At 43.2% G+C, this 121,896-nt stretch overlaps 3 protein-coding genes and 1 long non-coding RNA gene across 6 annotated transcripts in view; 3 read left to right on the top strand and 1 right to left on the bottom strand.

Moving 5' to 3' along the window:
- The window catches only part of TAGAP (T cell activation RhoGTPase activating protein), a 12,331-nt gene extending 4,197 nt beyond the window's left edge, over positions 1 to 8,134 (top strand). The window contains exons 6-10 of the mRNA XM_074988694.1: positions 1 to 99; positions 586 to 695; positions 1,898 to 2,093; positions 3,120 to 3,237; positions 5,629 to 8,134. The exon at positions 1 to 99 is cut by the window's left edge and continues 63 nt beyond it. Coding sequence (XP_074844795.1) covers positions 1 to 99; positions 586 to 695; positions 1,898 to 2,093; positions 3,120 to 3,237; positions 5,629 to 6,929 — 1,824 coding nt within the window. The 3' untranslated portion in view covers positions 6,930 to 8,134. The remainder of the gene's footprint in view (positions 100 to 585; positions 696 to 1,897; positions 2,094 to 3,119; positions 3,238 to 5,628) is intronic.
- An 18,128-nt stretch (positions 8,135 to 26,262) lies between these two features.
- On the top strand, positions 26,263 to 54,444 carry RSPH3 (radial spoke head 3). Its single transcript, XM_074990296.1, has 9 exons — positions 26,263 to 26,516; positions 28,011 to 28,098; positions 29,026 to 29,167; positions 31,768 to 31,913; positions 32,792 to 32,995; positions 34,392 to 34,554; positions 37,774 to 37,860; positions 41,914 to 42,095; positions 51,308 to 54,444. The coding sequence occupies exons 1-8, from the start codon at positions 26,386 to 26,388 to the stop codon at positions 42,066 to 42,068; spliced, it is 1,116 nt and encodes a 371-aa protein (XP_074846397.1). The 5' UTR covers positions 26,263 to 26,385; the 3' UTR covers positions 42,069 to 42,095; positions 51,308 to 54,444.
- Positions 54,445 to 59,146: 4,702 nt separating this feature from the next.
- On the bottom strand, positions 59,147 to 64,781 carry LOC142010759 (uncharacterized). Its single transcript, XR_012644873.1, has 3 exons — positions 64,770 to 64,781; positions 64,139 to 64,225; positions 59,147 to 59,197 (listed from the first exon to the last, which is right to left on the bottom strand). It is a non-coding gene; the product is annotated as an uncharacterized LOC142010759 (long non-coding RNA).
- Positions 64,782 to 67,043: 2,262 nt separating this feature from the next.
- EZR (ezrin) lies at positions 67,044 to 121,594 on the top strand. Of its 3 annotated transcripts, none has more exons than XM_074990300.1 (14): positions 67,044 to 67,065; positions 68,011 to 68,108; positions 89,349 to 89,432; positions 100,966 to 101,061; positions 102,644 to 102,918; positions 103,823 to 103,906; positions 104,650 to 104,796; positions 113,861 to 113,957; positions 114,445 to 114,608; positions 115,897 to 116,027; positions 116,790 to 116,950; positions 117,291 to 117,383; positions 119,255 to 119,506; positions 120,182 to 121,594. In XM_074990300.1, exons 2-14 carry the CDS (start codon positions 68,097 to 68,099, stop codon positions 120,344 to 120,346), a joined length of 1,761 nt encoding a protein of 586 aa, XP_074846401.1. In that variant the 5' UTR covers positions 67,044 to 67,065; positions 68,011 to 68,096; the 3' UTR covers positions 120,347 to 121,594. The 3 variants fall into 3 exon arrangements, with proteins under 3 accessions (XP_074846401.1, XP_074846399.1, XP_074846400.1); XM_074990298.1 differs by lacking the exon at positions 67,044 to 67,065 and adding an exon at positions 67,130 to 67,249; XM_074990299.1 differs by lacking the exon at positions 67,044 to 67,065 and adding an exon at positions 67,314 to 67,345.
- Positions 121,595 to 121,896: the final 302 nt, after the last annotated feature.

A 121,896-nucleotide genomic window follows, 5' to 3' on the forward strand; every position in this document is an offset into this window, starting at 1 on the left:
AATGAAAAAGCACGCAAGGAACTGAAAGAAGACCTGAACTCAGGAAGAAAAGTTGACTTGGAAAGCAAACCTGTGCATCTGTTAGCAGTGGTCTTAAAGGTAAATTCACCTGGCATTAGCTGGCAGAGTAAGCTTCTAAGAGGAATGGGCAAACTAGTAACTACAATAGATCCTAACCTGGAACCAAAATTAAAACTAAACAGAAGCTAAACTAAACTTTTATAGTTTCAGAAAAAAATGATAACCCATTTCATTTCTTATTGTAGTCTTCTGCCACTGGCTCCCAGTTTCTATGTGACCCTATGGACAGGTCACATCATGGCCTCAGTTATTCTCTCTGGAAAATGGGGATAACCATATTTTAGCCTTCTTTATGGAGTGCTTCATGCTGTTTTGTTTATATTCCTACAGCAGACATGAATGGTTATTTGTATATATGTGTACCTCATATAACAAATATCTAAAATTTGTGAGTATTGTGCTGAGTCAAAGCAATGGTGCTAATCAAAGGGCAGAAATGTCTTTAGGCACGTTCTGTTGTAATGATATTATCCAAATGATGAACCATAGATCTCTTCATTACAGGATTTCCTCCGAAGTATCCCAGATAAACTACTCTCATCTGAACTTTATGATGAGTGGATGACAGCAATGGAGAAGCAGAGCAATTCTGACAGAACTGAAGGATTGAAAGAGTAAGTTTAGCAGTCAGTTTCACTGATATGGAGAATCTAAATTCAGTGACCTTCCTAGAAACATTTCTACTTCTGTCACTTGTAGAAACTTGGTGCGACTCCTCCAGAGGTTAATTTTGGGGTGAGGATGGCACAGGACAGCATTTCTCTAGTAACAATATTCCCTAAATGCATTTGAGATGGATTTCTTTTTCTTAAATAAGACCTCCAAAACAGGATTGCAAGATTTTAGTGATTAATACTGAATATTAACAGTGGACAGTGATTTGGGGTCTGTTCCAAAGCCCATTGAAGTCAATGGAAAAACTTCCATTAATGTCAGCAGGCTTTGAACCTGGCCCAGGGAAAACCAAAGAAAAATTTTTCATTCTTGTGCGGGGGGGCAGGACGGGACTATAAATTTTAACAGCTGCTTTATATTAAATAGCTACAAATCTATATGACATGACTGTAAGGCTACATCTATACTAGCCCAAAACTTCAAAATGGCTATTCGCATGGCCATTTTGAAGTTTTCTAATGAAGCTCTGAAGTACATATTCAGCACCTCATTAGAATGCCAGCAACCACGGTACTTCGAAATTGCCGCAGCTTGCTGCTGTGCGTCTCGTCCAGACGGGGCTCCTTTTTGAAAGGACCCCAGCAACTTTGAAATCCCCTTATTCCTAACAGCAGATAGGAATAAGGGGATTTCGAAGTTGCCAAGGTCCTTTCAAAACAGAGCCCTGTCTGGACGAGCCACGTGGTAGTGAGCCGCAGCAATTTCGAAGTGCCGTGGCTGCTGGCATGCTAATGAGGCACTGAATATGTATTTCAGCGCTTCATTGGTAAACTTCAAAATGGCCATTTGCATGGCCATTTCGAAGTTTTGGGCTAGTGTAGACGTAGCCTAGAAGCGTTAAGGATCAATATTATTGAACCTCTCCAATGATATTTCCAGATTGCATATTTTTTTATTAGTGCTGTTAATTTATTGACAAACATGCAGTATTTTAATGCTTGCTTGCCGGTCAAGACCTTATGGTTAGCTACAGCATCAGCTGCTGTTGGGGATTTTTGAATGGTAGTTTTGTACAACAGTTAAAATGATCACTTTCCTCTTTTTAGAGGAAGTGTCGTCTGTGTGAGCTCAGCTGAAACTTGTTCACATAAAGAAGAGGCCATTGTCATCTGCTTAATTTTGCAATGTTTATGTTTCTTAGGGTTGCAGACAAATTACCAGGGCCAAATCTCCTCTTGCTTAAGCCATTGGTCTTTGTGCTGAACCATCTCAGCAAAAACTCTGAAGTCAACCGGATGGATTCCAGCAATCTTGCTATCTGCATTGGGCCAAATCTGCTGACTCCAAAGCACACTGAAAATTTAGAGCTCAAAGCCCAGAAACAGCTCAATGACAAGGTTAGTTTGGCTTCCCCCTTTGCTGCTCCCAAATGTTCTAACAGTCCCTATTTACCTTCAGAAGCTAAGCAAGGCATCACTACCAGGTCTACCAACATGTGGGATACAGAGGTCTGGCATTACAAAGGGGCTTGAAGCACTCATATGCCAATACCACTATAGCAGTAGCAGCAGCCAGGAGCTCTGGGCCCCTTTGAAACACCCCGAGAGCATCACTCCACCACTCTGCATGGCTTCTGAAGACCGGAATGGGGTGGGGGGAGTGCCATGCTCCAGGCAGAACCAAGGGCAGATGGTCCTTAGTCCTGTCCCTTCCACCTAAGCATCCACACCATCTGGGGCCATGAAGTTTGAGCCCCCTCCATACCTTGCCACCAGCCCACAGTGGCTGTTGGTCCCGCTGACCACTACCAACTATTTCTGAGTGAACCCTTCACTGGTCTCTTCAGAAACTGGTCATCCAGGCTCCTTGTCTCATCATCTACAAACAGATAAGATAACCCAGCATACATGCTACTTGTATTTCCAGCTCCTAAAGACAAATGTACTGAACACATATATCTTGATAAAATATACAGTGTGTGTGTGTGTGTGTGCGCGCGCACGCGCGCGCGCAACTGAGAGTAAAACCTTCTTGTATAAATCTGGGCAGATCCACATATCCATAGGTCCAGGACCCCTATTCCAAGACGGCCCATTATGCATCATGAAGCTTACATTTTCACTAGCCCTTCATTGTTCAGCACGGTTCTGTTCAAAAACACCTTGCTGTCTGATATGTGAAACTCTTTATAAAGCAGTGGCTTAACCTAACATTATAGCAGCTGCCTAGCTGCTGCAGTATTATATCCAAAAGTACTGTACCATATTATGAAACATTGTTAGATACTATACATGTTCTTTGTATCCCTTCAATTACAATAAATTGGTTAACATGGATCTTAAAGTGTAAAAAAAATAATGCCCATTATGAAACTGCAAGTTCAAATGCTTAGTTTAACAAAAATATTTATTTTATTCACACAGGTTAAGACATTAGTGGAATTCCTCATTGATAACTACTTTGAAATATTTGAAAAGGATATGTGTTTGCTCTTTAGCCCATCAGCTGATGACTCACTGGAACACACAGACAGTTCCACAGGTATTCTGATGTGTTGATGTACTTTACATACGGAGTGTGTACTGGACCCACTCCAGAGCTGGATAAATGGCATCCCTGTACATATTTAAGCATAGTATCTAATCCATCAAGTTCCTTAAGAATGTTTATCTTAAAATGTATTATTAATAGTGTTATATTTAGTATGATATTAAAAGTGCAGAGGTTTTCTGGATGTCAGACACAACCTAACATTGTTGTATTAGAGCATGTCCTACACGCAAAGGAAGTCACTTAAAATGACAATAGCCCACAAAGGTAGATTCATTCCCAATGCCAAATATCAGCTGCACATAGAGTGTATAAAATTATAATATTCATAGCCTCTCATAGGCCTCTATGCTACAAGGTGCTGAGTACCCGCAATTCCCATTGAAGTGCATCATGATCATTAAATGTCATCTTAGTGGAACTTCCTGAGGTCCAAATATCCTCTGTAAATGGGAAGCTGTCAACGTGGTCACATCCATGGCCTGATTGTGTACGTTCTGGGCCAGATTGTTCCTGCCTCTGGGCAGATATGTAAGAGGTAATAAGGGCCATTCCACACTATGAATTCTTTGAGAGGCACCAAGCACAATCCCAGATTTGTCTGCTCCCTGAGTGCAAGGGTGTTAGCTCTGTTTCATTATCAGCAACTCTTGGAACTCTAAACGATGGACTAGTTCCATGGCCTTATCCCAAGCTCTTGCAGAGGTGCTGGTCCAGCATTGGCAGAGTACATGCCATTCTGTCCAGAGGCCATCAGATCAGCTGCCTTATGGCAGCCCAGGACTGCCAAGGGGATAGCTGCCCAGGGGACCAGCATTTCAAAGAGGCCCAGAGCTTTGACGGCTGCTGCTTCTTTGGCTGTGGCAGTGGCCAGAATTCCAGGCTCCTTTGAAGTGCCAGATGCAATGCTCTGCCACTCCATATGGAATGGGGGACGCAGCACCACTGACTGGCTCAGGCCCCACCCCTTTTGCCTTAGCCACAGTCTTTTGGAGATGCAGGGCCAGGCCCTCCTCCCACCTTGTCCAAAAAGAAACAGTTCTTGGTTCTCTATGCCTTAAATATTGAGTCTGTTCTGGTATTGCCATGGTCTGAAGAAGGGGGTCTGTCCCATGAAAGCTCACCTAATCAATTATTTTGTTAGTCTGTAAAGTGCTACTTGACTGCTTTTTTATTTCAATAGTATATAGACTAGCATGGCTCCCTCTCTGTTGTTATAAATTTTAAAGTGAGCCTCTATCCTTTATTATATATAAGGATTAAGAAGGCTGTTCATAAAAAGAACAATGAACATTGAAATAAATATGCCAAATATACAGCAGAAAGGGATCTAGGGGTTATAGTGGACCACAAGTTAAATATGAGTCAACAGTGTGATGCTGTTGCAAAAAAAAGCAAACACGATTCTGGGATGCATTAACAGGTGTGTTGTGAACAAAACACGAGAAGTCATTCTCCCGCTCTACTCTGCGCTGGTTAGGCCTCAGCTGAGTATTGTGTCCAGTTCTGGGCACCGCAGTTCAGGAAGGATGTGGAGAAACTGGAAAGGGTCCAGAAGAGAGCAACAAGAATGATCAAAGGTCTAGAGAACATGACCTATGAAGAAAGGCTGAAAGAATTAGGCTTGTTTAGTTTGGAAAAGAGAAGATTGAGGGGGGACATGATAGCAGTTTTCAGGTATCTAAAAGCGTGTCATAAGGCAGAGGGAGGGAACTTGTTCTTCCTTGCCTCTGAGGATAGAACAAGAGGCAATGGACAGGGGAGGTTCAGGTTGGACATTAGGAGAAAGTTCCTAACTGTCAGGGTGATCAAACACTGGAACGAATTGCCAAGGGAGGTGGTAGAATCTCCATCACTGGAGATATTTAAGAAGAGGTTAGATAGATGGCTTTCAGGGATGGTCTAGAAAGTGCTTGGTCCTGCCATGAGGGCAAGGGGCTGGACTCAGTGGCCTCTCAAGGTCCCTTCCGGTCCTACTCTTCTATGATTCTATGATTCTAAATTTGGCAGCTCTGGACTATGGCAGTTACTCATACAAGTTTCTTCTTTTCTGTTTGTTTTCTTCTATCCCCATTCAGAAAAGCATTTATTTTCCTCTCTCCCTCTTTAGCCATCTTACAAATATTATGCTCCAGTTAGTTGGGTATACACCTGACTTCAGTGAATTTGACAGAAAAAAATTATTGAAATGTTAGACTGAACAACACGGACAAGATCCTCAATTGGTCTAATCTGCTGTAGCTCCACTGAAGTCAATTAACATCAGCTGAGAATCTGAGTCCATAACTAGGAATAAATGGAGATCAGCAACATTAATAATGGTTAATTTTGAATATTTTTGCTCAGTATGTAGTGTACTAACAATTTCTTCCTCTCCCACAGAACTCTTATCAACCACACAGCAAAATGACTCTGCCTATGACAGCACTGACCCCGAGGCGGATTGCAGCTCCAGCATCTCTCAAATCAAGCAGCTCCAGAAAGCCAAAGGGAGACCCAGTAGCCTGAAAAGCAGAGAGCCACAGTGCCAAAAATCACAGGACCTCCGCCCCTCTGCCTCTTCACTCACTGTTTTTAAAAACTCCATAAGCACACTAGATAGGAGGTTCTCTGAGCCAGACATGTCCTTCAAGGACTGTCTTGAAGGAAAAATAAGGAGCCAGAAGCTCACCAGAAGCGAGGATAACTTCACCATCCAGCAAGAACAGATGGGGTTACAAGGGCAAGAATCAGAAAAGCAACTGCCAAGGGATTTTTTTCGTGGAAGTCACTTTAGGAATAAAAAGCCACTAAACCTGAGTGTGAAAACCAACTTGCCATCAGAATTATCAAGTGGGTCATTTCCCAAAACACCTTCCAGCTGTTCTTTGGATAGCTCTTTATCCAATTCTGACTGCTCTGTCTTTACCAGCTCTCCATTAGTTTCTCCTTCCAGTCCCCAGAGAAGCTCCCTAACCAGACCTCAGTCATTTTCCACCAAGGCTGCAGATGAAAGTGATACACCACACAGAGACATCAAAAAGCACTCCATGTCATTTTCTTTTGCAACCCACAAGAAAGTGCTAACAAAAACCCAAAGTTGGGAGCCTGGAAAAGCCATGTGCTTTCAAAGAAACAGCTTCAAGAAAGACTCAAAGAAAGAAAATCAATTTTCATGCAGAATAGTCCAGGAACACTGTACCAACAACAGCAAACCACTGCCAGTGGTAAATCAGTCCAGGTCTCGTTTCAGGTCAGCTGATGAGGTGTTTAGAGAAGTGGACCAGAAAAATCCTGGAAAACCACCATCATATGAAGAGGCTACTAAAAATTGCTTAGCCGCTAAGGTCCCTTCATATAGCAGCTTAACAGTTCAGAGTATGAGAGCAACTGTGTCAAAACAAAACTCTTTGCCTCCTCATCCATGTCTCAGCAATGGAGGGGTTACAACAGATATGTATCAGAAGGATTTACCCATTGACAGACTTTTGGTGGTAAATGATTCTCAGGTACAAACTGAAACCATTGACGTTGCTGTTGGAATAAATTCCTGGGCAACTTTACCTGTAACCCCTCGAGTTTATCGTCTTAGGAGTATGTCTGATTCCTATCAAAAGAACAAACAAGAGTATCTAATTCGACGATGCAGTCAGCCAGTCTTTGAGGCTGAGCAGATCAAATATGCTAAGGAATCCTATGTTTAAATAGACTGTCTGGTCTCAATAAAATGTACAAAGTAAACGTGCTATAAATAGATGTCTTGCAAAACGTTGTCCCCCATATTTTACTTTAAAAGGATCAAGATTAAGCTAGCTTGACATGAATGCTTCTTTTGCATAAAGCTTTTCTGAAACTGAGTGCCAGCCCAATGTATCGTGGGGTTTTTTCAGCATTGGGGGTATATGGTACAATGTAATGTAAAAAAAATGTATATATACTTCAGATAATATATTACACTGAAAGAAAACAGTAGACATGCTAGAGCTGTGTGATAAGCTGTGTTGTGTTCCTATCCTTTACGGGTCACTTTCCAGGGTTGACGGGTGAGGACAAAACTTCACCCACCTGCCGTTTCTACTAAAAATATATGAAGGTTTTGTGTAATTTGTTGTGTTTTTCCCTCTACACATCAGTCAAAGAATCTCAGACATTAAAGATGTAAAAAGAACTGTTCCAGCTTTTAGTCTAGTCTTACCCTGTCCTAATGCAGGACTGCTCCTCACAACAACTTTTCCAGAGCTCTGTCCTGTTTTAATGATTCATGCAATGTGGCTTCCACCATTTACCTTCTGATACCCCTTCACATACTAACAAACCTCACCCTTATGAATTTGCTCCTATTATTCAAGGTACATTTCCTTGCTCTTGATTTTCACTTCATCACTACTAGTTATACTCATATTTTCCCTCCCAATCCCTTTCCCTTTTTTGTGATTAGGAGAGCATCTTTAAAACAACTAATCAGCATTACTATGTTGTGCAGTCATTATCTCCAACCAAATTCTAAGACCTATTTAATTAGGCACATACCTATATATAGAAAAGACAATCTCTGTCCTGAAGATTTTATAGCCTAAACAGAGAGGGTAAACAGAAGTGGGAGAAAGGAAGTATTGTTATCCCTACTTTACAGAGTATAGGAACAAGAAAAAGCCTGCAAGTCAACATTTCACACCCAAGTTTCTGACAGCTCATTAAAGCCTACTGTGAGGAACATTTTAATTATATAAAATACTTGTCAGTATCTTTTATCCTTATACAAAATAAATGACTGGAAGTGTAACATATTTTCACATATATTAGCTCACATTTTAGAGCCCTTGTCTCCAGTTCACTCTTCAAAGCTTTGAATCATGACTGAGATGACTTTTTGGTTTTTATGCCAGTGTAGTTTCACTACAATAAAGCACTTTTTTTTCTGCATGACTAATTGTTATGATGTGATATTTTGTGGTGTGTCTCTTTTTACAAACATTCACACTATCTGCCTAATGTGACATACTTGAAAAATAGGATACTGACTAACGACTAATTATTGTTCAGCATTCCTACTACTATCGCAGCTTTCAAAAACTGAGAGTTACATTCTGAGGGCCAAGTTTACCTCTACCAAAGAACCAGATTATGTTGGCACAAAGCAGTATTAGGTATGGGTGTGGTGGGGGGTTGCTGCTAGGGGCTGGTACTGTGGGAAAATTGGTAACATTTGCCAGAATGTAGGTGTAGACAAGAAGATAGCAGATTGCTGAGTCCAGAAACTCCAGCTCTAGGAGTTGCCAAAACTTATGGCTTTACCACAAGTCACATGAAATTTGGCCTTCTACTTGAACCTCCAGCTCCTGGACACAAGTGTATATATAGGACATCAACCTTCAATTTTAAAGTCTTAAGACTCTAGCCCTAGGGCTACGTCTACACTAGGGAGTTTTGTAGACAAAACTGTCGGAGCATCTACACACAAAATGCATTTTGTCAATAGAAACTGTTAACAAAAAAGCTGTGTAGATGCTCTGGGGACCCTTTTGTTGACAGAGCGGTTCAAAAGATGGATCCGATTTTATATGTAGACAGGATCTGTCTACAGAAGTTTTGTCGGAACATCTCTTCCAACAGTAACTTCTGCAGACAGATGCCTCTAGTGTAGGTGTAGCCCTAATGTTTACGGGGCGGGGGGGTCCCAACTCTCTGATACAATGCCCAAACCCACTCCAGCCTGGGGCTGCCATACCCAGGCAGAATCCTAGATTGCAAAATGCTCCGTCACTCTGTAGAAATGGCACGCGTATGATTCAGTCCCAGCAGAAGCTGTGAGAGGGAGTGCTCAGCAAGGACCGAATTGTGAGATTTTAGCTGCTACTCTGTATCGATCATGTGTAAACTGAAATCTTTCAAGGGCTCGTAACATCTGAATTTGAGCAGATTTTCACAGGAACACCGAAAGATCCATCCCTCACATACAAATCACACCCTGCCAAATTTCCATACCTAGCCGCAAAGCACAGGGACACTAGAGCTTTTCATGCAACAGGTAACCATGATTATTTAACACAGGCAAAACTGTATGTTCCTTAGCCTTGGTTTCAGAAATGACTAGACAGTTTGGGCCAAAATTTTCCAGAAAACTGGGAAAGCAGAGAAACTTCATCCCAAATGGTTGAAGTTAGGCTAAATTAGAAGCGGAAGCAATGTGTTATATTGAGAAACAGGAATAAGTGGTGTTATGAGTCCCACCTTAATATATAGATTAGACTATAGATATGCACACACTTTTACAAGGGCTATCTAAATGTCTTTTAAACTCTGCTAAAAGAACATTCAAGCCCAAATTTATCTTGACCAACTGGCTAGTTTTCTATCCACATACCTGGAGATGAGAATCATTCAATCCAAAATTACTAACCAGAGCTCATAGTCATTCTCACCGTAGTCATACTAGTGGGAGCCAGTGGAGGGGGAGAAAAAACACACGTGTGTTTCCCAAACAGTACCTCTGTCATGGAAGGGAGAAAAAGCAGACTAAACATGAAGTCCAGTAAGGTCTAACTGAGGCTTGGAGATTACCTTGAAAGCATTGTGTTCTCCATCCTGCAGCTCTATAGTGGTCCTTTAGTCTGATCTCCACGGGCTGTATAACTTCCCCAGAACTGATTCCTAGACCATCTATGTTGTTTAGAAAAGAAACCAGTCTTGATTTTAAAATACCTACATGAAGAACAAATAATTAACAATGGGCAGAGAAAAAAATATAACACAATCCAATGATTAATTATTCTCATTGTCAATAATGTACTCTTTCTTTCTAATCTAAATTTGTCTAGCTTCAATTTCCATCTGCTGGATCTTATTATACCTTTCTCATTGCTAATTATTTCTTCCCCATGCAGCCATTATAGACTGTAATCACAACACCTTTACCTCTTCTTTGTTAAATTAAATGCATTGAACTCTTTGAGTCTATCAGCATAAGGCATGTTTTCTAGTTTTTGAATCATTGTTGTGCCTCTTCTCTGAACCTCCTCCATTTTATCAACATAATCTTGAATTGCTGGCACCAGAACTAGAGACTGTGCCAAAAACAGAGGTAAAATAAGCTCCCTAGCCTACTTGAGGTTTCCCTGTTTATGCCTGCCAAGATTGCATTAGTTCTTCTAGCCACAGCACAACATCGAGAGCTCATGTCTAACTGACTATGTCCAACTGCAGCTCCCAAACCTTTTTTCAGTCACTGCTGCTAGTACTTGAGTCCTTCATCTTGTAAGTACAACCTACCTTTTAGTTCCAAATGAATACATTAACATTTTAGCCATATTAAAATGCATTTGTTTGCTGCGCCCAATTCTCAATCTAAATTGCTGTGAATCTGTGTTCTTTTTAATTATTTACCATTATCCAAACTTTAGTGTCACCTACAAACTTTATCAGTGGTAATTTTTATGTTTTCTTCCAGGTCATTAATAAAAACATTAAATAGAATTGTATTGGGGCGAGTGCCCACGACTGCAAGGAAAGAGTTAAGCAGGGCTGGAGGGAGCCTGTGCAGCTCTCCCCCCGCCCCCAGCCAAACAGTGAAAGACTCCTGGAGTGGGGAAGAGCACCAATCAGAGGACACCTTGTGGGAGCATATAAGTAGCTACTCCTGCAGAGTTGAGTGAGTCAGGTCCTAGCCAGGGAAAGGGCAGGACCAGCTCCCGCTTAGAACTAGCACCTCATGAAGAGCAATACTTGGCAGGCTAAAGGGGCTAGGGTGAGGGTCCCGCCTGATGCCTGCCAGACTGCTGACCCTGAAATATAGGCCTCAAAGGTGCAAGGGGGGCACAGAGGAAGTGGCCAAGGGAGCCAGGCAGTGAAGGGGAGAGAAGAGGAGGACAGGACAAGGCTGTCACCAGAGGGTGCCTAGACCAGGACTCAGAGTAATGGGAGGGCCTGGATACCTCCCCTTCTCCCTTGTACTGCACCTAGCCACACACCAGGGTGGCCCTAATAGACTGTAGTCTGCCTCTGAGGCGAGGGGCTAGACCAAGGCTGCAGTAGGCCACAGTGGTGGGTGCCATGAACTGAAGCAGGACTGCTGAGTGGGGACAAGGGACTAGTAGAGTGGCTCCTGCAATGCCCTGAAGAGGACACCAGGATCTAGACAGTGATGCAGGTCCAGAGCTGATCGTGTGAAGGGAGCAGCGGCAGACAACACACCAACCAGAAGGAGATGCCCTGCTGAGAAGAACAAGTTAATTCCCAAATCAACCAGCAGGAGCTACTGTGGCAGTAAGTCAGCCCCATTACAAAAATCAAGACCTGAGAACTGGTCATTTAGGGACTCACTAGAAATATACTGGATTAATCACTGATCTGTCAGATCTTTCCTGTTACGTTTTTGTTTTCTCTGAGGCAAGGCGCTGCCAGCATAATAAAGCACACCACTTTTTGCTATTTGTCTACTCAGGGTCATGGAGTAGAAGTCCTCTCCCATTCTAGTCCCCCCCTACTCTGGGGCACAAACTTAGAACTATGAAACAGAAGAACCAAACCCATTCTGAATTCCTTGGGGGGGTTGCGGGGGGTTGGAAAATCAAATGCTTTATGTGAACAATTGATTAACAATAATGCACTATTACTCTCATGGAAATGTCAGATTGTGTTTGTGTACAGCTAGCAATTGCATTTAACTCTTTCCACTGCCACAGTATTATATGGTCCCCATAAAAAGTCTTTCAGTGTGCTTCACAAGGATTCCAAGTAAAATTCTCAGTTCTAACAGATTCAACTTTGGAATCATAATGTCATTTTTTGGCTTGTCTACACTTGTCCCTTTTTCCTAATATTTCTCATCTTGGGTACTATCTACGCACCTCTATCAGTGAAAGCAACTGTGGGAGCACTAGTGAAGACCATCGCTGGCTTTCAGCTACTGTGTTGTCTAACTCTGCTCAAAACAGGTATAAATGATAACAAGGTGAGATTCTAATGCCCTTACATTCAGTAGTTTCTTACAGGACTACTACCCAAATTTTACTCATGCCTAGTCCCTGTTGTACCTGGCAACACTCAAGTAAATTTTGTATGTTGATAAGTTTTCCTTGCTCTGAAGACTCATTTTCTTGAATTTTTTCCCTAGTCAGGGGTCAAGTCCAAGAAGCAGGACTCGCAGGTTTTTTTGGTTTTTTTTTTTTTTACTTTACATAATGGACATTTTCAAAAGAACTCTATATCCTCCACTGACAATGATTGCTAGAACTTCGAACAGGCTATTACTGGAGACACTAACATCTTGCCACCTTAACAAGGACTCTCTCTGGGTAGGCTGTACTGCAGTTAAAAACCCACAATTGGCCCAAGCCAGCTGACTCAGACTCACAGGGGCTTGGGCAAAGGGGCTGTTTAATTGCTGAGCCAGTGACAGGACTTGGGCTGTAGCCTGAGCTTTGAGATCCTCCCACCTCACAGGTTACTAGAGTCTCAGCTGCAGCCAAAGTCCAAATGTCTACAGGGCAATTAAACAGCCCCTTAGCAAAGCCCAGGTCAACTGGTATGAGCCAGTTGTGGGTATTAAACTGCAGTGTACACACACGCTCTCTGTGATGGAATCAGAGCCCTTCGTAGGCTAGTATGGACTCTATTGAACTGCGAACTAAACTGAAGCCTAGTTCTTTCTCAAAATTTTATTAAGTGAGATGGGGGTCTCCATAAAACTTTGATTAGAAAGGGGGCAGAGAAATGTAAGTTTTCTTCTAGTTCCAGACACGAAGTTACCAAAAGTGCAAAGCTATGCTCACCCAGGGTTCCAGCATAGATTCATATGTACATCTGTAATTTTAAAAAGGCAAAGCCAAAATTACTAAGTGCCCCTCTTTACATTCAGCAGACTGTGCCTTTAGCACAGAATAAACTCCTCAGCTAAGCCTTTGTGTACCTCCACTACCAATATAGAGAAGTACAACATGGAACAAAAACGGTTTTAAGCCCCAAAGGAAAACCCCCGTCTGTGTTATTTTTAGACAGACACTAGACGTTGCTGGTCTTTCTCTATTCTGTTCTGCTTTTGCTGCCTGACCGCTGTATCACAGCTGTGACGTCACTCTTTGACTGCATACAGAACATACTCATCCCTAGGGTTGCCATCTGCCTAATGTCACAAACAGAAAGACCCTTGCTCCGCCTCTTGCCCCACCACGTCCCTGAGACCATGCCCCCTGAGCGGCCCCTTCTGTAAGGCAAAACTGGGAGGGTAAGCAAGTCTGCTCGTTCACTCCCATGCCCTCCTTCACTCATTCTCGTCAACCCTCACTTAATTTCACCAGATTGAAGCAGGAGGTTGGGGGGTTGGAGAGGGTGAAGCGTTGGGCTCTGGGAGGGAGTTTGGGTGCAGGGTGTGGGCTCTGGGGTGGGGCAGAGGGTTGGGGTGCAGGAGGGAGCCAGGGCACTTACCTCAGGCAGCTCCCAACAGCTCCCAGCACATCCCTCTGGCAGCAGTTACTAGGAGTGTGGGGAGAAGGAAGGCTCTGCAAACTGCTGCCCGCAGGCACCCTCCCAATAGCTCCCACTGGCCACAGCTCCTGGCCAATAAGATCTGCACTCAGAGCATGGGCAGCACACAGAGACCCCTGGCACCACCCCAGAGTCCACAGGGATGGTGCTGGCCACCTCCAAGAGCGATGCAGAGCAAGGGAAGGCAGGAACCTACTGTCACCTCACTGCATTGCTGGATTGTTAGCACCCAAAATAACCCAGTTTGGCTGAAATCGCCTCAGGGAGATAGGGCCTAATCCCAGGATACTCCCAGCAAAACTGGGAGGGGTCGCCACCCCGCTCACATCCCCCATGGGCTGCAGATCACAATTTTAGGCAGACTTCAACTGCACCTGAGCAGAGCATGGGATGACTCAGTTGGGACTGGTCCTACTTTGAGCAGAGGGTTGGACATGATGACCACCAGGTCTCTTCCAGCCCTAAGATTCTAGAGTGCTTGACTCAGAGAAGGAATGTTTGAGCTGCTGAATACTATTCAGGCCAATGGCAAAGGCACTCACAGATCTCAATAACTAGCCCAAGATAAAAAACTAGACCCACAAACTAGGCACCTGAGTGGGGTAGCTGTCCCTAGATATGGGCTGGCACTAAAGTCCGCACTCATATTCTATGATGTTACTGCAAGAGATGCAGGATCTGGGATAGACCTTGGGTGCAAAAAGGAGCTCAGGTAGCGGATTGGGGTCCAGGAGGGTGTGTGGTCTGGGAAAGATTTTGGGTGAAGGAAGGGGTTGTGAGCTGGGGCAGGAGATTGGGGTACAGGAAGAGGGTGCTAGGCCTGGGAGAGGTGCAGGGTCTGTGAGTGAGTGTGGGTGCAGGAGAGCATTCTGACCTGGAGGAGGAATGTAGAAGATGGTACAGGTTCTGGGAGTGGTTGTGACCTGGGGCAGGGGTGCAGAGGTTTGGGCTGTGAGCTGGGGCAGGGAGTTAGGGTGTAGGAAGGGGTGGGATACCAAGTACAGGCTCTGGCCACGAGGCACTTACTTAGGCAGCACCCAGCCAGCAAGACCCTCAGCACTGCTCAAAGCAGTCAGCAGTGGGGCCATGTGCATCTCTGCACACTGTGCACCCAAGGGAGAGCCCTCCCACGTACTACCTGTGCCACAAGCATGACCCAAGCAGCTCCCATTGGCTGATTTCCAGCCAATGACAGCTGTGTGATTCTTCTGAGGGTGGGGGCATTGGGCAAAGCTCCCTGCCACCAGGTGTGCAGTGAAACAGAGATGCACAAGCCCCCCTCGCCAGCTGCTTGAAGCAACAAGAGGAGGTGCAAAAGTCAGGAAGCCTGCCTAAGGCTCCTGCTAAGGTGCAGGCTGGATACAGTGATTTGCCAAGCCAGATCTGGCCCATGAGATGCATTTTGCCCATACCTGTTCCAGAAGAAAGGCTAAACATGAAGCCAATGGCATACATACCGGCACCCAATGTCCTAGCAAGTCACACTGCTGGATTCCAAGGGTCTACCAGAACACAAAAGGACCCAGAAGAATAGTTCCTTTCCACCACAGGGAACCAAAGATGGGAAATGCCACAGAGATTGAGGACAAAAGGGGAACAGAAAGTAGCACACTCGCATCTCATACACAGATAAAGGCTGGAGCAGAAAAACACCCTGAGCTGCAGAGGATTTAAAACTGAAACAAAAGCTCCTAGGGGAAGAAAAGGGAACACCTCTTCTCCTTTTCCAGGAGCTCCAATCTCAACAATTCCCTGGAGAAAAGCTTGACTATATGAGGGTTGTCAGGAATCTTATGCCTCTATCAAGTGGGGAATTTCCCTTCCACGGGATCCCCAAAAAGAAAATAAGAAAAAAAAAGCTCACCTACATCAAACTAACAGACACACAAAAACCAACCCTCAAAAGAAATGAGTAGATCACACTGCCAAAGTGCTGTTTTCATGGTTTTGCCTTTCCAGCAAGTCGCTTAATCCATGATGCTAATGGACAGAAAATTATAGGTAGGGGAAAAAAGGGCAAAACTGTTATTTCATCTAATTCTACACTTTGTTCAATATTAATCACATTGCCAAGTAAAATTCACTCTAATCATTCCACTTCTCTATTAATGCTACAAAATGCATACTGTTAACAGAACTACTTCCCACTGCTTTTACCCCATGTGGTCACTTAGACCTGGGCACACTAAGTGGCAAATGTATCATTCTGGTCCAGTAGTATTTTTGCACTCCCTTTGCACAGGTCTCAGTGATGCCATAAAGCGCGAGGAAGTGCAGAAGCCAGATCTCAGGTCAGGGCCTACTACATCAGCACCTGTTTGCAGGCACCCTAAAGAATACTGCTGGCCTGCAGTGGACTGATTTGCTGGAAGAATTAACTCATTAAGGGCAGCAGCAGTTGAATGGTAGCATAAAGTATTTGACCATGGCTGTGATATTTTGTGTGCCTGTTTCCTGATAGAGCTTGGCTCTGCCCCTTGGCTCTGAATCTTGATAAGCAACTCCTGCTGTAACTACTAAACATGACTCCTGCTCTAACTAATGGGAATGGTAACCCATGTCACTGTCACTGACATAGTGAATATTTAGATATTCCATCTTCACAAGTGTTTCAAACGTGTAACACCAAAGTCCAGGTGCAGATCACATGCAATCAGCACACATAGTATCTCCATTACCTTTTTGTTAGCAACAGTAACCCCCAATTCTATCATATATTTCTTCAGCAGGGCTAATTTTGACTAAAAGGAAACAGGAAACCCACAGTACTCTGTGATTTCTTAGAATTTTGATCAGCCAGGGCCTATCTCTTGTGTCATCAGAACAATGTGAGACTATCATTTGCAGAACTTGTTAAAACCTAACTTCAGGAGGCACAATCATAGTTTAAATAATAACAATAATTACTTGGTTTGAGAACTCTATCATTTGAAGATCAGGATAATCCTCCATGTAGATTCCTCTCTCATCCACACACACTCAGTTTTAACTCTCCCTAGATTTGTCTTCAGGTTAGACTACTGGGTAGATATGTCTGCTGGGGACTCAGAAATAATCTAGTTATTTTTGGGTTTTTTCTATAGAGCATGTGCTTCACAGTGGTTTAAAACTAAATTTTCTCAGTTGCTATAGTAAGTGTTGTGATTCAAATATCCTGTTCAATTTGGGTGTAGCCAGTTCTAGATTCTTCAGACTCTTCCACGAAGGAGAGAGAAGGCCACTCTCTTGGCAAGTTACAAATAGTAATGAAAGTACAAGTGTGTACTGGTGTGCTTAAGCAATTTTTATAGTGGGGGTGGTGAGAGCCACTGAATCAAACTGTAAACCCCGTATCTACTGTCCAGGAGGTGCAGCAGCACCCCCACACCTCAAGTTCCAACATCTATGTTGTGGAATGCTGAACAAAATTGTTCAGGCAAAAATCCAAAGCCAGATTCGACTTCTGATCTACGTTTCACATGATGAGTAATGACATGAGAGGACTCCATAAGTAGTAAAGAAAAACAGATCTTTATTCCAGATGCAATCCATTACTCTCCCTTCAGGTTCCATGGAGAGTACAACAGGTTGAACCTCTCTTATCTGGAATTCTCTCGGCTGACAAACTCCATAATCCAGCCTGATTTTAGTTAGCCAGATGATCACTTATGGCCAGGTTTCCCGTGGTCCCATAAAGTTTGTTTACAGTCACCAGTCCTGGCTCTCAATGTTCTGTGCTGTTATTTAGCTGTAATTTACCCTTAAATGTCTTCTAAGAGACCAGTAAGCAGTGAAAGTGTTGGTAATATGCTGGACAATATTGACTTCCCATCATCCAGCAAATTCTCTTGTCTGGCACCAGTCAGGTTCCATGAGTGCCTGACAAGAGAGGTTCAACCTGTATAATCAAAACTCAAACTCTGCACATTCAGTTCAAATACAGGTTGAACCTCTCTAGTCTGGGACCCTCAGGACCTGACCAGTACCAAATGAGAGAATTTGCCCAACCACAGGAACTCAATGTTGTCTAGCAACATTACCAACATTTCCACTGCTTCTGGGCTCATAAAAGACATTGGCCGTGTCTACGCTAGCCCCAAACTTCGAAATGGCCATGCAAATGGCCATTTCGAAGTTTACTAATGAAGCGCTGAAATACATATTCAGTGCCTCATTAGCATGCGGGCGGCCGCAGCACTTCGAAATTGACGCGGCTCGCCAGCACGCGGCTTGTCCCGACGGGGCTCCTTTTTGAAAGGACCCGCCTACTTCGAAGTCTCCATGTTCCCATCTGCTCATAGGAATACGGGGACTTCGAAGTAGGCAGGGTCCTTTCGAAAAGGAGCCCCGTCACGATGAGCTGCGCGGCAGTGAGCCAGGTCAATTTCGAAGTGCTGCGGCCGCCCGCATGCTAATGAGGCACTGAATATGTATTTCAGCGCTTCATTAGTAAACTTCGAAATGGCCATTTGCATGGCCATTTCGAAGTTTGGGGCTAGTGTAGACATAGCCATTTAGAGGTAAATTAGAGCTAAATAACAGCACAGAACACTGAGAGCCAGGACTTGTGACTGTAAACAACCTTTATGAGAGTATGAGAAAGTTGGCCACATCCACAATAAGTGGACATCAGGCTAACTAAAATCATGCTGGACCACGGATGTTGCCAGACCAGAGAGTGCCAGACTAGAGAGGTTGAAACTGTACTGCCAATAGTGTATCATTTTGCTGCACTGTAAATTGCCATGGAATAGCCTCTAAGACTTTATGCATACAGTGTAGGGAACAGCAGAAACCCATCTCCTTCCTGTTTGTAGGGCAACATAGTTCTGTGCTTTAAGATTGCAGAAAGGGTACTCTTGTGGCTAAGGGCCTGAGTAACACAAACGATATTGGTGCTTGCTTCTTGGCTCAACTATAGACTTTCTGTGTGATCTTGGGGATGTTGTTTACTTTCCCTATGCCACAGTACCTCATCTCTAACATGATCATGCTCCTCTGACTTCCAAGGTCTTGTAAAAATAAATTCACTATCAAATTGTTAGGCAGACAAATGACAAAGATAGGGGTCCATATAAACTAATATTCAGATCTCATCCCCAGCAAACAGAAGGATAAAAAAGGCTCATGCCCTACAAATTTATCCCCAGATAATGCAGGTGAACAATGTACAAGTACAGTGGAAGTGAAAGGAAGAAATAAAAAGTAGCTGGAATACAAATTTGAGACTTTCTTAATTGCAAAAGAAATCTGAAAATGTCCCAGTGGGGGCTCAGAAGAGGGTAGACAGGGAGATTCAGTGCCATTTGCATTTTAAAGATTGAGGATCAAAATGAGACCGAGCACCAAGCAATGACCTGCTCTTCTCTCTTTCCTTATTCTTCCACATTCTAGATCAGGCTGCTTCTGCTTCTTACTTCCTCTCTCTGCCTGCATGCCAGCAGGTGCATCATTGAGAGCACAAGTAAAACTGTCTTCTTTCTTAGTTTAGCTGCCAGGTACCATTATGGAAGTATCGGAGGGGTAGCTGTGTTAGTCTGGATCTGTAACAGCAACGAAGGGTCCTGTGGCACCTTATAGACTAACAGAAAAGTTTTGAGCATGAGCTTTCGTGAGCACAGACTCACTTCTTTAGATGCATCTGATGAAGTGAGTCTGTGCTCACGAAAGCTCATGCTCAAACTTTTCTGTTAGTCTATAAGGTGCCACAGGACCCTTCATTGCTATTATGGACGTAGAAGTCCTGCTCAGACACCACAGCTCCAGCAAAAAGCATATTCAGCTGCTCTGAAGAGATGGTGCATGCACAGCCTGATGACACAGGACACCAGAGAGGATGGTGCATACTCAGCCCAGACAGACTCCTTGGAGAATTCAGTGGCCAGACTCTGACAAGTCTTCATGGAGGATGCGAAAACTGATTATTTTAGAAAGGCTCGTAACTCTGTGTGGCAGTTACAGTATCCAATCAAATCTACTGACTAGATACCCAAATTCTGGTTACTGAAGACAGGGGAGGCCAGGGGCACCAGGTCATCATGCACACCAGCCTCTGCTCAATGAGGGATGCCTCCTACCTGTATCATGAGTGCAGCTCCCAGCCCTGGCTCCACACAAGTCCCTCCCTACCTAAGCAGAGGGATGGGGAGTAGGTGGAGGAGAGCGCCAGGTGACAGGGAGATTGGGAAAAGAGGCAGGGCAGGGCCTCAGGGCAAGGGATGGAGCAGGGACAGGATCTTGCTGGGAAGAGATAGGACAAGGGCAAGGCTTTAGGGAAGAGGTGGGGCAGGGAAGGTTCTGGCACTTCTGCTGGAGTGAACAGTTTTAAAATCCAGTAGAACTTCAAAGTTGCAAACATGAGAGTTACGGACTGACCAGTCAACTAGACAACATGTGTAGCCAGAGAAGAATGTGATGTTTTCGATCCCCATCACACACACACATACACACTTCCCTTCCTGCCCTGCGTGTGACAATCTCCAAACTTGTGCCGGCAGCTGAATGGGGAACTCAGCTACTGCTGAGTCCTGGCTTAGAGAATGTCAGCTGCTGGATAAGAACATAACATAAGAATAGGCATACTGGGTCAGACCAAAGGTCCATCTAGACAAGTATCCTGTCTGCAGACAGTAGCCATTCCAGGTGCCCCAGAGGGAGCGAGTCAAACAGGTAATGATCTCTCTCCTCTCATCCATCTCTAGCCTCTGACAAACAGAGGCCAGGGGCACCATTCCTAACCCATCCTGGCTAATAGCCATTAATGGACCGACCCTCCATGAATTTATCCACCTCTTTTTTAAACCCTGTTATAGCCCTAGTCTTCACAGCCCCCTCTGACAAGGAGTTCCACAGGTTGACTGCACACTGTCTGAAAAAGAATTTCCTTTTATTTGTTTTACACCTGCTGCCAGTTAATTTTATTTGGTTCTCATATTATGGGAACAAGTGAATAGTTCTTCCTTGTTCACTTTCTCCACACCATGCATAATTTTATATAGCTCTATCATATGCCCCCTTAGCCTCCTCTTTTCTAAGCTGAAAAGTCCTAGTCTCTTTAATTTTTCTTCACGTGGACCCATTCCAAACCCTTAATTGTTTTAGTTGCCCTTTTCTGAACCTTTACTAATGCCAATATATCTTTTTTGAGATAAGGTGACCACCTCTGTATGCAGTATTCAAGATGTGAGCACACCATGGGTTTATTTAAGGGCAATAACATATTCTCCGTCTTATTCTCTATCCCCTTTTTAATGATTCCAAACATCCTGTTTGCTTTTTTGAATGCTGTTGCACACTGTGTGGATGTTTTCAGAAAACTATCCACAATGAATCCAAGATCTCATTCCTGATTAGTTGCAGCTGAATTAGCCCCCATCATCTTGTATGTATAGTTGAGGTTATTTTTTCCAATGTTCATTACTTTACATTTATCCACATTACATTTCATTTGCCCTTTTGTTGCCCAATCATTCAGTGTTGTGAGATCTTTATGAAGTTCTTAACAGTCTGTTTTGGTCTTTGGATCTGGAGCCCAATCCATGCTTTGCTCAGAGTTACAGACAACCTCCATTCCCAGTGCATCCATAACTCTGAGGTTCTATTGTATTACAGAGTTGGCAAACCTAGTTGGCAACTCTCTCACATTAAGAATACAGCGATCTGCCAGCTGCTGCTAGAGCTCTTGCAGGCTGGTTCATGAGTTTCCAACTTCTTCACAAATCCCAGAATTGTAATTAATTAATTTTGTGCCCAACCATCCCAGAAATAATTATGCACATCCCACCAACCTCTTGCCTGCCCATCAATTTATTGTGCCTTTATTGTCCACATTTGCGCCTTGAAGCATCCCGATTTTCTCTGCAGCTGCAGGGTCTCTTTATCATAACCCCTCCCCACCTGTTGTTGAAGGAATAAAGATGATAAGGATGAACAGACTGACCCATTGTTCATGGGAGGAGATGGGCAGGGTGGAGCAGAACTAACCTGACGTATTATTTCTACTGCCCCATCCTCTACTGTGACAATAGTATCTGCCCCCTTTGACCACTCCCCTCCCAAAAAATTCCTCTGGTCTTCTGAGGTAGAACTTTACTCACCTCCTCTAGCAGCCTAGTTTGCCTAATCTTCCCCAGAAGGCAGGGAAATGGGAAAAGCAGCCCATCAGAGGGAGTCTGCCCTCAGGGAGAAATGGAACTCATATATAGTCTGGAACTTCTGGCACCATGGGGAGATTGTCTCAAGTAGGTTCCAAAAACACATTATTGGTGATGCAATCGTGAGAACTGGCACTGCTGCTCAACTTCTCCAAAAATATCTTACAACCAATTTGTTAAGGTGGGCAAAACAACATATTTTCCAATTTTTATTCTCTGAAATGGATGAACCATCTTTGCTGAAACTATCCAAATAACTTCAGCCCAAGGAAGACACTGGATATGGAAATTTTCTATCTAGCAAAATTATAAGCAATTCAAACTAGGCTCTTATCATACAAAGTGTCAGACAAATGTTTTCATAGAGCCATGGACTTTTAAGTCTAAAAGTCTGATCTCTTGTATAATAATTAAATTACAGGTTATCCCCGTAGTGAGCCCATTAATTTGTGTTTGGCCAAAGCGTATCTTCCACAGAAAGGCATCCAGTCTTGATGTGAATCCATCTCCCTTGGTAATTTGTTCCAGAGCTTAACTAACCTCACCGTTAAACATTTGGGCCTCACTTCTCAAATGAATTTGTCTGGCTATAGCTCCAGACATTGGTTCTTTTTATGCCTTTCTCTGTTGTCTCAAAGAACCCTCCCAGTATTTTCTCCACAAAAAAGAACGTAACATGCCATAATCAAGTCACCTTTCTGTCTTCTTTTTGATAAACAGACTGAACTCCTTGAAACTTGCACTGTAAGGGATTTTCTCCAGCATTAACTATTGACATTGTGATCTATGTCACATATAATAAATTGTGTGGTGTATGTGCAAACAGGGACAACATGTAGAAGTGAACGGGGCAGGACTGCCCACACGCTCACAGGAAGTGGCATGTGCTTCCAAAGAGGCAGGCAGGGGCTGAGCAGGAGTGAGGCATGTAGTGGCAAGGGGCAGAGGAGGAGCAAGGGCAGGGAGAGGAGAGGAGAGGCAGGGCAGGGTAAGGATGTGGAGGGCAGAGGCTTGGGGCTAAGAGGGACATGGGACTGGTGCCCCTCACACCACTAACCATTGTGTGTGTATGTGAGAGAGAGAGTGTTACCTGAAGAGCACTGTGTAAGAATCGTAGAATCATAGGGCTGGAAGGGACCTCAGGAGCTCATCTAGTCCAGCCCCCTCCCCAGAGCAGGATCAACCCCAATTAAACCATCCGAGCCAGGACCTTGTCAAGCCAGGACTTAAACACCTCTACGGATGGAGATTCCACCACCTCTCCAAGCAACGCATTCCAGTGCTTCACCACCCTCCTGGTAAAGTAGTTTTTCCTAATATCCAACCTATTCCTCTCCTTGTGCAACAACTTCAGACCATTGCTCCTTTGAGAACAGCTTCTCTCCATCCTCTTTAGAGCTCCCCTTCAGGAAGTTGAAGGCTGCTATTAAATCACCCCTCAGTCTTCTCTTCTGTAAACTAAGTAGATCCAAATCCCTCAGCCTCCCCACACAGGTCATGTGCTCCAGTCCTTTAATCATTTTTGTTGCCCTCTGCTGAACCTGCTCCAGCACATCCACATTCTTTTTAAACTAGGGGGGCCAGGAGGAGAATTGGGATTCCCCGTTGGGATTCCCCTTTAATAGTCCTCCAAATGTATCCCCCCCCAACTGTACCCCCCTAACAGTCTTCTAAATGCACCCCCTCCAACGCCCCTCCAAATGTACCCCCTTCAACACCCCCAAGCATACCCCCTTAACACGCCTTCAAATGTACCCCCCACTGTACCGCTTAATACTAAACCAAATGTACCCCTTTAACCACCTGCCAAATGTACCACCTACACCACCACAACTGTACCCCTTTTGTCTCTTTAACAAACAAAAGTTGGTCCAATAAAAGATATTGCCACTCCCACTTTCTCTATATATCCTGGGGACAACTAGGCTATGACAGCAGCATAGACAAGTTTCAAACAAAAAAGCAGTCAAATAGCACTTTAAAGACTAACAGAATAATTTATTAGGTGATGAGCTTTCATGGGACAGACCCACTTCTTCAGATCCACGAAGTTTGTCCCATGAAAGCTCATCACAGAATACATTATTTTGTTAGTCTTTAAAGTGCTACATGACTGCTTTTTTGTTTTGATAAAATACAGAATAACATGGCTACCTCTCTGTCACTATTCAAGTTTAGTTAAGATTTTCCTGAAAGCCTGTAAAATAAGACAAAAGCGACACCTTGTGGTGAAGATATCCTTTAACATAGTTATGATATTCTTGACACTTCTCTGCAGCTGATACTGATGCTTTTAATACAGTATTTCTTCTGCTCCACAGAAGTTCTAAAAAAACAGAAAGGTTACAGTACTATGCAGTATGTCCACTAAAAAGATTATTTCTAAAAATATTCTAACTAGCCAACTGCCCCAAAAGTTTGAACCAAAAATACAACTAGAACTACAGCTTCTACTTAACAGTTTAGCTTGACTAGTAACAGAAATAGACACATCAAACATAAAAATTACCACTTACTCTCATTGAATGGAATCATGTTTCTTCATTCATCCATCATTTTGAGAGGTAGCTGGATCTAATGGATTGATTTCTAGAGTATGTGTTAATACAGTAAACTCTGGAGATACACACAATCAAGTTGCATGTGTCTTGGGTTAACGCAACTGCTGCCCCAAGGGGCAGCATACACAAGTCAGGCTGACATCCCTGACAGACAGCTGCTTGCAGTTCCGGTTCTCCCACCTGAGAGAACCGGTGCAGCAAGGACTCCCCAGCTGGTTTCTCAGAAACTGTGGTACAAACAGCTGTGTGTCCCGCCCCGCCCCCCCCCCATGGGAGAAGCCAGGGCTGCATGACTGACCCCCCACCAACTCTTCCCCCAGCTGCCCACTCCCCCAATTCTCCCCCAAATTAACATGAAATTCGATTTATACGGATGTTGCCCAGGACACAACCACCGCGTAAATGGAGGAATTAATGTATTTCTATGTGCAAGTGTCTGAATTTTCTCACAGATGAGATTAAATACCCATAAAAATGGACACTAGGTTTAAAAATCAATGTTTTAACATTAGCTTCCATATTATAGTACATTGTTAATCAATTTAATTTGGAAGCGGTTTCACAAATTTGGTAACAGAGCTACAGCAAAGCAATGAATTTGAATCTAGGCCTGAACTTCCCTAAAGTTCAACTTAGCTAATTCATTCTAGCAAGGAGAACCACCTATGAACAGATCCTGCTCCTCTGTTTTCCCATTGGAGTTTAATATCATAATTTTATTTCTATGCAGCCAATTGCTCAATATCTTTTGAATGGTTTACTTGTATGTATTTTTCATTCATTTTTGGATAACATGTTCCTTCTGTAACTGATATAAAAGAAAAAATAATGTATTGATTTCAAAGTATCTGTGCAATTGGAAAAGTATTTGACATACTCGCAGAAGAAAATAATATCAATATATTGTTCTTAAAATTGTAAAAAAAGTATAAGATTATATACACATATGAGACCTATGAATTTCTAACCTGCATATGCATACAGGAGTTGTGAAAATTGATCTACCAATGATACATAATACTGTAAACCCTCAAGTTATGTGGTGGTTGCTTTTCTGCAATCCCTGTGTAACTCAAATTTTTGTGCAAGTGGAGCGCTCGCCAAGGCTCGCAAGAGCTGGGAAACCCAGTCCACTAGGGCTGGTCAGTTTCCTGGCTCCCAGAGTGGTGCGGAGCTGGAAACCAGGTGGCAGCCTGGTTCCCATCTCTCCGCTGCTTGAAGGACGAGGAAATTGACCAGCACATGGCTGTTCAGTTTCCCGCCCGCAAGCCGCAAGTAGAGAGGAACCAGGCTGCCATGTGGTTTCCAGCTCCCAGCCACTCCGGGGACCGGGCAGCCGTTGCATTAGCCCAAGACATGCATGACTTGGCTGCAAGTATCTAGAGGCTTTACTGCGCAGTAAGTGCATGAAAATGTGTAACAGACACTTAAGCACTGGGCTTTTCCCTCTTAGCCTTGTGCAGGTGCTCGTGTCATAGGAGAAAAGTTATTTCGCAGACCTGCACCAGGGAACGAAAACTCATTCATCTTCTGTGGTGTCCGCCACAACCAGTTAATAAGGCAATGCTTTGTCAGAGCTCGTACTCGAGCCTTGCCTGCGGCGCGCGAAGGGCCTACGAGCTCTGTGCGGTGGGGACAGCCGGACTCCCCCTCACACACGCGGGGTGCTGCTGCCTCGGTTTGGTACCCACCGCCGCTAATGGAGCGCGAGCCGCTCGGGGGGGGGGGGGGGGGCAGGTGAAGGGTTAGGAGCTGCAAACGGTCTCCGTCGCGCCCCAGACAGTGGAGCTTGATGCGGCGCAGGGCGCATGCCCGCGGCGACCCCCCGACCGGAAGTGCTCTTCTGAGTTCCGGCTCGCAGTTTACCGTGGAGACGGTTGTCGCGGAGCGAGCGCGACGTTGCTGGGCAACGGTAGACCGGAGTGTGTTGCCGGGGCCCGGAAGCCTGGCTGAGCTTCCCGCCCCGGCAGCCCCACGGCACGGCCATGGCCACGGCTTCCATGCTCCCCGCGCGCAACCAGGAGGCGGCGGCCGGCGGCACCTACAGCTACTGCAGCCGCCCCCGGGCCCTGCCCGCCCGGCGCAGATACAGGGGCGCCCCGGAGCCCAGCGAGCAGTGAGTCCGCCCGCTCCGCAGCCGCGCTGCCCACCCTTGTCCCCCACTGCGCCCATCCCGGTATCCCATTCCATCACCTGCCTCCAGCATCCCCAGTCGGCCCCAGCCTGCCCCTCGCCCCTCCTCCCCTCTCCCATCGTCCCGAACCACCAGCACCGCCTGGCCTCAGTATCCCCGTCCCCCTCCTGTCTCCAGTCCCCTCCATCTCCCGTGCTTGTGCCGTGCTTCCTGCCCCCCCTAGTGCCCCGGCTTGCCTCAGCACCCCAGTCCCCTCAGCTTGTCCGCTAGTGTCCTTGTCCCATCTCTCAGCAACACATGGCCTGGTCCGTGCCCCCCCCAGTTTTTCCTGCCCCCCAGCCATGGGCAGTGGGTGAACATAGGCCTGGGGGAGGCAAACCCCAAGCCTCCTTCCACGTAGGGCCCCTGTGGGAGCCAAGACGCATCCCACCAGCTACAGGTGCCTAATCTCAGTCTCCCTGGCCACAGAAGGGCTGGCAGTATGGCCCCAGCCTCAACAGGGCTGAAGCCCAGGTAGTCCTAGGAGACTAAGGGGAGCAATGCCAAATGGGGGGAGGGAATGAAGGGGAATGGAGTGTGAGCAGGGCCAGTCAAGCAATTTATGAAGGCATTTCCTTCCCCTGCCTTTTATACCTGCTGCCCATGCCCCCCAGTGCTCTCTGCCATCACCGCCTCCTGTCCCTTACTGCCAAAAGCACATGTTTGCTGTCACTAAACCCTGGCCTGTGGTGGTGCCAGGAGTGTGGGATCAGAGGTGCATCAACTCTGCAGTGTGAGGGGTTGCCTGCCTAGTCAATAGTCAAAATGGATTGCACAAGGAGTGGGATGCAGGAGCTAATTTACTTAGGTAGAATCCATGTTGTTGCTGTGTTTTGTTCTTTAAGTCTTTATTGACACCTAGCTGAGTCTCAGTCATCAGAGATAAAAGATTTGTTAAAGCTAATATTAAAAGTTAGCATAACACACAGATTAAGAAAAGAGGATCTCTACGTCTGGGTATAGTGCTTAGATTATCCACAAGTACCTGTACATTTATTTTAAAAATCATAAGTTAATACTTAATCACCAATAGCCCAAATTTAGATGAATATATTTAACAATATAGTTTAGATATTAGAATTCAATTATTCATGTATATTACTCATAAAAAGTTATACAGAGAGTTCATTGCAGAAAGTGTGTGTGTGTGTGTGTGTGTGTATATATATATATATGTACACACTCTTAATGAGTGTTAAAAAATCCATTCCATTGGGAAAGTATTTGTGTTTCTTTCCCAACTGCACTTCTCGTTGGCCTTCCAGTTCATCCCTCCTAGTATGGCTGATTTCCGGTGATGTGTTCTATAATGTGTTCTAGGTAGATGTTCCTCAATCACCTGATGGTATCGGACACCATAAGTTGCTGCCTCAGCTATGTGACACTATCATAACCATCTCTGTTGATTTTGTTTCTTGATGATGTAATGTGTTACAGAGAGGAGGAACCTGTTCGCTATGCAAACCTCATGTACGATAGGAGAGTGGTGCGAGGCAACACATATGCCCTTCATGTATTACCTTGGGTAGGTTTTGTATACACAAATCTTACAGCGTTGTTAAAAACTAGGAGTCAGGAGAACTATTATAGAATAATATATTACCCATTTGTACTTTAATTTTACATAAAGCACAATCATGCGTTCTCCACTTGGATTAATGTGTGGATTTTTCAGTTTTAGTTTCTGGGAGTGTTGTCATATACTTTCGTGTGACCTTTCATGGTTCAGATATTTTTAGCAGTGTTGGAGAAACTTTAGACTGGGAAGCTGTCTCTTTTTATTTCCTTTTTGTGTATATGCTATGGAGTCTTTTTGTGTATATGCTATGGAGTATAAGCCAGCACAACTTTATTTTTACTTCCTGATTTGTTCATTAGTGCCTCAGTGATATTAGCACAAACCTGTGGATATTGTTTTTACGATAACTTGTGCTCACTTGTCCTGTAGATTCTGCCCCTTCTCTAGAGCAGCACACACAAAGAATAGATGAGCTAGAGCAAGGCAGCTCTTGCTCTTGCTGCTCTTAGTCCACGCTGCTGCAGGGAATGGGCTGAACTGTCCCCATACTGCGGAAGTAGCATTGCACTGAGAGTGAGTGTATGGGGGGTGCATGTGACCGCCACATGTATACCTCCCCATGCATCAACCCTGCCTCTGTTATGGTGTCTTTAAAAAGTTTCCATGCATCTTGTAGGACTTTCACTTTTGGCATGATAACTTTTAATTTCTTTTTTACTAACTTTCTCCTTTTTGTGTAGCCCCCTTTCTGAAATTAAATGCTACCGTGTTGGGCTGCTGTTTTGATTTCTATGCTACAGGGGATGTTAAAGTGAATTATGTTATGGTTATTATTACCAAGCAGTCCAGCTAAAGTCACATCTTAAACCAGATCCTACGCTCCATTTACGTTTTGTAATCTGGTATTATTGTGTCTCATGTATCAACCCCCAGACTGCTCAGCCTGACCCTCTTGAGATCCAAAGGCAACGAGAGGCTCACAGGAAAGCACTTGCCAGAAAGCGAGCAAAAGAGCAGCTTCAGCCAAGAACTCCAGAGCCTATAGAGGGCAGAAAGCATGTTGATGTGCAAACAGGTAGAATGTTGAAAAAAACCTTTATCTAATGTCAAAAACTAAAAGTTTTTCTTTGGTCCACTTTAACATACTTGGTTTAATTCACATTGTTAATAGTAATGTACGAAGAGCTGATAATAACGTGTAGGTTGTCTGTCCCTCCTTATTTTAACATCAGTTGTTTATATCTTTAACACATCTGTCTCTTCGGGCTCAATTTTTCAATGGTTGGTCTCTGGTTTAGGTAAAAAAATTTTTGAAAGTTTGGACAAAAATGGTGGAGCCAAGGCTACTGTTGGGAAAATAAATAAAGAAAAACTATATTTTTTTTCCTAGCCTTCAAGGGTTTGCAGCAGGAGTTTAAAATTTCGCGAGAGGATAGCTTTGTGGTCAGTGCACTGCCTTTCTCTGCCTCTGAAGATCTGTTCAGATTTGGCTGAGATGTACACTGTGGAGAAAAAGCCATTTGCACATGCTCACCGGATACTTGTTCTTAGTTTTCTGAATTTTCCAAAGGCAGTGAACGTGCTCCCAGACTCAAGTGGGCAGCCTGGCCTCGTTTCCAACATGCAGAAGCAATGGTTTCTTCCCAGGAAAGATGCCATTGCGCTATTAGTTCTAATCTCTCACCTTATCTACTAAATAATATTAAATGCTGTAAATCGCACAAAATTATTATTACTGAGCAAAGCCTGGAATCTCAGCCCTTTCCCTCCACACACACATTTTACAGATAAGAATCTGCTCAGACTCTCATTTATCTGAAGGTAATTTCTGAAAAGCTTCACAGAGAATTCAGGTCTCAGTTACAGCAGACCTAGTGTCATACAATTAGCCATACCATGGAGCAGTGGTTCTTAACCTTTACTGCAGCCTGCACATCTTTGGTTCTAAAAATATGTTCTTGCACCCCTTATCAAAAATCAGACATGTTCTCGCACCCCTTGTCGAAAATGGTGATGGGGGGCCTGTACACTTTCAAATGCATATTAAATATATGGAAAATAATTTTATTTATGACTCGCCACAAATAATAGTACAGTAGGCATACAAAAATACACAAGTATTACCCAGAGATGTTGCAGTGTTTTGCTGTGGAAGTAAACTGTAACTGACACACTAACAGAAGCTAACTGAATTCATACATAGGGTTGATGGAACAAAGCAGTTGTACTTACATGCCTGTGCTTAATTTGAGTTTTCCATGTTTTATCTTGTAAACAAATCTGGCATGTCTTGCACCTTCAGAAAGGGCATCATGCACCCCAGGGGATGTGTGCACCCCAGGTTAAGAACCACTGCCATAAAGAATTAAAGTACACAATCATTTTAAGCATAGCTGTTAGTAGGTGTGCTGTCTTTAGCCTTTCTTCTAACTTGCTTTATCAGAATTAACTCCACCTGGAACAGTTTAATCCACAAAGTGAACTAAAACCTGATCGTCTACACTTAATCAAAATTATTTCATCCACTTCTGAAATATGATAAATGAAATATCACAAATGAGTCATTGCCCATTAAATGTATCCAGCATTAGGGACAATATGACAATGGTAGCACCTTCACAAGGGGTGGGCAAGATAAGGCCCATAGGCCACATCCAACCCACCAAACCTTTTAATTTGGCCCACAGCTGGCTCCTGAGGTGGGAGAGAGCTTCTGGTGCTGTTCCCACTCCCAGCAAAATCTCTCAGCTCCTATTGGCTCGAAATCAGACAATAAAGAGCTGAGAGATTTTCTCTGGGCAGGGACAGTGCAACACAATTTCTCAGCTCCCATTGGGTGTTTTCTGGACAATAGGAGCTGAAAGGTTTTGCTGGGGGAGGGGACAGTGCATAACTGGCCAATGGAAGTGGAGATATTTTGCTGGAAGTGAGGACACTGCAACACAATTTTTCAGCTCTCATTGGCTGGTTTGTGGCTGCTGGAAGGCAGGGAAGCCTAGCTGAGAGTGTGTTGCTGGCCAGGAGATACTTAGGTAAATACTTTCCAGCCAGAGCCCGCTTCTGGCATCACAACCCATCTCCCTCCCAAGCCCTGCTCCCACTCCTACAGCTCTCCTCCAGGCTATGATCCTCTCCTGCCCTCATATCCCCTCCTAGACTCTATACCCAACCACCTGCCCCAAGTCAATATTCAAACCCTCTTCCCCAGGTCACGAATTCCTCTCAGACCCTGTATCTGCTGGTACAACCCTCCCCCAGTCCAGAACTCTCTCCTGTAGAAATAGCCCCTCCTGGACCCTAATGCTCTGTCTCAAGTCACAACCTCCTGTTTCACTCAAACTTCCTGTCAGACTCCACATCCTATCCAGCACCCCAGTCCCATGCCCTGAGCTTCCTTCTCCAGCCAGATCCCATACTCCCTCCATAGAAAATTGAGGCTCTTGATAACTTACCAAAATCTTGGAGTGGACACCTTATCAAAAATTATTGTCTAACCCGGCCTACACAGAAAAATGGGTTTAAATATTACTTTGAGTCTTTAACTTCATAGTAATCATTTTATTGTACATTAATTTGATATGAAAATTTACCTTGTTAACAATTAGTTTGCCACGTTGGCTTTTAGCACAAAACAAGAATTCTACATACAGTGTTCATCGTGTTATTGCTTCACAGAGTTGTATCTGGAAGAGCTTGGTGACCGCATAATAGAGGTTGATGTGGAGTGTCAAACAGATGCTTTTTTGGATAGACCACCTACTCCACTCTTCATCCCAGCCAAAACAGGGAGAGATGTGGCCACACAGGTAGAAGAAGGAGAGGTACAAATACAAATTTCTGTTTGCAACTATAGCAAGATTTCTTATTTAGAAAATAAATTTGTGATAAAAAATGAAGAGTTTAATTCTATGAAGAAACATTTCAGAAATGTGGTGGAACTACTCTTTTTTGAGAGATTAAAATATCAACATAATGTCTGGAGTAGTTTACTGTGAGGATAACGATAGTGTTAAGGAAAATGTCTCTCCCCAAATGCAGCTGTTTTGCTTCATTGCAGTAAAAATTAAAACATTCATAAAATTCAGCATGAGTGGACTAGGGATGTGCATGTGAGTATGGTTTGGGTGCAGTCCTCTATCTCTGACTGGAAACCCCCAAAGTGACTGTGTTTTGAACTGGTCTGTTGATTGGGCCCACCAGACAGACATAGGCCTCTTTCATGTTGCTATGGATGCTTCTTAAAGAGAGGGGAGTTTGAAAGGGTCTCAAACAAAGAGAGGGAGGCTGAACTGCTGAGGTGGCAGGAATTGCCGTTAGAGGAGAGGAGAGAATGACAGAACTATCAATAGTCATTTGTAGTGTTATTTAATCCTTATCATACTCATCTCTTAGGACTGGAGGAGTGCTTTTTAAAATATGTGACATAACCTAAATTCTCCATATGATCAGGTACTGCTCACCTCCCAGATGCTTTTCTTTCTCTGCTTACCCCATTCTGAGTTCAGAAATTCATACATTCCCTGTCACAGTTGGTAACATTGCAACTGCACAAAACTGTCTTCCCAGCCTGTGTTAGACACTAGTGATCTCACCAACTATTGTAGATGTAAGCATTTCTGTTCATCTTGGTAAGACTTTAAAGTGAATGAGACCTGAATACAGTCATGTCTGTTTAATTTGCTTTTAATTTCATTGTCAGCTATTTGACTTTGACATTGAAGTAAAACCAATGCTAGAAGTTTTGGTTGGAAAAACCATTGAACAAGCTTTGCTAGAAGTCATGGAAGAAGAGGAGCTGGCCAATCTGCGTGCACATCAGTATGCATATGAAGAACTACGCAATGCTGAGCTTGCTGAAGTACAACGCCTTGAGGAGGAAGAGAGGCGACGCAGAGAGGAAAAGGTATTGATGGGATAGAGCTGTCCAGGGTCGTGTAGATTGAATGTCCTGATCTTTGTCTTCCGCAAGATTGTAGTCATTTGGCTTTACACCCCTGGAAGACAAAGACAAAACCTAAAATAAGTTTAAATGATGCTCTTATTGTTGCATTTTTAGTAATTTCCATACATCCACAAAATGTTGTAGTTTCTGTAAAGTTCTGATATTCCAACTGGGATGTAACTACTTCACAGAAATGTACCTGGTATATATTACAGAACCTGACAACATTTTACCTTGTGTATCTGATAAAATAATTAGTCAAGCAGTTAACTTCAGATTTCCACAAAGATACCTCTTAAATGAATGCTTGCAATGCTCTAAAATAAGAAAGAAAACATCCAACATCATAATACACAAAAGCCTGAATGTGTATGATCTGTATGTTTCAAGTGAGGTATATTAAAGTGCCCAGCCACCGTAATAATTTTAATTTCTCAGCAATAAGCATTTTTTAAAAACAAAGGGCTTCCAGTTGGCCGTTCTGACAACAGAGCAGCCAGGCAGTCTGACCACTGTCTGTCAACAGAGCAGATTGACAGAGCAATCTGCTTTTGGGTGTGGATGTTTTCTGTCGACAGAAGTTTTGTTGGAAGATATCTTCTGGTGACAGATCACTCTAGTGTAGACATAGCCCCTGAGTGCGCCACCTGTGTCAAATCTTGTGTCCTTACTATCTCTTGGATGGAAATCCACAGTTCTCCCACTCTTAAACAAAGTCCTCAGCCACAGCAGCCTGTGGACTAACTGGGCTTACCCAGCACTTTCTTCTGGGCTTTCTGCCTGCAGTTCTTCCCTTCAGAAGCACTCACCAATAGTGAACACAGTGACTGTTTTTGTTTACAAATCAACAGTTTTATTTGTCTTTCAGTATTGTTATTTTATACTGAATAAAAGAGAAAATGAGAATGTTAAAAACTTTAGAAAATCCGTGTTCAGTAAAATCAAATTTACCTTTCCCCACGCGAAAGCTAATTCCCTGCTTTATCAGCAAGAGGGATTCTCACGTCATCAGCCAAGTGCTGCTGACATACTGCAGCAGAAAAGGGCATGAAGTAAATAAAATAAAATAAAGGAATCTGTTTTGCTGAAATGTCTGTCAGTAATGCAGTTTGGGGTCTTCCGCAATTCTGAATACAATCTCCTCAATTTTAAAAATATTTTTGTCCATCAGAAAGGCTTGTGCACACACAAGCAGACATCTGAGTTATGTGTATTTATCCAAGAAGCAATTGACCTCTCCCAGTTTCTATGCCTGTTGCACGTTTTAAAAGTTCATGCTTTATTATGCCATTTGTTTAAAAATTTTGGAAATAACAGCTAAAAGGCTGAAATTTTTATATATAACATTTTTTGACAGGAGCGTCGCAAAAATCAACAGGCAAAATTGCTTCAAAAGCAGAAGGAGACTTCAGAGAAAATTGCAGCAAGGGCATTTGCTCAGCATTACCTGGCTGATCTCATTCCTTCAGTCTTCAGTAATCTTCGTGAGAGTGGCTATTTCTATGATCCTGTAGAAAGAGGTTTGTACTATTTTTTTTCTTTACAGGAAGCAGGTAATCTAACACTTAAAACAATCATAAAATTCCCAATAACTAGAAGTTTATAATCTTCTATCATTTAGTTTTAGTTGTCCAAATGTAAACAAAATTAAATTTGATTCACTATTTACCTTTGTGATTACGCATATTGGTATTTTTTAAAGTCAGTTTTAAAACATTGCTAATCACTTATATGCCACTTAATCATATTTATGTCATCAGTAGCTAATAATTATGTTTTATTGGAAAGAGCTAAATTCGGTGCATTGAAAACTTACAACTTAATTTAAATGAAAAATGAAAGCTAATATGGCATAGACTAACATAGGTCTGAGCTGTAGGTGTGAAAGTGAGATACTCAGATTTTTTTTGAGAATCATTTAAAAACACTGTGAAAGATTATTTGCTGCATTGCTGTAGCTATGCTGGTCCCAGGATATGAGAGAGACAAAGTGAGCTAAAACTTATTATCAAACCAACTTCTGTTGGTGGAAGTTACAAGCTTTTAAGCTACACAGGTAGTTTCTTCAGGTCTGGGGGAGGAAATCAGAATTATGAGCAAAATACGAGTTGGGACAGACTGTTAAGCATAAGGGTAATTCATTGAAATTAAGTGGGCAATTAAGAGTTAGATTGTTGTGCATAAGAAAGGAGTTTGTAGCAGGCAATTAAGGGTAGCAGGCTGTGTGGTCTTGTAATGAGCCATAAAACCACTGTCCTTGTGGAGTCTATGGTTTTTGGTGTCTGCTTGAGTTATGAGTTTCAGTTCTCATATTTGTTTCTGAAGGTGATTATGCTACTTCCCCTTGAGGACGTGTATTAAAAGATCAAATATGGAGTGACTGCTTTTTGAAAAGCTTTCACCCACAGGTGATAAGGTGCTTTTGTCTTTTATCATTTTTCTGACTGAGTTCACTCCAGAGCATAGCGATTACCTGGTTTCACCCACATAGATGTTGTTGGATCACTTGATGCTGTTAAACATTATCAGAAGAAGGGAGGAATCATTCGGAACAAGGATTTTGCAGATCAAACGGGCAGAAGGCACAGAACGTCAGGGGCCAAGCAGAGAACAGCAAGCAGAATTGATAACCAGGAGTAAAGACTGAGAAAACAGTGTGGGGAAAGGAACTGCTAAATTTACCCCAGTAATCACCCTTTGCCATTAGTGTGCCCAACGCTATTTTAGCTCCTTGATTCCTCACTGTTGCATTGAACTTCCTCCTCAGTTCTCCTTCTAAAAGGATGCTCTGGATAGGCTCTTGCTTTTCCCAGCACCTACTCTTACATGTGTTTGGGGGTGGCACTAAACTTGGCTTCTGTGATATGTGGATATGGCACTGCTGGACCTTTGCTGTGCCCTTCAACCACATGGAAGACTCAGACTCAATGACTATCAGTCTGGCAACTTCCATGAGTACTAAAAACTCCACAAAAGAGAACATACTAACAATAGTCCCTTTCTGGCAGCGTGACTCACTCTAGAAGCTCAGTGATTATGACATTGAAAAGGTTAGCCAAGTAGCTACTAGTTTCAGCCAACTCCAGGTACATGACATTTTAAAAAATAACTAGTTTCCAGGGCACTGCAATCAGAACAAACCTTGTTGCCAGTCAAAGTAGACACTACACAAAGAGGTATGTTATTAGAAAAATAATCAAGTATGCATATTTTTTTAAAATCTAAAGTGACTTGTTTCTCTGGTATGGAAAGTTTGAGTTTGTTAGAAAGAAAATAGCATTTATGCAAATCAATGGCTTCAAAGTCTGATATTTTTAGATCCTTGAAAGAGTAACATTTAGTGCACTGAAATTATTGGCCTTGAGGAAGACAGGTGTTTTAAAAGTACACAGTTGTTTTTCCACCAATGTCAGCAGAGTCATTGTATGTTACAGATGTCACTCTCCTCAGTTCATGCTGTGTATCTTTCACACATTGCTGCCTAAGGTGCCATCTGCATTATTTACCATACCAGTAGGCAGGTATCTGACTCAGGGCCAACATCGTGTTATAACTTGGTTTGGTCTGTCTATGTGAGCACCACGTCTTGCTGTAGTTGTATCACAGGCCTGACAAGATCAGAGATGTAGTATGATTTTCTTAATATGGTCGTGACAGTTTGTTTCTGCCTATACTGGCAAAAGCAAAAGTATTAAAACAATGACGAGCCAGGGGGGTGGGCTTTCAATCATGTTATAAATGGCTGCCTCATGATTTTTACAACTATAATGTAGTAGAGGCATTATAATTCCATGCCATCTTGTTTAATTGAGTGCATGTGAAAGCCAGCTGTAAACAAAACTGCAGTCCCTTCTTCCTAAGTGAAAGCTGGTAGTACAATCACCCAAAAAGACAGACTGGACCATTTGAAGAGGGACTGCAGCAGATAGACCTGGAAGGCTCAAGTAATTTATAATAATTCATGAAACCCTTCATCTTTAGGTCACTGCAGTGAATCACAGTAGCTCACTTACAATGACTATTACATGCAAATATTATATTGCACTGAAACATCATGTGGAACATAGTGACATTGCATGATTCCAGAATGTACCTAAGTTTGAACACAGCATCAGTCATTGGCACAAGCAGAGCCTGTGTTCCTTTGTCCCTCTTATCTCCATCAGTCCCTCCACAAATGCAAGTCGATGCCACATCATTCCGTTTTGTCGCAAGCACATTCTTTACATTTCTGACCAAAAACTTCTGTCATGTCCTCTCAGTGTATTTTTAAGCTGCTTTGTGGTCATTTGTTTATATCCTGCAAATACAGCAGGAAGCAGTGTTGCCTTGTTAAAATAGGATAATGTTGGAATTACCAGGATAAGAGGCGAATATTGGACACAGAGAATCAAACGGACAGGACAGAGACCAGGAGATATTCAAATTAAAAGCAAAGCATTTACTATCTTAAAATGCTTAACCTTGTTTTCTCCTAATTAAATTCAATTTTTCAGTTCCAACTCGGGGTCTGATTAAACAAGGGGCTGAGCACTCTCAATAACCACTGAAGTCAGTGGCAACTGAGGAGACTCAATTTCTTATCAAACTAAATATTTACAGGACAAGTGTCTTTAATGCACAGTCTTCATTCAGCAATGTGGAACAACCATACATGAAGTCAGAAATAAACCCTAAGATCCTATAATACATCATTAATAAAAATACTTTATCTTGCTTTCTCTCTTTAAATCTTCCAGATGTGGAGAAAGAATTCCTTCCATGGGTGATAGAAAAAGTAGATAAGACGTTGGAGAAGAAGATTCTGGGAAGGGCAGTGCTTGACAGTAAGTTACATAGTCCTGGCATATAATGTATCTTGCTTAATTTTTTTTCACTCAACACTACAGGGTTATTGTGAAATAAAGAAGCAGATGGCATTTTAACAACAGTTACACTTTTCCAATTGGATGGTATTTTACTGGGGTTTTTTTTTTCTTTAGCCTTCTTATTGTTGGATAATTCCCAGATCCACTTTTTGCTGCTGTTTCCTAATTATTATTCCAGGGCAAAGAATAGAAATATCAAGTGACAGATGTTCCTGTTACGTTAAGCAGAAGTGATGTAGTTAATGAATATGAATTGTTTTTTTCTTTTTATTTACATAATTTATAGTCCTCAATTATTTCACAGACCGCAAACTATGATTGTAGTTCATCTTCTGTTGAACAAACAGAAGTTTATTTTGTTCCTCAAATTGAAAAGCATATATATTGTTTAAGGTCACTTGTATATTACAAAAGGCCAACGGTCTTACATATATAATTTATCCCAGCCACGTAGCAACACTATCATGATTGGCTAAAATGTCATGTGGCTAGTAACCTTCCACTGTTAATTTTAGATGAAAACAATATGGTGGTCTGGAACAGGCTTAATCAGATTTTTCAGAGAGACATCTGCTTGACTCCTTATCACTCGATGTTACTGTACTTTCCTCTGAACTAAAACAGTAGTTAATCAGGTAAATGAACCAGTCTGTAATTCTTAACTGGCTCATCAGTGCTAAACAGTATTTTTAAAAATGTCTACCTTTTTCAGGCGGGAGTTAAACCACCAATGTTAAACCATGCTATAGTCATACAGTTATAATTAATGCATATCAGTGTGTGTGTCCCAGATTAGATTAAAATTATTTTAAATACACATTCAGCCTTTTTGGCATGTATCTCTTCCTTATGGTGTCATTGCAGGTCAAACTTCAGAAGGTTGCCTGAGTGCCCAAACTGCATTTCTGTACCTTAACTTTGGATTCTTAAAATATTGTCTGAACTCTGAATTTTCTGACTGTATAATATAGACCAGGCACACATGCCACTCTTGACACACAAGCCAATTTAGAGTGGCATGTGGCTGGAACTCAGCCTCACCTCTCCTTCCCCCATGCAGCATGTTAACTTCTGCCACAGAGCCCAAACCACAGCACAGGGCAGGAGCCAGAGCCTCCGCCACAGAGCCCCTGCTGCAGTGCAGGGCTGGGACCCCTGCAAGAGCACAGGGCTTGGCTGGGGTCCATGCTGGAGTGCCATGCCAGAGCTGGGCCCCTGCCAGTGCTGCAGCCAGGCCGCAGGTGGACCCCCTCTATGGGGCTGGAACTGGGTCTCTTGCTGGAGCTGCAGCCAACTTTCCACTGGGTCTGCAGCCAGGCCTTGGGGCCAGAGCTGCAGCCGGGCCCCCACTGGAGCACGGGACCAGAGCCAGGACCCCCCCCACCAGAGCTGCAGCCAGCCACCACCAGAGTGCAGGGTCAGGGCTCAGAAGCCCTGATTCTGCATTTCACTGCTGTGGGGAAAGTATGCCCCAGGCAGAGCAACTGCACGGCCAGTCACCTCCTAACAGGGGCCAAGAGCTCAAAGCCCCCAGTTCTGCCTTGTGTCCAGGCCAGGGGTGAGTCAGCAGGCATTACATAGGGCTGTGCACAGACCCAGTCAAGCACTCATCAGACTGCAAAGTGGGGTCCCACGCTCCTGCGTTTTAATCCTTGTAACGGAAAGGAGTCCAGGCACTGCTACTGTTTCAGGGCACCCTGGACACAGATCTGCCTGGCACCATCTCCAGCCCAGCCCCTAGGAACAGTGCTGACTCCTTTGGTCCCCCATAGCTAAAGCAAACCCTCTCCAGAACTCCAGCCAAAGGGTGAAGCTCCTGGGTTGCCTCTAGAAGGGCACATGTGGGGGGGTAGGTTCATGGAATGCACAGGCACTTCGCCCAGGGATCTAACACATGATTGCACCTTGCTTTTTCCCATGGGAAATAAACAGAGCTGCACAAAAAACCTAAACCCTGCATGTTTCCCTGTCTGTGCCTCCTTATCACTTATGAGCTGTCTTTGGGCTGGGCCAGGATCACCTGGGGCCATCCAGGGCCTTCTGTTGCTGTTCAGGGCTTTGGTTTGCAAACAGAGGACCTTCTCCTGCATGTGTCCTTCACCAGCCTCTCTGGGTCTGTTACCTGCACAGCATTCTCTATTACTCACACACACACAAGGGCAACCATCCTTACCCCATTCCTGGAGTAACCTTACCTTATGCAGGTTTATAGGGTCAGTAAGGTAGGGTGTTGAGAGCTGGCAGCTCTGATCTTGGGGCTGTGTCCTGGAGCTGGATCTAAAGAACTTCCTTTGGGACCCCAGTTTATACAGGGACACTTGAGTCCTGCTTAGCTTTACCTTAACCAATTTTTGTACTAAACAATATTCTAATAAGTCCTAGTATATTATAAAATAGCCCATGGTATGGGGCCAGAGTCAGCATTTTTGTGTAATTGTGGGGCGGAAAAAACATTTTGGATCCCTGCAAGAAACAGTCCTTTATTCTTTTAAACTAATCCTTGATAAAACAATGCTGGGGTCACAAGAAGGTGAGTCTGCCAATTGTAAGTAGGACTATTAGTGACTTTAAAAAGTACCATCAGCGCTTGGGCCATAAATAGAGGTCAAAAGGTCAAATTTTGGCACTCGCCTCAGCAAGATTGCCAATTGCTGATATTGTCCTCATTTCTTTGATAATTATAACTTTCATCTTATGTATTTTATTCTGAATTACTGATATGTAGTTCTTAAACTTACCTCCTTCCTATGAAATTTTCTCTGGGGATTTTTTTTAAATCAAAAAGTTAATCCATGAATGCTGAACAATTAACCCAGACAGAATGTTCTCATGTGATATAATAAGGGCTTGAAGATATGTAGTAGCTATCTTAAAAATAAAAAAGGGCTGCTTTTAACTTTTAGGGCCAGCTACACCAATGTGTTCTGACTGCTCAGCATCACCCTACTGCAGTGCAAAACAGCTGGAGCATGCCAACCAATTTACAGTTACTTTGCCTGCCTGCCTGCCCTCTCTATTCATTTGCATTGCCCTAGTTTTTCTTTACTGCCTTCTGTATTTAGTGGGTCCCTTGTTTTGAAAAATTACCCATTGCACCAGATCTACTAAAAATCACTGTCTGCCAGTTTTTGTGTAGATAATGCCAGAGACCATTTAAGACAATAACAAAAGCTCAAATTAAGTTCTTTAATTCTCAGGAGTTGATTTTTTTAAATTAATCTTACTTGGAAATTAATTAATAGATATATTCTATATTTAAAGAAAATTTAATCTGTACTCCAAGAATAAGTGCTGCATTTGGGGAGGATACATAACAGAGAGGGTGAATCCCTGCTTTTAGTGCAAAACTCAACTTAGTCTTAACCATGGCCCTGTTATTTGCATCTCTATATTCCATTTTCTGTATTGTTTTAAAAATACAAACTTTTGGGGTTAATTTGGGACTACCTTTGTCATGTTTATTACTCAGTTTTCTTAAAGTGTGATTTCACACTTTGTAGTATTTATTGATCTTTAAGAGTAAACAATATAATATTTTGCTGCTGCTTTGTTTCAGTGAAAGTGATCTCTATGCTACTCTCCAAAAATACAATGTATTAGATTCTTCTTGTTTTGGAGGGATCCCTTGCCTTCATAATTATCTAGAGTTTTAATGAAAATGATGCTAGGGGTCTCTGACCACTGACTCGCACTGATTCTTGTTATAGTGACCTGCTCCAGCAGTAATGGACGAACAAAGGTAAGAGAAGGGGAATAATAAAACAATTGAACAGAATCTTTTAAAATAATTGCTTTGGGGTAACTAGGTCCAGTTTGGCTAAGCAGGTATCACAATCTTAGGAAGTGCTTTTACTCCTCAGGTAAAATTTTCTGCATTTACTATTGTATTCCACTGTTGCCCTGTTAGTCAATCAATAACATACTAATGTATAAAACCATCTCCAAATATTGCATTCTTTTACCTGTAAAAAATTCTTCGCTGCCCTGTTGTAACTACGCTTGTCATTTCAGCATTGATTCGTGAGGTGGTTGGAAAGAGGTTAGCTGCGTTTGATCAGCCAAAAGCATCTGGTCAGCCTGCTGGGCAAACAGAAGCATCTCATCCAGGCTCTGTTCAGGTGGAAACATCACATCAAACAGAAACTCAGGGTCCTGAAACAAAGTGAAGACAAAATCAAACATCTAGTAATCAGGTAATGGCCAATAAACAATTGAGCTAGTCAAAGGAAGATGCATTCCTGTCTATTTACAAATCTCATACAGTAATCTTGATGACAGATATCAACCAGTAAGACTGGCGAAACCTCAAATAATTTTAAAAACATTGACATAGCTATCTTGACCAAATTAGAATGCAGAAAAATTATCACTAGCAAACTAGAAGAATGTGAGTGAATTCTGTACAGTGTTTAGTCCGGCATTAGGTTCCATTTCCATTTTACCAGCCCAAGTGCAGATTCTTTAAATTGAAAAATTAGTCCTGTCTGACACTTCATATCAGGGGTGTGATGGGAGTGGGGAGACTATTTTAACTTCACACTAAGGCTGCGTCTACACTAGTAAGTTCTTTCGAAAGATTATTTGAAAGAAGGGGGCTCTTTCGAAAGAGCCCAGGGAGTGTCTACGCACAAAAAACATTCTTTGGAAAGTAAATCGAAAGAATGTGGTGCTCCTTTTGAAAGCACTCTTCCTTTCCCATTTCAGGAAGAGTGCCCCCTTTTGAAAGCTTGTTTAGAAAGAAAAGGTGTATAGACGCTCCACAGGGCCCTTCTTTTGAAAAAACAGTCTTCATTTTCGATCCCTGGCCTGTTCTTTCTAAAGAGCGGGGGCTGTGTAGATGCTCTCTTTCAAAAGAGCAGATCACTCTTTTGATCTGCTTCTTGGTTTGTGGACACACTCTTTTGAAAGAAGGTCTTTCAGAAGAGATCTTCCGGAAGAGCGTCTTTCAAAAGATCTCTGTAGTGTAGACATAGCCTAATAGATAGAAACATCTGCTAAAACTGACTTGCATGTTTTCATGATGCAGTACAGTATACTGTTATCCTAATAGTTTAAATCTCAAACCAGGAATGTAAATTCCTCAAATCTTAATCCCTCCACATTTATTTCACTTGAAGACTGAATATGTCTATGAAGACAAAGTCAGAGTTGTGTCTTGTCACTCTGAGCAACATAAGTTGGCTAAATAAAAGATGTTAGCTCACCCACCTTGTCTCTCTAAAGTCACACCTGATAATCTGGAAGAGTGCAGGTGTGTCAGACTAGTTAAAGCCCTGTTTTCTATTAAAAGAAAGAGGTTACCTAAGGTTAATTATGGACACCTAAAGCTAATTATCAAAGCCTCTTCCAATGAGAAAGAAGGTAGGAGGGAAGGAAAGAAAAGTTGTGAAAAAGCTGTGTAAAGCCAGGAAAAAAGGCTTGTCCTAGGTAAAGAGCTGTTTTTCTTTATAAGGGAAATTCAGTGGAAGATAGGAAATGTATTTTTTTGTGCGTGTGTTTTATTTTTCATTTAAGGAAATCCTGAGGGCCTACTCTGTAAGTATTGTAAACAAACCAGTTTTGAAGAACTATACTTCACAAGTAGAACTGATTTACTCCCAGCCCTCCCAACACCTGAGCCTTGGTGCCATGAAAGAGGAAGTGTCACTGTCCAATCCTGTTTGTTCTGGAGGATAATGCATCATACAACCCTTAAAATCAGAACATCATAAGGGTATCCTCTAGGGAAACAAAGAGCACATTTTAAAATTCTAACTTAAAAAATATTAATTTTCATTTGGCTTTGATAGATACACAGTACTAAAATTACAGGAATTAATAATTTATGTAGAAAGCAATATAATCCTCATTAGTGAGTCTTCAAAACATCTAGAAAACAGAAGTATTTTTCAGCCAGTTGTAAAATAATAAGGAAGAGTGAATTAAATCTGTGTTTTGTCTTTTAATGTGTTTCTTAGAAACAAAGATGATTAAACTGTAAATGCTCATATCATTTAATTTAGTAGTAGCAATTGAACGTATTACACATATCTGTTTAAAAGCTTGAACACTTGTTGAACATTACTATATTTTACCATTAGATGTCAGTAGTACCAGGGAAACTAAAATAAGCTTTACCTCTTCCTAACATTTTTCTTATACATTCACTCCCACCCACCATGCGTTTTTTTTTGTTTTTTTTTCCTGTTTCCATGAGTGGCTGAAGTTGCATGCATATTAATTTAGCAGTTGTAATTTGCAGCCTATTTCAGGGTAAACTCCTTGGTAGCATTGTTCCTAATCATCATGTGTTTTGAGTTGTGTGAGAGTTTTAGCTATGTCTGGAGAGATTCTAACATAGATTTATGAACTAGACTCACAGACTACTTTTAGAGAACCATTTACAGATTTATTAGTGTGCCCCTTATATAAGATGGTATCTTCTGAATACCTTTTCTAATATGAAGTTCTAACACTGAATCTTGATCAAAATTGCTGCATACCAAATCTGACAAATCAAATGTGACTGCAGAGGAAGTAAGGGAGAGTTAAGACCATTACAAGGTGCTTCTGGCACCCTACATACAGTCCTGGTCCATTCATTTCTGGGGTATGTCTACACAGCAAAACCACTATTTCAAAATGATTTTGGAATAGTGGATGGCTTATTTTGAATTCTGTAAACCTTATTCTACGAGGAATAGCACCAATTCCAAAATAGATATTTCAGAATAGGGGCTGCATAGACACGGCATAGGGGCTATTTTGAAATGAGCTGTTCTGGAATAGCTTATTCTGGAATAACACTGCTGCGTAGACATAGAACATTCGTTGCAAGTGCCTATCTTTTATGTGCTTCCAGGGACTCTAATCTGAAATAAGCTCTATTGTGTGTGGACACACCATTTCAGAATACGTTTTGCTTGTTTTGGGATATTCCTGTAGTTTGGATGCATTATTCCAGAATATCTTATTTTGGAATAGTAACTCCGAAATAAGCTATTGTGGAATAACTCTATAGTGTAGACATACCCCTGATGCAAAGGACCAGGGCAGTCTAGCATGAGCAGTGCAGTGCAGATTTGGTGGGCAGAATTCTGTGGAGAGAGCATGCTGCACCTTGGAAAATGATGGAGTAGTGACTACTTCTGTGTACATTTCCTGAGTTCTTAAAGTCTTTGTCTACCCATGCGTGCTTCTGCCACTGCCACCGAAGACCCTTGCTTCATTCTTTTCAACCACACAGTACTTGCAGAGATTAAAAGCCACAGTTTTGGATTTTTTTTTTTAAGTCAGATGACTGAACTAGAAGACCCCTTGAGGCCCCTACCAGTCCTACAATTGTAGGATTCTATACTTTCCTTTGGATTCAGTGTTAAACGTACCGGGTACTGATGACAAAAAGCACCTGCCCTGTGTAACCCCGTATATATTGACATTCCAAGTAGAACACCGCTTCTTGAAAGAACACCTTTGTATTCCACTGCATCAAAGTGTTTAATAATTAACTGAGCTGGTGAAAATAGTCCTTACTTGTCAAAACTCTCACCTCTTGTTTCTCCTTTCCACGGTACTATGTGCAGTAGTCAGCATGTTAGGGCCAGGTCTTCAACTGGGATCTTAAGAATTCAGCACTAATGGGGAAAAAAATGATATTGCACATTATATATTCCAAGTGAGGACTTCTCAAAATGTTTCCTAATGTGAAGCACCATTTAATGCAAATATAGGTTGAACCTCTAGACTGGCACCTTCGGGACCTGACTGGTGCTGAATGAGAGAATTTGCCAAACCATGGGCGCTCAGTATTGTCTAGCAGCACTACCAACACTTCCACTGCTTACTGGACACTTTGGTGACATTTAGGGGTAAATTACAGCTAAATGTCAGAACACTGAAAGCCAGGCTGGTGTCTGTAAACAAACTTTATGGGATCCTGGGAAACTTGGCCACACCCATGATAAGTGTTCATACAGCTAACTAAAATCATGCCGGACCATGGATGTTGCTGGACTAGATAGGTTCAACTTGTACTGTCTCACGGATTATTTGCTCTTCTGTCATCAATGGTATGTGCTACCTTCCCTCCCATTTGAAATCATAATATTCTTGTGGCGATTAGATAATTGTTTAACATGTATGAGTCATACTATAAAGTGTTTATTGTAATTCAGCTGTCTTATAAGTAAATTTAGACATTGAAAACAAGGAAGAGATAATTCTGGAATCAGTTCTCTGGAACTCACAAGCTACCATTTGAGCTACGGCATATTTGAATGCATGCTGCTTAACTGACTGCTCAGCAGTTAAGAAAAACACATATGTATGTTGGATATAGTAAACCCTCAAGTAGTTCAAATTTTTGCGCAAGTCGGGGGGAGAGGGGAACCCAGCAACCCCAGGCAGGAAGCTGAGAACGTGCTACAAGCAGGGGGAGCACAAGCTTCCTGCTGCACAACCACTCCACTACCACACCACGGTGACAGTCACCCCCAGCCAGCCATGTCGGCCAGCCAGGAGCCCACCAGTGAGCCCAGCCAGGGGTCCCTGCAGCCCAGCCAGCAAAAGCACAAAAGGGGCTTCTCCTGGACGGAGGAGGAAGTCCAGGACCTCCTCATGCTGCAGGGGGAAGAGGAGGTCCTGCCACAGACTGGTGCATGGTGACAGAACGCTGACGCATATGAGCGGCTGGCCAGGGGTGTTACTGGCTGGGGGCACCCCACAAGGTGTGGCGAGCAAGTGTGCACAAAAGTCAAGGAGCTCCGACAGACCTACGGCCAAGCCCGAGATGCTGCCAGCCGATCGGGGCACTGCCCACCTGGTGCCCCCATTATAAAGAGCTCCACTGCCTCCTGGGGGGCCAAAGGAGGTGCAACCCCCAGAGCACTTCCTGGACATTGCTGCCCCCACCACAGAGACTGAGGAGGAGTTGGAGGCAATCACCAAGGAGGAGCCAGGACCCTCAGGTGCCACCAGCACCCACCCGGGGGACCAAGCAACAGAGGCCAGGAATGAGGATGCCCTCCCCTCTGGGACATCTCCAGCCAGGCATCACCAGAGTTCATGGAGGTACCAGCCGGTAGGTAAGGGGCATTCAGGATCGCTCGGGGCCTGGGGATGGGCAGGGGGCCACACACCCACGTGACACTCAGCACCCACCCCTGTACAGCCCCACAGTCCACATACCGGGGGAAGGAGGGGATACCGGAGCCAGTCCAACCCTCGCTATGCAGGAACCCCCTGCTCCCAGGATGCCAGGAAGACCCCCAGGACATTTGATAGCACGGGAGCAGCGTAGGGGCTAGTGGAGTGGGTGTCCCAGGCTCCAGAGTCAGGACACAAGACTCACAGGCTGTCCCCCTGTCTAATTCTCTCTCCACAGGTCCACTGTCCAGGAGACGTTCCAGCTCTGTCCAGGACCAGCCAGCAGCCACAGCGGGCCGGAAATCAGCCACCCCACCTGATTCTGTATCCGATGTACCGGGCACCGCTGGCAACAGGGGACAAGGCGGCAGCTGCCAACAGAGCTGTCCTGCAGGAGATGACCGCAGTGCTCCAGGACTGGCTGGCGATGGAGCAGGAGGTGTGGGTGTGGGTGGCTGACAGCCTGGAAGCCCAGATCCGGGCTGCGGCCACCTGCCTCACCCAACCTCCCACTCCCTCACCAGCCTGCCCCTCAGCACCGCCCCCCCCCAATACTCTCAGGGCAGCCACCAACCTTGGGGCTCTGCTCCTGCCCGCCTACCACCTGCCTGGCACTTGGCCAGTGGCTGGTGGCAAGTGCTACCCAGGGCGAGCAGGCCTCTCTTTCCCCACTGGCTCACCCATCCCCCCATGCCTCCTGCTGACCCTGAGGCCTCTGTCCCTCACCAGTGCCCCTACCTTCCCATTGTCCTGGCCCCACCCCAGCCCTGATGGGGTCCCTGCACTCGGGGTGGTAGGAGTTCCCGCGGCCACCACAGCTCCCAGTTCTCCATCCCAGTGACTGAATGAGTCCTCACCCACACCATCCCTCTCCTCCAAGTTGGTTCCCTCCCCCAGTCCCCCTGCCCCATCCTCTTGTACATAGTTCCCTGCCTTGTACATAGTTGTAGGTACTAGTGTTGTTTAGAGGTTTTTCACATGCAAGTTTTATTTACAATAGGGAAGTTTAAGTTCCACCCCTACTTCTGCATCCTTATTTTGGGGCGGGGGAGAGGTCAGAGTGCGGGGTGGGGGGTTGTGGTCAGGAGTTGGCTGGGGGAGAGTCACTACAGGCCTCAGGTGAAGGCTTCCCTCAGGGCCTCCCTGACACGCACCTCTCACTGTGCACCCAGCAGCACAGGGCTGCAGGTGGCTGCTAGTACCTGCCAGCAGGCTCAGCAGCCCATCCCTGGGTGAAGGGCTCCCTTTTGCTCTCGACAATACTGTGGAGAACACAGCAGTCTGCAACCACTGCGGGCATGTTTGGGAGGCTAACCTCCAGCCTCATGAGGAGGCATCTAGATCACCCCTTCAACCGCCTGAATGCCCGCTCAACTGTGTTCCTGGCCTGGTTCAGGTGTGTATTGAACATGTCCTGGGATAGGTTGGTATGTCCTGTTTGGGGCCTCATGATTCCTGGGTACAGGGGGTACACAGCATCGATCATGATGCAGGGGGGTGTGGTGATGTGTCCTACTGGGAGCTCCAACAGGGGGAAGTAGGTGCCCTTCTGCATTCAGTGGCCAAGCCATGAGTTCTGAAACACCTGGGTGTCATGGGCCCTGCCCAACCATCCCACACACGTCCATGAACAGGCTCCAGATGTTGACAAGGGCCTGGAGAACCACAAAGTGGTACACTTATCTGTTCACAAAAGCACCTGTGCTGTGGTCCAGAGTCTGGATGGTGATGTGTGTGCCGCCCAGTGGGCTGAAACAGTTCAGGAAGCCCAGGTCCATGAAGTCAGCAAGGGCGATATCCAAGTCCCCGATGGTAACCACCTGGCGGAGGAGAAGAGTATTGATTGCCCAGACAACCTGCATAGGGTGCAAGACATGCATCCATGAGTGTGTAGCTGGGTGGTACCCATCTCTGTGCAGGGCCACCCTCCCCGGCCTCAGGGACCACCCCTTGCCAGCTGCCTCCCTCCATGGTGGGTGCATGGCCCTGGATTGGCTTACCTCCATCACAACTGCCCTGATGGTGGCCTTGCTCACCCCGAACTGATGTCTGATGGAGCAGTGGCTGTCTGGGGTGGCCAGTTTCCACAGGGCAATGGCTACCTTCTTGCGCATGGGGATTGCGGGCCGAATCCTGGTGTCCCAGGGCTGGAGGGCTGGGATGAGCCAGTGACAGAGCTCCTTGAATGAATGTCTCCATGGTCATCCTGAAGTTGCGCAGTCACCGGTCATCGTCCCAGTCCCCCAGCATGAAGCGGTCCCACCAGCTGGTGCTTGTGGGAAAGCCCCAGCGTCACCGGATCACTGGGGTAGCAGAGGGCCTGTAGGAGGGGGCCTGTAAGAGGGGGCCTATGTGGCTGGCCCTGCATTGCTGCTAGAGGATGGCCACCAGCAGCACACGCAGCAGGCTGGCCACAGCCTGGAGGAAATCCCCTTCCGGGAGCTGCTGAGGATCCATAAGGGTCTCTGCTGTGGCTCAGCTCTGTGCTGAGGGTGTGCTGTGCTGTGTACAGCCTGGCAGCCCTGAGCATGTGCAGGGTGTGCATGTTGGGAGGGGCCTTTTAAAGGAGTGGCTGGGTGTGGGCCCCTGAAGGGCTTGTCAGCCATGTGACCTCCGTCCATGGTGTTTCCTAGCCTCTTACTTCAGAATAGGGGCCATGGGGGTGTAGACGCTTCCTTTGGAAGTGCTGGGCTGCTACTTTAAAGTAGTGGATGGTGAATTCGATCCGCTTTTGTGTGTGTGGATGTGCATTTTTTAAGTTGGTTACTTTGAAGTTAGACTTTGAAATAGCTCCTTTGAAATTATGCTGTAGTGTAAACACAGCCCATGACTCAATAGACATTAAAGAAGATAGCCTGAGTAGAAAAATGGAACAGCTAAAAGCTCCATCAGAGCTGAATGGTGGAAAAAAATTCAGACAGAACTTCGCTTTGCGTTTGCAGCCAATGGGAGCCAACCATAAGGAAGCCATTCAGAAGTTAGCCTTTTTTCTGATGCTAGCATGTTCCAATGCAGTTGATGCATTTAGCTATTTTCAGTTAGGCACAAATAATTTACTATGAAACTGTATTAGAACATTCGAGTTGTTCTGCACTTCACATAAATACAAAACGTATGAGGAAGATTTTTCACCTGAGACTATAGAAAGAAAGTGAGACTATAAAATTTGACTGCTATAATAGTTTATCAACATAGCAAAAGATGTACAAAGGCAAGCCTATCCTAGCTAGCGTGAATCTAACTAGAACAGGTAGCATTAGCGGTGACAACCAGCAGGGCTGACAGCCATTGTGGGGCAAAGTGGGAGGGGGAGCCTGGCTCCAGGGCCAAGGGTGGAAAGGTCAGGGTCGAGTGTGGTTGCCCTTACAAAGGCCGGGAGCACAGTGCTGGGCACCCCACAGCCACATGGAGCAGCTCTATTGGCACTTCAAAGGGGCCTTCAGCTTTGGCTGCCAACTCTGCTGAAGTAGCAGCAGTGGCCAGAGCTCCACTCCCGCTTGAAAGGCCAGGCCCGTGGGGCAATTGTCCCCTTTGTACATCCCCACCCCCATTAGCATGCCTGGTGATAATAGACCAGTGTGGGCTTCAAAGCAGGCCACCACACCATGTACCCAGGCTCTGTGCCAAGCTTGTGACCTGAGATAATATGATAGGTTGAGACAGTCAAATGCCAGGACATAACATCACCAAGACAAATTACCAATTCTTGGCAGCAGAAGTACTGATATTTCAAGGAAGAGTTCCACAAGTCCAGGAAACGGTGCAAGGTACCTCAAAGATTAACTGAACGTTTTGTTTGCAGGTGGGTTTTGAATTTTGGAATTGTGTGTTGTAGCGTGTTATTTAAGTGTTATCATTAAATTTAGCTGAGAAATGAAGATGTGACACATCTTCACCGACAGGAAATCTGGGGGCAGTGCTGCGGAAGCCCATGTTCAGTTATGCAGAGGCAGTGGAACTGGTCACTGAATTGAACATTTCTATCAAGTACCTTGTGTGCAAAGTGATTTCTAAATATCACATTAAGTGGTGATAATATCACCAGGCCAAGATGTCGCCCCTGGTTTTCATTTCAGGTTTTGATGTTGCCTTTTTCAGTTGTCCTGAATAAGTCATCCTCTCTGTTTCCCTATATTTAAAAAATGATATCATTTCCTAACTTTATGAGGATGTTGAATTAAAATGTATAATTATTTTTAGATCTTTTAGTGGAATATTATATGTCAGTGCAAAGTATAATTTATTATTATATTATTAAATGTGATTTTTTGTATCTCTTTAGGGGGCTTACTGGAACTGAGATGATTGATTGTGATCATTTGTGAAAAGAAGATTCAATTTGATTAGGAAATTGTCCCACGAAGGAAGCAATAAACTGAAATTTTTTAATTTTGCAGTTTTAACAGGCTTTCTGATTTATATCCTATAATATTTATTTAAAGAAAAGTGGCTGCATGATTATAAGTACAAATAGTGTTTACTATTAGTCGTGTTCACTCTTGATTATTGTATAAAGAGTTAATGAATTCATTATATCCATTGTAGTAATACAGGAATACTGGCTTTTAAAAGCTCTATAGTACCCTTTTGCTTAAGACATCCAAAGCAAGTATCTGTTGCAGATATATTACGTCTTATCCTTAAAGTCCCTTCTGTGTTTGCCCTCTTTCTTAATAAACCTGGAGTGTGTAAATGTATGTACATATGAAGAAACTAAAGGGGGTTCACTCAGCTCTAAAAACATGTATTGCCAACTTCAGTTTAAACAACATTTTTAAAAAAGAAATGTGACTAAGTGTGCTTGTTTATGGTGTTGCCAAACTAACAAATTATCAGTAAAGACAGCTTTGGATGTTTCTCTACCCAACAGTGCTTGGCTTCTTCCACTTCCATGAGGGTTGAAAATAAGTGTGAAAGACAATCACAGTCCATCCATTTTCCCTAGTACGTCAGTTGATGGTATGATGACGTTTCTGCTTAGTATTTGTGAATATAGTTGTATTTGTACTTTTCCGATTATATTGGTGAAAAAATGTCTTGATCATGTTACAGAATCCTCCCACTGCAAAAACTAATGGGGAAGGTAACAGTTAAAAAAAACTAAAACTGGGAACTGGTGGTGGTTGTGGTTGCTAACTTCCAATAATTAATATGTGGTACCATGCTGAGAAAGAGGCAGAACACCTTGCTATGACACACATGGCAATAACTCTACTCAATGACAAGGGCAAGTGCAATTGACACCCTTCAAGCCCAAGAAACATGCACGCCATTTGCAGAGCCCTTTGGGTGCATAGGAATCCACTGGAACACACTGTTAATTTGTATTACAACTACACTTCCCATCTACTTTTTATAAAATTTCAGTGGTTTTGAAGGGACTGATTCTGAACTTCTTATTCAAATCAAAATCCCCTTGGGATCAGCCCATGTATTATTGTAGTAGTGTATTTGCATATTACAATGATTAATGCCTGCCAGATTTTCCATGTAAACCCTTACTTTAGAGTTTCATAGCTTAGCAGTAAAATGTACCATCATGGACTCAAATTCAGCACAGCAAAACTGAATCTAGGAGCAAAATTTGTTCCTGTTATGGGAAATTATTTTTACGAGACTTAAATGTTCTGAATTAACTTGCTTGAAAAAGGTATGATTTGTAGACTGGGAATATGTCACATGCACTGAACTGCTGAAACTGCTAGGGTATCAAAGAAAGGTTATTCGCTAACCCACAGCAAAATCAATGGCAACATTCACAAGTCAAAACACAAGTGGAGGGCACTGACAATTGGCAGCCTCCTGTGCCACTGTATAAGGGAGAGAGCACAAAGAAAGGAATATGACTGCTCCTTTAAAAAGTCTGGAGAGGATTAGAAATGTTTAACCGGTTAGGAAATTATCATTAGTTTGTATTTAAATGCTGGCTTAAAATATTTCATCTGATGACTGAGTGGATAAGGGAGCAGAAATGCATGTGACATGAAAACCAGATCACTGGCAATATATACACAGAGGTACATGTGAATGTTATATTCTTTTTGCTTGCCAGTAGATTTTCTTTTGGTTTTGTTGTCTCCTGGAATACTCCTGAAACATGCAAGTGTTACCCTTTCAAGAGTAAAAGAAACATTTAAAAAACTGTTTACCTTTTCAGAGCTTAGAAATGGTTTGCTCTTTCTGGGGGAAGTAAACAATTGGATAACTACAATTTATGTTATGGATGATTCCAAGGGGCTAATATAGAATGTAATTACTGATGTGTTTCTAAGGGAACTTATTATATTTATTGTAAATTTTGAATTTGTCATACAAAGTCTCAGTCATTGAAAGCTGCAGTTCCAGACTTCTTATACGTGGGATGGCAGCATGAACTTTCAGCCCATGAACTTTTGGGAAATGTAATTTATTATTATTCATCTGTGTTGTGGTTGTGGGTGCTCACAGCACCCCCACAATGCAACTTGTTCCAGCATCCCCCATTGCAGTAATACCAAAAAGCTCGAGTTCTGGCCCAGGATCTGATTATTATGTAAGCACAGAACGAAAAGACAGTCCATTACCCAAAGTGCTTATAAGCTAAATACAAGACAAAAGACAGCAAGTGGCTACAGATTAATACGACTGAGCACAAAGAAACTATGAGACAAATGTGCAGTTGGCAGATGACCATTGGGTTGCAGGTGCTGTTTTTATGATTGGCTGGAGAATGCAAAAGGAATTTCTGAACTAAATTATGGTAGAAATAGAGCAATTACCTACATTCTCTAAACAAACAGAAACAGCAAAAATATAGCCCAAAGCTTATATTTAAAGGAGACACTTTACAATGTTTTTTTCAGTGTATAAAATCACTGGACCACAGTATCTGATCCTTTACATGATCATTTCTGGAACAAGGAACAAAGTGTACTGTTTCCTGCTCCAGACACCCTAGAGCAGGGGTCTGCAACCTGCAGCTCTAGAGCTGCAAGTAGCTCTTTAAGAACTTCTTTGTGGCTCCCAACACTATAACTGAAAATTTAAAAAAAAAAATCTGATCATTTTCAATAAATGGTGAACATCTAAATGCCCAACAATGAACAACTCATATCTAAATAGCAAACAATGTGTGATCTCAATGTTGGGTAACTCCCCATTTTTTGTGCATTGCATTGTGGATGTGATACGGTAGCTGTGTTTTGACCATGTTGCTAATAAAGTCTTGATTTTGAAAAGGAAAAGAAGGCTGGTAGCATTCCTGCTGTGAAGGGTAGGACTTTTTACCAAAGAGAACTGAAATTAAACTTGCAGTAAAATTGGCATAATTAAAGTAGGTTTGTGAGTGAAAGTCACTCACAAAACAGATTAGACGGTACAAACACACACATAAAATGTGAGCAAATTGAATATGTAAAAAGCCTGTGAATGTCCTGCAGTAAACATGTATCATTACAAATCATTGTGTGTGCACTGTTCTTAAAATAGAGGTTACAAAAAGTATGGTTTGACATTATTAAGAACCGTCTCCTATTCACATGCATTGTAGCTCCTGAATTTTTTTTTAAACCACATTTTAAAAAATGGCTCTTCTTGCTATTTCAGTTGCCAGCTTCAGTCCTAGAGGAAGTACCTGATCTAATGCTGTTGTTGCAGGGCCATCGTACATACTTTGACAAGAATGCACATAATTTAACTGGATAGGTGGAGACTGAACAGACAGAATGGTTTTCAGATGTTTTTAATATCAGGAGATATACCTATCTCATAGAGCTGGAAGGGACCTTCAGAGGTCATCAAGTCCAGTCCCCTGCCCCCAGAGTAGGACCGATCACCATCCTTGACAAGTTTTTTTTAAATCTATTTGCCCCAGATCCCTAAATGGCCCCCTCAAGGATTGAACTCAACCGTGGGTTTAGGAGGCCAGTGCTCAAATTATTATGGTTATCTTCACCCATAAAGGCTGATTTAAACAGTCACTTAGGCTGGGTCTACACTTACATTGCATATTGACAGCTGGTATGCAATTTTAGGTATGCCAGTTGTGTACCAAAAATTAATTAAGCAACTGTCAATATTTGTCCCTTTGCTCACAGCAGAATGCTGATGGGACCACTCCTCCTATCAACATTCCTTAATCCTTGCTGGCTGGCAAGGAGTTCCAAGGTTAACACTGACCCCCAAATCCATTTTGCGCATGTGCAAAATAGCACCCCAGAAGATCAAGCTGCAAATGTAGACCCAGGCAAAGATAACTAACTAGTACAAATAGTGAATTCACTGGACCTCTAGGAGTGGAAGACAGAGCAATAAGATCCTCCTGCAATGAGCTGTGCCTAGAAACCAAGGTGCATCTGCTCAGACATGCTGGAAGGAGGGGGGCTTTGCAGTTAATACAAATGAAACCACTTCTTGAGCTCATCAGAATTAAAATTAACAGGAGGATAGAAGAAGAAAATACAATAAGCCTTATCACTACCTTTGCTTCACTATTAACAGCCAGTCTAATAGTTATATAGATTTAGGTTTCACAAGATAAAATATTACCAGGCACAGACTCCTGTTTCAAGATATGGCACTGGCTTCCCTTAAGAGGGTGCATTTTGTTTTGTTTTTTTTAATAAAATAAAGCTTGTTAAGGAAGAAAAACTAAAATTATCTACAATAAGTCATTCTGCCCATGGGAAAAAATTAATCAGGGCATGAACCAAAATGCAGCCAGTTTCTGCAAATCCGGGAACGTCACTCCCCATCCCTCTAAGGAGGGGCTACCTCCAGGACTGCCACCGCAGAAAGAAGGGCTGTGCTCTAATTAGCCCCTAGTGATTGTCTCGGGGTTATTCACACAGTAACACAATGTTATGGGCATAGTTTACAGTCTCACGCCACGCCATCCGGCCCGGGGCTATGACTGATTGCAAAGGCTCGCGCTCCGAGTGCATGCAAAGCGAGCTCAGGTCAGCCGGAGGAGAAACAGGAGTAGGTCATTCCAACCCCCCTTCCCCAGGTAGGGAGAGGCACCCAGCCGCCGCCTGACGCAAGTCGCCTCCAGCTCACTGCCAGCACGGGCCACAGCGCTGCTATTTATAGGGCGCTATTTTAATCGCCTCCGCTCATTGGCCGCCCCGGCTTGGTGACGACACAATCGCACCCAGGGCAAAGTTGCGTTCCACTCCCCTACCCTTCCCTCCCAAGCTGAGCAAAACGCGCCGGGGATGGCGGTGACCTGGGAGCGGCGCGAGCGCCTGCGCGAGGGTTAGGCAGGAAGTGGAGGTGGCGCCAGGTGTTGCTTCCCCAGGCTGCTGGAGACTCCAAGGAGAGTGAGGAGGACCCTCATCCGCTGCAGCTCCAGCGGCAGGTCCTGGCCGGGCTGCCTAATGCTGCATCCCTCTCCGTAGCCCTATGAGTACCTAGCAAAGGGCGGGAGAGGCTCAGGAACTCCACGGACTACAGAGAGAGGTGGGAGGAGTAGCAGGAGCCTGTATTCCCTGCCAAGAAGAAATTAGGGTTTTCCTACAGAAGCCAAGTGTACAGCATAGAATAAACAGCCTCAGAGATTGAAGGGTGCATACATAGACATAGAGAGCCGCTGGGATTGCTACAAAGGAGCCCTGTCTGCTCTAAGAATATCATTTGAAAGAAGGTCCCTCCATTCCCACTACTGCAACCTCCTAGGAAAGAGCAATATTGCCAGCCATAGCCCACCAGCTGCTTACGATCAAAACAAAAAAGCAGTCCAGTAGCACTTTAAAGACTAACAAAATAATTTACTGGGTGATGAGCTGTCATGGAACAGACCCACTTCTTCAGATCATAGCCATACCAGAACAGACTCAATATTTAGGGCACAGAGAACCAACCATAGTAATCAAGGTTGACAAATTAGAAAAAGTATTATCAAGGTGAGCAAATCAGAGAGCAGAGGGGCAGAAGGATGGGGCAGGGGAGTTAATTAGATAAAGCAAAGTATGATAAATTAGATAAAGCAAAGCCCCTCTAATGATCTAGAAAACTGTCATCCCAGTTCAAACCACTAATGTGTCAAATTTGAATATAAAAGAAAGTTCAGCAGCCTCTCTTTCCAAACTGTTGTGAAAAATTCCTCTTCAGTAAAACACAGACTTTCAGGTCATTAACAGAAGGGCCCACTCTATTAAAGTGCTGGCTGACAGGTTTGTGAATCAGGAGCATTTTTATGTCTGTTTTATGCCCATTAATTCTTTGTCTAAGAGAGTTTGTATCCCTCATCTCATCTTGTCCTGCAAAAGGGCAAGTCTAATCAGCATGTTCGTAACTGTGGCAATAATCAATGAATCCCTCTAACCTAAATTTCCTGGTGCTGCTGAATCAGGTGGTGGTGAACCTCTGTTAGCAAATATTGGGCATTTTTGTCAGTATCTTAAACAGATTTCTAGACACCACAGATTACAGTGGCACCCAGTTAAGGTTTTACCACAATCTCCATTACAAATTGATTTGACAGAGATATCCTTTAAATTTTGATTTAAATAGGGAGTATCTGTTGCCGTAGAACAGGCAACAAAGAACCAAATTCACCAATAAAGGGTGGTGGAAGACCCTGGGGACAGGAATGGCAAGGGAGGAGTGAAGGGCAAGAATGGGTTACAGCAAACAGAGCAGTCACAATTTCACTTTCAGGGATATAGAAGGGATCAATCTGGCTCTGAAAGAGGGCTGTGTCAGCCAAAAAGGGTACCTGGCCACAGTGTCCTGCTAGCGTCGCTCCTGTAGGTCTATCCTCCACCACCCCCCAACCCGGCACACACACAACATCCTCTATCATGTCGATGGGGGACAGCCAGTTCATCTTCATGTTGAGTACAATGGGATGGTGGAAGTATGTACTTTACATGTGGCTGCATAAACTTTGCTGAATTTGACAAAATGGGAAAATTCTCAGTGTGCCATTCTTATACTCTCTAGTTGCAGAAGCTATTTCCAGCTCCAATGAGGAACAGTGTCTTCAGCTGTGTGCAGTAGTGTTTTTTTTTTTTTAAGAACTAGACACACCCCTCTTGCAACCTTCTTTGATGTCAGTGGGCTGAACTGGATGCACATCTGAATGGCATTTGACTGTAGAACTACAAGGATGAGGAAAGTTGAACTGTGGACTAGGAAAGAATGCAGTTGTTAAAGACTAGCTTAGTTACTACGGGAAACCCAGGTTTAGTTGCTCTGGGCTTGGAGTGTGTTATTGTTGGGACGTGGCAGTAAGCACACCACTTCACAATCAACATGTCATAAAATGCAGTTCCAAAAGCTATATAAATGAGCAGCTTCTAAGCTAAAGGAAGAATAATATAGGCAGTGAAAGCTTCCACCTTTACATTCAGATGGCACTACAGGTGTAAATTTCCTAGAACAGTGGTTCCCAACCTCTGGGGTCCACAGACCCCTGGGGGTCTGCAAGGGTATTGCAGGGGGTCAGTGACAAAAAATAAGATAAATAAAAATTAGCATAGAAAACAAATTTTAAATAAATTGCAAAATTACAATTATTTTTAAATTAAATATTTTCCAACAATGTTATTAATTGCTATCTGAAAATCTATGTTGTGGTTTCCTTTTTCATGTACTGACATGTACATAGCAGCTGGAACTGGCTTTGATGGGAATCTGTGAAGAGTTTGGGGCGGGGTGATTAGGTAGTGAAAAGGTTGGGAACCACTGTCCTAGAACAATGATCAGGGGGCCTGCATGAAGTGAAACTTGCCACAAACAGAGGTAGAAGCAGTGAGGTTTGTTGCCAGACAGTTGATACAACGGGAGAGGTTTTCTAAGACATCTTGTTGCTTAGGCTAATAATGATTCGTTTTGATTATGAAACCATAAGTCCAAGCACTGAGGGAAACCATACTAAATTAGAGGTTGGACATGAGGCAGAAGGGGATTAAACTCCATGCTTTATGATTAACATATTACAAATAATTTTATTTTTAAAAGCCTATTTTAACATAGGGGTTTCATTTTCACAAAGAAAATGTATAATTTTTTCATGTTGGCAATCAGCAATTGTCCTTAGGGCAGCCTTCCTCCGCCCACCTGCTTTTAAAATTGGCATTCCAGCCCCATCTTCATTCAGGGCCTGAAATCAATGGGAGTTTTGTCACTGGAGCAGGAGCAGGAACTCACTGTTCAGTGTTCCACCTGCGAGAGAATGAGACAAGGGAACCTGTGGGAAGAGCATGGCCATACATGATTAAAAAGACTATATCATATACATTTTCAGCTACCAACCTTTTTTGTTAACATGGATTCCTTTACGTAGAGCCACATGCTGAGCTTGTTGATGGCAACGAGAACAGGATTTGGACCAAAAGCTCTTGTTTTACATTGTCATGTTTGTTCATCTCAGCTTTGTGCTGTTCTCACCAAAATCCAGTACTTCATGTAACTCGTATGTTTACACAATAGGGTAGTGAATGAGGCAATAAATTATTCCTTTTACCAATAGACCAGTTTGTACCTTTTGCTCATTGACACCTGACTGAATTCAACACACTTCTTCGAAAAGGGTCCACAAAAGCAAAGCATCTTGTCTTGTGCCATTGATCAATAATGTTCATATAATTTGTTTAGGTAGCCTTGTGTATGATATGATATTATGTGAAGCATGAGGATTACAAAGGTACTCACAGTATTAAGTACAATCCTTACAGAAACACTGGGAGGAATCTTTTATATTTTCATAGAAAACATGCTGGAAACTCAAGCATTATTACCTATGAAAACAATAAAAGAAAAGGGTATTTTTAAAGAAAATTGTGATTTTTATTGAAGTGGCAAAATAACCTTTATGGGCATTTGACTTTACTATTAAGTAAGTAGTGGACTTACCCTCAGGAAGGCCAGCTCAGCCTGCCCTCAAAACAAAACCAAAAAATCACCCAGACACATCAGTTGTGTTCACCTCACTTACAAACATGCTGCCTCTGAGCTATGTCACCTTTCAAAAGAATATAGGGCCTGATTCTTCCACCTATGCTCATGTTGTTTAAATAGGAAAACTCAATGAGTCAGATACTACTGGGTGATAGGTCAGGGTCATAAGCTTTTAATGTTTTCATATTGGTATGAAGGAGTAATTTATGGCTTCAGCATTATGGATGTGGTTAAACATATATAAGGCTTGACAGTAATGTCAGGTTTTGCATGAGAGTAACTTGGCTGACTTTGGTGGGGTTAGTTCTGATTTAGCTTCGCTTGACTCTCATCTCACAGTAGCACAGACTAATCTCTCAGGGTATGTCTATACATACCGGGGGAATCTGCTGGGAATCAATTTTGCCACGTGTGAAGACGCAGCAAAATTTAAGTCTCTGGGATCAGCTGTTGACCTTGGTACTCCAGGCTGACGTAAAGAGTAAGGGATGTCGATGTGAGCCCGAAGAAGCCTGATCTACACCAGGGAAGAAAGTTGATCCTGATATGTGAATTCTAGCTATTCAAATGGCATGGCTAGAATTGTATATCTGGGATCAAATTTGATCCCTAGTGTAGACCAGGCCTTACTTATACCACTGTAAATTATACATGCAATCCTCTGAATATTATTTAACCTATGAACACAGTTCCAGGTTATCACTATAAATTAACAAGACATTAATCTAATATAACTAATTAAAAATGGCAATGGAACCTGCTATAATTAAGATATGGCTTTTTTCACACAAAACATCTCCAGTAGGGGTCTAATCTTGCAGTTCTGACTCCCACAAGACTTCATTTTATTCAAAAAAAGACAGTAAGTTTGGGTCCTATATACAGAGGCTCACTCTAATTGGCACTATAGTGTATGTATTTCAATGCATTTGAAATAGTTAAAATTGCCATTCTTCTCCCCTACAAATGGGGGTTTTCTATAACTGAGTTTCCCAGATGTGGGTTATGTGGTATTGATTACAGGATAAGAAAAGTAATCAATTACCTATTGCCAATTCCTCTGAAATTGGTTTTGTGAGGGGGTTGTGGATTTTTGGTGAAACTGTGATTGTACTGGGATGGATACCATAATATTGTGGATTAGTCTCTGAGAGGAGAAGAGTCCTAAAGTGAAGCACTTGAATCTATATTTGGGCACATTAAAAGTGGATTGTTTTCAGAGGTTGTGAATACTCACAGCTCCCTTGGAAGTTTGTGCCTGAGCTACTTACTGTGTACTCACAGAAACCACACTGTAAAACTAAGCGGGCACAAATAGATGCCCTCAATACACTACTTATTCTTTCATTTACAATTTTCCATTGTCCCTTTTCCCTTCTCATTCCCCCTACCTTACTGCAGTTTTGTCTAACTGCAATTCCAGCCCAAGAACTTGTGCCCTGAAGTTTAAGCTCAAGACATTTCTGTGGGCCAAAAAAAATGTTTACGCATCCATAGCATATGGGATTGGGATGAGCATGCACTGTGGGTAGGCCTGCTGATGGACAGGCAAAGGGCAAAGTTTTGCCTGGGACCTAAGGCTGCCAGAGATGCCACAATCTGCAGGTGGTCCCAACTTTCCATGACAAGTCCTGCAGGGCATTTCTGCCTCAATGCCGGATGTGGGACTTGTCGTCGAAATTCCCCGCTTGGTCGGGGATCCCATGGCTGGGTCTGCCTATTCTGCATCAGTTTTCAAAAAATTTGGCAACCCTGTGGGATTCAGCAATTCAAAGAGGCCTGGGCCTCCCAGCCACTGCCACCACTACTGTGACAGTGGCAGCAGCCAGAGCCCTGGGGCCTTTAAATCACCACAGGAGTACCAGGTAGCATGCTCCAGGCAGGGTTAAGGGCTGATGGGAGGGGCACAGTACGATCCAGGTGATACTGAGGGCTGGATGACCCAGCCACGCCCCTTCCACCTTAGGCCCTGAAGCCCAAACCCCACACACTTTGCCCAGGGAATCAGTATGTTTGTCAGACCCCCAACTGTAAAAATTCAAGAGCTATAGATTTTAAGGGTGGAGGAGACCATTTCATTCTGTATGTCTGATGAGCACAATGCAGGCCTCAGCTGATAATTTCTGCATCAAGCTCATAACTTTTGTTTTAGTTTCTGTTTGCTGTACAGCCCTTGTTAAAATGTGATTTTTCAGAAAGAAAACAAAATTAAAGAAACGAGTTCCTGCCCCCAGTTGCTGAGACACTGTGACTCCTATTCCTATAATTCCCACCATAAGTATGGCATAGGGGGAAAATAAAACAGTCTGAAATACTACCACATGACACGTGTGGATGTTGACTTTTTAATGGCATGTCTGGCTTTTCTAGATAATTAATACCATATCAAAGTCACTCTGCTTCTTTTGAATATCTGATTCTTTTGAATGTCCTTCTCTCACAACACTTTTTGAAATATACATTCTATTTAATTACATGTAAAAGCTTTATTTGGAGCAGGGTTACCATATTTGAACTTTCAAATGCTCCTGAGAGAGAGTGCATCTGTATTAATGTCTACCGACTCACCGTGTATCAATGTACTAATACAATTAATTAATACAATGTGATTTGGTAAATACTGATACAGATACACTTCCTCAGTACATCGATACACCATGAGTGGGTAGATACTGATACAGAAACTTTCCCTCTCAGCAGCATCCTCTTTTTTGAAAGTTCAGATATGGTACCCTTTTTTGGAAAATTTAAACAGTACTTAGTTATGCCTGGACCCATGCTGCTTTTCTGTACACGAGTAAACTTCACCTTGTTTTTAAAGGCAGTGTAATGAGAATGTCACAAGAATAGAGTGTTTTCGGAGGCATTGCTAGTCAATATAATGCAGAACTCAACGTTTACCTTTTGTGCCGTGAGTCAGACCTAATTACTTCACCGCCATGCACCTCAGATTAGGTGTGTCATTGGGAGGCATTGACTACTCCATTTGCTTTAGATTACCTTCAGACCTCACAAGTCAGGCGAGCAGTAATCAGCTCTGTACCATTTTCTTCCAGTTAGGCCTCACAGAATATATTTGGATTGGTGGCCAATTTATTTCTGACTTGCCGCTTTGAAGGGACCAGTGACTGATTAGATAAAGCAGTCGTGTGTGTGCAGAACTGTACACAACCCAAATAATGAAACATTGTAAGTTTGCTCTCACTAAGTATCAGCGTAACTTAAAATTAATCAAGGATTTATTTGTGAGATGTCTACACTGGGCTGTTCAGCATGAAACCTGCTGTTTTATCTCAGGGGAGCAAGCCTGGACAAGCCTATATCTAACACGAGTTTGGTTCCAGAACCTACAAAATATCAGGGAACAGTTGCAGACCTGGTGTGTGAGGGCACAGCTCTATTTTGAAGCATTGCTCCACTCACACTGTGCCTGAATCGGCTCTGGATCCATGGAAGACTATTCATTCAGAAGATTAAGAGCAGACTATCTATTGGGAAGTGAGGTGCTGGGAGGAACCCACATTAGGAAAAAGAACTGCTGGGTGCCTGCTTGCACTGAGCTTAAAATGGGGACTATCCCAGCCAAAATGGGACGTACAGTCAAACTATTCATGTGGGTTTTTTCCAGCTTTCTTGTCGTTCTTTGTGCTCTCTTGTTTTGTGGCTCTTGCCCCCTTCCCTCTATCCCTCCTACATCAAATGACTGGAGTAGGGACATCCACTGATGGCAGCATGAGCTGGCCTGTAGGGGCTCCTCAGTCTTGTAGGTGGGCTGAGTGCTGTCCCAGGAATAAAGGAAAGAAATATGGGCCTATAGACTGTTGCTTGTGGCTTTATACACTCTTGTGATGGGGGCAATACCATACCAGCTGGGACAGGAACACAGCACGCTTTCAAGAAGCTGCCTGCTGTTTTGTCCATATAAGCATGTCTGCATTTGAGAAAGGAGGGGCAGGTGAATAGTACCACTGATAACTTCATAGTCAAAGGAGAGGCCTCCTAAACTTAACAGAGTGGTGTTAAAAACATCATGAGCACTATATAAAAAGAAGGGTTACTTTTAGTTTACCTGGTGGTTTCTAAGCCTTTGGGGTGGTTTCTAACTAGTTTCTAACCTTACTGTTCTTAGCCCTGTAAACCCAGAGTTGTGAGTTCAGTCCTTGAGGAAGCCAGTTAGGGGTCTTGGACAAACAGATTAAAAAAATTTGGCAGGGGTGGTGCTTGGTCTTACCATGAAGGCAGGGGACTTGACTTGATGATCCCGCCCAGCTCTGTGAAATATGATATGTTTTCAAGTTTTTCTCCATACTCACGAGACCTAGAAACATTTAATCAAAACAAAATCTGAGCTCATCAGCTGATAGAGTTGAAGGCAAGAAGGGACCACCAGGTCATGTAGTCTGACTTCCCATATAGCACTGATCATCACCACCACCTCTGCCCCAAGCCCAACAACCAAAATTAGACCAGCTATTGCAACCAAACCCAAATATTGCATATAATCGTGTCTCCAGTAGACGGGGCTTTCAGAAGAGCAGACCAGATTAAGAGAACATGGGAATGGCCATACTGGGCCAGAGTAAAGGTTCAGCTAGCCCAATACCCTATCTTCCAACAGTGGCCAAAGCCAGGTGCACTAGAGGGATGGAACAGACAGGTAATCATCAAGTATTCCAACCCCCGTCTCCTGATAAAACTGTGAGAGATGGAAATATTGCATACAGGGTTATGGAGCTTTCTCCCCTGCCCCTTTGACTAGTTAAATCTCAAGGAGGGAAAGAGCAAACTGTTAGTGAATAAACTGTTAAAATATATCCAAGGGTCTAAGGCTACCAAAGCAGTCAGAAACATTAGTTTGGTACCTGAAATCCAGGCTAGGGAGATGCTCCTGCAATTCACCAGGCAACACAGAGGCTATGTCTAGATTGCAGGGTTTTGGTGACAAAACCTGCAGTGTCCAGACTGCAAAGTGCATTCTATCAACAGTAAGTTGACAGAACGGAGCCGCTTTTGTTGACAGCCATACGCTGCTCCCCATGAGAAAGAATGCCACTGTCAACAGAGATATGTCAACAAAATGCCAGAATAAGTAGAGTCCAGTGGAGAACCATTGCCAGCTTGGTCTGACCAGCCAGTTAAACTGGGTTTATGGAACAAACCAGAGAGTCTTGCCCTTATTTAAATTTGCAGAGAATATTATTGTTAAACTAGTATTTTACATGACCCACCAATAGGCTTTTTACTGGTTATATGTATATTTTCTATGTGCCTTGTAATTTAAAGTTTGTCACATACATACTGGCTATGTCTACACTAGCCCAAATCTTTGAAATGACCATGCAAATGATCATTTTGAAGATTATTAATAAGGCACTGAAATGCATATTCAGTGCCTCAGTATGCCACTGGCTATGGCTCTTCAAAATTGCCGCTTTTCGCTGCCGCGCAGCTCGTCCAGACAGGGGACCTTTTCAAAAGGACCCCGGGAACTTAAAAATCCCCGTATTCCTATCAGCAGATAGGAATAAGGGGATTTTTAAGTTGGCAGGGACCTTTTGAAAAGGACCCCTGTCTGGACGAGCCGCGCAGCAGCAAAATGCAGCAATTTTGAAGAGCTGCGGCCAGTGGCATGCTAATGAGGTGCTGAATATGCATTTCAGCACCTCATTAATAATCTTTGAAATGGTCATTTGCATTGTCATTTCAAAGATTTGGAGTAGTGTAGACACGGCCACTGAGTTACAAGTGGTTTATGTTAACATGATATATATTACTAATGGCTTAAGCCTCATAACTGTTGGTTGAATGAGATACAATTTACTGGTAAAAATTAGTAAAGGTGCTCTAATAAGCATAAGATAGATTTTGGAGGCTCCCAGAGCTTGAAACAACTACCAACATAATGTCTCTTCTGCAGGGTTTCACACTCTGCCAAGTTTAGTGCAACCTCACAGACTATTAACAAGCAGTCTTGTAGTGCCTTAAAGACTAATAAATTTATTAGGTAATGTGTTTTCATGGGTAAGCTCAGAGGAAGTGGGTCTTATCCACAAAAGCTCATTACCTAATAAATTTGTTAGTCTTTAAGGTGCTACAGACTAAGGCTACCTCTGTATCCTAAACTTGATATAAGATATACATAGGACACATTGAGTATTTAATTTCCAAATAGGCTATTTTGGCATTTAGCTCTATCTAAACAGTGCCAAACATTGCAATAATGCACTCTTTGGAAGCATCCCTTACTCCTCCTGCAACAAGGAGTCCAGGGAGACTGCAATAGCGCACCTGCTATTTTGAAATGGGCATGTTCAAAGACGCAGCATAGCTATTTCTGTCATGCAGACATAGCCTAAAAGGGCCACCCCCTCGGAGACTATCTCTGACTAGCTCATCTGGCTGTGTGCCAAAGAAATAAAAAGTCTCTTTAAGTCTTCTGAAAGTGTGGGAAACGTTGCTTCATACTAGTTGCACCAGCCCCATTTATGAAAATATGTAAACTTAAAACAAAAAAACAGTCAAGTAGCACTTTAAAGACTAGCAAAATAGTTTATTAGGTGAGCTTTTGTGGGACAGACCCACTGCTTCAGACCATAGCCAGAGCAGAACAGACTCAATATTGAGTCTGTTCTGGTCTGGCTATGGTCTGAAGAAGGGGGTCTGTCCCACGAAAGCTCACCTAATAAACTATTTTGCTAGTCTTTAAAGTGCTCACTTGACTGCTTTTTTGTTTTGGTAGTGTATAGACTAGCACGGCTGCCTCTGTTACTATTAAAAAAAAGAGATGAAAATTCCTCCTCTTTAAGCATGAACATTTTCAGCCAAAAGGTCAAAAGATCAAACAGGGAAACACAGAAGCCCTGGTAGAAGTATGTGCAATGAAACGGCTTCTTCAAGATCGTATGTGGGAGCGGAGCAGAGAGCAAGGGGCTGGAGGGAGGAGAACGTGTGTCCAGGCCTCAGTAGGTCCGGAACCAAACGATGCCAACCCCGGCCCCTTGCCACAGGCCCGCGTGTTGTCCGACCCGAGGCTCCTGCCTTTTGTTCGCCTCTGTCCCCGAAGCGGGCGCTAAGCACGTGACTTCCTCATGGCCCCTGCGGTAACTGGCCAGGCTGCGCCAGGGGCTACGAGCGCCGGGACGCCAGGAGCTGCAACAGGTGGGGGCCGCGGCGCGCGGGAAAGCGGCTGCGCGTCCGCGGAATGTGCAAGAGCCGAGGCTGGGGGCGGGGCCCTCTCGGCCATATTGCGGCCGCGGGGGTGGCAGGGGCGGGGTTAGCGGCGCGCGTAGGGACCCTGGCGCACCCTAGGGCCGCTGCCCAGTCGTCGCCGAGAGACAGCCGGGTAAGGGGAGCCTGGCGGGCGGCTGGGCGAAAGCGCGCGCGGCTCTCTCAGGTGCCCGCGTCCGGCCGCGGGAGGAGGGGGCGGCGCTCCCAGCAGGTGCTGTGGCTGAGCGGCGCCGGTGCTAGGTGCTGCCCGCGGCGGGGCTGGGAGTCCGGAGTCCGGAGCCCGCCTGGGGCTGGCCCCCACCAGCTCTGGGGCTCGCCCGGCTCTCGGAGCGGTAGCCGCGGGCCCGGCCCCGCCCGGCCCCTGCGCGGCTCCCTTTGGGGGACTCGGACCGAGCGGCGGTGCGGGGCAGGGTTTGAACGGGCTCCGCGCTTCTCTCTCGGAGCTGCTTGCGGGTAGCCGCGCTGCAGAGGGGGCTGGGCTCGGAGGCCTGCTGAGGTTCCCGTCCAGCCCCAGGAGGCGAAGCGGGGACTGGCAATCCTTCCCGGTTCCCGCCCTCTCCTCCTTCCCAGGTTCTTACACCGCGCGGGGAAGGTGTTGCGATGCTATTCAGTCTTATGCGTGTGTCTGGCCGGCTGACCTTCTGTGCTTGCAGTTGGGTCTCCCCCACCACCACTGGGCGAGGTTACTTGCGTGGGGTGGTTTTTTTAAATAAAACAAACCCAGTGGAGTTCCTTAGTAACTGTTGGTCGTGTCTGACTCATCTGTGCTGCTCCCCCTTGTGCTGTGGTTACTTCACCTCCACAGCGATTTTACAGTTCTTCTTGCCTTGCCCACTTCTGAGTAAGCTAGAGCTGTTTCCACTCTCCTGTTACCAGATCTATAAGAAAAAGGAAGAAACACCTTCAAGCCACTGCATGAGCTTTTGTTCTTGGAATAAACAGGACCACTTCAGGATCTGAAAATGCCCAAACCGGTGAGTGTTACATTTCATGTCTTGTGTTTTGTGGTGATTGATGTATGTTTTATGTTTTACTTTTTATGTAACTTTTTAAGGTGTCATTTCCTTTTAATACTTTAACAAACTAGTCACTAATCTGGTCTCAGACCTCATCCTTAAAGGGTATCTGCACATGAGTTCAAATGCATAACATTTAGGCATTAAAAAGAAGGAAATGAATAATTGGGACACTAGTTTATGCAATCTATAATTCCTCTGAGTGGTCTCCCTCCGTCTTCTTTTCCCCCATGATTAATGGTCCTGTGAAATAGGTACTAATTATTTCTGCTAAATAATCTCTTCCACCTGATATTTAACTGTTAGCACCCTGACTATACTTCCCAGACCTAAAGAAGAGCTCTGGGAAGCTCGGGTGTCTCACCAACAAAAGTTGGTCCAAGAAATATACATTACATCATCTACCCTGCCTTTCTGTTTCCTTCTTTGTTTAGAAGGTTTATAGAAATAAAGATGACAATTTGAGACATATAGGCCAATTCCAAATCTTTTCGATAGGGCATAGCGGCATGATGAACCAATAGACCCATCCGTTTTAAAAACCAAATGTTAGGGGTGAAGGGAGGAGGCAGAGAGGATGTGCTTAAGTGAGAGACACAATGTTGTAATTCTGACAATCAGAAGGCCTATCTCAATTCTTGATTTAAACCTTATTTGTTTAAACATCTTAACTTTAAACTTCTACGCTAATATTTATTACTGTAATTCAATTCAGCTGTGCCAGATTCTACACCCAAAGGGCAAGTAACTGTTTTTTGGTGTGTAAAGAGACAGTTAATTTTGTTCATGTTTAACGTGGGTGAGCAGACTTTGCACCTTAGTTGGTAAGTTTTTGTAGTTTTGCAAAGTTGCTTTTATGGTGTTTGGAGGGTGGGGCAGGGTATTTATAAAGTAGACAAGTTTCTGGGGGTTAAATCTGCTTTGAAGTGACTTAAGTGTTTTGACCTTTTTAAGATTCATTTGCTATTAAAAATAATCATTCCAAAAGAGAAATATTATTATGCTCTGTAAAGCATAGAAATGATTGTCTAAATTCTCTGTTGGCATGAAGATCTCAAAACCAAAGAGTTTGCTGGATCCAAGCACTTATATCTGAAAATGGGTTTAGAAATAGACTTGGTTTGGGGATGGGAGGCACAGGTCAATAGCTAGTTAAAAATTGTATTGTAATCACTGGAATGATGTTGAAACTAATATGCATGCTTTTTTCATTGAATAGATAACTTCTAGGACCAGCATGTCAAGGGTCTTGCTTTTCTGAAAGTGCTGAGTGTTTAAACTCACGGGAACTGCACGATCTCAGCACCTCTGAAAATCAGGCTTTGGTTATGTCAGGATAACTATGAACTGATTTTTAGACTAGAAAGAAAGCGTAAGAAGCTTGTTCTTTTTTTAAAAAACAAAACAAAACACATTTTGCATTGTAACAGAGTGAAAGCCATGCAAGTCTGTATACTGTCAAAACAAAAAAGCAGTCAAGTAGCACTTTAAAGACTAACAAAATAATTTATTGTGTTAGTCTTTAAAGTGCTACTTCACTGCTTTTTTTTGTTTTGACAATTTGTATTATGTTCTAAAACCTTCATATGCTGGGTAGAAAAATACTCACCCTTGAGCAGTTGAAGAGGGAAGTATTTTATTATGTTCCCAAATGTAACTTTTATAGTTAGCAGTTAACATAGTTGCAACTGTGGTACCTTGTTTTATCTTCTAGGATAGGCACAATGTGTGTGTGTCTCTCTGTAACAGACTCTGTGGCCTCTTATCTCTGTTTCTCTCAAGTCAGCACCAATGTAAGTGTTCTTCTGTAACAGCTCACAGGAAATGCTATATAGGATTTTATTGAGGCCTGCCTGATTTTTAGATTTTCATCCAAACACAGGAAGAAATTAACTTTTTTGGTGCAGGCTTGGTCCATTTTTTAATGCTGTTTCCAACATAGCTACTAATATCTTGGAAAACCTGTTGCTAGTTGGGGACATACCAAATATAATACTTGTCACTTGAGACAAGTGGCCTGATCTCTGTGGTTTGCCATCAAAGGAAACCTTAAAGATGGTAACTGCAAAGTACAAAGTTAGTGCATTACTGCCACTTTATATCTTCCATAGAGGCTTGTCATCCATTCATTTTAAAATGTGGTACAGCTGTAGAAAGGCAGTTTTGTGGCTTTGGGTTCTTTTAGTTATAGCTCTAGTTTCGAAAAAGGATAAGTGAATTTATCTTCCAGTGACTAACTGGTGTTCCACCCATCAGTACGAAGAGTTTAATTATGTTGCCAGTAGCAACTGTAAAACAGTCCAAGGTTAACATGTACTGCAAAATGTTTTTGAAAATTAAGTGACTCAGTGCTCAGTGAGAGCTTTATTAAGTGGGTCCATTTTATCTTCCTCCTTCCTCTGTGCTGTTTCTCCAGTTTGCATGCTGGTGATGACATTTTTACAGCTAATAGGGCAATATTATGGTGTCGGTGGAAAGTATAAAAAACCCACAGAGACTGTCCCATAACCTACCTAGACTACTGATGTGGCATTGGGAAACAAACTAGGAAATCAACCAGTTGAAATAATCTGAACTCATGGGCTTTGATTTAATTTATGCTGAAAGGTACTGTGGACTGAAGAAAAGTTCTTTCATCTAATCCACAAAAGCTGCTTACAACCATGCCCTTAACTCTACCTGTGCTGAGCATGTCAGCAGGCACTGGAGCAATAACTGACAGAGGTTGGTATTGTTCCTCTCCTTTTGCTGGCTACCAAGTGAATAGTGAAGAGCCAAAATGTTGAAGGGTGTGGGTGTGTAACAGCTGGAGAAGGGCAGCCAGCCCTGCCTTTGTGATGGCTTCTGAAGCACATGACTGGCTGGCTAGGATTTACAGGCATTTTTCTGTGGCAGCACCTATTGATATAGCATAAGCCCAGCCTTTATAATGAGTACTTAATCTGCTATTTAGTAGACCTAACTCTCTCATTTACTGGAAAAGGTTGGAAAAAGAATGATACTGGGATTACTTTATTAAACCTGTTGCTAAATGTGGCAGTTTCAGTCTTAGGGATGATTTAGGTTTGACTTTTCTCAATCCTACCTGTTGGTGGTGGGTGTTCCCCCCCCTTATTAAATAAGATCTTTATCAGTTTATAAAACTGGGATAGAAAGTTGTCACTCCAGAGCTGGACCACCATTGTGAGAGATCAGAAATAGATAATGCCCTCTGGCAGAACTAGTGACTCTGAAAGGAGTTAATGTAGTAAGGTGAACTCTGTTTGTTTTTTTTTCCTGTTTAAAGTAAGTAGGGTGTTGACTCCTTTACAGTGATGCCATAAATTGTATTTTTGTATTTCTTGCCATCATTGATGGGAGCCTTTGAGATGACAGACTGCTCTTATTTGCTAGGGCAGCCACTTTTTAAATGAAGACTCTAATTCAGTAATTTAAATACTTTTTAAGGCTTTCTAAAAAGGAAACAAATTTGCATAGCTTAGAGTTCATGACTATTTTGGTTCCACCTGCCATTTCACACAAAGCGATTCAGTACTTAAAATCGTTACAGTGGCAATACTACTGCTCTAGTGACTTGTATTTCTCAAAGCTTTCTTTTCTCTTCTAACTTCTAAATTAACTCCATCGTATTCCAATACCTTCACCTACATTTGAGGGAATTTCTGTTGAATCTTGTGGTGCACATTTTAGCTTACAGAAATAGCTATGAAATCAATTCAAAACTGCTATAAATGGTACTCTGACAGTTCCAAAATAATATCAACTTGATAAAAGTAAAATTGCAGCTACTTCCATAAGTACAATATGTAAGTCTTCTGAAGCTATTTAGTGCACAGCTTTTGGTCCCCAAGCCAGATGTGTTTGGAGGCTGGGGTGGAAGCTGTATAGGATGAAAGCAGTTATTGGTCAATTGCTAGCAAACCAAATATCAGCCTCTCTAGATGGAGTTTCCATAGGTTTTGTGCACTAAATTATTTGAACTAGTGTAAGTAGATGACATCCTATTGAGGGGTTTAACCTTAACAAATCTCAGGCACAGTCCATCTTAAAAACAAAACAAAATAATAGAAGAATGTTTACATGTAATGCTCTGCAGAAGTTGCTAGGGAAGGGTTTGTAGAAGTCTGGTTTTGTGGAACTCTTCTCAGTAAATACAGGGAAGGGAGCCACAAATGGAAGGGGCATAGTTATTGGCAGGAAGTGAGTTGTTCTCAGCCCTGAACCTGAGAAGCTTGATTTGGAAGATGAGGGAAAGCCAGTGAAGAGTACCTTGAAAATAATATGGGTGAAATGGCAGAGCAGGAAGGCACATGAGTGTTTTGTTTTTTTTTTAAAACGTAGTAATTTGTTTGTACAGCTGTAGAACTGTTCTCTCAGGCTTTAAAACCAAAACTCCATATAAGCATCAGTCACTTTTTTTTTTACTGTATTAAGGTTTTTTTAAGTGACTCATTTATCTTTCCCAGCATGGTTTTCAAATATTTTATAGGACTTATCCATAATATTAAGCTTTTTGTTCTTCTGAGTAGTAAAAGGGTATCTGATATGTAGTCTCAACTAATAATGAAATGTCAAACAGCTAAAAATGCCTGAAACTGTTGGCAGTCCTGAAGGTTTAGAATATTTATATTTCTAGTGTTGGCCCAGCACTAATATTTACACCTTGAGCAAATTTTCAGCTCTGTTTTTAGAATCTAGGCTGAGTGGCAGAACATTCAGCAGTTTCTGTAAGCAAAGTCATTCGAGTTTTACAAGTTTCAGTTTAGGCTATAAAGAGCTTATTTTTGTAAATACACTGTCCTGTGTAAACAGGATTCCATTTTTTGTATGGTGTCAAGTATGGGAGGGGTAGCTGTGTTAGTCTGGATCTGTAACAGCAATGAAGGGTCCTGTGGCACCTTATAGACTAACAGAAAAGTTTTGAGCATGAGATTTCGTGAGCACAGACTCACTTCATCATATGCAGCATCTGATGAAGTGAGTCTGTGCTCATGAAAGCTCATGCTCAAACTTTTCTGTTAGTCTATAAGGTGCCACAGGACCCTTCATTGCTGTTACATTTTTTGTATGTAGCAGTTGTCACAAGTGCGTCTATATGCATTTCATGCAGTGGCCTGTAGGTTTCCATGATATTTATCCTTTGAATACAAGAATCTATTGTTTGCTGCAGTCTGGGATCTATTTGTGATCAAGAGGAGCAGTGCTGTGTTGGAGTAATCAAGAATGGCTAACACCACACAACCAGTTCCCGGTATATAAATATGACACACTAATGCTTTGTCTACATTGGCAGCACTTTAATGCAACAGCTTGGTTGTGGTGACAATGGTGGGAGAGGATTCTCCCCACGCTTTAGGAAAACAGTATCCATAAGACTATGCTGGCAAGTTACTTCACTGAAACTTGCTGTGCTAAAAGGTGATTTTTTTTTTTTTATACATTTGAGTGAGTTTTGTGGACTGTCTGCTGTAGGCAAAGTCCTTAGGCTTTGTCTATGCTGCCACTTGAATATCAATAGCTTTTGTCCTTCACCAGTGGTTTAAAGAATCCCTCCCTGAAAGACAAAAGCTTCGTAACAAGCGGTGGTGTAGACAGCATTTTGTCAGCAGGTGCACTCTGTGATCGACAGTGTGAACTTCCCTCGTGGGGAATGAAGTATTTTTATCAACAAAAGTGCTGACAAATAGCATTTATATTGCCTGACTTTTAGGGACACAGCCATGTCTGTAAAAGCTGCATAGTTTAGAGCAGGGGTAGGCAATAAACAAGCGGCAGCCTGCCTGTGTTAGTCCCTGGTGAGCTGCCACCGGCATATTCACGAGCAGTTGCAGCCGTGGTTCACCGCGTATTGCTGTTTGTGGCCAATGGGAGTAATGGACTGGGACACCACTTCAGTTGACTGTGAATGATCCAGGGTCAGTGGAAATGGTGGGAAACAGTGTCCCAGTCTGCCACTCCTATTGGCTGCAAATGGCAGTCCATGGTCAATGAGGGCTACAATCACTAGATACCTGTGGAGAAGCTAGTAAATATACTGTTGCCTGAGATCGCCCAATGCTGCTGCTTCTGCAGGTATAGAGGTGGAAGCCTCCCCAGGGACTACCCATGGTGGGCTAGTATTTGCCTACCCCAAGTTTGGACAAAGCCTAAATTAGTGCTAGTAAATTTTACCACATCACTGATTCTGTCATCAGTCAATTAGTTAAAGGTATGTTAATTTTTAATGGAAGTCTTCCAAAATTCTCTTCACTTTCCTAAAGGCAGGCTGTGTTAATGGAACAAAAAAACTGATGTTATGAAGATTTTTAAAGTTTAAATTTTTAGAACTTTCCAGGGCTGAATAAAATAGCTTTGTGTCTCACTGAAAAGTTGGACTTCTGGCTTTTTTTTTTTTTTAAGCCATGAAAATTTTGAGACAAGCTTAAAACTGCTGCTTATCTCAGGCTAAATGTTTGCTCACAATTGTGAGGTTGGTACAATGCAGTGTTGGAGGGGTGCAGGAAGCTTATGTTTGGGAGAGGAGGAGAAATGTTTCTCTGGGAAGTAAGTGGTTTTTCTTTAAATGGCAATTGTTTTAAGCTGCTCAGAGTTCAAGAACCTTGGAAGCCTCAGGGAGAGGACTTAATGGAGAAATGAGCACTTGAGATGGTGCAGGATCAGTTAAACTGATCACATGGATGTATCACCATATCAGTGTATGCATGTAATCTAACACTTTGCAGCCCACAGGTTCTCGAACTCTTGAACTGCTTAACATAAAGCTCTACTGAAGTTCAGGCCACCTCTGGGATAGAGGGCAGTGCAGCAGTCTTACAGATATGTGCTTTGCTGCATGTCAGCTGAAGGGGCTAGGATGCTTTGTCCAAGGACGTGAGTGCAAATGTGCATTAAACTGGTATATTTTCTAATGTTCACATAGACTAGAGATGGCTCTGGTTTGAGCTTATGTCACAGACAGATGCCTTCCTTTAAACTGAAAGTGCTGCATTTATTTATCTTGGGGATGATAAAGCCAAGTTGGCCTTATTATACAGTTCTTCAGCCAACTATATTAATAAGTTATCCCTGTTGTCACCCTGACTCCCACCACTTCACAACACTTTGAAGTTTGAGCAGCTCCACTGTTGGGATTTGATCTTCTAAACCTAGAATCTTCAGACTGGGGGCGAGGGGTCTCCATTTTTGTGCCTCTTGTAAGGTCTCTTAAAACAGAGGAAAATAAGTGTAAAACAGTGTCCTGTAGTACCTTGGGCAAATGCTATGGAATTAAGTTAATCATCATTCAGTAGGGTTGTAAGAGCTTTGTGGTCCATTGCATTGACAGTGCATATGGATGTACGCTGTTATGGGCTTTTTGTGGAAATTTTCTAGGATGGAAAAAGATGACAACATGAACTGCAGGAGATGATGTGGCTCAATATAGCAGGCACAACTGATCTTTTGTTATGTGTGAAGTGGAATTGCTAGGAAGTATTGGGCAGAAAGAATTGCAACACTCTACCTATGATTTAAGCCTACAAGACTTTGCCTGCAGAGGAAGGGAGGGCTTTAATTTGGTGACCATTGTTACAGGAGGATAGTTGTAAGACTAGAGCCTTTAGAGCCTAGATTCTTTAGGGGCCAACAGACAAAAAGACTTTTGGATAAATAGCCTGGTTTTAAACAGGTGTAGGCCTTTTGTTCTCATCCAGTAAACCAGGGGGTTGCAAAGTAGGGGGTGGGTCCCCTCGTGGGGAGGGTGTACAAGAAATTTTATATGGCGGGGGAGCAGCACAGTCAGCTGCTGGTCTCAGGCTCATCCATGTCATTAAAAATCTTGAAATATGTTACAGTTTTTATGCATATGTGTTTGCATTTATATGCTGATTAAAAAGCTTTTAAATTCTGCAGACTTATTTCCTTACACATGCTGAAAGGGTTTCTTTATATGAACATAACTGAAATTTCTAAGGGTTTGGATTACATTAGACAAGTGTGAGGGGTTGGGAGAGGGCAGCAATATAAAAAGTTTGTTCACTAATGCAATAAAAGAGAGCCTTGGACCTTGGGGGATGTGGGGGAGAAATGACAGCAAACAGAGTTTTTATATAGCTGGATGGGGAGTGATCTCTCTAGTAAGCATATTGGCATGTATGTAAGGTTGGCTTATTTTAAAGTTTTTTCTCTTAAGGTAAAAACACTACAGAATTAAAAAAAAAAAAAAAATTTGAAACCTATACCTGGTATTGACACTGTTACCTCTCTGGGAAGAGTAGAGCAGCATGCTTTTGTCCAGCTCTCATTTGCTGGGACAAACATATTGAAGGCAGGGAACTGTTCAGCCTGAAAAATAAGGTCCTCGGGAGAGAGGTGTGGATCTCTACCCTAGCAGATGGGAATAAGGGGACTTCGAAGTAGGCGGGGTCCTTTTGAAAAGGAACCCTATCTGGACAAGCCGCGTGGCAGTGAGCCGCGTGAATTTCGAAGTGCTGTGGCCACCCGCATGCTAATGAAGCGCTGAATATGTATTTCAGCACTTCATTAGTAAACTTCGAAATGGCCATTTGCATGGCCATTTCAAAGTTTTTGGCTAGTGTAGACATAGCCTTTATGTAAGAAAATAACACTGTCAATAATATGTGCTGTCTTTGGGGAAAAATATGTGGTGGTGATTAGGGAACTGAATCCAGCACACCTGCCAATTTTTGTACAAGGTAAACCCCTTGCATTGGTGACAAGGGGTCCCCCTTTGACTTACTAACATTCAGAAGTCACAGAGGCCGTGTCTACATGTGCCCCAAACTTCGAAATGGCCAGCTCATGGGAATAAGGGGACTTCGAAGTAGGCGGGGTCCTTTCGAAAAGGAGCCCCGTCTGGACGAGACGTGCAGCGGCAATCCGCGTCAATTTCGAAGCGCTGCTGCCGCCCGCATGCTAATGAAGCGCTGAATATGCATTTCAGCGCTTCATTAGTAAACTTCGAAATGGCCATTTGCGTGGCCATTTCGAAGTTTGGGGCATGTGTAGACACGGCCAGAGAGGTAGCTGTGTTACTCTATAGCTTCACAAAATATGAAAGCAGTCCTGTAGCATTTTAAAGACTGACAGAATAATTTTCCACATTTCCAGATGTGAAGTGGGTCTGTCCCACAAAACTCATCACCTAAGAAATTATTTCGTTAGTCTCTAACGTCCAAGAGTAACTATATTCTGTTTAATTCACTGTACCCTACTAAGTTTTGTTATATTGCTTGTGTCTGTGTTACTCTTATAGTTGCCTCTTGTCACCCCTTCTACAGAAACATAACTAAGATTCATGGTTTGTGGTGCTTTAAAATCTTGGAATGTTGAAAGAGCTTTCTTTGTCTTTATGTTGCAAAGAGGAATCATCCCGCCTGTGAAGAATGACCCTTGTTCTTTCAAGTACTATTTAGTTATGTAAATTTTTCAGAATTTTCGCCAATCTGGAGTAGATTTCTGATTGAACACTAGGTCATTTTCTAGGATACTCCCAGTGCAGGAACTCTTAATTAAATGATGAATGTGAGTTGGTATATGTTACTGTGTACTAAAACAGTATTTAAGAACGTGTGAGTTACTGTATTAAAACTGATGGATTTCTTGTTCAATAACTTGTCCTTGAAACATAGCATAATAAATCAGATGTAGTAAACATATGGAACAGTCTGAAGCTACATACCATACTTACATAGAAAATGAACTTCATAAGATTATTGAGCTGCTCCGTTTACTTTCAGCAAGTTTTTCCCATGAAAGGTGCTAAAAGTGTGTAACAGTCCATCCTGTTCAATTTGAATTTTTATCCACTGTCTAAACATTGGTGATGAGTGTTCTAAATCTGCTTTGTAAACACTGAGAAGTAACTTTAATTGCACTGTGTTGGGAGGGAGGTAGAAGAGGGAGAAGCATAAGTTAGGTGAATATAACCCACTGCCCACATCTGCCTATAATGAGAGAAGACTTGTGGAGCAGAAGCTTGTGTCTTGGACTGAATGTTCTCAAACATAACGTTTAATAAGTTAATGTTCCATCATAGAAATGACTATAGTATGGAGGCAGGTATCTCTGACCAATCTGATAGGCATCCCTGCCTTCTCTGGTAATGACAAGTGCATATCATGGTGTATGACTAAGAAGTATTTACATATTCTGTAACTTAGTGCTAGTCTTGCGGTTTTACTTATCACGTTACCTATGTAGGTATGTGTGTTGCAGTTGTTCTGTTCTTTCCTTCTTCCCCTCCCAAGCTGCCAGAAAGCACTTGTCTAAACTAAGGGAAAGATTGACCCTGACTGGGTCAATCTTCCAGAGTTTGATTTTGCATGTCAGGTGAAGATGCAGCAAAATTGATCTCTCTGGGTTCAGCCATCGACCCCTTGTACTCCACACGATCAAGTGGAATATGGGAGGTTGATGTGAGAGTATAGAGGTGAGATCTCCACTGTGGAAATAAATGAATTCAGTATGTCGATTCTAGCTACGGCATTTGCATAGCTAGAATGGCATATTTGAAACGCTCATTTCCCCAGTATAGACTTACAATTAGTTTTAAAGCAATCCAAGCTTGAAATTTGTTACCCATGGCAATTGGAGGCTGGCACTTTCAGAGGAAATTGAACTTTGATCCTTATACAGGAAAGGGAAGTATAGGAAGACAAAGGTGAAAGTTGTGCAGGTTGTGTCTTGGCTCACAGAGTGATTGTTTGTTTGTTTGTTTTTTTTTTTTTGTCCACAACATTGCCCTAGAACTTCTGGGGAAGGGTATTATGAGCGCAGAGGGTAGTATAATCTTAAATCTGTAGTAAAGCCCAAGCACTATAAATTAGCTGACTTTTTTTTCTTTTGTACTGTGCTGTCACAGAACACTCTAAAAGATGCCTCTGACATTGTCAAATGTTTAACTTGATCTTTCTACTCAACCTAAAAAACCAAAACCTTAAAATACCAGAACAGACTACTCTAGTCGTCAACAACACTTCAGATTTTAATGAAATAAATGGTGAGCAAGGGAGCGACCTGGAAAGAATGGTACTTTTTATAAATGACTTCTCTTACTCATGTCTCTAGATTTTTTTTTTTTTTCTTCTAAGAAGAGTATTCTGCAAGCAATGTTGGGTTATAAATTAACTAACTATTTTAAGAAGATAAGCACAAAACTGCTTCAGAAATGGGTGGTGTTACTTACAAAATTATATAAAAAGACTGGGTTAAAACTCATTCTGGATATTTTCACTGGATATGACTTAGCAAGTGAGCATACAAATAACTTACACTGCTAAAACCTAATGTATTTTGAAGAAATTTGGTTCAGAAATAAAGTAATGTTTCAGAGGAGCACACAAAATACATGACTTCACTCCATCGCTGAAGAGGGAATACAAACCTAAAGGAAAGCTGGATAGAATGTGTTTTCAGTTTGGTCAGAAAATAAAGATTTAAAACAAATAGATCCTGCATTAGCTCTGACTAGTTCTTGATATAAAAAGCTTAAATCTTCCTTAAACAGGGAAGTTCAAATTGATAGTAGTTTGAACTTTTACTGAAAAATGCAAATACAGATCATAAGATTAAAGTCTGATTTAAAACATCCCTTCGCTTTTCAGCAGCTTCTGCTTTCACACTCTAATCTTGTGGTGATTTGTCTATTCCAGACCTTGACGTCTTTTGCACTAGAAAAGACTTTTATCCTGTGGGGCAAGCCACCCACAAAAAACCTTTTTCAGAATAAAATCTTTTGGACCTCATAGATGCATTATGTAAAGAAGTTAAAAAGGGGCACAAGATCAAATATTTTTCTCTCCTCTGGTGGGTCACGCCTTTGTAATAGAATGCCTGAGGGGACCTATTTAAAAAAGAGGGGTGGAGTGGGCAAGGTGCCTTGAGTTCAGTGGGGCTTAATGAGGAGTTAGTAGAGCAACAAACTGGTCCTGCAAAGTGTAAATCTTGCAAGGAATCTGAAACATACAACGAAAATAGCGAATGATGAGTGTAGTGTAGTGCAATATGCAGGTTGAATACCTCTCATCTGGCAACATCAGTAATCCAGCATGATTTTAGTTAGCCAGATGTCCACTTGTTGTAGGTGTGGCCAAGTTCCCTGTGGTTCCATGAAGTTTTACAGCCACCAGCCCCCTCTCTGTGTTCTGTGCAGTGGAAGTGTTGGCAATGTGTTAGCAATATTGACCTCTTATGGACCAGCAAATTATCTCATCTGGCACCAGTCAGGTCTCGAGAGTGCTGGAGTAGAGAGGTTCAACCTGTAGTAGCATAAAAGCTGTTTTCACACTAAGCTGCATTTTATGCTGTATACCCATTTATACCCACTGTGACTTTGAGCACTTATCTAGATTGTGAAGGACTGGATTCTATAAAGAGAGCCATGTGCCTGAAAATCAGTATAGAGTTCCATTTAATTCACAATGATGTCCTGCACAACTGCAGTCATCTGCCTGTACTCTTCTCCCTGCAGCTCCTGAGTATTGGGTCTTATCTAACTATGAGCTGTACCAGTTTAAACCTGTTCAGAGACTGCTGTAGCCAAATCAGTGCAACATGCCTTGTGCTTATGCTCTCGCATCATTTTAAATGAAGTCTGTTCAAGTGTCTTCACAGTCAGGGTTGCACTGAACTTGAACTGGTTAGTTTCTAAAGCTGTTTAACTGAATCAGTAGGATTCTGGAGTGTATGGTGAGGGCTCTTGTTTCCAGAAGGTGACTCTGTGTGTCAGTCACCAGGTTAAGAGGGGAAGAAGGAAACACTGTGTTCATGAGCTCCCAGTTTTCTGCTGTCCTCTAATTACATTGCGAACCCTCAGATTTCTGTGTTCTTGGGCAAGCAGATATGCCTCCTATTAGGCATCTCTCAGTCCATACTGAACATAGGATTCATACTGCTGTTACCAAATTTTTAAAACCATGGATTGGGCCCAAAAGATTGACTTAACCCAGTACGGATTTAAATAAATCTGGTGTTTAACTGCTTGTGGTTTTAGAGCCTTTAGAGTTTATCTTTTCAATCTTTTCCTCTGCATCAATGAGGGCTACAAACGAGCTTTTAAAAATTTAAAGCTGAAAGTCTTCCATATAACTAGTTTTCAAAACCTGGGGCTACATTTAAATATCAGCTCAAGATGTGCAACAAAGTTGATTCTCACTTCTGTAGTTTTAGTCCTGCATCAACCAATACAAAATACATGGATATCAGACAGGAGTTTCCCTTTTAGTGCCCTTCCTGATACTTTATTACATGAGAGCACTACTGTTAATAGATATTTACCAATAGCTCTTTCTGTAAACAGGACTAGTTGCTAAGGCTAAAATGAGATTACCTCACCTGTAAAGACTTAGTACAGATAAGAGTGGGGAATTTTACCTTCTGTTTCTACATCCAGACACTTTTTTTATCAAAGACCATAAGAATTATTTTTGTACTGGGAGGTGATAAATTGTAGTTCTGTTGGGTTAGAAATGATAATTTTGCGAAGTTAGTGTGTTTCATGCATAATGGGGACAAGTTTTCCTGGCTTGGGCACAACCATAATATTTTAATTGCCCATGATTTATATGTAGCTTACAGAAGAAAGAGGAAATGTAAAGGAAAGTAGTAATTAACCTCACTGAATAAGGAATAGTAAAGACTAGAATTTCTGGCCATAAGGAAGGTGAGTTTAACAGATGACATGACTTTACTGAATTATTTGGATCTTTAGGGTAAAAATAGATTAAATCCTTCCCATCTGACAAGGAGTTGCTCTGTGTAATGTACTTAGTGTGTTTTTTTTTTTTTATAGTTGATTTAAATTATTGTTCTGTATCTCATGGAATTTACTACTGAGGGAAAGAAGGAAATATGTTGCCTAATTTTATAGTCTTTTAATTTGCAAAATCACAGGCTTTACTAATGTAAAGTGATTATTCATGTTTTTGTTTTGTTCCTTCCCTCTGGGCACAGCATATAACAATTGGCTGCACAATGGTTAACCTGGCTCTGTTACAGGGTGTGTGGCTCTCTTGAAAGTAACTGTCACCAGAAACAGGTAAACAGAAAAGATGGATCATACCACTGATTTAGTGTTGAGAGATTTGTAGGAATTTTTCACACAAATTCCATTTTTTAATAGCAACAGAGAGAAAGCCATGTTAGTCTACATACTATCAAAACAAAAAGCAGTCAAGTATCACTTTAAAGACTAATGAAATAATTTATTAGGTGAGCTTTCATGGGACAGACCCACTTCTTCAGACCATAGCCATACCAGAACAGACTCAATATGTAAGGCACAGAGAACCAAAATAGTAATCAAGGTTGACAAATTAGGAAAAAAAAAAAACTATATCCAAGGTGAGCAAATCAGAGAGTAGAAGGTCAGAAGAGGAGATGGCGGAAGTCAAGAATTAGATTAAGCCAAGTATGCAAAAGAGCCCCTATAATGACCCAGAAAATTCCCATCCTGGTTCAAACCACTTGTTAATGTGTTGAATTTGAATATAAGAGTTCAGCAGCCTCTCTTTCAAGACTGTTGTGAAAATTCCTCTTCAGTAAGATGCAGACTTTTAAGTCATTAATAGGATGGCCCACTCCATTAAAATGCTGGCTGACGGGTTTGTGGATCGGGGTGTTTTTATATCTGTTTTGTGCCCATTAACTCTGAGTATGAAGTCTGTCCAATATACACAGCATCTGGCGATTGTTGGCACTTGAGTGTATCAGACTTCTGTTTTAAAAGATGATCTCTTGCACTAGGATGTGGCTTATTTAAAAAACAAAACATTCTTGTTTTGTAAGACCCTTATGGTTGACAGGTTACCTGGAAAACAGAAGCACCCTTTTGTAACTACCATGGTTTCTACTATGACTTGCTTATACAAATAACTGACCTGAAACTGGTTTAAGTAGATAGGATCAGAGTGGCCTGATTTGTGTGGGGGTCTGAATGAAATTTGTTCATACTTCCACTTTCCTGTCCCAATAACAAGTAGGTTATTCAGAGCAAATGTTGTTCAAGTGTAAATCCTAGGTCTTAGGGTTCCATAGCTCAGTAGGTGAGGCTTGTAAAAACTATGATCTCAAACCTGAACAATTTGACTCAAGGATTTCAGCTTTTCAGCATGATCATAAAGTAAGGGAGGAGATGATTATGTAGTTCATTACTTGCACAATTCTGCCTCTGACTTCATGGTGGGGGGTGTGTGTGTGTGTGTGTGTGTGTGTGCGCTCATCTTTTCCACTCAATTTGTAAGAGCATCTGCATGGCCCAGGCCATGTGTTGGGTTTTTAGACTTCTGCATATGACAGCACAGTATTTAATACATTTAAGTCCCTGATTCTGTAAACATATAAACCTCCTTAATCCTATGCACAAGAATAACCTACTCAACATGCATAAATGTTTGCAAAGTTTGGGCCCTAAATGTGGGAAGCCAGCATATTGCCTGAACAAGGGTTAAATGGCTAAAGTCACCATTCTCAAACTTCATTGCACTGCAGTCCCCTTCTGATGATGATAATTATTACACAACCCCTGGAGTGTGACTGAAGCCAGAGCCTGCTTATCCCCATTGCCCTGTATGAGGGGGTCAGAGCTGAAGCCCAAGTCTGTAACCTGAGTCTTTCCACCCAGAACTAATGCCCTCAGGCTTCAGGTTTGGCCCTCGGTGATGGGGGCCAGGACTTGGGCTTCAGCTCTGGCCCCAGCAAGCTTAACACCAGCCCCGAAGACCCCCCCCCCCCAAACTAGCGTTGTGCCCCACCATGTGATCAGTGCTGTGCTAAATTGTAAGTATTTCATATGTGCTGTATACTATGCACAGTGCTCCTTTACTTGTGTGAGCTTCTACCACACTGGTGGGTTTTGCTCCCTTTTGCCTAATGGCAATTGTGGCAAGATTGAAATCTGGCCAAGATTTGTCAGTGATGTTTTAAATGGCGAGCTGTCATGCTGTCTCATGCAGAGGTGACTAGCCATGTGGAAGTCTCTGTCCTTGTGCGTCAGGCTTCCTCCTTCACTTCCTTCCACTGTAGTTTCTGTTGCTGAAAGATTACTAACCTGTGTGCTCCCACCATACTGTCTTCTCTGGTGGTCTGTACCAGTGAAACTTAAATTGTCATCCTGTTTGCTTTGGCTCTTATCTGTGGCCTGTACTTCCTGGTGGGCCTTACTGGCACTGAACTCGCCTTATGGCTGGGGTGGGGGCGGGGGGAGAACCTTGCAATCCTTGACTCCTACCTGACATCTCAGACATCCCCTTTGTTTACCTTGTTTCAGAGACCAAACGCTTGTACCATGTCTCCATGTGACTATCGCAGAATCGGTTTTCAGGCCATGGCACTCTTGTCTAGAACAAGGCTGGGAGGGAGGCAGTGTGTGGAGGGGGGGACATCTTAAATCAGTGTTTCTTAAATTGTTTGAGACCACAGAACACCAAACGATATTTTTATGCGGAACACCTATGAAAAATTTTCTTCAAAAAACAAACAAAACAAAGCCCCCAAACAGCAACATATACAGTGAAAACAAAACAAAGTAGTTTAATCAAGTATCATAGCAAATAATTAACATTGTATCTGGTTTTAATAATAGAAAATATCCTCTTAGAATTATTTTTCCAAGGGCTTGTGGCACACCTGAGAGTTGTTCACAGAACATAGCTTAAAAAAATACTACCTTAGATGGTCAAGACTCAGTAGCCTTACCAGGATGGTCACAGACCCTGGAAAATACAATAGGCAGTTGAAAGCATAATGTGTCTCTTTCTAGAGATCAGTCTCTTCAGCTGTGCAAGCCCTTGTCTGACCTCTTTGGCCCTTGCAGAGATCCAGTGCCAAGTCATTCCTTAGCTGTGCTGGCCAATTAGCTGACCATGAGCCTCTTCTCAAATGGGGGGGAGAGTTCATTAACCTAGTCTTACAGCCCCTTAGTTGTCTCAGTCTAAGGAAAATTTAATATTTGGATGAACCTGTCAGCTAGTCCAATACACGCCTAACATTGCAATATAGCTAGCACGCTACTAAATTCAGTCCGTTCTGATTAGTTTCATGATCACAGGATTTTAAAAAGCTCTGAAATTCAGTGTTTTTTAATTGCAGGGGTCCTGACCCCAAAAGGAGTTGGGGAGGGATGTGAGATTGTAGGTGCGGGGGGTTGTAGGCGGGGTGGCAGTACTGCTGCCCTCACTGCTGTTGCTGTTGCCTCTGTAGGCAGAGCCATAGCATAGTGCACTGGTGTCCAAAAGAAATGTAAGGGATTGCCACAGTGCCCCCCCAGGCGCCTGATTACTCACAGAAGCAGTGCCAGGCTGGAATGTGGCTGAAATCCATCGGGGCCAGAGGAGCCACGTGCTTGTCTCAACATGTAGTGGGGTATGTGCATGGAGCAGCCAGAGGGGTGCCCCCGTTCACCACATGTGGCGAACGGGGAGCATATTGGACACTACTGGCATAGTGGCTCTGTAGTCAGCGCAGCAATAAGGATGGCATGGTGTGGTGGTGCCACCCTAAGTTATATGCTTCTGCCTGCAGAGCTGGGCCCTTACTCACCTGCCTCCAGTCTCTTGCTGTCTAGCTCTGAAGGCAGCACAGAAGTGGGGGTGGCACTACCAGCCTTACTAAAATATCTTTGCACCCCCAGCAACTCCCTTTTGGGTCAGGATCCACAATTTGAGAAATGTTGGTCTCCCCTGTGAAATACAGTAAAAAGCAGAAAAGACCAAATTGTGGGGGGAGAGGTAGATTTCACAGTCCGTGAATTGGGAGGGCCCAAGGTATAGCCCACTGCAAGAGAGCTAATAGGGCAAAAAAAACCCTGCAAACTCAATTCTTATAGTTACCCCTGTTCAAGCAGCTAAAAATAAATGTGAGCTATGGGGACTTCATAAGGGCTGTCCGTCACTGATGTTGACTCTTTAAGTAGCTTTTTTTTTTTTCAAGCCTTAAGTATAACAAGGGAAGAAAATCTGCCATCTTTTATACCCTTTTAAAGTATGGAACTCTTTCTGTTCCCCTGGCTGAACTCACAGTAATGATGTGCTAGTTGCCGCTGAGCTAGAAGTATATATTGGAATGCCATGTATAGGAAGGCCTAGGATTCAGCTCCAAGATGGCAGGGAAAATATCCTTTCAGCCTTCCTAAAAGTCTCATTGTAAAAAGGCACTTTATTCCAGAATGTGGCTTTCAGCCAAAAGTGTAAATGATCTGAAGGAATTGCAGCTTTGTGGTGTGTGTCTAAGGATTAGGAATGTATACATTCCTCATAGAGGGTGTGGGAGAGATTAGTATACAATGTTATCAGACTTTTCTGTGGTGGGGGTGGGGTTGGGGAGATTTCTTACCTAGCAGGATTAGCTTGTCAAATCTTGGCTTTCCCATTTCTAAGTAGAGGGTTTTTTCCAGCATTCAGTATGAATCATCCTCCCTTCCAGACCCTTGCACTCATTGCTGTGTTATAGAATTCTTCCCTTTTGAAAGAAAAAAGCTTTTTGTAGAAGCATGGATATTAGAAACAGTCTCTTATTTTTAAGGATTCTAGAATACAGTGGATACTAGAACAAGGGTAGAAATGAAGCTTTTAAGAAGTTGAGAATTAGCTGAAAAGAAATCTAGAGCTTTCAAAATTCTCTTAATAGACAATTTTACAACAATATCTTTCTCTGAACAAGTATGTCGAGTTAGTCTGTGTCTTCAAAAACAACAAGAAGTCCTGTGGCACCTTTATAGACAGACAGTTTGGAGCATAAGCTTTCTTAGGCAAAGACCTGCTTCATCAGCTGTGGCATCTGATGAAGCGGGTCTTTGACCACGAAAGCTTATGCTCCAAAGTATCTGTTAGTCTATAAGGTGCCACAGGACTTATTGTTTCTCTGAACAAACTCGTAAAAGTACTGGATCATCTTAGAGAGAGCTTTCAGGATTTAACGGGTGATCCACAATTCTGCAACTGTGGGTCCTATAACAGATGAATAACTAAAAGGAAGGAATGGAGAGAGTTTCTTCTAGTTACTTTTTTTTACTGACTCTCTAGGAGCTTTGTTTTTTAACTTGAAGGTGTTCCATGTTGTAATGAAAGCAGTCAACTGTAAAATATTGACTGCTAGTTTGTAAGTGTAGTTTTATATAAAAAATAGTTTTCAAGGGGAGTTAACCTGTGTCTGGTATCTCTCTTTAAATTGGTGAAAGCTATTTAAACTTGCAACATGTGCAAAAAGGCAAATATTCTTCTTCTGCCTCATAATCCCAGTCTAAAAAATATTTTGAATGTGCCATCACTGGAATAAAATTCCTCACCTGTAGCAGACTTTTTCTGGTCTGTTAGCTTTGGCTTTCTGTGGTGTTGCATTCATAGAACAATGAGCCTAGTTACCACCTCAGGAGAAGGAAAAATGCATCAAGCTGTAGCTGGTAAATGAATGCAAGGAAATTTTTTAGCAGTGAAACTTATACAAGGATCATATGGTGGACAAAAGAGAGAATAGGGGAAGTGCATTACATCCCATTTCTCTCATCTTGTGTAGCAAAACTACCAGTAATTCCAGGTTCTTATTCTCAGGGTTTCTTTTCCCTCTCTGCCCACACCCAGGTTGCAACATAAATATACTTAAGGGAGAAGTCTTCCTGAGGTGTGCAGGACTTATTAGTGGGGTTACCATATCTGACCTTTCCAACAAGAGGACACCCCTGAGAGGGAGTGTATCTGTAGCTGTATCTATCAACTCATGTTATATTAATGTACTATATAATATATATACTAAACACACTAACAAAATGGGGGTTGGTAGATATGGATACACACTCCCTCTCGGGGTGTCCTCTTTTTGGAAAGTTCAAATATGATAACCCTATTGCTAGGGGACAGTATTGTTGCATCATAACTTCAAATAACCCTTTTCAAGTTGTCGTTACTGTGCTGATCCTTACGGTACTCCCTACAGGCTTGGTTACCGCTGTCTGTCTTCTATTAAGGCAATTTTTGCTTACGACAGGTTGAAACTTGCATAACTGGCATTCTCTCCTCTGGCAACATCAGTCAGCTGGAAGGACCACAGATGTTACTGGGCTGGAGATGCTGGAGTGGGAATTTAGTACAGAGAGCCTGCCTGCCTTGGGCAGGGGAGCCCTGTGGGGCTTGTGTCCCTGGCCAGAGGCAGAGTCAGACTGTGTGGGGCAGAGCTGCGCTGGTCTCTGCAGGGCTGGGGCCACAGCTGGTAGCCCAGCCTGAGCTACAGCCAGTCTCCACAGGGCCATGCCACAGCTGGCCACCAGCCTCAGGGCCCATGCCGGCTGCCCAGTCAGGGCTGATATGGTGCCATGTGGCTGTGGCCAGGGCCGCATCAGGAGCTGGCATCTGCAGGTCCTGGGTCATACCTTGTAGTATGGGGCCACTCAGTCCCTGACATTGCCAGACAAGGGAGCTGGAACGTGTAGCAAAATATCTAGTGTTCTGCATACAGTAGTAACCTTTCTATTTTATATGCTTGCTCACTCTCTCCTTCTACCTTTTGAAATAAACACAATTAACCAGACACCTTGTAAAGTGATGCCTATTAAAATACTTATTCCACAATGTTCTTAATCCTCCCTTAATGCTTTTTAACATGCAGCTCTGTAGCTGTAGATCTGTTATAAGTTTGATAATTGGTGTTTTTATTAGATTAATGCTGATTGGCTTAGAAGAATAATCCACTGCCTTTTACCTTTAAAACCGCATGTTAAATCCAACTCCAGCATAAAATGGGAGCTGAATTTTTAATTCCTAAACATAACTGCGTCATTGACATCCCTTTAGGATTAAGGAATGTCCTTAAAGGCAGTGTGCGGTCCTTGCTCACTATCTGCTGTGCTCCAAAACAATCAACACTAAGATGCTTTCTTGTTTAACAAGAAGTTCAATCCAGTGCTGGGTCATGTAGCAATCTGGATAAACCAGTGAAGTCAGTGCCCTTAATTAACATTGTCTGTGATCACACAAAAACTTTAACAGAAAAATACATTAAAATGTAAATAGACTTTTTTTAAAAAAAGAGACTTGAGATGTTAGTGCTCAGTGTCAGTAAAGTGGAGAGCCCTACGAGGCCTTTTTAAGATTTTTTTTTAACTGAATAATGCTTAAAAGCATAGAGCAAGTATATGAGCGATACATATTTAGTTCACACTGATCATATGGTTTTTTCAGTACTTCTAAAATCACTCTCTTCTTTTCTCTTTAGCTCAATGTTCGAGTTACCACTATGGATGCAGAGCTGGAGTTTGCCATCCAGCCAAACACTACGGGCAAGCAGCTGTTTGATCAGGTCAGTTGTGCATGTGTGTGAAACTAGTTTGGGTTCTGATTGGAAGAAAAGCTTAGAATCCATGTCGTTTTTGAATTTTATACCAAGCCTGACTGGAGCCTTGGACTTAGTGACAATAAATAAGGAAAGATCCTCTTAGAGAAATGATTGGCCATTTTTTATTGTTAATTAACAAATTGTATGCTTGTCAAATATCCACTAGTGCAGGAGTGGGCAATAATTTTTGCTGGGGGCCACTTCATGAATTTTGGAAAGGTGTCATGGGCCACACCTTTAGTTACTCACTCACTATCTCTTGTAGGGGCAGGTAAGATATGGCCCACAGGCTGCATCTGACCTGCATGCCATTTATAATCCACTGCCAGGGTGGTAGCCTGGGGGCTTTTTAAATTGCTGCAGGAAACCCAGATGGTGTGGCAGTGGCTGGAAGCCCTTTAAATAGCAGCAGTAGTATGCAGGCCTGATGAAGCCCAGCTCTATTTTGTTTGCACCTGCACTAGTGCATTCTCTTAGCCTTTATGGCTCTTAATAGTTGTCCCACTTTCTCTAGCAGAGAGACTCCTTAGTTGTCTTCTCAACATGGTGAACACGGTAAACACACATTGTGAACATTGTCATGCCATTATGAGCTTCTGCCAGGACACAGTATGCTTTGTACTAGCTAATGAAATTATTCGGTCACTTAAGAATTATTAATTTCCCTCCTGAGACTTGTAAATATTGGGCGTCTGTCACTTCTGTGGGATTACAAGGAGACCAAGACAACAGCCTGGAATGAAGGGGCAGTGGTAATGACTTTAAAGGCTTGTATTCCAAAGGCTATGGGAGAGGCTGATTTAGTATTCCCACTTCCAAATGCTTATGAATCTTTTTCTCTGTACTGAGTTTCATTCTCTGGCAGAGGCACAGGAGAGTCTGATGGAAAGGCTTCGTTGTGCTGCCTTGCTATTTTTTTCCCATTACAGAAGACCCTCAACTTTTATGTGGAGGTTGCATTCTTGCGTAACTCTGTCAGTCAAATTTCAGGTAACTCAGGGGAGCCAGGAAACTGACCAGTGCAGCAGCATCGGTCAGTTTCCTGTCTCCTGTGAGTGGCGGGTAGTGGGTAATGTCTTGCCCTATGCTTCTGTATCTTGTTACAATAATGACTTTTGCCTCCCTACTGGTGTAGGGGGACATAATGTAGAATGAGTCCTAGCCTGTAGTTACAGGTTGACATAAGCTGACTTTATGTCAACTTAACTCTGTCAGTGTATGCATTACATCCTTGCTCCTGCCGATATAAGTGTCCTACTACACCAGCATAACAACTAGATCCTTACCAAGTTCCTAGCCAGAAAAAATGCATCACGGGCAACGAAATCTGGTCATATGTACTTTTACCCTATACAGTACAGATTTCACAGGGGAGACCAGCATTTCTCAAACTGGGGCTTCTGACCCAAAAGGGAGTTGTAGGGAGGTTATAAGGTTATTTTAGGGAGATTGCATGATTGCCATCCTTCTGCTCTGTCGCCAGAGCTGGGCAGCCAGCTCTGGAGGCGGTATTCCACCAGCAGCAGTGCAGAAGTAAGGATGGCAGTACCAAACTATGCCACCCTTACTTGTGCATTACTGTCTTCTGAGGTGGCCAACCACAGAGTGGCAGCTGCTGACTGAGGGTCCAGCTCTGCAGGCAGCAGTGGAAAGGAGTGGCAACAGCTCTGCATTCAGAGATGGGTTCTTGGCTAGCAGTGGCCTCCCTCTAGGTGCCCAGCTCTAACACTGCAGAAGTAAAGGTGGTGATGCTGCAGTAGGGAAGGGTAGCAGTATTGCAACCCCATACGATAACTTGGTGACCACCCCCCACCCGTTCCTTTTTGGGTCATGACCCCTACAGCTAAACATTGTGCAATTTACTATTTAAAAAAAATCCTCTGATCCTGAAATGTATTAAAATGAACTGTGAATTAGGTAGGGTGCTAATATGAGCTCCATGAGAGGTACAGGGCTTATGTTGGTGTAGGTAGGGTGACTAGTGTCCCTGCATTAGGTTGGCTGTTTACTGCCACTCTTGAAAATCCTTCCTACTCCCAGCCAGTCTGATGCCCACTGCCCAGGCTCCCTCCTTGGAGGTAAGCTGCCCCTAGGGTCCTGGCTCCCCGCTTCACATCACACACAGGGGCTATCTGAGCTCTCCACCTGCTGCTCTTGGGTCTCTGGTGAGGATATGTGCCATGAGCAGAAGAGGGGTATGAACTTTGCAGTTATTGCTGCAGTGACCCTTTTTAGTGTAGACATGTCCTGAATCAGGGAGTTGTACAGAATGTGTACATGACAGTATGTGGGTTATACACTGAGGGAGAATTCCTTTTAGCAGCTGAATACACAGTAGAACCTCAGGGTGACAAAGTGACCAGCCACACTCCTCATTTGGAACTGGAAGTATCCAATCCAGGCAGCAACAGAGACCCATAAAAACCAGTACTAAGTTAAACATAACATAGGAAAATTTTAAAAAATGATCTGACAAGATAAAGTAACTGTCTGTGCTTTGTGGTTGCAAGCAACAATTTTCTTCCGTATAGTCAAGTTTCAGTTGTATTAAGTCATTATACAGTTTTGAACTTTCAAAAGAACCACCATAAAACCTTTGGTTCAGATTTATGAACCACCTCCCTGCCCAGGGCTCGCACTTCTGAGTTCCATTGTGTATGTGTAAGTATAAATGTGGTGAACTAACTTCTTTCCAGTAGGTAGCTTTTTAACTAGCTGGGTTAAAATATTGCCCACCTCATGAATTGCTATAATATCTTGCATTTCTACAATAAAATCTCCCAGTTCAAGTCTTAATACCTGCCTTAGGCAATTGCTTTATCACCATGGTTCACAAGTAGAAGGGGGCAAGGGAGAAAACGAGGGATAGAGGATGTGAGGTGGCCGCAGAGCGGCATGATCCTGGAAAAGTTGGGCATTTTGCCTATTAAGAGTTTTTTACAGAGCATATCCACACTACGCATTAGGACAAAACAAAGAGGCTGGCCACTGGTCAGCAGATTCTTCAAGATACATGGTTCTTGTAGCCCAGCTGCCCATGTTCTTCAGTTCCTGTCTCCTCTTGTGATTGCTCTGAAGATTACCTAAAAAAAAAAAAAACTTCATGACCTCATCTCTGATGTCACTAGCAGGTGGTAGGGCTCTTATAGCTCAGAACAAGGAAGAGGTGATGAGTAGATTGAGGCAAGTGGCATTTTGTAAATCTTTGTATACTCTCCTAGTTTTTCAGCACATAACAAATACCCAAGAGTCTTTATTGATTGGATAGAACAGAAATAGGTCATGAGTGGCCTAACTTATCCTAGGCTGTTTTTTTTTTTTTTTTTTTACAAAGCTTTGGTCAAAGCTTTAGCAGTATGTATAAGGGTAGAAACGAATTCACAGCTTTATTGAAGGACAGTGTGTTTGTAATCAGACATCTGTATCCCAACACAGTATTAATATTGCCCAGAGAATGAGAGTAAAACTATGCAGAAAAAGGGAAGTTTTGCTTGATGTCTCTTACACAATGTTGAATGATTGGGTCAAATTAGTTTTTCTTTGCTACTCTATTGACCCTAATAACAAAGGGCTATGTAATCTGCCCTTCAGCTCAAGTAGGTAGAACTAGCTGAATAGCATGCATTCTTTGTACAAATTTTGTCAACTCATTTTGAATGACATTTCAGACGGTCTTTGGGAACTGTGCAGATTCTTTTTCTCTAGACAGAGTCTGAGTGGCTTTTGTTTGTCTTGAAATCACTGCTGCATTTGGGCGCTAACTTGTAATACCACATTTTAGTGTAAGAAGAATGCAATTTTAGTTCTGTTTTGGTCACTGCAGTCCTGGGATGGATTTGAAATCTGTAGTTTTGCCAAATCTCAAATACAACAGCAGCATTTAGTTTTATGACCTGTCTGTAGTACTGACCTGTAGATTTGACTTGACTGTATACCCAAAAAATAGAGGAGGGGTGAATCAGGAAGGGAGGGAATATATTTACTTTCAGTGTGTAACTTTGAAAAGTACCAGAATCCCACTTTCGGAGATGATTTAGGCCCCACTGAAAAATCTTACCCTCAACCTTTAGTGTTGCCAACTATAGGTGCAAGGCAACTTATTTCAGGCCAAAGTGATTGTTTAAGATACTACTTCAAATAACTAACTCTGTTTCTGCAGGTTTACCATCTTGAAATACATGGTAATATGTTAAATATAGCTAGCTTTCCATCGGTGGCAGATAAGTCCCAAGATTTCTTAGCTATCGCTGAATTTTGAAGTGAAAAATGTTAATCTTAAATCAAGATTAAAAAAAGGCATGGTAAAGCATTGTTGGTTACTTCCCCATTTAATGATTTATCCCATCTACCAAGGTTTCTCATTGTACCTTTCACTTCCACCCAGTGGTCTTTTTAACAGTCTTGCATTATAATTGGGACAAAATAGCAGTGAAATCATATTCTGGGACAGGAAACTCCTTAATCTGACATAGTGTTGCAGTGTTAGTTGCTGGGAAACAAGCAGGGTCTTGGAAATCACATACATACCGAAATGAGAAAATCTTATTGAATTTCCCTCAAGACCTCATTCTGTCTTGGGGGTAAAGGCAGGTAGGTCAATATGTCTACGGAAAATATATGTTGAGATAATGCAAAGCAGGTGTGCGTATTTTTAAAGGCTCAGTTATTTAATGGTCATATCCTGTTCCAACAACACTTCCTCTTTCTCGCCTATTAAAAAGAACGACAATTGGGGATCAGTTCCCCATCTGAAACCAGTTAGCTCTGGGGGCAGCTGGTGAAGAGCAATACTTGGCTATGTCAAGTTGAAAAGCTGCATTGAGAGTGTTGGGTTCTTACATTCTGAAGGGATGGGGGTGAAACTTTAAGCCATCTTTATTTTAAAACTCCCATGCTTGAATTGTTTGATTGCTGTGATGCTTTGCTGTGTGACAATAGCTGCTATTCCAGACTAAAGCTCTGGTCTGCCAACATCGTCGTCGTGCGTATGGAATTTGTCTCCCAGGGACTCTCCAACAGTGCAGTGAAGGTGCATTTGTAACAGGGCAATGACAGGAAGCAGGTTTTCTGTATGAATTTAGGAAAAGGAAAGTATTTAAGAGTCTCTAACAAACGTCTGTAAAAGGATAACCTCCATTTCAAAACTTAAGGCATATGGTGTGGTGGGTTTACAGTCTGCTATTGCAAGTGAGGTCCAAGATTAGAAAGAGGTTATTTTCCAGCTCTTTCATTTTGTTCACTTTGCATTAGGTGTGTAGAAACAGTGAAACTGACTAGGAGCATAAGATTTCCCAAAGCCAGGGATACAGCTGGTTCAGTATCCTGTCTCCAGCAGGGTCCAGCAACAGGTGTCTTAGAGGAGGGGACAAGAATCCCCTCGGTTGGCAGATGTATGCTGATCTGCCCACTTGCCTCCCACGCACTTGTCCTAACCCCCTAATAATAAGATTAGCTTAAATCCTGAAACATATGGTTACATATCACTGCTCAGTCAGTCTGTTTATTTGTACGGGCCTTTGCACAGCAATTTTTTTTTTAAGTTCATTAAAAGGAAGGGTGACTGAAACCAAGTTTCATTACTGGTGTACCAGCTTGTTTTCATTTAAAGCTACAAGCTGTGGACTAGCAGTGAAATTTGGTGTGTTGGTATGTTTTAAGGAGTATTTTGATTAAAGAGCACCTCTAGTCTGGCAAAAGCCACCACTTTCTTGAATGTATCTAACTTGGGCTGCAGAACCCTTGCTGCTGGTGATGTGGGACTATGAAGGGAATCTGATCATGGCTGGAGTTTTCAAAGCTGGCAGTCAGATGGTGTCTTTGCACTTTAATTATCTCTGTGGATTTCTTGATAATCTCATCTGTGCTGCTGCCATGTTTAGAATCACTATCTGGAGCAAAATTGGACTTTAGGTAGTCTCCTGCCAATAGGTGTCCACCACAATGTTTTGCTATTATCCGAAGTTGTGCTTTCAGTATGGAGTCTCAGAGGGGTGGTTGTGTTAGTCTGCAGCTACCCCTCTGAGACTATTTACCATGCAAGGCACTGCATTGAGCTGTTTGGAGTGGAAATCCATCAACTATATGAAGAAAATGACAAATAGGGAGCCAAATCTGCAAGTAGGTCTTTACCCACCAAAGCTCATTACCTGATAAATAAAATTCAGTCTTAAGGTGCTACAGGACTGCTTGCTTTCTGTAGGTGTATGGAAATACATCATGCTGTAGAAGAGAAACAGATGTAGACCCGTTTCCCTTTGTTAAACGTTCTAAGAAGGACTTTGAAATCTAAGTTTAACAATATGCTTTATCAAGAGACAAGAAAATCTCTCTATCACAGATGGAGAACACTGGAAGTATAACATCAGATATCATGTTTAGTTGACCTACATCATTACCCTAGTAGCCAATTTTTCAGGCTTTTTGAAAATCAGTTGCATTTTTGCTTGCAATAGTGTTAGGGACTTGTTGATTAGGGCAGATTGATAGACTAAGCTATAGCAAAACTGTTATGCCATTATTCTAATCTACAGCATACCCTCGAAATACACAGCTTCAGGTTGAGAGTAACTTGCTTTAACGCGAGTTAAGCACAACTTGAAGCTGTTCTGTGGCCCCGTCCCCTATCTGCACAGCTGACAGCCATGCCACTGGAGGAAGGCAGGGGAAAGGCTTTTAGCTTGCCTAGCTGCTCGCAGCTGCAGACAGCTAGGCAAGCTATAAAAGCCCCTTCCCCCCTGCCTTCCCGCAGCAGTGTGGCTGTCAGCCCTGCCATTGGACGAAGGCAGGGAGAAGCAGCCAGGAAACTAACTAGCCCTGGTGGACAGTTCAGTTTCGCAGTCCCACAAGCAGAGAGGGTAGCTGGGAACCAAGTGGCAGCCTGCTTCCTGGCTGCCCCACGTTGGTGTAACTGTGAAACCAACCAGCCATGAGCTGCTCAGTTTCCTGGGTCCTGCAAGCAGTGGGGAGATGGCAACCACGCTCCTGCCTGGTTTCTGTCTCCCCACCACTCTGGGAGCCAGGAAACTGAGCAGCCCACCAGGAGTCCACTGACTGAGCCTGTCAATTTCGTGGCTCCTGCAAGCTCAGGGGAGACAGGAACCAAGCTGAAGCCTGGTTCCTTCTCCCTCCCAACTTGCACAAAAATTTTGAGTTACATGGGGGTTGCAAGAGCACAAACTCTGCCTAACTCAAGGGTTTACTGTACTTCCCTATGTAGATGAGCTCAAACAAACTAGATAAGGGAAGGCCAACCCCTAATTTGAAAGCTGCTGGCTTAACACTTTTTTTTTTTGTAATTAAACTTAGGAGCCTTACTCTAGTTTGTGTCAATCTTTTTGCTCCTTCACACAAATCAAACATCAATTAACCAGTCCCATCCCTGTCCCATTTAGTCAATATCATTATCTTATAAATAATGCTCTTCCGATTAATACAGATAATGCAACATCCCATTTGTATCATGTAATTTAAGCACCTGTGAAAAGTGTGAGCATATGTTAATTCTTTATAACTTGTTAAAATTAAAGCCCATTATGACACGGGAGTATTTTCATGTTCTTGTGATCTGTTCAAACCTATCTTGAGTGTGGTGCCTGGAGTAACATTAGAAATCCTAAGAGGTAAAGGGGCACCATATGTCAAGTGAACACTTTAGCTGAATTAGGTCACTCTCTGCAACAGGGGGTTGTCAATTTGTTTTGTCAAGAGACAGATTTCTTAGTCAGGATCCAGACTCCAGAGAAAACAGTAATTTTAAAAAGTAACTAATTTCTGGCTTCTTTCAAAGGCATGTGGTGGTCTGATTTTGGCAGAGGTCTAACTATTGGCTATGCTGGCCCTACAAATAAACGAAATAGTGATACTATCAGCTAAAGAGATGTCTTGACTTTTAACAATAGTACAGTTGCTTTATTTGATCTGAAAAAAGCCATATGACAGAGTCCAAAAGACCTTTTTAAATAGGTTGTGGCAATGCTGGAGATTAGATTCAAACATAGTTCTGTTGAACATGATTTCAGTGGCATTAAGGACAAAGCTGAGTCTGTCTTCATTGCAGATATGAGCCAAATTCTGCTTGCCTAACTAATGCAGCACTTCTGTTGGCTGCCATGGCTTTTTACCAAAGAGACCACTTCAGTAAGATTCAAACTCACACCATGACTGTGGTGTAGCCAATAAAAATAGGTTTACTGCATGGCCTTATTTTGTCATCTTTTCCCTTTCAATTAGCATGCTGTTACTTGGCTTTCAAAGGTGTGCCAAGCATCTTTCCCAACCTGGAATGGAAATGAGACTCTAGAATTTGCTGCTTCAGTATCCTTGCCATCCTCATCAGGGGAAGCATTTTTTTAGTTGCTTCTAAAGGTCTCTATTGTGAGCTAACGCATGTACCTAGTTGCTGGATGTTGGTTAGACCCAGGTTTTCGGTATTACCACCACTCTGTGAAATCCTGATTCAAGTGTCAACCATTATGAGAAAAAGGAGGGGCAGCGGGAAGCTTTTTTTCTCTTCTGGTGCTGGGGGCAGAGTTTGAAGTGGGAGAGCCTGAATCCTTTTCAAATAGGAGTAAGGCACCTCCATGTGTTTAAAAATCTGGACTTTGGAGACTTAAGGGATTTTTTTTTTTTTTTTTTTTTTTTTTTTTTTTAAAGCTCTTCTCTACGGCCATGAGGGCTAAACAACTATTTTTTTAATGAAACTTGAGATTCTCTGGAAATAACCTGAGTGCTACAGCAGGTGGGACTTTAATAAAAAAGTCAAATAATGACAATTGCAACAAAATCACAAGAACTGGGCTTTGGGCAGCAGAACGGATTGAGTACTGGTGGTGTTGTCACCATTCTCTATCTCCCTGCCAGAGTTCTCAGTAAAGCTTAAGCCTTGTCTGCACTGATTTCCTGCCCATCCACACATACCCGCCCTGCAGCCCGCAGGAATTCCACACAGTAAGGTCGGTGGGGGACTGCTCTCTCATTAACACTGGGTACTCTTCTTGTCCTGGTGGTACACCATAGTTGGAGGGAAAGTGCTCAGAGATGGACATTGTGTCTGCTTAGACATGCTATATTGACAGCCAGTGGATCGACTTCTGCAGCATTGAGCACCACCCAGGGAGACGCGCCCTTATTCCTCTCTTCAAAACACACGTAAACCTCAGGAAACTCTCAGGTATTTTTGTGATGGAACAAACCAATTGTGCAGCTGGGAAGGAGGAGGAATTTAAATCAAGCACCTGTTAGTTGAGATGCGTTCCTTTAACTACAAACCACCCTGTTTGTATTGAGGTCTTGTGACTGATGACACAAGATTCATTTTTGACCTAAAGTCTATTTTTAGTAAAATTAGCATTTAATTTATAAGCCAGACAAAGAAGGGCACAGGAAGCCTATAACCTACATTCTCAGTTGTGTGCAAGCATATTTCTTCCTCTTTTTTCCTAATCGCACAGTTCACTCAAGTGGGAAATGTAGATGACCTTCATGTTTTTAAGTAGGGCACCTAGCTTGTATTTTCTGTGTAAATGCTCCTTTGAATCTTAGTTGTTTCCCTTGAGTCATGTGCATTGCTGTAACTTACAGATTGTCTATCACTAACCAACCATGGCTACTGAAACTGTAACCCCACAGAGTGGTAATCAGAGTGGTTGCTGGGTTTTCTTAAAGGAGTTCTCACATGCTCACTGCCAAAGGCTGGCTCATTGGGTACTAAATTCAAGGAGAACTACTATGGAGTGAAGGTCAAGTAAGGCTCTGAGTAGAGGAGGCCTTTGGACTCTTGTTTGACTTTTTATAAAAACGCAGTTGGTGAGGCATTAATGAAACTACCTTCCTACACTCCTGAGAAATGTGAACTGCAGAATACCTTGGCTCTGTGCTGTGAATGGCATCACAAGAAGTATAAAAAAAGGGAAGGAAAATTAAACTCTGTCCTAGCCTAAATCTGCTTCTGAAATTTGTGATGTGACTCCTTTGACCAAAGAAGCCAGCACATCTGCAGCTGACCGATTACTTGATCTTAAGGTGGAACAGTTACAATACAACACTAAATTGACCCGTAAGAGTGATTTGAGTGGTTCATGTACTTTTTTTGATGTATTAGAAAGGCTTTTCAAAACTCTTTACCTGTGAAATAGTTTCAGTAAAATGAATGCTCTTGGTAACCATGCACCTGACTATAGTTCTTGTGGGGGTTTTCCTCTCTTCAAACAATGTTTACTCCAAGAATGAGTGGATAGGGTGCTGGCCAGGTAGCATAGGTGTTGGAGCTTGGAGTGCTATCTCACCCCCGGCTTGAAGTGGTTTCCTTTATGTTCAGAGTTTGATTAGGGTCAGTGGCTCTCAGCAGCCCACTATACAAATTGTTCCAGCACAGCACTCCTACCAGGGAATCGGGAGACCTGGTTTCTTGTGCTAGTTCTGCCACTGGCTGTGTAGCCTTTGGGTAACTTCACGCTTTTTTGAGTCTTTTTACCCTCATGCCATCTGTCTGTTTAGACTGCAAAATCATCTGGGCAGGGACAACCTCATAGTTTGCAACTGTCTTGCACAACCAGGTTTGTACTTGTAGATGCTACTGAAGTAGAATTTCCTAGAGGTGCTTCTAGGCTGGTGCTAAATACAATATCTGCATTTACTTGTAAGCTTTTTTGCTGCCAAAAGAGGGGTGTGTGTGTGCTACTGGGAGATAACATCTGTCAGCTGTTCCGCTGTGGTGGCTTGTCTACACATAGTGTTTCTCTTGAGGTAATGCCACCCACATGTGGATGCTTACCCAAAATAAAAATACCTTGTTCTCACTGGTGTCCAACTAAACCCACTGGGACCATGCGTTATTCCAAATAAGTGTTCACACCACTCATGGAGTTACTCAGCAACTCCTAGGTGTTTTACAAGCCCTAAAATCCTAGTGGAATTGAGGCACTTGTGTTTAGTGAAGTCAGCCATAGGCAGTGGTATCAGACTTTACCTTACTTAGCTACCTCACAGAAAAACTGCCCATACCTTGTCTCTGCAAGAATTTTTGTGTTGATTTCCCAGAGTAAAAATTCACTTTTTGAGCAAAGATGAAGCATAGGGGGAGAGGGGTTTTTGTAGCTTCATCCTTTTGATTCTTAAAAATAATGGTACCCATTGCTGCCACCAACCATCCCATCTTAGAAAGTGTCCTTTTAGCAAGCAATTCTGCTTGCATAACATCATGAGGTAAAAAACCATCAGTCACCACTGATACTTGAGCCCAGATGGCAGGCCTTTCATCTGTCGCTTCTTGCCCTCCTTTCTGTGAGTTGTTTTCTTCCCTGTCTGAGTTCAGATTCAGATGGATAGCATAGCAGTCAGGGGCTGCAGCTGGAAGGCCAGAGTCTAGCAACCTTGGGAAGAAGCGGGGGGGCCTATAAGAACATTAATTAGATGGGGCTGGGAGGTTCAACTGAGACAGCTGATGGTGCAGATAACATTTGTGCAATGTATATTACCTTTTTTATTTTTTTTGTTTCAGGTGGTTAAGACAATAGGGTTGCGTGAAGTATGGTACTTTGGTCTTCAATATGTAGACAACAAAGGATTCCTGACTTGGCTGAAACTTGATAAAAAGGTAATTGAAATTTTGGATTAACTATTGAAACAGGACCAACTTTTTGGTCAGTGAGTCGTGTTCAGATACCAATTGCTGTTGTCAACCCTATTCATGCTATTAATTCCTTACAGCTCCATGTATGTGGCTTTTAAGTGAGTCAGCTGGCCTGGGGTGGCAGGAATCCTAGTCAGGCAAACGGGAAGTTCATTCCCATCTTTGTGAATGCACATTGGCAGTCTGTATAAATGCGATAGAATTTTTATAAGACTGATGTTCTGGGGCTAGACTCAAGATACATCAATGCTTTCCACAAAATAAGTGTCTCCCCCGCCCCCGCCACCACCAGTGTCACTTGTTAATTTATGGTGGTTAATCATCTATGCTAGTGTAGAATTAGTTGCCAGGCTCATTTGTTGCTAGACTTTTAAAGCAGGTTGTAATTAATGTACTCTTTGGGAGTTTCTGATTTTTTTAATATTATGAACTACTGCATTTGGGGATTAAGATTATCCCACATCTGGCAACTGTGAAGTTTCTTGTATCTTTCTCTGATGTTCATCGCTGCCAGACAAGGAACTGGTCAGAATAGTGCTTTGACCCAGTATGGCAATTCTTACATTCCTGTGTTCCTGAATAGACAGTTCATTGTGAAAATCTCTGCTCCCATATTATCAGAGACTGCAGGTCTTAAACCCTGGTCTGCTGGGCTCTAAGAGCTAAAATTCCAACCTGTCACCTAAGGACCTGCTAAAAGTTCTTGGATTAGAAACTAAACACTAACAGAGGACTCCTGTTTTGGACTCTGCCAGATGCCTGAGGTCTGACACCTAACTGGCTCTTAGGTTCCGTATAAACACGGCACCAAGAACAGGAAACTGTCGAAGCATCTGGATTCTCCACTAAGTCGGACTTCCCAGTCATGACACCTTTATGGGAGCTACTGCAAATACTTTTGGGTCTCTTTCTGCATAAGATGTGTAAAGAGCATTAAATAGTTTTCGTGCCGTTTAGCTGCTGGGAACGAGGAGGAGAGCCAGGCTCTCTGTGGAGAAAGGGGCTGATCGTAGGGAACTGCAGGCATTCCACGGACCATAATTTGGGATCATTTTTCTTCTTTTTCTAAATGCCAACACATCTTCACTTTCCTTCTACTCTACCCTGACACAAGCATTGGTATGGAACATAGATCGGTCTGTTCCACTTGAAGCAGTATTCATATCCATTTACTGCTGCTACCTAGTGACGAGCGTTAGAAGGATACATATATATATTTTTTGCTGCCTTATTGTAACTAAATAGGTTGTTCTTTGGACTAACTATGTTAAATCCTGTGCTGTATATTAAATCCTACTCTCAGCTCCTTGCAGGTGGATCCTAGCACTTACACGGGTGCTCATGGATTTGAAAGGGGTTCCATGTTGGTGCTGGAGTTTGTTGCAGTCAACAGGGGCCATATAAACAGTAAATTCCTGAAATAATCTCATCTGAAGACCAATGACCGGTGTGCTAATACCCTACACCCATTTTTTTTTTTTTCTTTTTTTGAAAGAAACCTATCTTATTAACTGTCTGCTCAGTTTTTGGGTCTGCTTTTTCTTAGGTCTCTTCCCAGGAAGTCAGAAAGGAAAATCCCCTCCAGTTCAAATTTCGGGCCAAGTTCTTCCCTGAAGATGTATCTGATGAGCTGATCCAGGACATCACCCAGAAGCTGTTCTTCCTGCAGGTGAAGGAAGGGATCCTCAGTGATGAGATCTATTGCCCACCCGAAACAGCAGTTCTTCTCGGCTCTTATGCTGTGCAAGCCAAATTTGGTGACTACAGTAAAGAATTACACAAGCCTGGCTACCTCAATTCAGAACGCCTGGTCCCCCAACGGTGAGTAGGGTTAAAATAGAAGAGTGAACCTGCCCCAGGTCTTCCAGGTTATTCCACCTAAACTCCCCCTAAAGAGGTATGATCAGAAGGTATAAAACCTACACATCTCATTGTCCTCTGTGCCATCTGGGTTACATGTTCACGACTGGAGACCCCCTACTCAATACTTCCTTTCATCAGAAAATAGAGGAATGTTTTCACCTTTTTCAGCTAAGAATTTGAATTTTGTGCACAGGTGCAAACACACACACCTGCCCCCAAACACTTAATCACGAGTAACGTTTAGCAGGGATGTGTTGAGTGGGGAAACAGCAGATCGCCATTATGAACATCCCTGTTCCTGGAGAAGTTCTGTTTATACATCAGTAATTTTTAAAATCATATTATCCCAATGATATCCTCTCCCTGCGCCAGATCTCTGTCTGCAGAAGTGAACTTGTTGTTTTAGCTCACTCCTTCAGCTGTCGCATTGGAGGGTGTGTGTGTTTCTTCCCATAAACTGTTCCCTTTGGACAAGGGGTCATGTGTTGCCTTCATGCCATTGTGGAATGAGGCTGTGGCCTTAGTCAGCCACAGCCAGTGGGTTTTGCTGAGCAGAAATAGATAACTGGCAATGTTCCACTTCATGAACTAGTCCTTCTTCCAAAGCCATTTGTTCTTGGCTTTGGGGACATGAGGGCATTTAGGCTTCAGTAGCATTAATTTCAGCAGCAGCACAGCTGTACTTCCTGTGGAGGGGTTCCCATTTTATTCTGAAATGTTAAAGCTGTTTTAAGGTTAGTGCTGTATCTGCAGATCTCGAGAGGGAAAAATGACAAATATAAGTACATAGCAAAGTTGCATATTGCAACTCTATGTAGTGGAACAGGGAACCTAATGCTTCTAACTTCCTTCCATGTATCAGAGTAATGGACCAGCACAAACTTTCCAGAGAGCAGTGGGAAGAACGGATTGAGGTCTGGCATGCTGAACATGGTGGAATGCTCAAGTGAGTACCTCTTTTGAGCTGTATCTAGGTCACCTTGATTTGTTCTGCTAATCATCTTAAGCACACAGTTGTATTGTGTATTTTTAAAGGGGAATCTCAAAGTAATTGGCCCTGGAAACAGCTAACATTTACTTTCCAGTCCAGCCTGGAATAATGTGAAAATCCAGTAGAATTGGAAACCAGTTTTATCATGTGTTAAGTGTACTGCAGCCAAGCACAATAAATTTCCAGTCCAATTAACAAACATGTAGGTCGGCATTGACTACTCCTATGGTCACAAAAGCTAAGGTGACATAAATACTGGCACATGTAGAGAAGGCATCAGTGAATGCATACAACCTTCTGAACGTTCATTTGTTAAACTTACTGAAAGTGCCTTTAAACAAAATACAGTTAGGCTAATACCATGGAAAGTCAGGCATTACATATTCTCTGGTTGGCTGGTTGTCCCCTGCCCACACCACGACACATGAATGCCACTAACCCTCTCTTACTGAGAAGTCATGATTTTATGGCTTATTAACTCCAAATGTTTGACGCTGTTCAGTAAGGTAGAACACAGTAAAGATGTCTCTCCCAAATAAGTCCAAGCATCAAACTGGAATTAAAATAAGCTATCTGCCCCAAAAGAAATGCCTCTTGCACAAATGTTTCTTTCCCTAGCTTTGGCTTCTCATTTCTGAGGAGGTGGTTTATCTTATGTGTGTATATATATATTTTTTTTTCCTTCCCCCCACAACTAGAGAGAGTGCGATGCTGGAATATCTAAAGATTGCACAAGACCTGGAGATGTATGGGATCAACTACTTTGAAATCAAGAATAAGAAAGGAACAGAATTGTGGCTGGGAGTAGATGCACTGGGCCTGAATATTTATGAGAAGGATGATAAGTAAGTGTGTGAGATCCATCTCCATAGGACAGCTGGCTGGTGCTGGAGCCCAAAGAACTTAAAATCAGTAAAAATAGTGCTTGGTGAATGTCATCTGAATTTGGGTAGCCACGCGGGATACAATATGTATTGGGAGATATGAAAAGGCTCATGCTTTATCTGAATCCTGATTTGCTGTTTTCTTCCTTGCAGTGTGACTGCTTGTATGTTAGGCTATCCATCAACATAGGAAAATTGGTAGTATTTCTCTGACATTTCTTGAGATGTCATGCATGCACTCATAGTACCAAACAGCTGGCTTTAAAAAACACACTGCAAACCTCCACTTCCATGCATTAGCTAAAACATCTGGCTGTGAAGAATTATCTTAGGGAAACACCAACATTGTCCAAATTCAATTGATCAGACAATATGGGGGTGGCTGCAGCATAAGAATCTACAGGCTGGATTCTCCTTATGCATTCCTAGAAACTGCCTTTTTCAGAGATGAGTGTTAAACATAGTTGCCATTAATATAAGAGCCAATTAGAATAAATTCTTTGTATGCCTGTAATTGCAATCCATCTTTCAGTAGTTGTGGGCCCACTAACAATGGTGTTCTGGGGGTGGGAGTGGAAGAGGAGGAAGGCAGAGAAGCAGGAGATTTAAGATTAAAGAGTAGAATTTAAAAGGAAATTGGTTCTGCTTGTGTGTATCTCTTTGCTGGAGTCTGGAAAATGAGCCACAGGCCCAAAGGGTGGGAAGGGGAACTAAAAGGAAGTTCAAAATGAAGGGTTCTCTGTCAGTCACTTAGGAAAGCTCCTAGTCTTGGCTTCATTTCTCTGAATTTCTCATATACTGACAGTTGAGAATACAGCATGAATGGGAACTGGTTGGGGTTCCTGCTGTGGAGTGCAAAAGAAGAGAATGCATTTCCCTTTGCTGTACTAATGCGTACTGTTGCCCAGAAAACAAGGAGTGTCATAGGAGGTACTACATGGGTGAAACCACCTTTTTCTTGAATGACTGGTTTGACTGTGTAACCATGGTCACGCAAACAGGTTTTTCAAGCCACATAGCCAGGCAATCTGTAGCCTAGACCTCTGAAAGAAAATAGTGTAGAAGAACTAGCAAAACAAAATAAATATGCCAAATCAGTTGTGTTCAACTCTTTTTGCTACTGTGCAATTGGATTATTTTTAGCAGATTACTGTTTTTCCTAGTGCTGATATAGAGTACTTAAATATATCAGGATTTGGATGTACTGGCAGAACTTTGGTTTTGGGGTAGTGGAGGTTGGGGTAAATTTTGCATAGGTTTTGTTTGCTGTTGAGTAAGACATTACTATTGATAAATACAGGAGTCTGCTGTATGTTGGTACCTACATTTAAGGGTGAATACCAGCCCCTGCCACACCCACACAATTGATTTCTACTACAGTGTTTCAAGTGTGTGTGTGAGAGAGAGAGAGAGAAGCTACCATTATACAATACTGCAGCTGGAATTTATTCAATAGGGTATCAGAGCCATCTCCAAGTATACTGTATTACTCCATGCTGGTGCTAGATTTCTCATTTAATCTAATATGGAGGGGACTGGAGCAGTTATTGCCAAATCAAAACGTAGGGAAATGATGGTGGGTGGGTGTGTGTGTGTGTGTGTGTGTGTGTGTGGGGAAAAAAAAAAAAACCATGCATGCATGTACCCAGAGTAAAGGCAAGGAAATGTGTAATTTTTCATAGGTATTACTTTTGCAGTGGTTTAAAGGCTGGCACTGGAAAGTAGGCTTGGGCCCTGTGTCTTTAATCCTGTGTTTTTAATGGTGGGCAATTTCTACCATTTGGCACATGGCTTGCATGCATTTGCTTTAAATTGCAAGCTCTTGTGTTTCCTGGCTCTCTTCCAACCCTTCCTTTCCCCATGTAAAGCACATATAATCTTTAAGTAACTTAAGTTCTTCCTCGAGTGTCCCCGTGGGTGCTCCACGATAGGTGTCGGGCTCGCCCTGGCGCCGCAGATCGGATCTTTCCAGCAGTTTCTGCCAGACAGCGCATGCGCTGGTGCGTGCCGCTCCCTTGCGTGCTCCTGGCCACGTGCATGATCCGGTCCCCGCCAGTCCCTTCTTAACCATCATCGGCTGCAGACGGAATCCGCTCAGGCTGCGGCCAGAGTCTGCGTATTTAGAGTTTTCAGAGTTTTTAGTTTTTCGGAGTTCTTAGTTAGTTTGTTTGTTTCTTTCTTTATTGCAAAAAAAATAAGTAGAAAGTCTTAGTAAACAAGAAGGATGAGCGGAGGCAACCTGGGGATGTGAAGGCCAGTAGGCCTTCTGCTGCGGCAGGCTGGGGTCCGTGAGAGGGGAACAGGCACAGAGAAGGTGCTAAGTACCCTATTAACAGCTCAAAGACTCACCGCAATGTCCTCTTCAGGATTCAAGAAGTGAGAGTCGTGCCGTGAAGCTGTGCCAGCCTCTGATGGGCACGGTCAACATATTAGGTGCCTGGGGGAATCACACGTCACCCAGAAATGCTCCTTTTGTGCAAAGCTCATGGCCAGAGCCAGAAAGGATAGGGAAATGTGGCTGAAAATGTTGCTGTTTGATAAGGCCCTCCAGCCAGATGTGCTGGAGAGGCCTCAACCGGAGGGACCCACAGGGCTCCATAAAAGGAAGGCGGTGTCCCTCACCCCCTTGGTGCAGAAACGGAGGAAGCTCTCTCCAGCCCGATCCCTGCTGGTGGCCACAGCGAGCAGGACGGGCGTAGCACACAGCCCCCAGCTGCAGTCACAAACAAGCGGCAGCGCATGTGGCAGAGGCTGAGCCTCCGATTACTAAGCAGCCAGCCTGTGCAGCGTTCAGAGTGGCGGACAGGCAAGCGCTGGAACCGGTGGCACTGCCACAAGTGGCACAGACCCCCGTGGCACCAACGGTGCAGGGCCAACAGGCACGCAGCCTGCAGGCACCGGAGAAGACCACCTGTGCGGCACCGCAGATAAGCGTGCTGACCATGGTGCTGACAGCGGGGCCAAGATCCCTGGCATGGGAAGGGGCGGAGCCAGCCCCGCAGGGGAGGGGAAAGGCAGCAGCGAAAACCTGGCACCGCAGCCCTTCTCTGGACAGGGCTGCTCTCAACAAGTCCTCCCCTTACGCTGCGAACACCAACCAGGAGACATGGGTCTCCCCCAGCCTACCCAGAGCTGCCTTCTCTGTTCCTCCAACCAGCATCACCATGGCTCGGGCCACCCTCACCCTTTCTGGGATTTGACCCTCTGGAGTACTATCACAAACCAGTTTCACCATTGTCTCAGTCATCCAGATGATCTCGCTCCCCCAGACATTGGGGGTATGCACCTCGAGAGTGGTCCAGGTCTCCATCCCAGGAACTGTGCCCGTGCTGCCACGGTCATCCTTATCATGCTGGGCATAGACACCACAGGCATACACCCAGGGGCAGGTCCCCCACGGGCACTCACAGACGGGGACGGAAACACGGTTGTCTCAGGGGGAGTTGATTTTGGAACCCTGAGATTTTCCCTCACAAGCCTCCAGTGAGAGGGTGTACCACCGACAGCAGGACCCTGAGAGTTGAAGGGAGGTCTACCCTAGTGGTTCCTCCTTGTCCTCCCCTGACGAGGCTACGGCCCCCGGGGATGTTGCGCGCCCCCCCACCCCCGGACGACCTCAAACAGTTTCAGGAGCTGTTGAAAAGGGTGGCTTTCACGCAAGGCATCCAAACAGCAGAGGTGCAGGAGAAGCACCACAAGCTCCTCAAAAACCTGAGGCCACCGGCCTCGTCCAAAATCGCTATCCTGCTCGACAAAGCAATCATGGAGTCTGCTACCACTATATGGCAGACCCCGGCTTCCGCTCCACCTATAAACAAGAGAGCAGATTAGAAATACTTGGTCCTGGCGAAGGGCATGGAGTTCCTGTTTAGTCACCCACAACCAAATTCACTGGTGGTAGAATCATCTCCGCAGAGATCGAAGACTTCCCAGTACAAAGCAGGGGGAACAGACGGAGATGCCAAGAAGCTAGAGCTATTCGGCAGAAAGGTATACTCCTCCTCCACCCTGCTGCTGAGAGTGGCAAATTATGCAGCACATCTAGCGAACTACAACTTCGACAATTACTCCAGGCTTACTTCTCTCATGGATTCGCTTCCAGAAGATAAGCTGGTGCTGAAGGCCATCGTGCAGGTGGGCTATGCAGCTTCGAGGACAGGAGTCCAGATCGCCCTGGACATAGTGGACACGGCGGCACGCTCAATGGCTACGGCAGTGGTCATGCGCAAGGAATCCTGGCTCCAGACATCGGGTATCCCGAGGGATCTGCAGGCAAAAATTGTCAATCTCCCTTTCGACACGCAGAAGTTGTTTGCAGAGTCAACTGATTCGGTCCTTCATTCCAGTAAAGACTCAAGAGCTACACTCAGAACCCTGGGTATTTATACCCCTCCATACAGAGAGAAAAGTATTACCCTCAACAAAGGCGATACCCGTACCAACCTCAGCGTGCTCAGTACCAACGGGGCTATGACCAAGGGCGGCATCAACAGCAACAACCGTATAGAACTTGTTGGTAACGTCGCCTAGGAGGCCGTGCATCCTCAGAGCAGGCCCAAAGGCAACAAGTTTGACGGACAGGTCGAGGGCTGCACTATTACTACCATCACACAACGTCATCCACAATTAATGTTCCTTCATCGCCTCCGACCATTCCACTCACAATGGCAAAAGATCACCACAGACAAATGGGTACTGGAGATCATAGCCACGGGTTACGTGATCCCCTTTCAGTCGCTCCCACTGCCAAGACCTCCGCCCAGGCCTCATCTCGGGGATGCCTCCCATGAGGCGAAACTCAAGCACGAGGTGGACCACCTGATGCTTATAGGAGCGGTGGAAAGAGTGCTGGAGCGGCTCCAGGGGAAAGGGTTTTATTCATGATACTTCCTCACAGAAAAGAAAACAGGAGGCTGGAGGCCCATCTTAGATCTTCGAGGCCTCAACTGGTACTTGCGCAAACAACCCTTTCGGATGATCAGTCACCTCTATACTCACGGCACTGGACGATGGAGATTGGTTTGCAGCCCTCGACTTACAAGATGCGTATTTTCATATAACAATCCACCCGGCTCAGACGTTTTCTCCGGTTTATGGTCGGCAAAGAACATTTCCAATACAAGGTTCTGCCGTTCGGCCTCTCCTCGGCCCCCAGAGTCTTTACCGAGACTCTGGCAGTGGTGTCAGCCTACCTGCACAGACGGGGGGTATTTATATTCCCATATCTGGACGACTGCCTACTGAAAGGTGCCTCGAAGGCAGAGGTACTACGCATGATACGCGTAACAGCAAACACGTTTTCTTCCCTGGGCCTGGTCATCAACCTTGTGAAGCCAAAGATCGACCCCATGCAGGACATAGAGTTCATAGGGGCACGCATAAATTCTATCACAGCAAGGGTTTATCTGCCCGACGCTCGCTTTCGCACCATTGGTTCCCTGGTACAAGTCATTACATACAGCCCCATGGTGCCGGTTTTAATGTGCTTGCAGCTGCTAGGCCACATGGCAGCGGCAATGTTCGTGGTACAGAACGCCAGATTGCATATGCGCAACCTGCAACATTGGCTGGCGAGCGTCTACAGGCCGGCATCCCACACCGTCCGCAGGGTGGTGTCGCCCATGACAGAGGTGCGCAGATCCCTGCAATGGTGGGTAAACCCCAAGAACATGCTAACAGGGTACCCTTTCACCAACCACAAATCTCTATTTTTCTCACCACCGATGTCTCCCACATAGGGTGGGGAGCACACATTGGCGAAAAGGTGAGCAAGGACTGTGGTCCCCTATGGAACAATCACTGCATATAAATATACTGGAGCTGAGAGTAGTGTTCAACGCCTGCAAACGCTTTCGAGACCATATACAAGGCAAGGTAGACGGGATCAATACAGACAATACTTCCACCATGTTTTATATAAATCGACAAGGCGGAGCTCGATCCCGTGCCTTATGTGCGGAAGCAGTCCGGCTGTGGAACTGGTGCATTGCCAACACTATAACATTGAAAGCCTCGTACTTACCAGGCGCTCACAATGTGAAGGCAGACCAGCTGAGCAGGCGCTTCGCACTCACACACAAGTGGCAGATCCGCTCCGATCTGCTACGACCGACCTTTCATGCATGGGGATTTCTCCAGATAGACCTGTTTGCCACTCAGCACAACAAGAAGTGCCCCCAGTACTGCTCCAGGGCAGGATTGGGGCGGGGGTCCTTGGGGGACGCATTCACGATTTCATGGAAGGGCCCCCTGCTTTACGCGTTTCCCCCCACAGTGCTCATCCACAAGGTCCTGCAGAAAGCCAGGAGGGAGAGAGCCCACATGATCCTAGTGGTCCCAACATGGGATCGACAGCAATGGTTCCCCTTGCTTCTGCGCATGTCGGATCGTCCACCGCTTCCCCTTCCGGTGGTGCCGGACCTGCTCACGCAGGCCCAGGGGTCCATAGTGCATCCACACCCCCGAGGCCTGCGCCTACAAGCATGGTTAATCCATGGCTCAGCTCCCTAGAAAGTACATGTATGGAGGGAGTAAAACAAGTCCTGGAAAGTAGCCGAAGGATCTCCACCAGGAAGACCTACAAGCAGAAATGGACTCGATTCACTGCATGGTGTTCCACCAAGCAGTTAGCTCCCCTTGAGGTGCCTATACCTGTAATACTAGAATACTTACTGGACCTCAAGAGAAGTGGGCTCTCCCTCTCTTCGTTGAAGGTCCATCTCGCCGCTATTTCGGCATGAAGAGGAAGGGCCCACGGTGTTTGCCCATCCTATTGTTACCAGGATCCTGAAGGGGCTGGTAAACCTGTACCCCCCTCGGAAACCGCTTCCACCATCGTGGAGCTTGGACCTGGTGCTCAGCGCGCTAATGGGACCACCGTTTGAACCCTTAGCTACAGTTTCCCTCCATCTCCTTACGATAAAGACAACCTTCCTTCTTGCAATCACGTCAGCTCGCAGGGTGAGTGAGCTCGCAGCAGTTATGGCAACGTCGCCCTGCATGGTATCCTCAAAGGAGGCGGTAACCTTATGGCTGCACCCAGCCTTCGTTCCGAAAGTTTCTTCAGAGTTCCATCTTAACGAACCTATAGTTTTACCCTCGTTTTACCCTAAGCCTCATGGCTCCAGCAGGGAGGCACGCTTGCACCTCCTGGACATGAGGAGGGCATTGGCCTTCTACATAGACAGGACTAAGTCCTTCCAGAAAACGGACAGACTCCGACTCCTCTCTCGCTCCCAGGTCAAAAGGAGAGGGTCTCTCTTCACAGAGAATCTCGAAGCACATTGTGTCCTGCATAAAGATGTGCTACGAACTTCGAAAAACTCCTTTACTGGCCCTGCCTAGGGCTCACTCCACCAGGGCAGTGGTGGCATCAACAGCCTTTTTCAAGGGCATCGCGCTAAAAGACATCTGCAGAGCGGCGACCTGGTCATCCTATAACACCTTCGCCAAGCATTATGCCCTACACTGGGTATTCCAAGAGGATACCCGCCTCTCGACAGCGGTCCTTTCGGGGGCAAGCTGCACATAAACCGATTACCCACCTCCTTTCTTGGGCTACTGCTGGGTAGTCACCTATCGTGGAGCACCCACAGGGACACTCGAGGAAGAAAGAGAAGTTACTCACCGTAGTAACAATGGTTCTTTGAGATGTGTCCCTGTGGGTGCTCCACCACCCGCCCATCCTCCCTGCTTCGGATCTCTGTTTGGTGGTTTTTCAGGAGCATCCGAGGCGGTTGGTCAAGGAACTGGCGGGGACCAGATTGCGCACATGGCTGGGAGCGTGCAGGGGAGCGGTGCGCGCTGGCGCATGTGCGGTCCGGCAGAAACTGCTGGAAAGATCTGATCTGCGGCGCCGGGGCGAGCCTGACACTTATCATGGAGCACACACGGGGACACATCTCAAAGAACCATCGTTACTACGGTGACTAACTTCTCTTTATTAGAAGTAATTACCTGGACTGGTTAAACATTTAGTGTTGGAAATGCTTAGAGGTTTTTAAATGCATGTTAGAAATGCCTGTCAGCACTCTGGTATATCATGCAGCCATTGACACTGTTTGCCATTTAATGATGAATTTCCAGATGTACAGCCCTCCCCCATCCCCACCAGGATGTTATAGAACTTGTAAGCAAGTACTGGAATTTTGCAAGTTTGTTCAGTTGTTCTACTTCGCCTCATTATATTGTCCAGATTAGAATCTGATTCTTCTGTTTTAATTAGAATAGAGAAATTTTTATCTTGCTGAGAGGAGGTACTTGATCTTCACCACAAAGGCCAAGAAGCAACAGCCCTTTACGCTGGTCATTTCTTTTGAAGGAACACAAAGGATTTTGGCCCAAAATTTAAATGCTAATTTATTTTCAAATACTTAAGAGAACTGGTGTGTGGGTTTTTTTGTTTAAAACTGCATGTGCCTCAGCAGCTTCTGAACATAGTATTGATAAAGTAAAACCTAAAAATAAAATGGAATCAAAACCAAGTAGACTTTGTAATTCTCTAATTTCTCTCATCTTTCCAAACTCAGAACTTCAAAAAGCACTTGGCATAAGTTAAGATGAGGGGAGGAGGGGTTAAAGATCTGGACTTGTAACTTTTCTGTTTTTCTTAATTTGAGGTCTTTGTATTACTGAGAGGAATTATTGTCTGTTTGAAATTAACTTAAGTATTTGAAAATAAATTAGGATTTAAATTTTGGGCCAAGTTGTGCTTTAACTGCAGGTATGTTTCCCAGTGGCAGAGAACTGTTGTGTGGGTTTTTTGTTTAAAACTGCATGTGCCTCAGCAGCTTCTGAACACTGGGGACACATCTTCCCATGGGAAGGACCAAATCTTTTTTCTCATGGGGTTTATTTAGTAGTTTTAAGTTGTCTAGTCCTGTGTTTGCAGCATGTGGCTCAGGGGTTGCCTAAAGGGGAGTGAAGCAATGGTACATCAATTAATCTTTCCACAATGTGAAACAAACGCACATCATCTTGTGGTGTTTGTATGTTGGTCTCTTCTAATATCTGTATTTGTTTTCAGGTTGACCCCAAAGATTGGCTTCCCCTGGAGTGAAATCAGAAACATCTCTTTCAATGACAAAAAGTTTGTTATAAAACCTATTGACAAGAAAGCACCTGTAAGTACCTTTGCAATGAACTCTTTCATGTCAAGTGTAGACAGTTAAATACTTTTTACCCTCCACACCATAAAATCTAGAAAGTCCTAGATCTTATTTCTATTCATGGGACTTCCCTGCATGTTTGGTCTACAAACCAATACTATTGTAACCACACAATGTCATGATTGTGTAATAAAAAGAGGTGGCTGCTTCAATATCCTCCCACAAAATCTGATTGACTTTCCAAGCGTTTGAAACAATAGGAAGCTGTTTCTGTGCTACTGTTACTCCTTTATCGAGGTATTTATGGGAGTGTAGAAACTAGGAATATGTAATTGAAAATTCAGCTGCTATTAATACTTAAATGCCTGTGCGTGCCTTTGGATGGCAGTAGGAAAGTGGCCATATGGTTGGTCGACCTACAATAAGTTAGAAATACTTTGTCTCCTTCCACAAGAAACCACTCCCTCGTAGACTGAATTCCGTTGTTCTGTCTCTTTCCCAGGACTTTGTGTTTTATGCACCTCGTCTAAGAATTAACAAGCGGATCCTACAGCTGTGCATGGGCAACCACGAACTGTACATGCGCCGCAGGAAGCCTGACACCATTGAGGTCCAGCAAATGAAAGCCCAGGCCCGTGAAGAGAAACACCAGAAACAGTTGGAAAGGTGAGCTGAAGTGGACAGAGGAGGAGATATGTGGATAACTTGAATGCAATCACATTGTTAGGGTAAAGCATGTTAGTTGTGATGACAGCTGAACAAGAGATGTAGGTGGGGTTCCACCAAAGCAAGTGGTGAACCTTTCAGATGCTGGGGGCTACTACGCTCATCCTGTCATAGCGTGAGGGGAATATCTGGCCCTAGATTCTAAACTATAATTGAGTGGGTACTGACTATGTGAAGAAGAAATAATTCAAAAGAATGTGACACTTGCCAGACTGGCTCAGACCCGAATATGCCAATATCCTATCTGACAGCAGTCAGTACAAGAGGCTTGAGAGGAAAGTATAAATAAAACTAGACTGAGCAGTTACAGAATAATACCCATCAAGAAGTTTCTTCCTACTGCCATTTGTTGGCTTCTACCTTGGAGCTTGAGTCTGTCTAATGTAACTGTACTTACTCTTCTTATCAACATGGATTTTTAATCCTTTCCTCCCATTCTGTTAAAATCTTGGCCTCAGTGATAACTAGACAGGTCTGCAGCTTTTGTAGGAAAATGGTTACCTCATGTCAGTGTTTATATTTGCTGCTGTTGCTGCTGCTGCGTTTCATCCTCTATTATGAGAGGATAAAGAGGACCATGTGATTAGACTAAGCTTTTTGTTTTCTTTGTATATTTCTAGCAAGTAATTTTGCTCAGCTCTGGGCATTAGCATTAGTTTAGAGCAATCTTCTCAATGGTTGTCTGTATGGAAGTATTTACATCATCATCATCAATAACTGGGCTCAGCATCCGTTGGTGTCTGATGCCTCTCGCTGTTTCCTTCCAAAGTATTTACATAGCTGTGATCATTTTTTAGCAGGACAAGGTGGGGGAGAATCTCTTATTGGACCTTCTTCTATGAGTGAGAAGTTGGTCCAGTAAAAATTGTTACCTCTCACACGTCATGTGTCTGGTATCGTGAGTGTCATGGGTGCAACTACGCTGCATCTGATTTTTCTGTGAGCTGTCTGTGAATCCTTTCAATTACGCAGTGCATCTGGGAGACCTGGTTATGGGCCAGGACCCATTGAGCTAGGTGCTGTATAAATATAGAACAAGACAGTCCCCACTCTCAAGGTCACTCTAACAGGGTTGGTTGTTTTTGTTTTTTTGGACTGCCATTGCAAACTGAGCAGAAGCTTTTACTGAGCTTTCTACAGAGTTGCAGAGGCCCTCTGCAGCATGGATGGAATTCAGTGGATCTAGCAAACTCCTGCCTTTCTAGGTTCTAAACTTTTTTTTAAACAGGCAACAGTTGGAAAATGAAAAGAAGAAGAGAGAGACCGTTGAAAGAGAAAAGGAGCAGATGCTGAGGGAGAAAGAGGAGCTGATGGTGAGACTGCAAGAGTACGAAATAAAGACCAAGAAGGCTGAGAAAGGTAAAGGACTGTGCTGGTCAGAAAGCAGGATGTGTCTGATCCCACACATTGGGCTTTGCCTGTCTACTTTGCAAAGCAATGATATGACTTGACAGCTGCCCGTTTCTGCAGCACAAAACAGACTTCAACCGGAGTGTGTGCATGTGTATACATACAGGGATAGTGAATTCTTCCCTTGTTAGTGCAATGGTCACTCGCTATTGTGTAGAAGAGGTAGATGTGAAAAGACCTTAATTTTTTTGGTCTGGGAAATGAGGAAGGTGTAATATGACTATTTCCATCAGTGAGGTGACTCAAATATTTCTCATTAAGTAGCTCTAAATGGTCCCTCCTTTAAGTACCCTGCCAAGACACCTGCTGCTTCATTAATAAGACATCATTGAAATCTGAGGTTTTTCTTCCCAAACTCCAATATGTAAAGCAGTATGGAGGATCAGAAGCAGCAACATCCAGTCCCTAAACTGGTTCATATTCTGACACTTTAGAGTTGCTGTGTTTTCCTCAGTATGGACTAAACCCCACCATTACGCTCATTGCCAGAATTCTGTAAAAGGGGTGTTGTCTTCTGCATAAACTATAGACTTCCTGTGTGTCAAGTAACCCCACCCAGGCTTGTTCAGAAACCACCTTGGAGTTTGTGGACAGAAGACCGAAGAAGTATTTCTTAGCCTTGTTCCTATGACCATTTACTTTGGTGTGCAAGACCCCTTTTTAAAAGGTTTGTTAAACTCACTGGTTTATTTCATGCCTCTTCCTTTACAGAGCTATCAGATCAGATCCAAAAAGCCATTCAGCTTGAGGAGGAGAGGAAAAGAGCACAGAAAGAAGCTGAACGCCTGGAGGCTGAGCGTTTGGCTGCTCTCCAAGCCAAGGAAGAGCTGGAGAAGCAAACAGTTGACCAAATGAAGAGCCAGGAACAGCTGGTAGGAACTATAAGCATTTTTGAGGCTTAGCATATAAAACCTTGAATTGTATATTTAAAGTGGACTCTCTATTGCATATCTTTAAATGAAGCTTAGGGTACTAGGAAGTAACTCCTTAAGCCACAGGAAGCACTGCAATAGCATAATCATGGAATCCTCCTTTGCTGGGGAACTTTTCAAATGATACACCATGTAAGTGCAAGCTGCCCATAACTTAATGGAGTCTTTATTACAGTGGCAGTCTATTCACAAAATCATGCAACATTTGGATCGCATTTCTCATTCACAAAAGCATTACTGAAAGAGCTCCAAGGATAATTCTAGCTTTGCTATTCAACAGGCTGCAGAGCTTGCAGAATATACAGCCAAGATTGCTCTTCTGGAAGAGGCAAGGAAGCGTAAAGAGAGTGAGGTTGACGAATGGCAACACAGGGTGAGTTTCTGTGCTTTCCTAAATTGATCCAGAGCTTTCAACTTGAATTAGTAAAATGCACCAATATGCTCAGCCTTGTACAGCAAATTGTCATATTTGGCATTCTATCATCCAGAACTCTCAAATAACCAGCATTTTAACCACAAGTAAATTGTAATAGTTTTTGGTAACTACGGTACAGTAGAAGTAAATACAAATAAATACAGTATAAGTTCACAGAGTACAATGCTATTGTTGGCAAATAAAGTACTCTGCATACATTTGTTTTCTTAATATCTAATCTTGTTTTTCTTTAGTGTTATGCATTGTTAGGTATACTGCTCTATTATCCAGAATATTTGAATATCCAGCAACCTCCTGGTCCCAGGGCTTCTGGGTATGAAAACTTACTGTACAACACTTTTTTTGAAAAAGGGGAGCTTTAGTAAAGCATTAATGGAAATGCTGAATTTCCAGATGGGGCAACTAACTTCCAACACAAAGTTCAATGTGAAATCTCCCTCCTCCTCCAACAGATCTGATCCTCTCAAAATGCTAAACACTGAGCAGTAGAACAACTCTGAATGTGGCCTTTACTACAGAATCATGGTCAATGTATTTGGGCATCTAGGGATACATGTTATTAAATGAAGGAGAGACAAATGGACACAGTGTAAAAGCACTAATATAACAGTCCAACACTTCTGTTCTTGGAAAGTGCCTTCTTCTGGACTTGACTCAAGGGATGCAGCAGAAGTGAGAGCAAATCTGGGAGATCCCTAAGTGTGAAGTTTATATTTTTGTTTAACTTATGTTGGTGTATTACATCTGGAAAACATTTTCTCTTTAGTTTCCTACTGTCTTTGCTATTTTGCACCTCCAGAAAAACATTTTTGCAGTCTCCTTGTTCAAAAAGAATTATCATGTAGAGGAAAATGTGTGTCCTTGGTATTTTTTTATGCACCAATTAGAGGTTTGGTAACTATCCAAAAGTTCTGAGTGGCTGGAGATAGTATGGATATTTCAAAACTTTGGTGAAAATTGCCAAACTCTTACCAACAGGTCTCCTCCGTATTTTTCAGCTACTTTTTAAAGCTGAAGATTGCTGTAGTATTACAGTCCCTATCTACATTTGCTAGAAGCTCACTTCAGCTTTCTCACAAGACCATAGTTAGTCCTGGTTAGAGAAGAACTGTTCAGTAAGCAAGAAGCCCAATTTCTTGCAGCCTACATGCCACCTCAAAGCTCCACAATTTAGGGACGTGCATTTCTTGTTGTATGGATGTCCCAGCTAAGGGTGACCAATAGCTGCTTTCTCATTTGAAAAGTCCATTGTACAGGTTGAATCTCTCCAATCCAGACATCTCTAGTCTGGCAATTCCCCTGCTTTTGCATTGTCAGTGACCCTGTGGATGCTCTGTGGTTGAAGCACTCGTGGGGAAACATGGGTGGGCTTGGGCCAGGTGCACAGTTGTACTAGGGAAGAGCAGATCCTGGAGGGGCAGGGCAGCATTGACATCCCCTTGACTGGCAAATTGCCTGGTTTGGGACCAATCAGGTCACAAAGGTGCTGGGCAGGGAGGGCTCAACCTTTTTGTTTAGAAATATGGATTCTACATTCCCCTACAATACCAGTTCTTCCCCAGGCATTGTTATATGTTAAGGAAGACTGTTGCTTAATGAAATTATAGTGGCTACATCCACTATCCTAACAAACCTTAATCTCACTGAAGAGAAAAGTACATTTGAAAGCATTCTTCTGATTTAGCAAATATCCAGCCATTCAAAACGCAGAACTTGCTTTCTGTCCCTTACCTTTGGGGTACTACAGTGTGTTCACTGAGTTGGATTTAAATAAACTCTCTATCTGCTTTTGTACCCATTTTCAAAAGGCCAAGGAAGCCCAAGATGACCTGGTGAAGACAAAAGAAGAGCTACATTTGGTAATGACTGCCCCACCACCACCACCACCCCCTATCTATGAACCTGTGAATTACCATGTCCATGATAACTTGCAAGATGAAGGGACAGAATATTCAGGCTACAGTGCAGAGTTCTCAAGTGAAGGCATCATGGGTGATCGCAATGAGGAGAAACGTATTACTGAAGCAGAGAAGAACCAGCGTGTTCAGAGGCAGTTGATGGTAAGAAAACAAAGTAGCAGGTCTTTGCCCACGAAAGCTTATGGTCCGAGACATCTGTTAGCCTATAAGGTGCCACAGGACTTCTTGTTGTTCTTGAAGATACAGACGAATATGACTACCTGTCTGACACTTAAATCTAATGTTGCTGAAAACTGAGTCCTGTTTTAAAGGCACAGCACTTTCAGAGTGGTGTATGTGAAATATTACTCATTTATGGAAGTAGTGTGCAGCATGCTCTGAGGACTCAGCTACTGCACCCCAAATATTTGTAGTGCACTTTTTCTAATGTCAGTGCATGGTAGCAGGGTCTACATGGCCAATTAGCATGCTGTAGATCTACACACATGCTTGCCAAGTACTAATCTCCATGTTAGACAAGCCTTGAAGTCTGAACATAAAGCTTTCTGTTCCTGCGCTTTAACATGATTTTTTTTTTTCATGCAATTCATATGGGCTTTTCTCATTACTCAGACACTGGGGCTGTGTTCAAATAGCTTATGTTCAGTTTGTTTTGATATTTGGAATGTCCAGAGGGTCCTGTTCACCCATTTTCCTCTGCCCTCTTCTGTATCCCAAGGTGGTCATCAGATTGCTTCTAAAACATCCTTCAGTCTGTCAAGCTCTCAGCTTTTTTGTGAGACCCAGCTTTATAACATCCTGTACTTAATGTTGCAGACCCTGACAAATGAGCTGGCCCAGGCCAGGGATGAAAACAAGAAAACCCACAATGACATGATCCACACAGAGAACATGCGGCAGGGCCGTGACAAGTACAAGACGCTGAGGCAGATCCGACAAGGGAACACCAAGCAGAGAATCGATGAGTTTGAGGCCATGTAAGCACACTTTAGAGACCAGAATGGAAGACTATGGGAAGGGCAGATCTTGTTATACAATCTGCCTTTTCTGAGGGGTCACTGTATGACATCTAAGTAGGTAAACATCAAATGCACTAAACCTAGAGAAACTCCTGCTGTCATCTTATCCTTCATTAAAATGTGGTGACTGCCTGCTGGGTCTGTTAGCCAAGCAGTTAATCCTGGTACCTTTTGCTCGTTTGTATCTTAGTGCCAAAAGGCCTAAAAGTCACATCCATTTTTTTTCCCCATGCAGGGTTTTTTAACACTACATCTCTCTCTTAATGAAGATATTATGGTGTGATAGGTGATGCATCTGGATTTAGTTAAAAAGAGGGCTGTTGGGTCAATTTTGTGCCATATATATTTGCATTCTAGAAATACAGCCAGACTAATTCTGCTTTGTCAGTAAAGACCTGCAGGTCCTTGTTATAATTTTTACCAAATGCTACCAGCAACCATCAGAAAACCTGTAATTTCTACACCCTAAGTGTAAAAGGTCATTTTTTGTTGTTTTCAATTGGAAAAAGTCTGGCAGTGATCACTCAGAAGAAATGCAGTATAGGAACATTCTGATACCCTCCTGGTATAGATAGGCAAATCTTCTGTTGGACTCATGCACTTGATGTTGTATACTCCAGCTTAATTAATGATCAGCTGTAGCGTAATATTTATATTTAAGTGGTAAATGTGGATTGTAACACTAGTCTAAAAAGGGAAAGTTTTTGCTCTGTATATTCGGTTACCTTTTTCAGATTTAATATTAAAACAAATTGCATATGTAAAAATTTGCCTAAACAATACACTTAGTCTGGGCTACAGAAGCAGCATATGAAATTGAGTACTTGCAATAAAACATTTTGTAAAGAATTTTTTTACTTCAAAGAAAATTGATATGCACGGGTCAGTATATACTACTTAGTGCATCTATTTTTTCTAACAAATTTTCTAATTTTTTAAAATATTTGATTTGATAATACTTCAGACTCCAACTATGAAGGGACTATTTGTTGATATCCCCCTTATAGTCTGTCAATTTGAGCATTTGTAGACTTCCCTTGACACCCTCCCCATCTTTGAAAATTTGTTAAACTATCACCAAATATTGTTGGTTCTGCACCTTCACTAACTGTACCTATTTGCTTTATACTCTAAAGTTAAGCCTTTATCAAGGTGTCATGATTTTTTTTGCAATAAATGAATATAAATAAAAGATCTGCAAGGTAACAAAGGCTGAAGTTCAGTGTGTTTTGTGGGGTGTTTAACCCTAGTTGAGCAGTGCTATGGGGATGATGAAACTATAGTGCATCTCTACTTGTCTCAGTCTGAACTGTGACAGCTGAAGTGTAACAGTGATTGTCCCTGTAGGGAAAAGCCACTTTCTCTTTGCTGGGTTATGGAAACAGGAATACATCTGCTTGTTGTAGTAATTAGTGAACAGGGGAGACATTTCAGATTGCATGTTCTTCCTACCCAAGAGAAGAGGCACCTAGCAGGAAACTGGTAAGTAAATTGATTCCTCCTCCCCCCCTG

Source organism: Carettochelys insculpta, chromosome 3 (assembly GCF_033958435.1).
Source record: "Carettochelys insculpta isolate YL-2023 chromosome 3, ASM3395843v1, whole genome shotgun sequence".
Lineage (NCBI taxonomy): Eukaryota > Metazoa > Chordata > Testudines > Carettochelyidae > Carettochelys > Carettochelys insculpta.

Coding starts and splice junctions, on each gene's coding strand:
- RSPH3 (XM_074990296.1), top strand. CDS start 26,386: ATGGCCACGGCTTCCATGCTCCCCGCGCGCAACCAGGAGGCGGCGGCC. Junction 29,168..31,767: donor GCATGTTGATGTGCAAACAG/GTAGAATGTTGA, acceptor ATTGCTTCACAG/AGTTGTATCTGGAAGAGCTT. Junction 34,555..37,773: donor CTATGATCCTGTAGAAAGAG/GTTTGTACTATT, acceptor TAAATCTTCCAG/ATGTGGAGAAAGAATTCCTT.
- EZR (XM_074990300.1), top strand. Junction 116,951..117,290: donor TGAAGAGCCAGGAACAGCTG/GTAGGAACTATA, acceptor GCTATTCAACAG/GCTGCAGAGCTTGCAGAATA. Junction 119,507..120,181: donor GTGTTCAGAGGCAGTTGATG/GTAAGAAAACAA, acceptor TTAATGTTGCAG/ACCCTGACAAATGAGCTGGC.